General features: G+C 33.9%; 10 protein-coding genes, 3 long non-coding RNA genes and 1 other non-coding gene across 26 annotated transcripts in view; 9 read left to right on the top strand and 5 right to left on the bottom strand.

The window, feature by feature from the left end:
• LOC140036228 (uncharacterized) overlaps positions 1 to 340 on the top strand; it is a 366-nt gene extending 26 nt beyond the window's left edge. Inside the window, exon 1 of the mRNA XM_072077559.1 lies at positions 1 to 340. This exon is cut by the window's left edge and continues 26 nt beyond it. Within this exon, the coding sequence (XP_071933660.1) occupies positions 1 to 340 (340 nt within the window).
• A 46,317-nt stretch (positions 341 to 46,657) lies between these two features.
• On the top strand, positions 46,658 to 47,059 carry LOC140036986 (uncharacterized). Its single transcript, XR_011840716.1, has 2 exons — positions 46,658 to 46,798; positions 46,989 to 47,059. It is a non-coding gene; the product is annotated as an uncharacterized lncRNA (long non-coding RNA).
• A 117-nt stretch (positions 47,060 to 47,176) lies between these two features.
• Positions 47,177 to 53,015, top strand: LOC140036985 (probable glycerol-3-phosphate dehydrogenase [NAD(+)] 1, cytosolic). Its single transcript, XM_072080396.1, has 5 exons — positions 47,177 to 47,977; positions 49,371 to 49,592; positions 51,155 to 51,402; positions 52,325 to 52,464; positions 52,622 to 53,015. Exons 1-5 carry the CDS (start codon positions 47,326 to 47,328, stop codon positions 52,740 to 52,742), a joined length of 1,383 nt encoding a protein of 460 aa, XP_071936497.1. The 5' UTR covers positions 47,177 to 47,325; the 3' UTR covers positions 52,743 to 53,015.
• A 1,496-nt stretch (positions 53,016 to 54,511) lies between these two features.
• LOC113724267 (uncharacterized) lies at positions 54,512 to 55,964 on the bottom strand. The gene is made up of 2 exons (XM_072077558.1): positions 55,494 to 55,964; positions 54,512 to 55,108 (listed from the first exon to the last, which is right to left on the bottom strand). Exons 1-2 carry the CDS (start codon positions 55,962 to 55,964, stop codon positions 54,512 to 54,514), a joined length of 1,068 nt encoding a protein of 355 aa, XP_071933659.1.
• Positions 55,965 to 58,247: 2,283 nt separating this feature from the next.
• On the top strand, positions 58,248 to 60,648 carry LOC140036984 (uncharacterized). Its single transcript, XM_072080395.1, has 3 exons — positions 58,248 to 58,584; positions 59,296 to 59,607; positions 60,332 to 60,648. Exons 1-3 carry the CDS (start codon positions 58,385 to 58,387, stop codon positions 60,399 to 60,401), a joined length of 582 nt encoding a protein of 193 aa, XP_071936496.1. The 5' UTR covers positions 58,248 to 58,384; the 3' UTR covers positions 60,402 to 60,648.
• Positions 60,649 to 61,521: 873 nt separating this feature from the next.
• LOC113728975 (putative calcium-transporting ATPase 11, plasma membrane-type) lies at positions 61,522 to 70,295 on the bottom strand. Of its 3 annotated transcripts, none has more exons than XM_027253314.2 (7): positions 69,846 to 70,285; positions 66,460 to 66,514; positions 64,425 to 66,367; positions 64,177 to 64,335; positions 63,186 to 63,357; positions 62,784 to 63,082; positions 61,522 to 62,209 (listed from the first exon to the last, which is right to left on the bottom strand). In XM_027253314.2, exons 1-7 carry the CDS (start codon positions 70,017 to 70,019, stop codon positions 61,889 to 61,891), a joined length of 3,123 nt encoding a protein of 1,040 aa, XP_027109115.2. In that variant the 5' UTR covers positions 70,020 to 70,285; the 3' UTR covers positions 61,522 to 61,888. The 3 variants fall into 3 exon arrangements, with proteins under 3 accessions (XP_027109115.2, XP_071936494.1, XP_071936495.1); XM_072080393.1 differs by lacking the exon at positions 69,846 to 70,285 and adding an exon at positions 68,692 to 68,914; XM_072080394.1 differs by having other exon boundaries at positions 61,872 to 62,067; positions 69,846 to 70,295.
• A 5,489-nt stretch (positions 70,296 to 75,784) lies between these two features.
• On the top strand, positions 75,785 to 80,128 carry LOC113732415 (protein EIN6 ENHANCER). 2 transcript variants are annotated; one of them, XM_027258157.2, is made up of 3 exons: positions 75,785 to 76,036; positions 77,290 to 77,357; positions 79,843 to 80,128. In XM_027258157.2, the coding sequence occupies exons 1-3, from the start codon at positions 75,862 to 75,864 to the stop codon at positions 79,972 to 79,974; spliced, it is 375 nt and encodes a 124-aa protein (XP_027113958.1). In that variant the 5' UTR covers positions 75,785 to 75,861; the 3' UTR covers positions 79,975 to 80,128. The 2 variants fall into 2 exon arrangements, with proteins under 2 accessions (XP_027113958.1, XP_071936493.1); XM_072080392.1 differs by having other exon boundaries at positions 79,535 to 79,869.
• Positions 80,129 to 81,555: 1,427 nt separating this feature from the next.
• Positions 81,556 to 83,359, top strand: LOC113732414 (basic leucine zipper 19-like). 2 transcript variants are annotated; one of them, XM_027258156.2, is made up of 2 exons: positions 81,556 to 81,874; positions 82,105 to 83,359. In XM_027258156.2, the coding sequence occupies exon 2, from the start codon at positions 82,155 to 82,157 to the stop codon at positions 82,950 to 82,952; it is 798 nt and encodes a 265-aa protein (XP_027113957.1). In that variant the 5' UTR covers positions 81,556 to 81,874; positions 82,105 to 82,154; the 3' UTR covers positions 82,953 to 83,359. The 2 variants fall into 2 exon arrangements, with proteins under 2 accessions (XP_027113957.1, XP_027113956.1); XM_027258155.2 differs by having other exon boundaries at positions 81,558 to 81,874; positions 82,115 to 83,359.
• Positions 83,360 to 84,472: 1,113 nt separating this feature from the next.
• Positions 84,473 to 101,005, bottom strand: LOC113732412 (putative disease resistance RPP13-like protein 1). Of its 7 annotated transcripts, none has more exons than XM_072080389.1 (8): positions 100,648 to 101,004; positions 98,185 to 98,315; positions 95,370 to 95,499; positions 89,265 to 93,306; positions 89,098 to 89,147; positions 88,880 to 88,956; positions 86,995 to 88,628; positions 84,473 to 85,275 (listed from the first exon to the last, which is right to left on the bottom strand). In XM_072080389.1, the coding sequence occupies exon 4, from the start codon at positions 93,243 to 93,245 to the stop codon at positions 90,975 to 90,977; it is 2,271 nt and encodes a 756-aa protein (XP_071936490.1). In that variant the 5' UTR covers positions 93,246 to 93,306; positions 95,370 to 95,499; positions 98,185 to 98,315; positions 100,648 to 101,004; the 3' UTR covers positions 84,473 to 85,275; positions 86,995 to 88,628; positions 88,880 to 88,956; positions 89,098 to 89,147; positions 89,265 to 90,974. The 7 variants fall into 7 exon arrangements, with proteins under 7 accessions (XP_071936490.1, XP_027113945.1, XP_027113952.1 ...); XM_027258144.2 differs by having other exon boundaries at positions 84,473 to 87,143; positions 88,466 to 88,628; XM_027258151.2 differs by having other exon boundaries at positions 88,466 to 88,628.
• LOC113728974 (putative disease resistance protein At3g14460) lies at positions 89,338 to 90,771 on the bottom strand. The gene has a single exon (XM_027253313.1). It carries the CDS (start codon positions 90,769 to 90,771, stop codon positions 89,338 to 89,340), a length of 1,434 nt encoding a protein of 477 aa, XP_027109114.1.
• Positions 101,006 to 104,067: 3,062 nt separating the features above from the next.
• Positions 104,068 to 105,540, top strand: LOC113732411 (uncharacterized). The gene is made up of 2 exons (XR_003458738.2): positions 104,068 to 104,387; positions 104,964 to 105,540. It is a non-coding gene; the product is annotated as an uncharacterized lncRNA (long non-coding RNA).
• Positions 105,541 to 113,230: 7,690 nt separating this feature from the next.
• LOC113729541 (uncharacterized) lies at positions 113,231 to 115,989 on the top strand. Of its 3 annotated transcripts, none has more exons than XM_072080386.1 (4): positions 113,231 to 113,619; positions 114,515 to 115,039; positions 115,123 to 115,348; positions 115,413 to 115,989. In XM_072080386.1, exons 2-4 carry the CDS (start codon positions 114,602 to 114,604, stop codon positions 115,859 to 115,861), a joined length of 1,113 nt encoding a protein of 370 aa, XP_071936487.1. In that variant the 5' UTR covers positions 113,231 to 113,619; positions 114,515 to 114,601; the 3' UTR covers positions 115,862 to 115,989. The 3 variants fall into 3 exon arrangements, with proteins under 3 accessions (XP_071936487.1, XP_071936486.1, XP_027109626.1); XM_072080385.1 differs by having other exon boundaries at positions 114,506 to 115,039; XM_027253825.2 differs by having other exon boundaries at positions 114,500 to 115,039.
• Positions 115,990 to 119,711: 3,722 nt separating this feature from the next.
• LOC140037266 (uncharacterized) lies at positions 119,712 to 122,897 on the top strand. Its single transcript, XR_011841185.1, has 2 exons — positions 119,712 to 120,931; positions 122,464 to 122,897. It is a non-coding gene; the product is annotated as an uncharacterized lncRNA (long non-coding RNA).
• A 1,494-nt stretch (positions 122,898 to 124,391) lies between these two features.
• Positions 124,392 to 124,498, bottom strand: LOC113733514 (small nucleolar RNA R71). Its single transcript, XR_003459027.1, has one exon. It is a non-coding gene; the product is annotated as a small nucleolar RNA R71 (small nucleolar RNA).
• Between the last annotated feature and the right edge of the window lie 19,681 nt (positions 124,499 to 144,179).

The following is a 144,179-nucleotide window of genomic DNA, read 5'->3' as shown; positions in this document are numbered from 1 at the left end:
GAACATTCCAAGTGAAGGAACGAGATGGTATCAAGTGACTCAGAAGATCAAAAACTGCAGAATTGAGCTTCTAAAATGGAATAGCAGTAAGAAAGGGAATTCACTCGAAAGGATCAATGGATGCAAAAAAATGATTGAGGACATCAAGGCACTAAATGTTGATAATAAGAAACAACAAATGCCGGAAGCTAAGAAGCAATTGAAAGCAGCCTATGATGAAGAAGAAGCTTACTGGAATCAGAAATCTAGACTAAGATGGCTGAATGAGGGGGATAAGAATACTCAATTTTCCATGCTATGGTTAAGGGTAGGAGGAAGAGGAATAGACTACAGAATTTGAGAAAGTCAGATGGAGAATGGATTGTGAATGAAGAAGAGGTGGGAAAGGAGGTAGCTTCTTACTATGATCAGCTGTTTAAGACTTCAGAAATAGGAGATCTAGAAGAAATTTTAGATGGGATTCCTATATCCATAACTAACCAAATGAAGAAAGATTTGACTAAAAAAGTAAAGGAAGATGAAATCAGGGCTGCCTTCTTCTCTATTGTCGCGCCCCATTTTTTTGTAAGAAAAATAAATAAATAAATGGTTTAAAAAGTGAATTTTGGTTTGATTTTTGATTTGAAAAATGAATTTTTGACTTAGAAGAAAATGAGTAAAGAAAATGAAATGGGCCTAAATGGGACTTTGAAATGCGACGATTTTGACCCAAAATGAGTTTAAAAAGGGTTTTGAAATAAAAATCGGAGTCGCCACTTGATATTGAGTTAAGGTGTACCAAGTCATCAAAAATGAGTTTTCAAAGGAAAAAGTAGAAAAACCCCTTTTAAACGACTCCTAGTCTACGAAAATCAAAGGAAAGGTTCGGGAGTTACATTTGACGAAGGGGAAGGCAAGGATAAAAATCCAAAGCACCCCTTTGACCTAGCCAAGGCTAGTTGTGTGATTTAGTCAAAGATTTTCTTGTTTTAACCTAAAGATTTATCACATTTGGATGTACTATATGAATGCAAATCCTAGACCTAGGAGGGTATCGGGGGGATCAAAATTTCTCTTCAAAACTCGAATGGTGCCAATCACATTAATTGTGATGCCCAATAGTGATTTTTTGGAGAAATCACGAATAATGCAAAATATGAGACTCTAAGAAAAGAAAAGGAATAAAATAATCATACAAATATACATGTCTTAAAGGAGTGCATCATGTCGGGTACGGGAGACTAATGTTCGTGACTCAATTTTCCCTTTTAATAGAGGGAATACGAGCGTGCTAAGGCTAGGAAAGCCAAACTCGTCCATATTCCATATTCGAGGGGTTATTTCCTAATCTAATCAAGCAAATGCACTACCCTAATCCTAATTCTAAAATGAAATGCAAGTCTAATGTCATGTATCATACATAGGAGTATATATATAGGAAATTTAGGGATAAGGGATATACGTATAAGGGAAATATCATACAAAATGATAAAAAAGGCCTTAGAAAGTGAAAAATATGCATGAGGTGGAATGATTTGATCACACAAGCATGGTCTAACGCTCGAAAGGCTCTTAAGGGTCTAGCGTTGGACTAGCCCACATCTACGCTCTCTCACAAGCATTGGACTTGTAAGAGCTCGAGGGGACAACCATGACTAGCATTGGACTAGCCACGGTTACGTGCATTGGCATCCATCATACACATATATATAAGTAATGGGCATAATTGAAGCAAGTAGACATGGGAGCACGTAATTCACATAACACATAAGCATGCATATCTAGATGCCAAAACCTAAGAAAGCGATTAAACCCATAGCACCTAAGCATGCAAAACACATAAGGCAATTAAGGCCCTAACTATTACATTTTTAGGGGGGAAGGCCTACTACAATCTAAAAGGGGAAATGGAATGAAATAAATAGTTAAACTAAATCTAACTATTACAATTGTGGCATTTAAATGCCTTTCAAATAATCAAAATGAACTAAAATAAATATACGAAATTAAGACAAGTAAAGCGAATAAATAAATAAATGAAAGGAAAACATTCAAAAGGCATGCAATTGAACACATAAATCACATAAGTGCACGTAGGGTCAAATAAAGTAAAAATAAGGGATAGAGTGTACCTCCCTTGCAACGGTAATCAAATGAAGGAAAAATAGCTTCAAAACAATAAAAGGGTCAAGGCACCAATTAAATAGTAAAGTATAAACAAAATCACCAAATCCCTCCCAATTGCAACTTAAATGAAATCAAATAATGCACAATTTCCAAGGAAAGTAACTTATTAATCAAATTTCTAAAATAGAGAAACTATCAAGGACCCAATTGCAAATATTAACCCAAGCACTCAAGTCCAAGTGAAACATTTTTAGGAACTTCAAGGGTCCAAAAGTAATAAAAGGGTCAAGTAATAGTTCCAATTACAATTATTTTAGGACTTAATTGCAAGAAATTAAAACATAATTGGGCCATAGTAAGATAGATGGAAGCTTAGAAGGTTAAGAGGCAATTTCTGAAATCTATTTTTGCATGCAAATCATGCAAACTTACAAATGAAACAAGCCTTCTGCAATCAAGAAAAACCGTTACTGCAACTTTCATTTTTGCGCGCAAAACATCAACCTTAAACAAGAAATGAGGCGTGGGATGACTAAAGGAAAGGCTCAGATGGTTCTGCCGGATCTTCAAAGGAACGCCAATGGAAAATGATGACGATGACTCCGTCGCTCAACTCACTTCTTTGCTATTTGCTGGTTCCTCTCAGTTTCCCTTTGCTTTCCTCAGTTCTTTTTCTATTTTCCTCTGCCCAGAAAACTCCCTTTTTCTTGCCGAAACCCTTGGCTTCTCCCCTCTAGCTCTCCCTTGCTTTCTAGATTCTCTTCCAGCCATCCCTCTCCTCTCTTGCTCTCTTTCTTCCCTAGCCGTCCAGACCACTCCTCTCTTTTTCAGATTTTTTCGTCACTCGGTGCTCTCTCTCCCTCTTTTCCAAAACTCCAGCTGCCTCTCTATTCTCTCAGACTTCCGCCGCCTGCTGAAAACCTCTAGAGCTCTCTGCTTTCTTTCTTACCTAGCCGTCCCTTTTTCTTAAACCCCAGCCGTCATCCAACCTCCTCCTGTTCTCTGCTGTTTCTTTCCTTTTTATAGGAACCTACAACCCCTAAACCCTCACCTCAAAGGTGAGGATGAAGGGTTGGTTTCCACCAAATATTTCAGCCATCCGATCCAGAAAAATCTCCCATGAAAAATGATATCATTTTTATGCTGCTACATGTGCGGCTTCCTTCCCCCTTTTTTTTTTTAATCACTTAATTAAATAACAATACAAAATAACAATTTTAAACTTAAATAAAATGCACAAACTAGTAACAAAAGATAAAACAAAAAACTAAGATTTTTCCTGTGTTCGATTAATGATTTTTCTCTCTTTTTTTTCTTCTTTTTCCGATTAATAAACAGTAAAAGGAAATAAAACATATTTTTATTAAAAAATTTTCTCTTTTTGACAAATTTTATGCTAAAAAAGTCCTACAAAAAAAATAAATAGCTAAAATGGTGAAAACGAATACAAAATAAAACTAAAATAAAAATAATAGATAATAATAATCTAAAAATACTAAAAGTCTAAAACAAATAAAGAATAGACAAGAACTATTACTAAAAAAATAAAATTAGGATAAAAAAATGATTTAAAAAATTTGGTGTCTACATCTATGGATCCTAATAAGGCTCTTAGAAGTGATGGTATGTCTCCCTTGTTTTTCCAAAAATTCTGGAGCATTATTAAACAGGATATGGTAAATGCAATCCAAGGTTTTTTCCATCACAGTGTCTTGCTCAAAACCATTAACCATACAGTTATTTCTTTGATTCCTAAAGTTGATTGTCCCACTGAAGTAAAGCAATATAGACCTATTAGCCTTTGCCGAGTGGTCTATAAAGCCATAGCCAAAATTCTGGTTAATAGGTTAAAGCCTTTTCTCACTCACTGTATCAGCAAAAATCAATCAGCATTTGTTCCAAGTAAGCAAATATTAGATAATGTCATCCTGTCTCATGAATTAATGCATTTTCTCGAAAATAGAAGGCATGGTAGAGTTGGTTTCATGGCTGTGAAACTGGATATGTCCAAAGCGTATGACAGGGTGAAATGGAAATATATATATATACATAGTTTAGTGCTATATATATTTATATTTAATGGATTTCTTTTATATATATATAATTCTAAATGATTTATTGTTTGTTCTCTCTTCATAGTTTCATGTATCCATTGAAGTGGACAATCTGGATTAATCTCATTTCACCTTTTTAAATTCATTAAAACATTCCTATGACATGTAGAATTTATTAGCAAAATAATGTTATTGCAATTTATTAAACTTTATATTTCATCAAGAATAAAATTGTATAAGCAAAATTATTATGTAATATTTCCAATAACTAGTATCTTATTAAACTATAATTTGAGTTTATGAAATTAAGGGACATTTTGGTTTGGGTGTATGCACTGATATTAGCTACTCTGGATTCATTTTAGATATTCATGTTCTTCAGCTACTGATATTAGAATATCCATCAAGTAAGCGAGTTGATTTGTATCTTGATATACCTTTAGATGGTGATATGTTTACAGTTCTTCCTGATTATAACACTCCATAGCAGCTAATTGCTATTTTATTTACTCTTTTTGGTATTTTTCTCCACTCAATTTTTTTTGTTGGAAAATCTTTATTCCTTTTTTTTTCCTACTAATTATTTAGTTTCAATCTTGTTAGTGAAAAGATTTCATATATTTTGGATGTTTGAAAGTGAAATGAAAATTTCTTAATTGTATAAGTTTTTTTAGATCCTTATTCAAACTTCATTTACATTACTCTAGAAGGCTAACTTTTATTAAGATCTAATCTACTTAGGAAAACAATCTGAGATATCTAGGGGCCTGTTTGGAACCTTGGTTTTTTGCCAAGTTTGTATAATATTAGTTTTTTAACAACTTTTGTTACAGAAACTCCAAAATTTATCAAAGTTTTTAACCTACACACTTTAAAATATCCAAAACACAAAAAACCCAAAATTCCCTTCCCCTTTTCTTCTTCTTCCTCCCCCACCCCAACCGGCCACCACCTCTATCGGTGGGCACCACCTCCGCCGCCGGTTCCGGCGCCGATCACCTCTTCCGGTGCCGATCTTTTTTTTTTCCCTTTCTCCCTCTCCCCATCTTCCTCCCCTGCCATCCTTCCCCTTTGCCCGATTTTGATCCTCTCTCTTCTTTTTTTCTCCCTCTCCCCCACCACCCTTCCCCTTCCCCTCTGGCCGGTCACTAGACCAGATCGCACCGAGGGAGGGTGAGGGTGGCGGGGGAAGGGGAGTAGAGGGGGAGAAGGAAAATTGCAAAAAAAAAAAATATTTTCAGGTACCGGCAGATTAAGCAGAGGCGGGCGAGGGAAGGGGGATGGGGAGAGGGGTGGCGGGGGAGGCAGAGGGGGTGCCGAGGGAGAGGGGAGGAAATGGGTAGCGGGGGAAGGAAGGGGAAGGGGAGAGGGAGAAGAGGGGTGGTGGGGGAGGGAGAGGGAGGAGTGGCGGGCAGGAGAGGGGGAGAAAAAAAAAGCAAAAAAAAAAAAGTTGCAGAAAAACCCAAAGCTGCAAAGCTGCATTGGCAGTGATATGAGGAGGGAACAGGGGAGGAGGAAGGGGAAGGGAGGAAGGAAAAGAAAAAAGAAAGAAAAAAAAGGAAAAAAAAAAAAGAAAAAGAAAGAAAGAAAAGGAAAAAGAAAAAAAGTTTTTCATCACACAAAAAAGTTTTTTCATCTTACAAAGTTTTTCTACAACTTCTAAAAAAAGTTTTTTCATCTTACAAAGTTTTTCTACAACTTCTACAGTGATCTACAGTAAAGTTTTATACAAATACCCAAAAAACTCACCTTCCAAACAGGTCCTAGATTTGGGTCGTCTTCATTTGCTCAATGAACCAAATGAGTTTGGTTCAATATAGGCTGTCCATTTGATCTGGGTCATCCATTTGATACCAAATGAATGGTCCAAATTGCACTAAATTATGCAATCAATTTGAGCCATTGAAAGCATGGTATGATTACAAGACGTCAATATCAATATGCAAATTAGCAAGATGGAGCCAAAAAAAAAACTTACCAAATATCGTCAAGTGTAAAAATTCCTAGGACATATTAGGTCAACTCAAACCCATAAATCTAAAACCACCCACATTGTGATGTTTCACTTAACATATTGTTTGCTACAAGCTGTTTGTTCAGATTAGGATTGACAACATATATGTTATCAAGCTAGAAAATATATGCATATATAGTTACAATAGAGTGAGTTATGGACACTATACTGAAAAATTTTAAAAATTCTTATTTGTTTGTTTATTTAAAATAACAAAATTTTAGTTTAGAATTGTGCTCACTGTATTAAATTATGTAATAGCTTCTTGCTAGTGTTGTTATAGCTCCATTGTCATTATTTTTGTTATGGCCTTTTTTTTTTACTGTGGTGTTTTGAAATATTTGATTTTCTTTATCTATAATTAAATTCTCAACTTTAGTATTCATGTTGTGAGTTTTATAGCATGCCAAACATTTTGCATCTATAAAAGGCTATATCTTTGTTCTACAAAGTAACTATAATTGGATCTTGATTTATTTACTTTATATAAAATAAGTAGATTTCTAAATGTCGGTTAATGAAAACTTGAATGAAAATGGATAGACCTTGAAGGTGGAGATAAGAAACATGGATAAATTTAACTTTATACTAAATTCTGAGCAATATACCAAACATTATGAAATAGAAGATAAGAAGCATTAATGGCTCAACATGTCAAAAATGATTTCCAAATTATTTGTTACATTTGCTTTTCATATTTCAAACACCATTTTGAAATATTAGTTGTGCCAAGTTTTATTTATCGTACTATTATTTTATCTAAAAATCAATTTTGACTTTAGTGTGTGATTGATCTAAATATAATAGAATTGGTCTATATCTATGCCTTTTTTTTTCCTTAGAAATTGGTTAGCATGGGGGTTAAGTTTTGTTTTTGTAATTTTGTTTAAAAAGATGATTTTTCCTTGGCAGGTAGTGATGGAACCACCTTATCTAGTAGTATATTTTGCAATTTTTCAAGATTTTTGACAACTTCTATATGGTATGTGCTAATCTAATTGATTACCTTGTGATATCCAAATTATAGTGCTTGTGTCTTGTAGTCATCAAGTAGCTATCATTAACATTGTAAAAACTTAGATAATCAACTAGCATGTTCTTTTTTTATTTATAATTTTAATCTACTGTCTTTTTTGTTTCTATGAAAAAATATTTGAAAATTTATGTAATGAATGCTCATATTGCATAGAGGTCAAAAGTTTTCTAAGACAATTTTATTGTGCATATGATGAATAATTATAATTCAATTTAACACTTTAAGCTGACATTCACATTTCTTTGTTTGTGATGCATGATACCTAGCATATTGAATATGGATCTAATTAATCTATATCACTATTTCTTATTAGCATCTAAATATGTTATATTGTATATTAATCTAGTTAGTGTATGTTTATATATGTGAAAGTATATTATTGTGTGTTCTTGTATGTCTGTGTGTGAGAAAATAGTATTTGTTTAAAGTTAGTATCTATACATTTGTATATAGGAAAATATGTTAATACATATTTTAGTTTATTTATGTGTGTAAAAATAATATTTGTCCATCGTAGCAGGTTAAGAAATCGGCTTACGTTTATGTGTGAAAATGTTTTACCGTATAAAAATATACTTATGTATATAAAAATGTGTTTATATGTATGAATATATCATTTTATATGTGAAAGGGTATTATTTATGTATGAAATGGTATGTTGAGTCATATTTGAATTCATGGGTTTGAATTGATCGAATATGACTCAATCCAGCACCAACACAATCTATAATTGAGCAGATTAGATTTAACCCACTTAAATGAAAATTCAATTCCAACTTGTCCAAAAACTGCCAAGTCTAATTCTAAATATAAAGTACAACTCATATTAGAAAGTTCACTAGTCAACCAATTATTAGCACTTGAATGGTCTGTCCTAATTTTTTCATCAACCTATCAAATTTCTTCACTTAGGATATTTTTTTACAATTTTCATAATTTTTCAAGAGAATACCTAGATTTCATCTCATTAAAATTAATATGTAGGTGTTTCACACAAAATCTATGTTTAACTAGTGCTAGTCAATCTCTGAATTTTGAAATAAATTCTTACAATTTGATAGGCATAAAAATTGTTAATAATTAAAAGAATTAATGACTTATGGTCAAATACGCAAAATATTGTGACAAAATTTCATATAATCAACAATGCTTAATCTCATACTAGTATGCTTTAAGAAACGAATACGTAAACAACATAGAGAAATGTTTAATAATTAGTTTTAATTTTTTGGTAATAGAATAGTTTTTTAGTTATTATACTAATAGACAAAGAAGTTAAGGAACTTCCCAACTCATTTTCGTCATCCTCTTCTTGCGTAAGCATCCGACTGGACCGGTGGTAATTCAATCATCCGGATTCTCTCCTTGGCCATTTGGGTCACCCCCTTCCCTTAGTATCGAGTAGAAGTAGGTGTAGATTAAAATCTATTGTGTCCGGCAAAAAAAAAAAATCAAACATCCTCTCCTGTACTTGCCTCTTTTTCATATTTTCAATCACCTTTCCCTTCTCTTCATCTTTCTTCTTCTTTTCTATTTTTTTTACTAAAGTTCTCTTCTTTTCTTTATCCTTCTATTGTATGTGGGAGTATGCGACAAACGAAAACAATGCTATGACTCTCTAGGCTTTTAGGAGGTATTCTCCTTCAACATTAAATATGAAATTTTTTAAATTTTTTTCTATTTTCCATTAAGTTGAATATTACACCAAAAATTTCCTCTCTTTGGGATTCAATGTTTGTGAACTTTTTTTTATACATATGTAATTTTCTCTTTTACTAATGTAAATTTCATTTTTTTTTGTAATTGCAGGTGAAAAAAATTGGTTGTTATCTTCTTTAACGTTGGTCTTTATTTTCTTCAACACACTCGAATTATTCTGATTAATTGTATGTCATGAGTGGGTTTTGTGAGTTTTTATTTCCCCAAATTTTTTATTGTACTTGTTATCCTTTTGTAGATGGGAAAGGTTGCATGCTTTTCCAATCCTTCTCATGAACTACTCCAAATCACGATTAGTGGTTTTCATAAATTCTCCCCTTTTTTCCCTTCATTTGCTGTGACCCTCACATTTTTTTAGCCTCTCATCTACCTTGTTTAAATGTTTTTTCCTTTTTTTCTTAAGGATTTATTTGTTTACTTCATGTTCCCAATTTTTTTTGTGGTCTCTTATGTTTCAGTTCTTTTATTTTGTCTAAGGGAAAGAAAAATGGTTATTATGTATGTGTAGCTAAAAGTAAATGAACTTTTGGAAAAAAATAAGGAATAGTAACTTGTTAAAATGGTTGGTGCATAGTTGTGATCTACTGATTGAGTGGTTAAAATCAGCATTAGATATATTGTTACCTCAAGCATCAAAAAAGAGTTAAGGTGCATTAGATAAAATTGAAGTCTGAAAATTGAAATCTAAGATCCGAAATCTAAAGTATGAATCCATTAAACTATTGAATTGTTAAGTATTAAATCTAATACATTTGAGTATATATCACATTCAATGATAAGTAAATAGCTTATCACTTAATTTTGGAAGCAAGTTTTGCCTAGGAAATTCAGTGCCACTTAATTAATTCAGATGTTCAATTTTTGGTTATTAAACAGTCTAAATATATTAAGATCCAAATCCATTATAGTTTAAAATGGAGTTAAGTAGTTATTAATGTATCAAAATTTTTATTTTTGATATTTTTTGCCTTTTTTGTCAAATTCAATGGTAACTTTCACTTGAAACTATATGTGTTGTTCTTCTTTTTGGATTTAGTTATGTGAATGGTGTATTTTTTTAGTTTTGCAGGTAAGAAGATTCTATGTTCTATATTTTTGAAAACCATTTTTAGAGTGGTAACTCTTATACAGTTGGAAAAGTATTATGGATTATAAACTTTTTTGGTTAGAGTCATGATGCATTAATATTTCTTATTCCCAAATATAACTATGTTATAACTCAATGCAAAGTCTTGTTGTAAAAGAATATTTTGTTTAACTTTGGTAGTTAGGTTGTTAGTTTTTCCCATATGCTTTTTACTATATTTTTCTCTTTATTAAGGGAGGATGGATTTTTGATAAAAACTTTGTGTATTTTGGTAGTAAAAAAGTTTGTTTGGATAAAATTTTAAAGATTGAATTAAGGTGAATATTGTTTAATATAGCATTGATTAGAATACAGAACTTTGTTCAAATATTAGAAACCAAAGGGAACTTGCTGAAAAGTGGATAATTTTCTTGTGCTATGTTAATCAACCCTGTAGTCTTTCTAAGGTTTGATATTTAGGTTACATCAGCTTCAAACATGAATAGTGGATCACTACTAATTGACAACTTTAAAATAGTGCATCTCATAATATCTATTGCTTATCGCAAAGTGACCTTTGATATTAATTTTGCAAGGAAAGAACGGTTGGGTTAAATGGTTTGAGGGGAGAAAGTGTAAATAAGAAATCTCGACTTTGAACCTTTCCATTTACATTAAAATAATATTAAATTTGTAACATTATACATATAAGCTTTTTAGCTTTGCGACAATCACAGTATTGGGTTCACATATGCTCAATAAATTCTGAAAATTTTTCTTTTTCTTTCAAATAGTTAATTAGAAAGCAAAATCTGAGGTGTATATTTGCTCTTGAAAGTGTAACTTGTCTGATTGTCTATGCTATAGGAGAGAGACTGAAAGAAGATAAAATATGTTTCCAAGATGCACTAGTAGTTTTGTCTCCATGCCGCCACCTCTTATCAAAACACTTAAAACTCTTGAGATAATGAAGAAATACAGATTCAGGTGAAACCCATTTTGGATTTGAAAGACTTCATCATACTTAATCTGCTTGGTGGCTAAATTACCTTTTTTTCTTGGACTCTTCACTTTGCCCTATCATTTTGTGTCCAACCCTTCATTCTGTACTAGAATACTCATGTTTGCAGGACCCCATAATCGAGTTTAAATAACATAGCTAAATTACCTATACAAGCCATCAAATCATTCTCATTTGCATTGGATTTTTTTTCCAATTTTTGTCTAGAAGAATTAAAGAAAATTAACTAACTATATGTGAAACTTTAGAAACACCAAAAACCTTGAGATTTATGTTATATAAGATTAGGTAATACTAGAATTTAGATTCTGGTCAACTAATTTTAAAGGGCATGCAAAACTAGCCATATTTCTTCTTAGAATGACATGGAAAATTTATTGGTGATTTGACTTTATTCAACATATGAAGACTAAATGTGAATAGTAATTCTCAAACTACAAATCCCTTGGTATGGTTAAGAGAGTTTAGATTTTTATAATGACTCTATCATGCACTCCAATAGAATTCTTTAGTCTTAAATCATTTTCTAAATTTAAGTTTGCTATTGTCTTGTTTCTCTCTTGTTTTGCATTAGTGATACTGCTAATACTTATTTTTTCTTTTTAGGGATATATGAGAGTTAGAAAAATTAACTGCAAAATTCTTTTTCGGGAACCAGAAGTTCCAGCTTCAAGGCAGACACAGGCCAAAACTCAACCTAAAAATGTATCTTGCCAACTGTTTATCTTATTGTATTCTTATATTATAGAAAATAGTAATCCTCTTTGAACATTCACTGTAGGAAAAAAGGGGTTGTAATTGTATATAAGACCACAAGTAAATCCAAAAAAAGATAATTGATGGTGAAGTTCTAGAAAAAATTACAGATATTTAAAATGAGGGAAATCTAATAACACTAAATCAATTGAATGTGTGTAATCACTTTCCTTGAAGTTTGATTGCTCCCACTATCTTGCTAATCAGGTATTGGGCAAAAACTGTACTGTACAATGAATTCGAGAAGACAACCAAATAGCAAGTTCTTGGATTGTCTTGACAAGAATTAGAATACATAAAGTTAGTTTTTTTTTCTTGTGTTAAAGCAGTTATTTATTTGCTATAACACCCAGAAAACTGTTCATGTTAACAAACATGAATCAACAATGCAACCTTTCAAAAAATTCACATGAAAAGGTGGCAAACGAATTTGCAAAAAATTCACATGTAATCTTTCAGAAAATTCACATGAAAAGGTGCAACACTTCATCTCTTTTCATTTTAAATTGTATTACAAACTATTTCCAACATTCCCTCACTTAGTTTGTAATATAATTTCAAAACTAACAACGGAGAGGCCATACATAAAAGAAGGTAATTTTCATTTAAAACTTTTCTCTTAGTGTTCATATATCACATATCTAAGTTAAGTCAATGGTGACTAGATTGCTTAAACCAAGATTCAACAAAGAAAGAAATATTACACATATGGTCTTTCAAAGCATTCATAAATTCACGTTTAGTTTTAGTACTATTACTGGCCATGTGTTCATCCTAATTCATGATCATATGCAAAAGATTACTCCAAACTATTGTTAGAAGCGACGCCACTTCTATGATCATATAAGTAAACTATATTTCTAATTTTAATACATAAAGTACTAAGAAACATGTTTATTAAGAGAAACTTCTCATCCTGCTCACATAAGAGTAACAATTGGCACCACTCCTTGAAATGGTCTACACCTAAATTATAGTGCTCACTACCACTTAAAGTAACTTATTTTTATGCTTCAAACCTTTCAAGTTAGGGGTAGTACTAGAAGAAGGTTGGGTTACCATTGCTAAGTGATTTTAGTCTAAGGGTTTTAATCCCATTCCAGATGTTGTCATATTCACCAACTCTCTTACTAGAGGTTTGGTCAATGAATCTGCTAAGTTTTTGTGTCCTTACAAACACAATACTAACAACATCATTCGCAAACATTTCTTTAATAAATGCATGCCTCGAACTTATATATCTAAACTTGCCATTGTAAACCTTATTCAATACTCTAGACATAGTAGATTCACTATCACAAAAGATTGTTATTGGAGGCATTGGTTTAGGCCAAAAATCAATGTCAAGTAAAAGATCCCTTAGCCACTCAGCGTCTTTACAAGCTGAAGATAATGCAATAAAATCAGCTTCCATGGTTGAATGAGTTATCACTATTTGCTTCTTTGAAACCCATGAGATAGCTCCACCACCAAGCAAGAATGTCCAACCACCTGTAGGTTTTTTATCATTAATGCTAGTAATCTAACTAGCATCTAAAAATCCCTCAAGAACACTAGGAAAACTATTACTCCCTCCGTCCCATTGAAAGTGTCATACTTTCCATTTTAGAATGTCCCAAAACATTTGTTATGTTAAAAAAGTCAAAACACCTTTTAGTTTCTTTTTCCAAAATAGCACTTCTTTCTAATCATATGCATGTTACCATTCAAATTTAAATTTTGAATTTATGGGGACAAAATTGGAAAGAGAAGCACAAACATCACAATCAAACCACTATTGTTAAAAAGTTTGATTTGCCAAACATGACTAAATAAATAGGATGGAGGGAGTATAAAAAAGTCCAAGATCCTTAGTTTTCTTAAGATAACCAAGTATTCTGCCAATAGCTTTCCAATGATCTATTGCTACATTTTTAGTGTATTTAGCAAGTCTACAAACTGAATATAAAATATCTGATCTGGTGCAACTCATTGCATACATAAGACTACCAATTACACTTGCATATTCTAGCTGAGCAACTGATTTATCGATATTTTCATACAACTTAAAGTTAGGGTCAAAGAGAGTCCCAATTTCCTTCACATTTAGGTGCTGATATTTCTTTAATATCTTCTCCACATAATGTGATTATGATAAGGCAAAACTTCCACTATGCCTCTTAACTTTGATTCCTAAGATAGTATCTATTTCACCAAGATTTTTCATCTTGAACTTAGAAGATAAATATTCTTAGTCTCTACTACATTTTTTTTCGTAGTATTAACAACGAGCATATCATCCACATAAAGACAAATGATTACACCATACTCAATATTAAATTTAGAATAAATGCACTTATCAGCATTATTGTATCTAAATTCATTAGAGAGTAAAACATATTCAAATTTCTCATGCCATTGTTTTGGAGATTGTTTTAAGCCATACAAATACTTGACTAATTTACACACTTTATGTTCATTACCTAACAATACAAAGCTTTCCGATAGTTCCATATATATCTTCTCATCTAAGTCACCATTTAAGAAAGCCATTTTAATATCCATTTGATGTACATGAAATCTAAATATAGAAGCTAAAGCTAGAAGCACTCGAATAGAAGTAATTCCAGTTACAGGTGCATATGTATCAAAATAATCTATTGCTTTCTTTTGCTTATAATCTTTAGCTACTAACCAAACTTTGTATGTAAGAATTGTTTCATCTGTGGCATATTTCTTACGAAATATTCACTTACAACAATAGGTTTTGAACCTTGAGGCAAGTCCACCAAAACCCAAGTGTTATTTGACAATATTGAGTTCATTTCATCATTCACAGCCTCTTTCCAAAATGCAGCATCCCTTGACTTCATAGTTTCACTATATGTTTTTGGATCATCCTCTACACTAAATAAAATGGGATTTTTGTTTAGTAGAAGATCTCTATCCCTTTCTACAAAGAAAACAATAGCTTGTAGAGACACAAAGTGAGGAGGCAATTGTTTTTTTTCTTTGTCTTTGACTTCTCTTAGGTTCACTAGGAGTCAATTTCTTTTCTTTTTGTATCACTAGAAGAAACTGCATTTGAAGGAATTTCACAACTTTGAGATGGATCTATACTAACAGTTGAATTTTTAAGAAATTTATTCTCAAAGAATTCAACATGCCTTGATTCAACTATTACATTTGAACCAAGATCAATCAATCTATAGACCTTTGAATTTTCTACATAACCAATGAACACACTTTTAAGTACTCTAGGTCCCAACTTAGTTCTCTTGTTGTCAGGGACTCTATAGTAGACTATATAATCCCAAATTCTTAAATAAGACAAGTTCGGTTTTCTACCTTTCCCAATTTCATAGGGAGATACTCTAGTTTTTAAGAAAAGAACTCTATTATGTACCGACATGCAGCCAACAAGGTTTCATCCCACAAGTTGTTTGGCAATCTTGAACTCACAAGCATGGCATTGACCATACCTTCAAGAGTCCTATTTTTCCTTTTAACTAAACTATTTTGTTGTGGTGTGTAAGATGCACTTGTTTGGTGTATAATTCCATTTTCTTTACAGAATTTTGAGAATTTATTAGGGAAATATTCACTCCCTCTATCACTTTTTATTTTCTTATTCAATTGATTTTCTACAAGAGACTTGTATGTTTTAAACATACTAATCACTTTTTCTTTGTAATTCATAAGATATACATATACAGATCTAAAACAATCATCTATGAATGTAAAAAGTATCCATTTCCTTCTCTAGTTAGAAAATCATTGAATTCACACACATCCGAATACACAAGATCAAGCATTTGTATTTGTCTTTCAATTTTAGGAAAAGGCAATCTTGTAATTTTGGTTTGAACACAAGTTTCACACTTCTTATTTTCAAGATCATCATATGAGATTAGGCCATCTTTTGACATAAATTTCAGAACTTTATGATTTACATGTCCTAATCTGCCATGCAGTAGAAAATAAGTATAAGTAGAAGAAGTAGAAGCCAAAGAGTGAATAGAAATATCATTCATTTATTAATACTCTATTTAAACATTCCATTACAAGAGTAGCCATTTCCTATGAATACACCATTCTTAGACAAGATAACATTATTTGACTCTAGTACAACCCTTATTCCTTGTTAAAAATATCCGCAGATATAAGATTTTTAACAACATCGGGAACATGAAATACATATGTGCAAACCAACTTTTTGCCGGATGTGAATTGAAGATGCACATCTCTTTTACCAAAAACCTTGGTTCTCACACCATTTGCCATGACCACTTTATAACCCTCAACAACTTCATAATTCTTAAATTGATTCTTGTCATTGCAAACATGAATTACAGCACTGAAATCATACCACCAAGAGTCACCGCCATATGAAGTTCAGTCACTGTACCAAGAGTCATTATTGCTACAATTTCTGCACACGCATCAACAAGATTAGCAATTGAAGCATCATTTTTCTTTTATTTCTTGTTAAGTTTGCACTCAATCTTATAATGGCCTTTCTTACCACAATTGTAGCAATTCCTATTTTTCTTTTTATTATCTTTTGAATTAGTATTCTCAGGATTTTTTCTTTTATTATCAGAATTCTTCTTCTCTTCAATCATATTGGCCTTAGGATCACTATCAACTTCCAGTTTTTGAAGGATTCTAGCCCTTTCTTCGATTTTAAGGTGTTTCAAAACACTTGATAAAGTCAAAGTTTCAGAAGTGTGGAGCAATTCTTTTGATAATCATTCTAAGATGATGGCAACTTGGCAATGATTGCACCAACTTGAAAAGATTCAGAAATTTCGACAACATAATTTTTAAGTTTTGAAACTATCACTTGAAATTTAAGAATTTGGTCCATAAGGGAAGAAGTATCAACCAACTTGAATTCAAAGTACTTTTTGATAAGAAACTTATCTGTGCCTTGTTTCTAAGTAATATACTCTCATTCAATCGTAACCCAAATTTCTCTTGGATTCTTCACTCCTTGAAACATGTCATAGTAGCTATCCAAGAAGGTGTTCAGAATATGGCCTCGTCATAATATCTCGTTCTCTTCATGCTTTTGTCTTTGTTTCTTCAATTCTTCGGAATCACTCTCATTTGCAGCAGAAATTTCTAGAAGGGCCGGATTGAGAGTGTAGGAACAAAGATGTTGTAATGTATATAAGACAACAAGTAAGTCAAAAAAAAAGAGAATTGATGGCGAAATTCTAGAAAAAAAATTGCAAATATACAAAATGAGCGGAATTTGATAACACTAAGTGAATTCAAGGCATGTAATCACTTTTCTTAAAGTTTGATTGCTCCTACTATCTTGCTAATCAAGTTTTTGGCAAAAACTCTAGAACACAATGAATTTGAAAAGATAACCAAGTAGCAAGTTCTTGAATTGTTTTGACAAGAATTAGAATACTTAAAGTTTGTTTTTTTTTTTTTGGTGTTAAAGCAATTATTTATTTGCTATAACACCTACAAAACTGTTCATGTTAATAGACATGAATTGACAGTACAATCTTTCAAAAAATCCACATGACAAAGTGTCAAATGAATTTGCAGAAAATTCACAGGCAATCTTTTAGAAAATTCACATGAAAAGGTGCCACACTTCATCTCTTTTCATTCTGAGTTGTATTACAAACTATTTTCAATATTAACTACATAGAAAACCAAAGTGGTTTCTACCAAACAATAATCTTTCAAATTGTAACACCAAATTTAACTAGATTAAATGTTTGTAGGTAGTAAAATATTTGTCTAATGATGAGAAGTCTCAAATACTAGATTTTAAGCACGATCTAGAAGTAGTAAGTGAATTCAATTACTAGGTTATTTAAACTCAAATATGTTTCTTGTTTTGATGCTATGCTTATTTTATAATACGACCTATTAATTTTCTTAAGTTCACTAGAATTTTAGCATGATAGTAGCAATAATATACTATTTAATTCTAAAAGAGATAGCTATCATAGTATCAAAAGATGATTCATTAGGAGAGGAGCTAGATGTTTAATCCATCGTACATGCTTTTGTCAAACCAATGTCATATTATCAAACCAGTGTTATACAAGCCTCCACAAGATGCAAGTGTAATCAGTACTGTAATGATAGAAAAGCAATCAGTAGAATCAGAAAAAAAAATATTGTGATGAGTACTTATCTTCTGAAATAGCTAGTTGTTCTAGGTCCAAACTGCCAACCGAATAGATTAGATTATGGATCACCATAGAATGAAGTTACATCCATATGTTGTAACTCATTGTTTTGATTGGACCTAGAAATTTTGCCACTTGGTAAAATAAACTAGTATTTTTTGTGCTTTTCTAAGAATGCATACTGCTTATATTTTTGTAGAGTCATATGGGTATATATATATTTTTTAAATGTACACCAAATAGTGTTCTTTGACTTCTAAAATTTTGCTGTTGCAGGCAAGATAAGACTTTGTTTATCTATTATCTCGAGAATGAAGTAACATCTGTTGTCCTTTTTCTATGAAGCATTACTTTTCATAGGATTTTCTATTCGAATCATTTTTGTATTCTCTTAATCGAGACTAGTAAAGACTATAGAATCTCCAAAAAAAATAGAATGATTAATGCACTATAAGGTTCTTATTCTTTACTTCTGCATGGTTCTATGCTATTCTATATTTGCTATCGGTTGAATTTCAAATCATGTATGATTATATTTTATTTCTTTTATTCTTTCACAGATTTTTCATTTATCACCTGGAGATTTTATCTTGCTTATATGTGAATTTTGTTACTGAAGTAAACAATCTTGTTTCCAAAATGGTTGTTGAATCTAAAATCTTGGTGCACTTTAAAATAAAAATAAAACTTGATTTATTATTATATATTACTTTCATTCCCATCTGTTTACCTCTTTCCTTTTAAAATTTGGTTGAATCAAATTTATGCAACTTTAGTTTGAATTGCAAGTGTTCTTTGGCTAAAATTTTTTGTGTTTTGCAAGCTTTCATATTTCCAAATTTGTGCTAGATAGACCTACTTTAAAGATTTCTTTTGGTGCATAGTTTAATGGACTATACTTTTTTCTGGAAGTAGGTAATATATGTGAATTTGGTATCTTTGGATAATTAGCTACTAAGTTCACATTTCTATGTCTATTACCAATTATAGTTGATATATTTTATCTTTGTGTTCATATGTGATGAATGTCAATTTTAGTAGCTAATGAGTTTGATATTGTTTAGATATTGAATTTAATTATTGTAGCAACAATTGAATTGAATCAAAGTAGGAAATGTTTGTTTGACAGTATGCCACTTTGTTTTGGTTTTCTTGATATGAAATTGAGTTCTAGCAAAAAGGGAAATGTTGTCAATTAGGTTTATGATTTATTTGATGTGAATATGAGTTCTAGCAAAAAAAAAAAGAAGTTGTCAATTAGATTTATCACTTCTGTATGATTTATTGGAAGTCCAATATCCATTCCTGTGTCATTTTTCTTATTATTATAAAATGCCCAAATTTTTGCATTATCTATTGTAATAGCTCTTAGTCATTATTATAATCAACTAATAAAAGTTTCCGCACTCTTCATAGCAACACAATTCGTTACTTAACTTCTATAATATACATTAGCAGCCAACTGGTGGGATTAAAGATGAAGTAGTGGCTGTGGTTGAAGGCCTTGTTAGGTTTGTTGCATTCTCCCAAAGACCCACCATTAGTTTTTTGCTTATGTCAATCTTGTCAAGCGAGATTTTTTTTATTAGGAAAGAATAAGATTTAGGAGAATGCTATATAGAATGTTATATACATCTATAGTGGGTAAAGTTCATCCAATGGAGTCAAATTTGTGCAAGTACCTATGTTTGTTCATAACTTTTTGAATTTGCTTCTTAACTGGTGATTTCTAATTACTAGAGTCGTTGAGTAGACATTGGGATGTTGCTAGTTTTGTTTAGATCACAAGGCTTGCTCTTGCTGTGGTTGATACTATGTATCATCTCAATGAAGACCAAAAATGCTATGTTGCATAATGGGCCTTATTTTATACGATTAACGTATCCTTTGGTATGTAGTTGGGGATGTATAATTTATAGTGTATCTTGACTGGGAGTTTAAGGCAATAGAGAAATTTTGGACTCAATGAGAGGTTATCCAAAAATTGATTTGAATAGTTGTCTGTCAAGATATTTTAGGTAGTATATTATTATTTGTGTTTGAAGTGTTTACATTTGTAAATGTTTACCGGAAGATTTTGTTAATATAAAGTAATTATTTTTAAGCAAGGTTATATTAAAAAAGTATCTCTTTTACTAATTTTTGGCAAAGATTAAGATTCTTCTAACATTAACATTCTCTATAGTTATAACTATTTTTCATTTTATACATATTTATCCTAATTGCACAATATATTTTAAAATATAATATTGTTCATACCAGTAACTGCTTTAAATATAGTCCATGCTCTCTCCACATGCCATATTAATTTGCATCATATTTACATATAATACAAATTTTAAAATACTATCTACATATGATATAATTATTCTTTTCTAAATTTAATCATCATTTTTCAATCTTTTTCACTCTTTTCAATTTGAATCACTCTCTTGATGGGCACCTTATTACCTTCAAACCGTACGTAGCAGGTTTTCCACCTTCTTGCCTACTCAAAATATTATGGTAGCAATATTTTGATGGTCAAATAATTTCTTAATCAGCTACTCAAATTATCATAGTTTCATAATAGAATAGTTTCTTAATTATCTACTCAAAAGTCCTACAATCAACAATGAAATTTTGGTGGTCTAATTGTTTGAGATTGGCTACACAAAAAACTGTATATGTTCCGTAGTCAACTATAATTTTTTTTGGGTAGCCTTAGAACTGGCTACATAAAAAATCATTGTCAACAAAAATTATAGCCAAATGTTCTACGATTGATTTTGATTTTTCTATAGGATGATTTGATAACTGACTATAAAAAATGTAGTAAAAGTAAAACTATTGATAACAAAATATTTATATTTAAAAGTAAGACTTTCATTGTCAAATTGGTGCACTTGAATGCAAAAATTTAGATTTTTTGCAACCAAATTACCTCATGGGATGCAAAAATTTATATATTTCGTGACATATAATTCGATTCCCAAAATGTAGTATTTTGGTCAATAGCATTGGTGATTAATAGAAAATAATAGAACTTTTGACTATGATTCTAGAATATTGTTGCTTAATGTCTCTTGTAACATGAATTTCATGTGAATTTTAGCGATGATATTTTTTCGTAGCCAATTCTGAAAGACAATGACTAATGTTATTTTATTACAAACTTTTTGTAATATAAAGCAAATTTTGCTGTACATAATCATATGACCAAATTGAATTTATATCAACCTCCAAGAGTAATTTGATACAGAGATGCACAGATTGGTTTGAGAAATTTATTATTTAAAGATACACTTAGGGTGACCAACCCACAAGCGAGTTTCAATATAATCAAACTTAGGGCTCTCAATGGTACTAAATAAAATTACCAACTAACAAGTCTAATTGTATGTAGGTTTCTTAGATTTTGCTTGTCCATTCTTATAGGCATCTGAAAATCTGGTCCTATTATTCTATGAGTTTTAGGAGTGGTACATAGTCACTACATTCCTTCCAATTATCCTGTTTAGACACATAAAGTATCTTTTATGAGTTTAGTTTAGTTACAAATAGGCATATATGAGTTAGGGTTTTGACATATTCAAACTCAATTCATATAAAATATCATTCTTTGAACCCAATTTCAACTCACTCATGCTCAGCTTTCAAAAAAATCAAGTATTAGGCCTAATTTAGGCAATTCTAAACTCATGTAATGTATTTTTCATGTTCACAAGATCTAATTAAACCAAACAATCAACTAATTTATATATGTCCTATACTATCTAAGGCATCATTTAAATTGAGGGATTGGGAGGGAAAGGAAAGAAGAGGAATGGAGGGATTTGTTTTTGTTGTTTGGATTGATTTTTGAGAAGGGAAAGGAGAGAAAGAGTCTAGTTGTTTTGTTGAGTTACAATGTTCCCCCAAAAGTGGGCAAAAATGGAGGGAAATTAAACTAAATTAATTAAAATAATTTAAAATTTTTTAAATATCATTTTTGGCCTATCTTTTCTAGTAAATTAACAATTGATTTTTACCTTTCCTTTTTTATTTCTTCTTCAATCCAAACAAAAATTCAGTATTTTTTTCCTTCCATATTTAATCCAAATAAGATAGATAAAAGCCACTCTTTTCTACTCTTCTTTTTTTTCGTTTCCATTGGTATCTTTTCCTTTCCTTTCCTTTCCTTTCCCTTCCCTTCCTTTCCTTTAAACGAAACGGTGCCTAAAAGATGTTTGACTATCATGACAAAAAAATAATATAGTTTACTGTAACATTCATAAACCTATCAATTAGAGATTAAAAAAGTACAATTTGTCATGAAATATCAATTTAAATTTCAACTATTTGATTGAATTTAGATTTAAAAAAATCTTCTTAATTTCTGCAAATGAGCCCTAGTATATATACTGTTCCAACAAAGTACAAAGTAGCATGAGTTCAATGCAACCAAACTCACATGTAAATCAGACAAAATATTTTGGCCCATGCTGAACTTACATTTAAATCGCGAAAAATATTTTGGCCCACAATTAGTCAACTCACATTACATAGGACTCAGCCCACTAAATTTAGGGGTGATCAAGTTGAGCTTGAATCAATTGGTCTAACTGGGGGTGGTACATGTACCTTACAAACTAATAAATGGTAGAATTTCTTGTAGGGTTACACGACCAGCAAGAAAATCAAATGTTCTTTCTTTATTCTTTTATGTTTGGTTATGTAGTAATACATACAACAAGATAAAAGATGATAACTGGGCTAACGATCAAATTGGTAATTTGTAGCTTTTACTATTCCTTGGGTAGAAAATGTCACAGACTCCTTCATGAATTTAAATAGAAGAAATGAATTAGGCCAACATGCACATCGGTATTGCAATATTAGGTTCTTCTAAAATAATGAAAGCAAAACATGAATCAGTTACAAACCATAAAAGTTAAATTGTACAAAAACTTTTTTTATTAGTGAATTGATAGTAATTACCACATATTTTGTTGAACATAATACCTTTTCCTTTAATGGACACCAAGCACAATTGCAACATGATTTTCTAAAGATAATGCACATTTTCTAAATATTCCCAAATCTTTTATATGAATATTGTAAGTTTATAGGAGTCTCTGCCGATTCTTGCATCTTAAACTTCTTACACCTTCCTAGTTATAGTCTATTGTCAAATTATAAAATAGGTAAAACAATACATTAAAACCATCCAGAAGAACCATTAATAGATCAAACAGCATGCTTATATTAAAGCTTCTGTACTATTTTCTTGTACAGTCAGTCACGTACAAAATTCTTAAATTTTTACATTTTTCCTGTTTTCATCATAAATCTCGATTGCATGAGGACAAAGAACACCTGCAAGTGTATGCGCAAATTTTGTTGCCTAAAATAAAAGACAAGAAAACTTGCAAAATATCAAATTTATTAAATCAAATAATAAGTGGGTTACAATCTCTGAAGGTTCTTGAATCAAAGAAATTAATTCCCTGATTCTTCTCTTCGAATGGCTTCAATTGAAGGGCCGAAAAGGCTTGTTCTCCAATCAAAAAAGTATTTCCTACAACTTTGGCGTAGAAAAACGAATGATTTGATGATGGCGTCAAATATTTGGAACTTTAAGTTTTCAACACCGATAGCAGGAGGATTTGTTCGACATGATTTGGACTTGGATTTGAGAGAGAAAACTCTTGAGAGAGTTTGACAGAATTTCTCAGAAGTTTAGGAATTTTCTTCTATATAATATATGAAGAAAAGACCTTTATTTATAGCCAAAATATGTAGGCTAAATTTTCAAGAAAACCCTCAAAACCTTCCTGCATTTTGGATCACTTGTAACTCAAGAAATCTATTTAACTTAGGCTTAAATAGTGGGCCAATCTAAATAGTCCATTATGAACTAATAAATTAATTAATTCACTCCAACTTAAATGGGCATTAGAAATTTAATTTGATTTAATAGCCCATATAATATTGGCCCACTTTGACGGTCCAAAACATAATGGACATATACAATTTAATTTAATTTAATCAAGATCAATTCAATTTATTTAATCTTGACTAAATAAATTAAATAAAATTTCTTTGTGTACAAATGCCCCCACTTCAAGACTTGGCATGGCATTGCTTGACAATTGCCAAAGACGAGACTTGAAGTCTCAAACTTGATTTTTTTTTTTGTTTTTGAGCAACTTGGATTCCCCGTTGATACCAAATCCAATATTTAAATTGCCAAAATTAGGAAGCCTAACATTGCAATTGTTGGTCACATGCACGAGTTTCCTGTTGTATTAAGCATAGGTTCTTTTTGGAAATTGAACCAGAGCTGCTAAAATGGAAATTGCATCATCTCAGTGGCTTGGCAATTGACAAAACCAATTGCATTGCCCGAAAGGTGACCCATTGAATTTTATATTTCCAAATGCTGCGCGAAACTGGTCATCAAGTTTATAGAAAATTGCTCAATCAAACATGCATTGTTCTAATTTCCCAAGATCACGTAATTGCTTATGGTAACTGGCAATATGTTGAAGTAAGAAATGGAAACATCCAATTGCAAGTTAATATTTGGAATCAATTTTGCGGGTTTCTAGAACACTATGCATTAATACTAGTACTCTCTCTTTGCAAATATATATTACGGAGAGATATGTGCCTTCCTCTTCCATGTGGAGTTGCAGCTTTGCTCCATACAATGAATAGGTAAGTGTCGAAACCAACGTCTTGACAATATGGAATGTCCCGAATTTCAATAGCTTCCTAAATCAAACTCAAGACAATGCAATAGCCAATATTACCAACTCTTGAAAAAAAAACTGGTTTCCTCTTTTCTAATCTAGGTTGCCAAGTTCCCAACTTACTTAAAATCAATTCTAACTGCGATGATCAAATAAGAATCTTTCAAGACCAAATTTATTAAGCTATAAATATTTGCATAGAACTCGTAACTTCCAATGATTCCAGAAAGTCGAGAGTAACAAGTGCCAAGACACTAGCCTTTTGCTTTAATTGATTTTTTTTTCTTTGCAAACTGGTATAAGCTTTGTTTAGAGTAGCAAGAGTAATTGCAAATTGATCATATTGAAGGCCAGTCACCCCAGAGTTTGCTCGAGAAAGCACAACCAACACGCTTCACTCTAATAAGGTAGCCATCAAACTCTATTCTAATTAAGCTGCTCGGTCTTTCCAATTTATTTTGCCGGACCATGCCTTTGTGGACTAAACTGGAGGTTTACTAGATGAAAACTCACCTTGTCATGTTTGTTAGCTTTCAAAATTCAATTTCCTTGCACTTGTTGCAATTGAAAATTGAGTTTAATTCAATTTCCTTGCGCTTGTTCCAATTGAAAATTGAGTTTCGTTAAGCTTTAATTGTTGCTGAAACTAGTGCATCGTAGTTGCTTGTCAAATTTGCTCAATGCATATGTGACACATATAATTGTATTAAAACACATGCCAATTCCCATTTCATTGAATATGTCAATTCAACAAATTCATGTAGCATAGTCAAGTGACATCGCAGCAACTAGAAATCCAAAAAGATTTCAATGATTAACGTGCCCACTTTGCATGATGAAATTGGTGAATTTTGCTCGACTTGGATTTAATTGATCTATTTTGTTGACCATCTGTGTTGCCTTCACCATAGTGATTAAGTGATGCCACACTTGACATTAGAGATGAATATAATCCACCAGAAGAACTTGTCCCACTAATGCATGCGACACGTCATTTTTTCTTGCATGTCTCTTCTTGCAAAACAAGGCAAAATTTTGTTGTTGACGGATTTTTTTTTTCAAGTTGCACCTTGTATTGATATCTATTATTCAAGGCAAATTGATACCCTTTCCTCTTATATATATATATATATATATATATATATATATATATATATATTTCTAATTTGCAAACAAAGCTGCATCTTCACCTCAATCGTGGCCATGATTCTACAATCAAGAATTTCATCACTTGGAATACTTAAGTAATTCACCTACTCCATGGCTTTTACTTCTTACTGATGATGATTTCTTCTTTCTTTTTCTTTTTTTTTTGCGTGATGTGAAAGGAAGATTCCTTATCACAAAGATATATGATGGACACTCAATTTGAAGAAGGTGCAACCGTCAACTCCCACGAGAATCATATTATGGCTTAAGGAGTACAATGAAGAATGTGCGACCAAAATTTGAAGAAGGTACAACCGCAAACTCCCATGAGAGCCATACTATGGCTTGAGGAGTATATGAAAGAGGTACGACCAAAGTCTGAAGAGGGTGCAACCGCAAAATCCCACGAGAGCCATACGATGGCTTGAGGAGTACATGAAGAAGATGGCGCAACCAAATTTTAAATAAGGTGCAACCGCAAACTTCCACGAGAGCCTATTATAGCTCGAGGAGTACAAAGAAAATAGCACAGCCAAAATTTGAAGAAGGTACAACCGCAAACTCCTACCAGAACCTATTATGGCTTGAGGAGTACAAAAAAGGATGCGCTATTACCCACTTCAATGAGAGCTCACCAAAACTCGCAAAGTCCTTTTACTATTTTCGATCATATTATTTTAACCAAAATTTCTTTTTCTTGCTTTTGTTACAGGTTGATCTTGATATAATAGTGATGTTTAAGGAAGTCATATCTTCAAACAAAAAATATCTCCTCATCGCCGACAGTCATGATGACTCTGGTGACAAAGGAACGAAATTATTGGTGTATTCTTCTATATAAGGAACTTACTCTGGTAAGTGGCCTTCCCACCAGTATCTAGAATTAAAGGATTGGTCACTCGAACTTTCTCAAGATGATGGCACGAAAGTTCACTCCTTGAAATCTCTTATTCATAATAAGAAACCAAGGACAATTTCCTTTCAAACCCTTGGCAGACGAATCATAGATGGAGACGCACACTTGGGTCCTTCCTTGAGATTTAGTGGTAAATTTAGTTATATCAAAAATTATTGGGAGTGGTTAGAGAATATCCTCGGAAGAAGCAAACGAGTGCTCCGTGAAATCACTTGTTTGACGCCTTATATGCTTTATTTTTTACATACGATAGAAATTCTCATGTACTTAGAGCATTCTGTGAGGCATGGTACCCAAACAACGATACCTTGCATATATCTGCCGGAGAATTGTCCTCTCAATTTGAAATTTGCACAAGTTTAGGAGGATTTCCAATCATCGGAGGTATCTATGAAGAGATAATCCCATGCGCAGAGGAGTTAATTGGAATCAATGAGAATAAATCGAGACACATTCCTCAAAGTTGTAAATATTTGTTCGAGACCTTGCATCACCTTCAACATGGAGAATCCAACAAAGCTGGAGTTTCTGCTAACAGATGGATTACCTTTTGGTTTAAAGGTAAAATGAGATATTCAAAATCAAAACAAAGAAGGATAAAGAGGGCCTCTAGTGCTCAAGCGACCCAAAATCTAAATGGAGAAATCGGACAATCACGCAAGTTTTCAAGTTAAGATAATGGTGTATTTGATACCATCGGAGTTAAATCTCACTTGCGAGAAGAGACCTATCTTGCAATATTTATATCTTGTTGACTCTACGTCTTTGCTTTACCAGATGAGAATCTCTAATATATTAGATCATCTACTTTCAAAATGACTAGTATGATGGTTACCGGTCATAAGACTTGCCTTGCTCTTCCTATCTTGTTAAATATCTACTGCGGATTCAATAAAATTTCAAATTCATCTATCCCAGGGTATGCGCATGCGGCTTTTTCGGTGCACTACGTATATGCTTGGCTAGCGAGTTATTTCTTTACCCATTATTTAATTTCAAATATTATGTCTAGACCAACAATGATCAATTATTCTAGAAAGAGTAGCGCACGATATTTTGATGAAAACAGTACTTGTGACCTCATTCATCAAGGAGACAAAGCAACTTGGGGGACAACTTCTCTTGTGAAGAATCAAAATAAATTTTGTATTGATAATGGCAAGTTAGCGAATCCAAAACTAAGTTATTTTGTCAGTGCCTACTCAAATTACTTAGTTTTGCATGCTGAAGGAGATTTCTTTGTTAAGCCATATAGTTCATATAGATTCGCGCAACAATTCGAGTTTTATCAAGTTTTTCCACAGGAACTTGGTGCAGATGTTCGTCCCACAAATTATGAATTGAGCCGAATACTTTGGCGCACTGCTATTTGCAATAAAACAGAGTCAAAGGTATTTTTTTCTAACTATCCCTTGAATGCCAACAAGCATACCTCTTCAGGTTTTCAAACATGGTGGTCCATGGTGCACGATAACTATCTCCTTAAATGACGTGATATTTTGATTAAAAGTGTCCAATCAAATGGAGAAAAAAAGAAATCAAAGGAAAAGGAACTTGCAAACCTGAATAATTCTTTCAAGGTTGGCAATAATCTTAAGATGAAGCAAAAGACTGCGAGAAGCGAAAAGAAAATTTTGAAGAGTTCTAGCAACAACGATGATACTCCAGAAATCCTGACTTCCAATAAAGAATCTTCAAAGGGTACTTCATTTCATCTTCCTGCAATAATAGTGAAGGGTACGGATCATGATTCTTGCAATTTTTATGAGAAGAAGAGGAGCAATCCTTTTGATGAGGAAGATGAGCAATCCACTAGCACGGACCAGCACTGGAAACGCAAGAGATCCAAGGTAATGACTCTCCCTTTGGATGATATTGCTTTAGATCCCAAAAAATTCTTTAAAGATATTCCGGACATATTTGTGTCTAGTATAAGCCGTGCCAATATTGTAAGGACTCTCATTGCCTTCTTTAATTTGGCATTTGAAATTTGCTTGCTAATTTCATATTCATGATTTGTCTTATAACATTTTTCTTATAGTTGAATGATCAAGATTTGATTTTTATTGATGACGGAGAACTAAGCTAAACATCAGTTGAAGGATCCACTGCGTTTGAACTTTTGACAAAATAAGTGATCAATTCTACCTAACAAAAGGACACTAGTTAGAACTCGAAAAAGGTGGTAGAGGATGAAAATGCGATCCAGTAAGTCATGCTACAAAAGAAAGAACATATGACTCCTCCGAAGAAAAAGAAACTCAAGATTTTTGATCCACCATTGTGGCCAAGGGTATCTCAAGTGTCTGACTTTTGCCTCCAAACTGTGATCTCAACATATTGTCGAGACTACATTCAAATACTGTGGAATAACTTGAGGGTGATGATATCTCAAACAACCCTGGAAGGTATGTCTGCTCTTGAGATGAAAGCAAACGAAATCATGAAGGAAATGCAAAGTTTCAATGCCACGGATATCTCAAATTTGCAAGGTCTTTTAAAGGTATTCTTTGTAAATGCAACTCGTTACGTCGCAGTGAAGTATTCTCTTTCAAATAAAATTTTAATTGAATCATATAATGAATTGATTTCTACAGTCACCCAGCATCTTAGAGACGCTCAGAGTAAGAAGAAACAACAAATAGAAAAGATCTCAACGTACATGTTGAAACTTAATGAAATTGACCGCGAGGAAATAGAGTTGAGCAAGCGACTTGAGTTCTTGGATACTCACAGGAAAGAGACGCTTTCACTATTACGAGAAGATTAAAATGCGTTTACCCGAGTGCAAAGCACGATGGTCGACCTACAAAATGAATTTCGAAAGATTGAGAATTTCCTACCCTTACTTGCTGAGAAGAGCCAAAGTTTGGACAAGATGCAAGCATTACTTGAAAGCAACCGAAAAGAGCTATCATTATTTGAATTCTAGGAACAGTTGCAATCTTTTATTTTGTTTCAAATTTCATCTATTATTTAATCGTTCAAAGCATGCAGCTATGAGTACAAACATTTCATAATGAAATTTGATCTTTTTTTTTCATGACATTCTTGTAAACGTCTCTCGTTTTTTCTTATTCTTTCAATAGCTACCATTTTAGACTATTAACTGCAATATAAATAATTCTATCTTTGCATAAATTTGATCACACTTGAAAAGATAATTATTCAAATAATTTTAACAATTTGAACAACATACTTTCAAGTGTATGCCGCAAAATATTTTGAACTGTCCTAAAGAGAAATGTTCTTTTTTTTTTTGCAACAAAAGAATCATCGGGCAAAGACTTTAGTTTTATAAGATTGTAACTGAATTTAAAAGATACTCTCTAAACTGCCTACACATCCCAAAACGGAATCAAATCACACGTAGTTCCTACCGTTCATAGTTTAAACTCTTGCGGGTCAAGAGTAACATGCAGTTTAGACTCATGCGTCATGGAGAATTTCATTTTTTTTTATGGCATGTATAATTTCATGAATTTTTTATTTATAGAACCAACCTTTACGTTATCTTTGTCCACTAGTTTATAAGGGCCATTTGTGCAAACCTCTCGAATAATATATAGTCCATCCCATTTGAAGACAAATTTGTCTTTGATAAGATGAGTCATAACTATTGGCTTTCGAATTGCAAGTACCATATCATCAATTTGGAAGGAACGGCGTTAGACTTTAAAAGCTTTAGAAAGATGAGATTGGTAGCATTCAAGATTTTGTTGAGAATTTAATCTTTTTTCATCTAAACTTTCTAGTTCTTCAAGGCGCAAGCGAATATTTTCTTCTTCTATGAGCCCTCTTGCAAAGCAATTTTCAGAGAAGGAATTTGTTACTCAAGGGACAGGACAGCTTCTACACCATAGACTAAGGCATATGGCATGGCTTGCGTTAGAATTCGATATGTGGTGCAATAAATTCAAAAAATTTCGTCTATCCTTTCGTGTCAATCTCTCTTTGATTTAGCCACCACTTTCTTTAACAAATTATACAAAATTTTGTTAAATGCCTCCGCGAGGCCACTGGGGGGGGCAGTGTGCATAGAGGACTTGCGTTGTTTGAATTTAAATTTTTCACACAACTTTTTCATTAACTTATTGGAGAAAAGCTTTCCATTATCAGTAATAACATACCGGAGAACTTCATAGCGGCAAATAATATTCACACGAATAAAATTTACCACATCTTCTTTTCTAACTTGTTTGAACGGTATGACTTCAGCCCATTTGACAAAATAGTCGGTCGCAGTAAATATATATAAATGTTGATCAGATGACTTTGGTAATGGCCCCACAACATTAAGACCCTAAGCATCAAAAGGTCAAAAAGCAACGATCGGGTGTAATGACTCGGGTGGTTGATGAATGTAGTTTGCATGAAATTGGCAAGGTTGACATCTTTGAGTATATTCCATGCAATCTTTAACTATAGTAGGCCAATAGTAACCCATCCTTTTAATCCGAAAATACAGTTTGGAACTGGATTGATGGGCTCCACATATTCCAAAATGTGTTTTGTGCATTGTCCGATATGTTTCGTCATCACTCAGACAACGTAAAAATATACCTTCAAATGATTTTTGGTATAACATATTCTTGTACAAGATAAAATGAGGGGCACAACGACGGATGTCAGCTCTCCTACGTTGCTCCTCAGGTAATGTTTGATACTTCACATAATCAACGAGGGATTTTCTCCAATTTTCTTTGTCAATTTCATAAGTTGAGACCATGTGAGCGTCGCCTCCTTGAATATTTTCATCATTAAATAATGGGAGAACTACTCACTTTTGACATACACGAACTTATATATCATGATTTGACATGGTAAGTGAAGAGGCAAGCACAGCTAATGTATCAGTTTGCTTATTTTCTCTTCTAGAAACATGTTTAATACTTGCACCCCCAAACTGCCTAATAAGTCACGTTACATATTTGTGATACAAAATTAACTCGAACTTTTAGAGTTCATAACTTCCCAAGAGTTGGTTAACCACTAATTGAGAGTCACCATAGATTTAAAGTTTCAGCTGTTCCATGTCAACAGCTATTTCAAGTCCGAGTATAAGAGCTCGGTACTCAGTGATATTGTTTGAATAATGTTGGTTTAGAATAAAAGCGTATAGCAAAATATCTCAATTAGGAGTTATGAATACAATACTCGTTCTAACTCTATGACGATGAGTAGCACCATCAAAATACATTTTTCATGGTGGGCAAATCTCAATAAGGAGTACATCCTCATTTGACAGGCCATCACTTAGCTCCCATTCAGCAAGTATCGGGTGATTAGCAAGTAAATTTGCCAAAACTTGTCCTTTCACAGTTTTTTGAGACACATAGATAATTTCAAATTATTGTAGTTGAAGATACCATCTAACTAGACGGTCGGATAGTACTGGTCTGCTTATCACGTATTTTATGGGATTCGTCTTAAAATGAGTCTCACACTATATGTTTGAAAACAGTGTTTTAACTTCTGTATTGTAAAAGTAAGAGTTAAACACAATTTTTCAATCGACGAATAGTTTAGTTCGTTGGAGGTCATCAATCTATTTAAATAATAAAGGGCAACATCTTTTGCTTCATTATTTTCTTGTACAAGCAATGCCCCCAATAAGCGTTCCTGGACAGTAATATAAGAAAATAATGACTTTCCATAAATAGGTGCAGCCAACACAGGTGCTTTCATAAGATAAGATTTAATACTATTGAATACATTACTATATGTCTCATTCCATTGAAACGGCACACCTTTCTTCACAAGACGACTAAATGGTTGACACATTTCTTCCAAATTTGAAATAAATCTCCGCTGATACGCTAACCACCCTTGAAGATTTTTTAATTCATGAACATCACGAGATTCAGGCATTCTTAATATAGCATCAATTTTGGCTCTGTCAATTTTATACCTCGATGACGAACCATAAAACAAAAAAAAAATTTCGATGTGACTTCAAATGTACATTTAAGGGGATTCATTTTGAATTGATACCTTTTCAACCGATCAAAAACTTGTCTCAAGTCCCACAAACGATTACTTTTTTCTTTTGATTTAACAAACAAATCATCTACGTAACATTCGACATTTTCATGAAGCATGTTGTCAAAAATATTTGGCATTACTCTTTGATAGGTAGTTCCGATATTTTTAAGACCAAAGAATATTATTTTATAATAATAAATACCCTTAGGAGTATGAAATACAGTAAGCTCTTCATCCTCAGGTGCTATTTGAATTTGATTGTAACCAGAAGAGCCATCCATAAATGACAAAGCCTCATGCCCATTATTTGCATCAATCATGAGTTCGGTGATAGGTAAAGAAAAGTCATCCTTGGAACAAGTATTATTAAGATCCCTAAAATCAATGCAGATGCGAATTTGCCCATTTTTCTTTCGTACAGGTACAATACTCGAAATGCACATAGGATATTTAATTTCATGAATAAACCAATTTCAATGAGTTTATTAATCACTGTTTCGATCAAGAGAACCCAATCTGGTCTAAATCGCCATTGTACTTGTTTTACAGGTAGAACTCCCTTTTTGACAGCTAAACAGCAGACTGCCATTTTTGGATTTAGACTCGATATTTCTTTATAAGTTGAGACAAAAATATCTCTATACTCTTGTAAGAGGTCAACATATGTTTTTTTTTCATCAGGACTCAATAAAGCACTTATATATTGGACGTGGGTCTTCTGAAGTACCAAAATTGATTTCCCTTAAATCATCCACAGTGACCTTAACATCTTCTTCCAATTCAGGTGAAGCATCTTCAGCACCTTCTTTCTTTCCAGGAGAGTCATCGTCAATTATAGTTATATGATTGTATGAAGTAACACTCTATTCATCATTTTCTTTTGGTCTTGTATACAATACGGTATGCTCCCTGACCTTCAACTCAGTCCCACACTTTATTATAAAGTCTGTGTATCTTCTTATTCTCGAAAAAATAATGCTACCAAATTTATGAGAATGATCAGAAGGCTCTTCAAAAATTTTTAATGACTTTGCTAATCTTCCTTTACTCTTATAAGAGTTTTGAGCCTTTCAACTTCTTTGTGGTCCTAACCTCTTAAAAACGTATACCCGCGGAGTTTTATTTTCGTTTTTATGAAAAGTTTAGGATTTATCGGCTATTTGAGAAGATTCATCTCCCACAGTAATATATTGGTTACTAACTCTATTGATCTTGATGTGGATTGGTGTAAGAGAGGAATAGTCAAAACCAAATTTGAGATTTTCAACTGCATATTCTTTTTCCTTCAACATCTTTTAGATAGGATTCAACCTATGAATCATGTCACTAATAGATTGAGATGATGGAACATTTAACACCGCATATTCTTTGAAATCATATCTAGCCTTAGCGAGAAACTTATAAGCAATAGGATCAAAACCTTCTTTGGTTCTTGACTTTGGTATGGTGCCTTGTTCGATTTCAGATTCTTTACTTAAAAGGTTAGACCTTTTAAGTGAAGGGGATGACACCTTCTTTGTGTCAAGATGAGCCACAGGAAGAGTCAAACCTTTCAGTGTTTCATGCTGAATTGCAGGTGACTATCCCTGTTCCATTCTTTACTTGGAATGGCAACAAAAGGCAAATGATTCATCGTTTGATAATGAAACATCAGTTTCTTCATGAATTTTTTTTTATTTTGAAATTATCACTTTCTTCTCTTTTGCACTTGAAGATTCGGGGTTCTGGATTTTAACCACAGATAGAGGTTGGTCAAACTCATCCTTCACATTGTACCTTTCGATGTAAAAATTTGACATCAGCGATATACGTTTCTGCTTTAGTGAAAGGATTATCATCGGTTTTCACACTTCTTGCGACCCCATTTCGGTAATACTTGAAACATTGATGAATAGTTGAAGGTACAACTCCAATTTCATGAATCCAGGGCTTTCTTAATAGTAGTTTTCTTAATAGTACATTGTATGTTATTTTAGCATATATCACGTACAACAGTACTCTGAACGACATGTTATCAATGACTATCTCCAAATTTAGTAATCCAATAGCTCTTTGCCCTCCTTGATTGAAGCCTTGAATCATCGGTCGACTATTGGAGAGTTCATCAATAGGGATGCCAAGTTCCTTCGGAGTTTTTAAAGAAAAAATATTGATTGTGGAACCTCCATCTATCAAAATTATATTCACCTTTTGCTCCTTTGCATAACCAGTCACAAATAAAGGATGGTTATGTGGTGTTGATCCAAATAACAAGTTTTCACTAGTAAAAGTGATACTTGTGACGGTCACTTCTTTATTGTCGATAAGCACACGGGTTATCTCACAGAGAGATTCGCGAGTATTATCTTTTTGTTCTTCAATATGATCTACTCGCGTTGCGTGACTTACGACTACATCAACATCAAAGTATTCTTTTGACATGAATTCTTTTAGAGTGACAGGAGTTCGCGACTTTTTCTTGATAACTCGACTCCCTTGAAGATTACGATAGTCATTATTTTTCTTTATGTTCTTTTTTTTTTCCTTCCAAATCACCATACTTCTTGTTAAGATCTTGTTCGCCTTATTAGATGGACAAGATTTTCGCCTCCTTTTTCACGTGACTAGAGTCCATCCTTCATCATCCACATCAGATTATAACGCCTTCTCATTTTCATATGCATGTTCTTGAAGAGTTGAATAAACACCTTCTTGTTTGATTTCTATGGGATCAAATGATCCAAATTGAATTATTGGCAATACCAGTACCATGACTTTTTTTACCTCCATGGACTGCAGGGAATCAATAGACGTTTGATTCACACTTGCCTTGTCTTCTTCAAGGAGAATTTTTCTTTATCTCGCCAACTCCATTACTTTGTCTTTGAAGACAAAGTATTTTCGAATGGAATGTCCAACCAATCGGTGATACTTACAATAATTTGGATCCTCAGTGTTTCTGACCTCATCAGGTCGCTTCATCTCAAGAAGCGTGATCAAGTTTATACTCAATAGATCATCAAACATACTAGGGACATCAGAATCAAGGAAAGGGTACTTCTTGTCTTACATCTCCTTGAGAGTCGGTTTCCTCTTTCCTTGCTCTTGATGCGCATTGATCTTCCTATCTTTTCTCCTGACAGTTTTGGAAACAATCTTAAAAGATATTATACTTGTAGTTATGGCCTCATTCTTTTCATTTTTGATTGGTGGCTTGCCCCCTTTCCTCACTTCTTGTCTCTCCTTAGCCTTGTGAGGGTCAGGAACTGGCAGTTCTTGTCCATCAAGATTAATTTTTAACTTGTGGATTTTTGTGGATAATTCATCAAATATTTCTGGTTGCACACCTTGCAAGATGTGTCTGAATCGCCAGTGCACACTTTGAATACGCATCTCGATCGTGGAAGATTCAGAAATTCGATCTTTACAATTTAAGCTCAGATTCCTCCAGCAGTCGATAAAATCAATGACAGGTTCATTTTTCCATTGACGTGTATTAGAGAGTTCAGTCATGCTGACAATTCTTTTTGTACTATAGAAGCGACTAAAAAATTCATGCTCTAACTGCTCTTAACTGTCCTTAACTGTCAATGGTTCCAGACTCCAGATCTGTATACCAATCAAAGGTATTATCCTTTAACCAGTGAACAAATTGCTTAACGAGCAAGTTACCATTAGTGCCAACATTGTTACAAGTTTCCACGAAATGTGTAATATGTCGCTTAGGGTTGCTCTTGCCATCAAATTGTTGAAATTTTGGAGGTTGATATCCCACAGGCATCTTAAAACTTTTCACTCTAGTGGTATAAGGTTTGGTGTAACTACTATATAACTTGGCACTTTCACCAATTTTATGCTTGATTGTGCCTTTGATAAAATCTTTCAGATTACCAATATGAATGGTGCCATCAGGGGAGATTGAAAATTTCTTCGTGGTTTGTGACTTCGCATCCTCTTTCTCCTTCTCCCTTAATGATGAGTCACCTTCATCTTACACTTTGAATTTCTATTTGGACATACCAAGGCTGTTTTCACCTATATTTTTTACCATAGCCATTAAATTGACTATCTTGCCGTTTTGACCTTGCGCATGCACTACTTGTCCTTCGACAATTTTGGTTAGATTCAAAATTTGATCTACCACAGTTGTGGTGTCGGTCATCATGACGGGCATCACCATAGAGGCAGGCAAATCACTTGCGGTATCAATAAATTTATCATGGACTCATTTCTTGTTGGGAAGCATCTCGAGGTTTGTTTCTTGAGTTGTTAGGACATCGACAACTAAGCCTTCAAGAGAAAAGTTCACCTTCTTAAACTCCATTGAATTTTGAAATTTGTAAGTTATTGGAAGAAAAAAGATGAAAGGTAGAGATGGTTCCACTGGGCGTGCCAAAAATTTGTATGCACAAATTTTGTTGCCTAAAATAAAAGACAATAAAACTCACACAAATATCAAATTTATTAAATCAAATAATAAGTGGGTTACAATTTCTGAAGGTTCTTGAATCAAAAAAATTAATTCCCTGATTCTTCTCTTCGAATGACTTCAATTGAAGGGCCGAAAATGCTTGTTCTCCAATCAAAAGAGTATTTCCTACAACTTTAGCGTAAAAAAATGAATGATTTGATGATGGCATCAAATATTTGGAACTTTAAGTCTTCAACATCGATAGTAGGAGGATTTGTTCGATTTGATTTGGACTTGGATTTGAGAGAGAAAACTCTTGAGAGAGTTTGACAGAGTTTCTCCAAAGTTTAGGAATTTTCTTCTATATAATATCTGGAGAGAAAATCTTTATTATAGTCAAAATATGTAGGTTAAGTCATCAAGAAAATCCTCAAAACCTTCCTGTATTTTGAATCACTTGTAACTCAAGAAATCCATTTAACTTGGGCTTAAATAGTGAGTTAATCTAAATAGTTCATTGTGAACTAATAAATTAATTAATTCACTCCAACTTAAATGGGCATTACAAATTTAATTTGATTTAATAGTCCATATAATATTGGTCCACTTTGACGGTCCAAAACATAATGGACTTATACAATTTAATTTAATTTAATCAAGATCAATTCAATTTATTTAATCTTGACTAAATAAATTAAATAAAATTTCTTTGTCTACACTAAGATGCCCTCATTAAAATTAATGTGCAAGTGTTTTACAAAATAAATATATACTTTTTTTGGAGAAAGTAATTCTTCAATAACTATAAAAATAGGAACTTAAACAGCATCAGACACGAACTGAAAGATAGATTAAAATACCAGTGGATTCAGACAAAATACATAAAGTACCAATCTGGTTTGAGGAACTGAAAGACACAAAGACACTCAAAACACAGGAACTAACAGACAATGAAAGACACTACAAGACCGAAATTGGGAATGATAAAATATTAAATATCCAAATACATCTCAATACTAAAGATTCGAATACATTTCTAAACACTAAGGTATGCTAACTTGAACTGTGCTGTCTCTGGGAACCAATCCGAACGGGATTGAATTCCCTAGAGATAGAAAGCTCAAACATTTCCTTGTCGCTTGCAACTAGTACCCTATCAAATGGATGCCCAAAAGGAGTAGAAAAGATATTGAGAGTGTAGACACCAAATTTTTGTCAAATTTTATGTTTTCTTGAATGTTTTCTATTTGATGAGTTATTTATTTTCTTGCATTTTTAAGTATATTTTGTCTCATTTTTGTAGGTTTATCTTAAAAAATCAAAAATCAAAAATCAAAAATCAAAAATCAAAAATCAAAAATCAAAAATCAAAAATCAAAAATCAAAATCAAAAGCAAAAAATCAAAATCAAATTATTACTAAACTTACACATTTTCATCATTTTCCCTACCAAATACACTTAACCCATTCCTACACTCAATTTTCTTCACCTTTCTTGTCATTTGGTAAAAGTCATCATTTTTAACCAAATACACACACAAACTCCAACTAAAGAGCTCTCTTGGCCTTTTCTTTCTTTTCCCATCAGACAAGGGCGAAAAAAAAAAGAGACGCTCCAATTTTTTTTATCCTCTGGACTTTTCCCTTGGCTCTCTCTCAATTCTCCCTCTCATTTTGGTTAACAACAACCCAAAAAAAAAAAACATCCCCCAGCTCTCTGTTTTCTCTCAAAGACACAAAATTAACAAGCTCTCTCTCAAATTCCCTATCCCTCTCGGCTCCCTCCCTTTTTTCCCAACAAACTTAAACACAACAAAGCAAACAAAATGGGGAACAAGTTGTCAGACCATTGAGGCTTAGGAATTTAATCACAAACCTCACCTACCAATTGACTGCAATATTCTTGAGGTATCTTTTTTCTTTTTTTTTTCAGTTTTGTTTTTAATATTAAATTCATATTTTGTTGCTTGTTTTCTCCTACTTTTGTTGTCTTGCATTGTTGTTATTGCATTGTTGAACATTTGGGAAATGGCTTGAGCTAGATTAGAGAAAAGGAGAAAATTTTTGTATATGCATGTTAGATGTTTGAACAAATGCCTAAATCAAAAACCGAATTAAAGTACCCATTATTGTGCATTTTGTTTGTTAAAATAGATTATTATGGTTAGTGCAAGGCCTGAAAACGTGAGGTTGCTCAAGCATTTTGGGAGTTTGAACTTTAGAAGCATGTGAATAATTTTTCTTCACTTTGGACTGTTTTATTTTAATTTTGTCATATTTGTTATTCCTTGTATTGATTTCAGTTCATAGTTAGGTTGTAAAAATCACAAGGAGTGTTGTAGTACATTTTTTATAATTTTTAGTGAAAGATATAGTGATCTGGAAAAAATAAAAACTGGTCTGTCTTTTACTTTTTTTGGACACTTTCGAGTCATTTTTTATAAAAACTAACTCCAGAATTGGAATTTACGCGAAAAATCGAGTGGGAGGGGTGCATTTTGAGAAATTTTGACGACCGAAAAAGTAGCTGGTGGCCATGGTGGCTTCTTCAGCTGGCCGAAGAAGAAGAAAAGAAACGGATGGGAATGGAGGAAGAAGAAAGAAAAGAGAAAAAGAAAAAGAAAAGAAAGGAAAGAAAAGAGAAAAAAAAAAAGCAAATGGGTTGGGCTAATTTTTATTTTTTGGTGGGCTTATTTCTTAATTTCGGCTGGGCTGGAAGGTCAGACCGATGCTTTATTTTGGTTGGATTTGAGTGATAAAGGACGGGCTGACTTGTGTGTTTTCTCTTGGACTTTCGACTGGGCTCAGGTAGTGTTTAGCCCAAAGAAATAAAAGAAAGGCCCGATAGCCTTTTTCTTGCCCAAATTAGAAATCGAAAATTTACACTTTAGCCCTTGATCTTTGAAGTAGTTTTACTTCGGCCTAGAATATTTTAAATTTCTTTCACTTAGGTCCTTAAATTAATTATACTTTGGTCCCTGGATTTTATCTTTTATTTAATTTTCACCCTAAACTTTGAAAAAATATAATTTTTATCCTCAAAAATTTTTTAATTTTTGCAATTCAGTCCCTGATGAATTTTGAATTTCTTTATTATAATTGTTTCTTTTCTTTAATAGCTAATTATGTTATTTTGAGTATATTTAACTTGTAATTTTAGATGTTCTTAAATTTCTTTGCATTTGACGTGTTAAGGTGAATTTAGTATTTTTTATCATCATTATTATTTTTAATTAAATTGGTGTCATGATTCTTTTATTCATTTTGAGTATAAATAGGGCAATTTGACTTCCATTTAGTCACCACTTCAAAAGGGAGGTACCCCTGTTATTATTTAAATATCAATTACGTACTTTTATATGCTCCTACGTGTTCCTATATGTTTATATATTTTTATGTGCTTTATTTATTTCATTTAAATGTTCATTCAAATTTTTTTATATATTTGTTTAGTTAATTTTTATGATTATTTGAGGGGCATTTAAATACCTCAAGATTGTAATAGATAGAATAACTAGATTTGTTTCATCATATTCCCCATTCTAGATTGTAGTTAGGTTCCCTGTTGTAATAGGTAGGTTTTGTGTGTTTATGTGGCTTATGTGTTAGATATTTTATCCGCTTTCTTTAAAATTTTTGCATCTAGATATTATGTTTACGTGTTATGCGCTACGTATTCTTATGTGTTTATTTGTTTTAATTTATGCTTTATTTGTTTTACTATGTATTACTAATGCATGATGTCATCATACTAGTTCAACGCTAGATGGCTTCTCCCTCCGTTTACTTGTTAGTTCAACGCTAGTAAGAATTTTTAGAAATGGGTTAGTCTAACGTTAGATCCTTAGATTGTTCGTGCGTTAGATTCATCTATGTGTGATATTCATTACATTTTCATGCAAATTTTTTATTTTTTAGGATCTTTTCTCAATTGCATGATATTCCTTATTATATTATCCTCTATCCTCTATATGTGTTAATCATATCATTTAGAATTGCATCTCATTTAAGAAATTGCAAAATAAGTTAGTTCATTTGCTTGCTTATGTTAGGAGAATTATTTTTCAAACATGGGAAATGGGTGATTATAACTTCTTAGTTTAAATACCCCATCGATTATTGTATAAGAAAATTATGTCACGAGTTTTTGTCTCCCCTACCTATTATGTTGCATTCCTATTCTTTGGCCACTTATATCTAGATATATAATTTAAGTTTCTTTTCTTTTCTTTGAATTTCATTCATGCATGCTCGTGACCCCTTCAAGGAATTATTTTGGCATTCGCAATTAATGCAATTGGTATCAATTAATCCCTTGAATGAACATTTTGTCCCTTTCGATATTTTATAAATGGAAAAATCGTCCAAAACGTCCCTCACATTTTGTAAAATAACTTTTTTCGTCCCTCACTTTTAAAAGTGTAATTTTATGTCCCTTATATATTCACATCGGTCAAATTTAGTCCCTAACTAGGTTTCCGATCATTTTTTGGCCGGAATCCATCATGTGCAAGGCACGTGATCATTTTTGAAGGGTAAATTTATCAAATTATATTTTACATAATCTGATCTATAGTTCTCCACATTTTATAAATTAAATTTTTTCGTCCCTCACATTTTATAAAATGATTTTTTTCATCCCTCACATTTCATAAAAATGAATTTTTCGATCCCTCACATTTCAAAAAATGAATTTTTCATTTCTCACTAATTATGTGTGTGAATACATTTTTTTTTAAACACATGTATATGTCTATTTGATTTTGCTTAATAATAATAGCATAAATACATGTATGTAATTGGGCCCAACTTGTGGGTTATCTTCTCTTTTTATATGATTATGACTAATATTTACTAATAGAACCTTAATTTGCATATTCTTATTGTATTTTGACCGAAAATAGCTTTATTGGCCAACTTGACAATGAATGCAAGATTTTTTACTAGCTAATACCAGATGAAATCAAATGATCACGTATAATATATGGTATTCGTATTGTTAAGTGAAATCAAATAGACACATACATATATTTATGCTATTCGTATTATTAAGTAAAATCAAATAGACATATACATGTGTTTAAACAAAATGTATTCACACACACATATATATATATATATATATATATATATATTTTAGGGTTTCCCTCACACACATAATTAGTGAGGGATGGAAATATTCATTTTTTGAAATGTGAGGGATGGAGAAATTCATTTTGTGAAATGTGAGGGATGAAAAAATCATTTTATAAAATGTGAGGGACGAAAAAATTTGTTTTATAAAATGTGGAGGACTATAGATTACATTATGTAAAATATAATTTGACAAATTTACCCTTCAAAAATGATCACGTGCCATGCACGTGATGGATTCCGGCCAAAAAATGATCGGAAACCTAGTTAGGGACTAAATTTGACCGATGTGAATATGTAAAGGACATAAAATTACACTTTTAAAAGTGAGGGACGAAAAAAGTCATTTTACAAAATGTGAGGGACGTTTTGGACGATTTTTCCTTTATAAATTTAAACTTGCATTCATGTAGGAAAAATTCAAATGTGATAAATTTAAGGGTTAGATTAGAAAAATTTTGATTAAATCTAGCAACTAACTTAGACTAGGTTGAAAGGGTGCCTTAGGTTTGAATTAATCGAATCTTTCCCTTTCCTTTTATTCAACCGTGACTCTCGAACTCATTTTCTCTTGTTTTTCAAAGACTTGGAGTTGTCGAAAAGGGTTTTATTTTATTTTATTTATTTTTGTTAAAAAAACACTTTTGGGTGACTTGGTACACCCACACTCAATACCAAGTGCCAACTCCTCTTTTTCTTGAAAATCCTTTTAGACTAAATTTTGGATCCAAATTGTCGCATTTTTTAAGTCTCATTTTAGATCTTTTTTCGCTTATTTTTTTTAATAAAATCATCATCTTTTGTAAACCACTTTGGGGTGCCGACGACTAAATAGGACAACTGCCTCAACTTCATCGCCACTTGCCATTTTAAACGGCGAGTTTCCTTGATCCTAGCTGATATGAGTAGCGGCTCTATCAGTTTGCCAGAGAAGCTATCCAGTATCTAGTACTTGCATGAGACCCTCCAATAGTTGAAATCATGCACTACAATTAGATAAGTATAAAAAGTTGCTATTCAACAAACAATTTAATGTCCTATAATTGATTATACAAAAAAAAAAAAACCAAAATGTCCTATAATTCAATAAAGCATTTTTCTACTAAAATGGTTTGGGAATCAGCTATTTGAAAATCATAACCAGATGTTCAACAGTCATCTATGAGTTTTTTCATAGTGGCATGGTCTAACAATTGGCTACACAAAAAAATTGTAGGGAATCGATTATGATTTTTTCATAATCCAGTGGTTTGAAAATCAGTTATCTAAAAAATCATCACCAAATGTTCTACAATTTACCATGATTTTTATCATAGCATGATGGTTTGATAATCGATCATCAAAAAAATTGTAATAAAACTAAAACAATTGACCACAAAAAGTTTTTAATTGAAATCAAAACCATCCTTGGCAATTTGGTGCATTTCAATGCAAAAACTTAATTTTTTTGCTAGGAAAATGTGTATGTTTTTTGTTTGATGACAAAATGGTGATTCATAAGAAAAAAAATTAAAATTTGTATTTCTATTTTGGGATATCATTCATTTCATATCTTTTGCAATGTTGACTTCATGACAATTTTAGTAACCATACTTTTGTATTTAATTGTCAAAAATGATGAATTTTGGTTCTTTTCTATAGTGTTTTCATAACCTGTGGTGAAATTCGTTTTAGATGATAAGAAAACAAATTAAAACCTTTTGTTATCTTGTAGGCCTAACTTAAAAAAATAAATAAGTAGAAAAGAGACCAATTACAAAGTATAAATAATCAAATTGTATTGAAACTGTGATAGATAGATTGGGTGATATGGGGGAACACCTCCCATTTACGCAAAAAAAATAATGTATTGAAATTTTTTTATTAGTGAAATTATAGAAGTAATCTTCTATGTTGTTGAGCATGATAATTTCTTCTTTAATGGACACCTAGCACAATTGAACCTTAGGGCGTGTTTGATAAAACTGAAGTCCAAAAACTAAAATTTAAAATTTGAAGTTTGAATTCATTAAGTTTTGAATTGTTAAGTACTAAGGGTGTGCTTGATAAAACTGAAATTTGAAATGTGAAATATAAATATGAATCCATTAAATTATTGAATAGTTAGGTACTAAATTTGATACATTTGAGTGTATATCACATTAAACAATAAATAAATAACTTATTAATTATTTTTGGGATCACGCTTTGATTAGAAAATTCAGTACCATTTAATTAATTCAAATGTTCTATTTTTAGTTATCAAATGCAACTGAACATGTTAAAATATGAACCCATTGAATTTAAGTGATGAGTTGGATTATCAAACAAGGTCTAAATCTGATAAATTTGAGTGTATATCACATTAAGTAATAAGCAAATAGTTTATCAATTAATTTTGGAAGCAAGTTTTGTCCAGAAAATTTAGTATCATTTAATTAATTGAAATATTCTATTTTTCGTTATCAAGCGTATCTGAACATGTTAATATCTGAACCCATTAAATTTAAATGCTGAATTGGCTTATGAAAAAGGACCTTAGTTTCCTATAAATAATTTACTTGTCATAAATTTTTCCAACAACCTTTTGAATATTGTATAACTTTTGAAGTTTATAATAGCCCCTCCCAGTTGTTGCCTCATACACTTTTTCGATCTTTATGGTTGTGTGCATAGTCAATAACAATAATATATGTCGTAAATTAGTTTATGACCATGTGTTTGAACCATTACTTGGTTGAATCACATGCTTATATGAAAGCTTATGTACCTCTTCCTTGTACAGTCACGCACAAAACTTTTAGATTTCTCATACATATAATATATATATATATATATATATATATTATACTAGTTGAGGTTAGCACTGCCCACCCGAAAGCTGTCAACTACGATCATATTTTTGGAAAAATATAATGAATTGTTTGTGCCTAGCTATTTTTATATGTAGTCTCTGTTTAATTTTTGAGCTAACATTCATAAAATGTTTCTTTTTTATGTTTTCTTGTGTACCTATGTATAGTTGGGTAATTGAAGACAACTTTAGTATTTCTAAGTTAGCTAATTTTACAATCGAATGGTAACTAAAAACATAACAGGTGATAAATGAAAATCCACCGATAAAGAAGAATTAATTTTATAAAACAAAAAAAGGGGTCTTGTTTCTTTTATACATTTTTTTCAACACTAAAATATAACTTTTGTTAGATTTTTTCTCAAACACATAAAATAGTATATTTATTTTCTAAATAAATGAGGTTGCATTTACACGTACAGTTTAATGGCATTTTCTTTGGTTCTAATGTTGTAAAATAGATTATCTTTTATGCATTTTTTGTTACCCCAAAAATATAATTTTTTGGTATTCCTTTTTTCCTTAAATAAATAAGCTTGTATTTACAGAGAGAGTTGTTATACTCTATACATAATTTTAATTTAATACTATACACAAATTATAAATAAGGCTGCATTTACTGTAAGATTTGCTAATTTTTTCTTTGATCATGATAGCATAAAATAAATTTTTTTATGCTCCTTTTCTCTCATTGTAAAAATATAAATTTTGACTGTTTCTTTAACGCTGGGTTTACAATCACAATTACTAGCCGCCCTTTGCTTTAATCCAATTATAATACTATGAAATAAATTATCTTTAATATTGGATCTATTCTATGATTACAAAAATATAATTTTCCGGTGTTTCTTTTTTCTCTAAATCTCAAACAACGGAAAATCTTAAATAGAAAAAAACTAAAGCTTAAATTCTCACAATGTAACCCTCATATTTCTTTTTAAATAATAGAGTTGTTGGGCTCTGTATTTAATTTTAATACTCTACACTCCTAAAGCACCACAAATAATCGATGCATGTTTTTAGCCAAAAAATTTGAAATTTTCATATTACCAATGCAAACTGCATGATATTTTGCTGCTCTTCCATGCCTTCAGTATTTAACCCTAAGGTGGTAATTGAAAATCACCAAAGCATTGCAAACTCAAATTATTTTAGTATAAGGATATTATCTTGATCAAGAATCTTTGTCTTTTGGTCTCCATAAATGTTTTAAAAGAATTAATTTAACAGACGCTACATCTAATTGGGTGGATTTAAGAAAGTACCAATCAAAATGCTCTTAAAAAGTTTACAGTAGAAATCTGTACAAAGACCCATTTGAAGGGGCAAGAAAAATGCATTTTCTATAATTCAAGGGCAATAAAATAATTTTAAGAAAAACGTGAAAAACGTTACCTTCTACCACTTTCTAGGAAGCAACAAGAAACGCAAACTCTGCTATGAACCCCCGAACCCAGATTTGTGCGATTCATTTACTCCTTTGCCTATTTGTTCACGCCATTCCAATCCTAGATTAGGCAGCTGCAATTCTGATCGCTATTTATATCACATTTCTTTCCAGCAAATCATTTTAACGAATCCCTTTTTCTCGTGCTTGCATCGATTCCGCGTGGAGGAGTAATTGACGCATTTTTGGCTAAATAAGAAGAAAGGAAGCAAACAGATTTTGTTTAACTTCACCGGCTTTGCTTTTGCTGTAGACTAGAGGACAAAAACCCAGCTGGCTTTGGTTTCTTTTTGAATGATTCATGCTCTTACACGGTTGGTATTTTGCTGACTTGCTTGGTGGGGTAGTTCACCAAGATTTATCTTTGACGGAGTTTTCAAACTTTGACGGAGTTTTCAAAGTTTGACTGTTGTAGTATTTATTTAGGAATGTTCATATGATGTGGGATGATTTCTTGGTATTTAAGAAAAAACCTATGTGATAAAATTTGATTCTTCGTGCTAGGTCGGTTCTAGAAGTTTAAAAGAGCAGATAAAAACGGAGGAGGAGATTTCCTGTCCATCGAGTGCTGAAAATTTGATTGGAGGAGTTGGTTTTATATTGCTGTTAGACATGCCTGGAAAATCTAGAAATCTTGAAGTTTGAGTGCTTGATTAGGTTAATTTTGGTGTGTAGTATAAAGGGTTCAAACCCCATTTAAGAATTCCAAGTGGGATTACTTGAATTTGTATTCTAAGCTATTCAGTATAACAGCTTTAGGTTGGTAGTCATTGTTTGGTAACTATTCGCAAAGAATATTAAGGTTGTGTTGGGGTAGAATTCATATTTGTATTGATATAAGATGGTTGGGACTGCTGAGGGAATGAGTAATAATGGTTACTTGAATGGGGCCACTAATGGTACTACGGAGGAGAAAGTTGATGAGCTTCGTCGACTTTTTGGGAAAGCAGATGGTGATCCGTTGAGAATTGTTGGTGTTGGAGCTGGAGCATGGGGTAGTGTTTTTGCAGCAATGCTGCAGGATGCGTATGGTAATCTCCGCGAGAAAGTTCAGATTAGGATATGGAGGAGAGCTGGGAAGGCTGTTGACAGAGCAACAGCAGAGCACCTATTTGAGGTGATTAATTCAAGGGAAGATATCCTGAGAAGGTTGATTAGGAGATGTGCATACTTGAAGTATGTGGAGGGAAGGCTAGGTGATCGAACATTGTATGCCGATGAGATTTTGAAGGATGGGTTCTGTTTGAATATGATTGACACGCCCCTTTGTCCAATGAAAGTTGTTACCAATCTGCAGGAGGCTGTATGGGATGCTGATATTGTCATTAATGGTTTACCTTCAACAGAAACACATGTGGTGTTTGAAGAAATTAGAAGGTATTGGAAAGAAAGATTAACTGTACCAGTTATAATTTCTTTAGCAAAGGGTATAGAGGCTGAATTAGAGCCTGAACCACGGATAATTACTCCCACTCAGATGATAAATAGAGCAAGTAAGGCTCTCTCTTTGGCTTTTTTAATTGGTTTTCTGCCCTTTTTGTTTCTGATTCTGATGCCTAGTACTGCTAGAAGGTCATCAAATACTTCAACTTGTTGATGATAGTTCATTATTGGCTACACACTCTACTAATTATTTTATTGCTTTCAAAAGGAACTTAAAATACGGCGTATCTGCTGATGTCACTGATAGTTGTGAATTCTCTGTTATACTGGTATTTTGTCCCCAGGACCTATTTGTATTGCCTGCTACCCTCCTTGGTATTTATGATTTTAGTATACGTGTTTATATGTTTAGTTTATTTCTTGTTTCTTGGCATTTATGAAGGTAATCACTTTAGATCATCTCTTGTGGTGGGAACAAACTTGATACTCTTCAGGGTGTTAGATTGGAAATGGAAAGGATAAAAGGCAAAAAAAATGAAACAAAAACTTGATTTATGTTCGAGTCAAGGTGGTAGATTCATTGAAATGCTTTTGGAAGCAAACTTTTGAATTTTTGAGAAGGTGGACACTTTGGAGCATGAAAACTAGAGTTATAATCCTTGTCTTGTAGGTAACATAGGCTTTTAAGTTTTGGGTCTAGTCATTCTATCAGTGAGCTATTGAGGGGTGGAATTAAGTTGTTAAATTCTTATTTCTGAGATGATGAAGTTGTTAAAATAGTCACATCGAGTAAATTGTTTTAAGACATCTGTTAAAAGCCAATGGACTACATAAGCCTACCTTACTGGTATGGACAAATAAAGCATCTTACTTTTCAGTTGATCTAGATTTTTGAAGTGGCAGTCATTCCAGAAACAAAAGCTATTGCCATGGTAGAAACAAGTTATCGGTCTCCTAATCAGTCCATCAGTTGTAATTCAAGTTTTGGAAACTGATTCTTCTTCAAACGCACCAAATCTTTTCCATCAAGAAGCATGGTTAAAAGTTTTTGATGATTTATCTCCTCGGTTCTGGTGCTGACCCAACTTGAATTGAGTGTCATGCATGCATATTTCATGTGTTTCTGTTGTTATTTTCTGATGGTTCATAATGTTTTCTTCCAATAACTAAACGAGTTGTTCAATGATCAAGTGGGAGACAATGAAATCAGAGGTTCTTCTGAGATCAATGCCTGCCCCTGCCCTCTTGGACCAAACTTAGTGCCTTTCTAAGAATATAACTGCAGTATACTCTCTGATCCTTTTGAAGCTTTTGGTCTGTTGTCTATTTGAGATCTTTAGAATGGAAGTGATTTGTTTTGCCACTTGTCTGATTTAGCCATCTTACTTGAACAAATTTTGATAGCTGTTAACCTTGAGATAATGTTGTTATAAGCAATTCACTTCTTGGTTAGACACATGGAGGTAGTATAAATTTCTAACCTTGAGCATTGTATTTCCGTAGCTGGGGTCCCTGCTGAGAACATTCTCTACCTTGGAGGACCTAATATAGCATCAGAAATTTACAACAAGGAGTATGCTAATGCGCGGATTTGTGGGGCTGAGACGTGGAGAAAACCTCTGGCAAGATTTCTGAGGCAGCCCCATTTTATTGTGTGGGACAATGGTGATCTGGTCACCCATGAAGTTATGGGCGGTCTAAAGAACGTGTATGCCATAGGAGCTGGTAAGAACCTAACGCGCTATTTTGTTCTTCTTAGATTTTCTGAGTTCTTGAAAATGTATTTAGTCCTAATTATTGAAATTTTGCTTGCAAAATTAGTATTGAATTATTTTTGAATGGCCATGACTCTGTCACTTAGGCATGGTTAGTGTGGCCATTGTAGACTGATCTAGGTTTCTTGATCCAGATCCGTATGGTTGCTTTGCACTTTAGCTGACGCCTTTTGCCTTAATCTTTGAGGTTAACCTAAATAGTTCTAGTTCTGCATTATCAAATTTTCGCTCCGGATAGGCCTAAGCCAATTAGAATATGAGTACGTCACACATTCCTTGCCTTATTCTCAACTCGAAAAGTGCCATTAGTTGGGCTTTTTATCTAATCTAAGATGTCAACGAAAAAGAAATTGATAGAGCTAGAGGAGTGAGTAGAAATGATTGGAGTGATGGCAAGGGCCAACTTTCTCAATTTCTGTTGTATTCATGTTATATCAACTGATTATGCTGTAATGAGGAGAAAAGTATTGATGTTACTCTTTTGCTGAACTTCTGAGAAATGATGCATCAGGCTTCGTGATGTCATTCTGTCTATTATTGACCTGTCATCTGTTTTTTCAAAATTTAATAGCATTTGCAGAGCCTAGCACTCTGGACCTAAACCAAAGTTTCTCCATAACTTATTTGGTTAGATTGTCCTTGAAAATGAGAATAAGAATACTGGTTAAGTTACTTTTATAGTTAATAAAGTGGGGTGCAACATGGTTAAATCTGGAAGCTTAATGTTGACAAGGCCAATCTAATTAGCAAAAAGCTTAAAGCATTCCTACATATGTATAAGGCAAGTTTCTCTGATGAATACTTTACCAATCCTTGGTGAATCAGCAAGTTAAGCATTTATACTGGGTTCTTATGGAAAGTTTATGATTAGAAATTTATTGTTTCAAATGGATTTGTTTGTGATTAAAGTTGATTAAAAACCATGGCTCCCTTTTATTAAGCCAGTGTATCCTTAGCATTGAGATTGTGCTTCTCTTGGTTTGAACTTTAGATAGTTTCACATCTGAAGCGATCATTTAGCCAACTTACAACACCCATTGCCTCCTTTGATTTACCTCCACTTGTCTACTCCCCCTTCACTGAAGCACTTGGATCATCATATTTAAGGCATGCAGATAGCTACCTTAACAGGGGCTTCTTTGTCTATATATGGGTCATGCTGCTGCAGCAAATAGAGAGATGCATATTTCTTTACTTGGAATGTGGCTCTGTCAATTTAACGAGTCATAGCAAATTATACTTGTATTTGTTCGCTAAGATCTATAGTTTTCCTAGAGTCCTTTTCTGCACTATCCTATTCTCTACTTTTGCTTGGGATGTAGAAATTAAAACCTAAAGTCTTTCACATACTGATGCAGTATTTCTAGAAATCATTTTGACTTGGGCCTGAGAATATTTGAGTGAGAGTGGTATTATGTGCACATCATTTGCATACAAGGAGTGAGTAATTTCATTAGTGTTGTAGTTCTGATCTGGCACTTTCATGTCTAACTTTATGGTTGGACTTCACAGGTATGGTAGCAGCTCTAACTAATGAGAGTGCAACTAGCAAATCAGTATACTTTGCACACTGTACGTCAGAGATGATATTTATTACTCATCTTTTGGCGGAAGAACCAGAGAAGCTTGCAGGTCCTTTGTTGGCTGACACATATGTGACCCTGTTAAAAGGTCGTAATGCATGGTATGGTCAGAAGTTGGCTAAAGGGGATTTGAGCCTTGATATGGGTGACAGCATCAAGGGAAAGGGAATGATTCAGGTACTTTTCTCCTACGCACAAGTGGCATCTAGAATATGAATATTTCAATCCAACTGAAAAAAGCTCAAAAAGCATTAGTTGGATGGTGAGAATCTGTTAGCTTTCTGATTCTCTTTAATTCAGGGTATTTTTGTTGGACCATCAGATATTTCAACAAGGATTTGCCTTTTGAATAGTACAAAGGATCAGAGAAAGGAAATTAGTACATGCCTTAATTTAAAAAAAAAAAAACCACTAGAGAACTTTTTGAATCAGATATGTATGATGATCAATTCAAACTTGTAGAAATGATAAGATACAAAATATCCAACATCAATGTACATAGTATGCGAGAATGATTAAGGAGCGATGAAAAGGGGATCCCATGTTGTGTATTAAAGTAGCTCTTTTGTTCATTTCTGTTGTGTTCTTTTTTTTTTTTGTGTTTACGATTTTTTAGTGTGATATGAAGATGTAACTAGGTCCGTTGATAACTGTGGAGGAAATGGTCATTAATAATATTAGCGTAACAACTACAAGAATCTCCTGACCTCATTTTGGGGCCTGATTGAAGCATCTACATGTTAACGTCATGTGCAACCTCATAGTAACTTCATAGTCTCAGTTCACAATTTCTGTAGGTCCCTGTCAGAAAAGGAAAAGGAAAGAATTTTGTCTTGACAGCTAATATGATGCCTCCTGGAAGTATGTCTGAATTGTTAATTAGTTACTGATTGGCAGTTATACGTTGTGAATGATTTGTGTTCGAGGCTCTTTTGCATATAATTTGCTACTGCAATAGCTCATACAGAAGATCACTGACTAACTTGGTTGTCCTAGGATTGAGTTTGGCTTTGTCAATTGAATTTTATGGCCTTTTAATAGCTTTTTTTTTTTCTTCGTCCCATCTATCAACCAGCCTAATTGACTGCTTGTTTTGCAGGGAGTTTCTGCAGTGAAAGCTTTTTATGAGCTCCTCAGTGAGTCCCGTCTGAATCTTCTGAATCCAAACGAAAATAAGCATGTTGCTCCAGTTGAGCTGTGTCCCATCTTGAAGACATTACATAAAATACTCATATTAAGGTATGATCAAATTTCTTTCCTTAGAAATCTGTATCTACATCTTCCAAATATCTTTCCTTAAAAGTCTTTCCCGACAAAACTTGACAAAAGTCATTCCAGTGAAGATCCTTTTTTACTGCAATGCATCTGATCCTTGTATCCTATATATATCATGTAGGGAGCTGTCATGCGAGGCAATTCTTCAGGCTTTGAGAGATGAAACCATGAACGACCCTAGGGAACGGATTGAGATGGCCCAAAGCCACGCTTTCTACAGGCCTACATTGCTTGGTCAATAGTTTGCATCCGGTCATAAGAATTTCTTTGGTTTATTTGGAAGAGAATATGAGTGAGCTGAATGCTTCATGTTCAGCCATTTTCCATATGCTCTAGAAGAATGATAACTAGGAATTTCAGGAATCAGCAAGAGTTTGCATTAGTAGATTTCTGGGCTACGTTTTCTCAGTTCGTTTGGTTATTGGTTCTTTCCTGCCTGCCTTCTCTTGTAAAAATGTCTCAACTGAAAATGGTGTTAGTATGTATTTTATAATTTAATTTATTTGATTACAAAATCAGGTATATCTTCATAATTACTACTACTACTACTACTACTACTACTACTACTGATCTATATCTGTTTTTGGGACAAGAGACGCGACATGACAACAGGCACCCATTACCCATGTTCCTAGTTCAAATTGCCATTGATACTAATCAAAGTTTTTCATTCTTGTGTTTCAGTAAGTGAGATGGGTGACATTTTTTGACCCTTCTTATTTTTTTTTTCAAAGTACAGCATTTTACAAATGGTGCTATACTTGGGGTTAGGGAGAGAGGAATGGGAATGGACCCAACTAAAATATTGAAAACTATTGAAAACATGGAGGGAATTAAATCCCTTCTGAAATGTTCGAGAAAACTGCGGGTAGGAAAAGCACGCAAGGGGTTTCGAACCTTTTACCTATACGCAACGAGGGACTTTTGGATATTTTTTGACTTGGAATGGCTGAATGGTACGATATTGAGCAACTTGTACGTAAGGGATGTATCTATCAAAAGCTAATGCTTTAAGAGAAAAAAAAAAAAAGAAATGCAAAGTTTAATTATCTCAAGCATTATGAACTTGCGTCAAGGAAGCGTCACAAAGTAATCTAATAGACAAAGAATAAAAAAAAGGGCAACGATAAAATATTATTTCTGTTTATATACAAAATGGTAAGTTTTCCAGCCTTTTTGTGAGATAACCGCAAGTGCAAAATGAATATTGTTCCACAAATTAACAAACTCAAAAACTAGCTATTGATGACACCAGAAGGAGGCAAATTTTTTATGTTTATCTCTGAATAACTAATTAACTACAGTGGTATGCTCTTAAGTATTGAATTAGCTACTAAGTATTGGGGGTAACTACTCCCGAATTAAAAACAGAATCTGTCTAACGGGTGCCAATTGGTACCCGTTAAAATATATTTTAGGTTTTTATATTTTGAAAATGTAAGATTAATTGGGGAAAGTAAATAAATACATGAGAGGGTAGGTAAGGTTAAATAGGAAAAGTATATAAATGTAAGAGATGGTAATAATTGTTACTCCCTCTGTCCCATTCATTTGGTTATACTTTCCATTTTGGGATGTCCCAAAACAATTGTCATGTTAGAAAAATCAAAACAACTTTTACACTCTCTTTCCAATATAACCCTTTTTTTTAATCATACATTCAAATTTAAAATTTGAATTTGAGGGATAAAATTGGAAAGAGAAGCATAAACATCACAATCAAACCACTATTCTTAAAAAGTTAGATTCTCCAAACATAACCAAATGAATGGGATGGAGGGAGTAGTATGTATATATATACATAGTAGGTTAGATGAATATTAGATCTGTTAACAAGTGCTTATTTAGAAAAACCCTAAAAATATTAGGGGCAATTAAGGATAAGGCATAATCCAAAGTTTTTTCGAAAACATATAAACAAAAGTAATTCAGGCGCATTTTACATTCTAAAGCGTGTTTTTACTATTCTTTTTTTTTTTTTCCCAAACAATAACAGATTTCCAATAAAACTCTATAAAGTGTTTACATCACTTGGAGCAACTGCTCCTACATCATTGTTGGCTAATTGAAGCAGCCAGCTAGGAAAGGAAATTCTCCAGGCTATATCAGCAACTAAGTTTAAGGCAAATCTTGCCAAAGAATGGGACACTACATTGCCATCCCTTCTGATAAAGGAGAAAGAGCAGTTCCGAAACTCTTTTCTCAGTTGTAGTATGTCAAATAAGACAGCACAGGCCCGAGGATCCTCCAACCTTCCCAACTTGATCTTCTCAATCACAATCTTACAATCTGATTGTATAACTATGTCCTTCCAACCATTCTTCATGGCTATGGTCATAGCCTTCCTGATAGCTCTAGCTTCCTCCACAGCAGGATCCCCAAATCTCTGTTCACTCCCTGCCCAGGCTCCTATCATCTTACCACTGCTACATCTGGCCACCACTCCCCAACCTATCTTTCCATCCTTCTGTCTCAATGCTGCATCAGTGTTTAGACAGATAAAATGCTGTGGTGGAGGTGACCACTTTCCTTCTCCATAAGCTTCTCCCTTACCATCCTTTTTCGGCCCATCCCCTTCATTAACTACCTCAGCATACTCTTGCCATTCCTGCACAGCTTTACCAACAACAAAGCCAGGACATTTTCTGTCATTGTTGAACTGAATTAGATTTCTTGATTTCCAAATTTGCTACAGTGTATTAATCGTCAGTTCAATATGGTTCCTGCCCTCCTTTCTTTCCTTAGCTTCCACCAAACTATTCCACCAATGCCAAAAATTATTCCTATAAACATTGAGACCATCCCAACAGATGGGAGCCGCCTTCCATATTAGCTCTGCATGCTGGCAAAAAAACATGTGTTCCAACGCTTCTGTCATGTCACCACAACACAGACGTGTCATTTCCCCTCCTCATTCTACACTTCACTGCCTCATTCACTGGTAAAACTCTATGTAGACACTTCCAAATAAAGTGCTTCAATTTATGTTTTACCTTTAAACTCCACAAAAATTTCCAAGCACCAGATTCCTCCGTATTTCTACTGCTGCTGCCCCTTTGATGATCAGGCCTCTCTTTCGTCTTCTGCATGTCTTTTGCCACCGCATAGCCACTCTTGACAGTATATTGGCCAGCACTTGAAAACACCCACACTAGTCTATCCTTGGCTCCTCGTTCACTAATAGGAATTTTCTTAATCTTGCTGCAGTCCTCCTCCTCAAAGTAGGTGCTCATCAGGTCCTCATTCCATCTACCATCCTTCATCAGCTCATGGACAGATTTTAGTTGGCAGTGTTGAGGTTTCCTGGTCCTAATTCTTCCATTCTCCATATCAGGAATCCAGTTATCCTCCCAAATATTTATATTTCGTCCATCACCAACAGTCTTCCTAATCCCTCTCTGTAACAACTCCTTAGAACTTAATAGGCTCCTCCATACCCCTGAATCCCCAGCCTTAGCCTCCATCCTCCAAATTGAAACTCCCCTAAAGTACCTCCCTCTCAGAATTTTACTAACTAACAGGTTTGGATTGGTTAAAATCCTCCAGAGCTGCTTAGCTAGCATAGCATCATTAAATTCCTGTAGATCTCTAAATCCCAAACCCCTTCTGCCTTTAACCTCTTAGAGTTCCTTCCAACCAATCCAATGAATTTTTTTTATTACCCTCACTATCCCCCCACCAGAATTTAGCCATTTCTCTGCATAAGTCCACACACAAGCCTTTTGGCAACCTGCAACAGCTCATAGCATAAGTACGTAAAGCTAGCACCACTGATTTTAACAGTACCTCCTTACCTGCATTACTCAATAACTTCTCCTTCCAGTTACTTAGCCTTTTGATAACTCTCTCTTTGATGTAGCTAAAAACCTGTTTTTTTGTCCTGCCAATCACCATTGGTAGCCCACGATACTTACTCTGCTTGACCTCTTTCATTCCACCCAGCATACCTAAAATTCCTGCCTTCTGCTGCTCCTCAGTGTGTGTTTTTAGTATTCATTCATGCTTATATCTCAATGAGCGGAATTCAAAATTATGTGTGAAACATTAAAAGCCATATATGAAAATTTGCATAACCATTCCAAGGTTGTTGGACCAATTGCAATTGATTCATAGACTTGAGTTAACCTTAGATAAACAATGACAAATTACAAGTAAGAGATCTCAAAAAAAAAATATGATAATCAAATTAAATTGGTTCAGTACAATTAATCAAATAAAAAAATTATGATTAATAAAACGGTTTGACTAAACGTAGTTAGTTATTTAGAAAAATGTAGTTAATTTGAAAAAAGTCTAAATGTAGAAAGTGCAACAACTGTGATTTGAATTTGTTGTCGAGTGCTCATCGAGAACAAAACCTTTCATGAATATGCTAGCGATCTTTTTCTTTCTTTTTTCTTTTTTCATTTTTTTCGGTGATTCAACTTAGTGGAGGATTCTAGTACTGCCAATTATTAATTAAATAAATTCTCTTTCTCTTATATTCAAAAGGTTGATGATTATAATAGTGAATGTTTTACTCTATCACGAAAAATAAAAATTAGTCATGGTCTATGAATTGAGTGCCCCCCAAACTGGCTACAGAGAATTGCACAAAAAAAAATAAAAATTTCTTGTTTGGATTTTGCAACCAGATGCTTGTTAGATTGAGACTGCATTTTGAAAATATAACCTAAAAAATGAAAAAAAAAATACAATTTCAAAATTCGAAGATGTGCTATACCTTTAAATAAAATAAAAAATAAAAAATTAAAGAAATGAAAATTTTCAATGGTAAATGAATAGCTTTCTTTCCTAATTAATTAAAAAAAGAATAAAAAAAAAGCAGTGCAAAAAAGAAAGCGATAATATCATAAACTTCCCCTGAACTTTCTCTTAATATCACTTCATGCACCCGAGGTTTTAAAAATATTACTTACCTCTCTTATTTTTGTTTTTGTATTTTTAATCTTTAAAAACCCTAAACTACCCTTTTGCTTCTTTTGTTAAACAAAAATACTTTTAAGTCACTTTGTTTACTCTATTAAAAAATTACTGCCTAAAAAACGATCTTAAATACTATCACCATATCACAAAGCTATAACTCTTAAAAATATAAATTTGAAAAACAAAAAAGATACTTGTAAAGAAATACATTAGCACCAATTCAACTTTATATGCTCAAAAATAATTTTTTTATGAACTCTAATTTTTTTTCCAATCTCTTCTCAACCCATGCCCAAAACATTTAAGTTGTACTAAATTATTATAAAAATCAAATTAAAATAACCAAAGAAACTGTACCGTACTCTAATATAATCTCAGAAAAAGATAAACAAAATTCACTATATGGTAATTTACAAAAAAAAAAAATCACATAATCATCCAAAAAATAGAAAAGATAGAAAGTCGGAGAAAGAGGAAGAGAAGAAAGTGACTTTTTTTCTCTAATTTTTTGAATTCCATTTATTTGATATGTGTGTTATGTATGAAGTGAGGGTTAATATAGAGTGTGTTTGGAATGCACATTATTCACATCTTATTTACACACATTAACTTGTTTACATCATTAATATATTTTTTAATTACCTTTTTATCTCATATATATTACATCAAAAAAATGTTACAGTAGTATTTTTCATAAAATTATCTCAAATAATTTATTATCCAAGTTATCTTGCAATTATCAAGAGAGGTAAGTGATATTTTGTAAACCTTAGAGATGCTAAGTGCTATTAAAAGAAACCTCAGGGGAAGTTTCTGATATTATCCCAAAAAGAAATGAAAAATTCGCTGCTATGCCAAACGGGTCGCAGGAAAGGAAGGATGCTCTGAAGGCACGCCGTAAAAGAAGGGAGAGAGGAACAGAGACGAAGGAGACAGGGAGAGTGAGGGATTATCAGCCATGTCGCTGGTGGACTACGCATCCTCATCAGATGATGAAGAAGAAGAAGCTGAAGCAGAAGAACAAGAACCCAAAGTTTCTGCTTCTGAACAACCTCGAGAAACAGATACAGTTGTTGCAGACGATGTAAAACGACGCCGTCCTGAGGCTACAGTTAGTCAAATTCCAGCTCCAAGTTCTACTGAAGATCACAACAACAGGTAAGTTTTTTTTTTCTTGTTCTCAATTTCCTTTTTTCCTCAGCTTAGGGTTTCTATTTCCTTCTTTTTCTTAATGGGCCTTTTTCCAGTGATTTATTTTTTAATATGTTTCAATTTTCAATCCAGAAAGTTTCTTTCTTGATAATTAATTCATTTGATTTTTAGGTCTAGGGTTTTTTTAACTTTAAAATTAGCTGCTAGTTTTTTAGGGCCTGTTTGGCAAGATCTGGCCGAGAATAACAGTTGGGATGAAATGCTGAGTTTCACATTGTATTAGAAACTACGATACTCCCAGCTTCTGGTTTTAGCGGAGAGATTATTGACAGGGAAGGAAATTAGGGGTTGTTTGATGGGTGCCAAATAGGCACTGGTTAAGAGGGGTTCAGGTGTTAGTTTTTGGAAAAGTGAACTTAATTTGGGAATGGATCACAATGCAAGACGGCAATGAATGGGAGTGTGTGAATTTAAATGGTAAATTAGGTGTAGATGAGGTGTATTAACTGGTGCCTGTAGGGCAATTGTTACAAAACTTTAAAGAGGTATTAGGGGATATGCAATAACCCTTCCTCTGTCATTTAGGCTGAATCTTGTACTTTTCGTTTGGGGAAACTTAGAATATGGTGTTTGACATGTTATAATGATGTTAAAAAGATCAGACTCCAAGTTGTGTAGTGGCTGTTTTTGAGTGAAAGTTTTGTTTTCAATGTGTAGGAGATCAGGGTCAAGTGTAAATCAGAGAGGGGAAGAAGTTCCAGAACGGTTGGAGACTCCGCTGCTTGTACTCCCTGATGCTTCTCTTCTCTTAAATTCACCTGCTTTGCCATCTCACATGGGCAATCATAGCGATCATTCTTCCAGAGTTGCAGCTGCAATGGCGGAAAGTGAGTCTAGAAAGAGAGACTTAAATGGTTCATCGTCATCTAATCATACTCGAAATAAAGTACCAAGAGGGAACCTGCCCAGTTCGAGAAGAGTTCCAGATACAGTAGGTGGTCATTTGCTGCCACCTCAACTTGCCGGAAGGTGAATTTTTCTTGCTTTGGAAGTTTACTTCTTTTTCTCCGACCAATGCTGTGCCTTTTGTCAAAATGTTCCAAATTTAGCCTTTATTTAGCATTTTGGAATAGCAAGTCGCTAAGGCTGATGTAACTTCATTCGTGGAACTTTGTGAATGTGTGACATTAGTACATTCCGTCATCTCCAAAAGCTACACTTGCCATCTGGACTCCCAAGAAGAAAGCTTCCTAAGTGCTCTGAATTGTACAAGCTTTTCATTTTTTGAAAATGTTTAGATGCTATTAACTCTGTTTTTCTTTTAGAGACAATTTTTGCTGCAATATTTGTGTATTCTTGCATGTTTATAAATAGTTAGTTAATTCAAGAAATGTCATAGGATGTTTGGTTCGGTTCATTAGTGATAATTCTGTGAAAAACTATGTTACTGAGGAACATGAACTAGTTTTCACTGAAGAACCAATGAATGATAGGCACTGATATTGCATTGACATTAATTAAATTCACCTTTTTGTATGAATCTGAAATTATCTTTTGCTTCGGTGGACGATCGAAGCGTGTGTATGGCAGGAGATACAAGACTAAGAAGAACAGAACTGTTGACTTATTGAAACCATTATTTTCTGCTGATACCAAATTTATGTTCTTTTGCTGCTCTGGACCTAGACGTACTATCTATTTTTTATTCCTTTTGGTGAAGACTTCTAATCATCTTCTAATATATATTTTACAGGAGCAACATTGTAACTGAAGACATGACCAAGCTTTTCGTCAAAAAGCATGTCAACTCCTCATCTGAATAGAATTTTGCCAATTTTAATTTTGATTCAGGATGTAAAATTTGTAGCATGTTAGAGAATAGTTATTACACTTCAGTGCATGTCACATTAACCTTCAAGAGATGTAAGATTGCATATTTGGAGACCTTGATAGAATTGATGAATGTGTTGTTTCACTTACCATATTTGGGTGACATAAGCTCACTTAACTGTTTTGACTTTAATGGATAAGAAATAAGAATCAAGTGTTTGCTTTGCAAGAGTTGATAAATTCTCTGGGGAAAGTCTATGTATGCCTACTGGCTATCGTCTTCTGGCGCATTTGTTGCATATTTTCATGCTAATATCTGTTGCACACTACCAGCTACAGGTGAACTAGCCTACCAGCTCCGGAATTTTATTTACCAGGAGGAATTTGTGCCCCCTCGAATCACTCAAATTTTGGAGGGAAGCATTTGGCTTTAGAATCTACACTCCTCTCCAGTCCAAACTGGACGACACTTATTTAAAGATGTCCGAGTTCATGGCCAGACAGAAATAGAGAAGTTTCTCTGCAGCTTTTATTGTACTGTTCGAATAACAGGGCTCAAAATTTATTACCTTATGGTATGAAGAACAAGAAAATTTGATTATACAGTGAAATAATAAATGTAATGAATGAGCAACAAGATATGAAGGCTTTTGCAAACAAATGAGCTTTACCGGCAGCTTTACCTCGTCTTCGGCTTATGGCTGGTGGTGGAATTGAAGTTTTTACAGAGATCGTTTCTTGCATTTTGTGTCTTACCAAGTCTGCTAGATTTTACAGCTAGGTAAATACGACAATCCTTCACCACCCTTTATTATGGCTAGCTACTTGGTTGTTCCAACAAAATTTCTATCAGGCATTCCCTTCCCAACATAACTCTTTCTTGTGCGACCTTCATTCTATTTATCGATGCTTTAAGAGGAATGAGAATGATATTGTTACTTCTGCCCAAACTAAATCTTTCTTACATTAGATTTAAATATTTTTGCAACCATTTGATTCACTAGAAAAAGTGTACCTTAAACTTCAGGCAAACAAGAATGCAATTAAACTGCAGGCTGGGTGGTTCACTTGGTTACATAAACACTGAAAAGTAAGAAAATAGTGCACGAAATATCTGCAACAGAAACATATTTCAAATTCCAGCCTGAGGTCTTAAAAATGATCTAAACAGCATTCTGTTGAACAAAAAGTCCTAGTTCTTCAATCTTAAAAAACTAGTTGCTCGTATTCTGACATGAAATGAATCAGCAAGAAATGGAAATACATTGAGTGTACATCCAGGTCCCAACTACTGCATCTGTATGCTCTGTCCCAAATTGATCTTCTTACCTACATTTTCCCTCAAATTCAAAAAATAAAGAATACTATTGAACAATGAAAAATGTAGCTCCTAGTTAAAAATTGGAGCTCTAATCTCCTTGTAATTGAGAATATCTGGCTCAGGCTGCCACTCAAACTTTGCATTTGGATTATGTCTTTTTCATGCCAGTTCTGGTCCTGTGGGTAGTGCTTCATAGCCATCATGATGGCTGCTAGCAGTGGTCGTAGTCTTCCTCTCCAACGAAACAGGGATGCACTTGAGTACAACTCCAACGAGCAAACCAGCAGCTCCAAAAAAGATGCTGGCCAACCACAAATTCCAGCTTAAAGGTACCGTATCTGCAAATGTTCCCAAGAATTCTACTATGATAACTTGGAAAGCCACTGTAGAGACAATTATCCACATGAAAATCCAGCTCCCAAAAATGCCACGCAGCACATTTAGTTTTTCCATGTCGCGGCTGTTTATTTCATTGAATATCTGGTGGTGAATGCATGGATATTAAAAACAACATTAGCAATTGGGAAGCATGATAATGAATGCAAACGCATATGTACAAGAAGTGCGAGAATAGCTTTCAGGCGAGTACTACATCAAAATGGAAGCTCATAAATGGCTTTACAAATAGGATAAGCTTCCATGTTCATTGCCTTGGTTAATCAGTGGAGAAATATGATTCTAGATGCAAGAAGAGATTACAATCGGTTAAATCTGCAGTGAGACATGGAAGCTAACAAGTAGCAAAAATTTGAGGATTTGAGGCCTCAACTGATTGGTCCTGACTGACTGTTCTGTGAAGTTTGTGGCTCAAATCTTGACAATTTGAACAGCTTGTAAACCAAAACACTTGAAAGTAACCCAATGGATTCATGTTCTAATGGAGATTAACAAATATGTACTCTCTCTAAAGATGGACAAATTTTTTAGATGGCAACTGGCCTGAACAATGTTTTCTGCAGAAATTAAAATTCAAGATCAACAGCTTCTGTAGAATGCAGAAGACTATCCTCTACGGGTTGAAGAAACAAATGCGTAAAAAGGTTTTAGGAAGTACCTGGCAGAACACAAAAGTGTTGAAGATTAAGGTATTGAGAGTAGAGGTGGAATCTGGACCACTAAGATTGAAAAGCTTCTTTCCCTGAAACTGTAATACTCCAAGGACAGCCAATTGGTAGACACTCTGACCAATTATGTTCCTCCACATAATCTTTGTAATGAAGTTAACATTCCGGCCAATTGGTGGTTTTCTCATTAACCCGTCATGTGGAGGCTCTGTTGCAAGTGCTAGGGCTCCAAGAGTATCCATGATCATGTTCACCCAAAGCAATTGAACAGCAGTGAGAGGAGCAGAACCTGCATTAAAAAATTGAATTTACTATGTTATATACTTTGGTAGATGGAAAATCTGTGAATATATGAATATTTTATAAGATTAAAGCCTAAAATTGAATGCAACCTGTGATGCAAGCAGAAACGAAATTTGTTATCAGAGCAACCACGTTTACTGTCAACTGGAATTGTACAAACTTTTGAATGTTGAAGTAAACAGAACGACCCCATTTGGCAACATTCACTATGGTTGCGAAATTGTCATCCATTATGACTACATCAGCATTTTCTTTAGCAACCTGCAATTAGAAAGGAGGTGCTAAGTCATTAAGGGAAAGCATGAAGAGGCACAAAAGAATCTAGACTGAATGCATCTTTAACAGGTTAATAGATATTCCATTTTCCATTGCTTCGGTCGAGCAATGAATGGTACTGCAAAACAGTGCTCATGCTATGAAAATCAAAGGTTAGGCACCTTCAGCGGTTTAGGCAAGTAAACATGCTTTCATTTTTTTTTTTTTTTGGATCTTGTGAATTCTTCTTTCTGTAGCTAGTTATTGGAGCATTATGGATCTTGCAGAAATGCAAACACACAGGTACACATTTATTACTTGCTGTAAGCAAAAATCTATAACCTTGGGTACTTTTTTTTAAATTTATAAGAAAAACAAAAGTTTAGGAAGCTTATGTAGACATCACATTAACTATAAGATATCAGCATAAGGGTTTGTGTTAGAAATGTGGTCAAAAGAACTAAAAATAATGCAGAAATGAAATGGTTTTACATTGGACATTGACAGAGCAAGAAAGTAATTGAGGGAATGTAAACATCAAATAGTTGTAAGGTTACCATGTATGAAGAAAGAAACTATAGACCAAAAACTTGAAAGAACTTTATCAGCCATATATACTTCTCTAATGGACCAATGAATCTTAAGTTTTTGTCATAGTGGCTCATTAGATTGAACTCCTACATTAGTTGCATTAAGAAGAGTTAACAAGGGGATGAAACATGCTGCAGGAACATTTCTGCTTAGTTGTAATAACGTAACATAATAGATGGCAGCCTCAAAATAAAAAAATAAAAATAAAATACTAAGACTGCATAATCAACATACCTCAGTTCCTGCTATGCCCATGGCTAGTCCAATATCTGCCTCATGCAAAGCTGGAGCATCGTTAGTTCCATCACCAGTCACTGCCACCACTTCTCTCAATTCTTTCCTCAAGAAGGTCACCAATTTGTGCTTGTCCAGAGGTAAAGATCTTGCCATCACCTGCAAAAGAAGAAAAAAAAAACATATAGCATTTAGAGAAGTGCTTCTTTTCATACAAAGACAAAGCAATCTTAGAGATCCTTCTAAACCTGCAGCTTTGGTACTATCCTTTTTATTTCCTGCAGATTCTTTTCACGAAACTCTGGGCCTTCTATGGCTATGCCGTCATCAGTCAGTATTCCGCATTCTCTAGCTATGGCCTTTGCTGTATGAATATTATCACCGGTTACCATCCGGACAATAATTCCAGCATCTAAACAAGTCTGAACTGCTTCTCTTACACCTGGGCGGACAGGATCCTTGATTCCAACAATTGCTATGAGTGTATAAGAGTTTTCAGGAATATCATCTGTAGAAGAATTTCCTTCTATATCTTTGAAAGCGAAGCATAGGGTTCTAAGAGCTTCACAGGCAAAGCCATTTATGACATCTGTTAGGCTTTTTCTCTGATCTACAGTTAGAAGGACAGACTGACCATCCTTATCAATTAGTTTATCACACATACCCAGTACAATTTCTGATGCACCTTTACAAAACGCTCGAACCCCACCACCTGGAAGAGACACTGTCACAGACATTTTCTTTTTGTTTGAATTGAAAGGCTCAACCTTTAGTATTTTGGACTCACGAAATATTGGAGCACTGTTGCCATAAAAAAGCATGCCAAACTCTAATAAGGCTGTCTCTGTTGGAGAACCTAGAACGCTTGGTTTTCCATCTTTTCCTTTCACAACCTCACCACTGGTGTTCTGAAATATAGATTGCAAAAGCGTGTGTAGTACTTCCTCTGATGCAGTAGACATCAAAGCATTTTGAGAGCTGTTACTTCCTATAATCTTACATTCTCCACATATCCATAGTCTTGTAACTATCATATGATTGGTTGTTAATGTTCCTGTTTTATCAGTGCAAATGCAATTTGCGGAACCCATGGTTTCACATGCAGAGAGATGTCTCACTAGCGCCCTATCATTCATCAGCTTCTTCATTGCAAAAGCAAGACTCAGTGTTACAGCTAAAGGCAGCCCTTCAGGTACAGCAACTACAAGAATCGTCACTGCAATAGCAAAGAAGTTAAGCAGATCCAGTGCATCATTGGTAGACCATTTTCTGATTTGACCAAGTATTGCCTTTTTTGCTATAAGCCTAAATGTGAGCACCAAAAATGTCAAAATAGCAAAAGTCAGACCAATCTTTCCTATAATAGTTGCAACCCCATTTAGCTTCACCTGCAATGGTGTCTCATCTTCTCCCCCTTCATTTAAAGTATCCATCAATCTTCCCCATTCAGTCATCATGCCAACTGATGTCACAAGCATTTTACCAGATCCATCTTGCACTTTAGTACCAGATAGAAGAAAAGGATTCTCTCTTCCTATATCAACCGGTTCACTTTCACCTGAAAGGCTTGATTCATCAACTGACAGGCTATAACCTGATAAAAACATCCCATCTGCGGGAACTAGATCTCCAATGGATAGGTGAACTATGTCTCCGACCACCAATTCATGTATAGATACCTTCTGTCTGCTTCCATTTCTGGTAACCTGAACAATTACATTTTTCTTTTCCCTATCCAGATCCTTGAATTGCAACGACTGCTTGTAATCACTGATTGCAGTGACTAAAACTACCAACAAGATACACAAGATTATTCCTAAACCATCATACATACCTCCTGGCCATCCTTCAGTAGCAATTCCAACTCCTACAGAGATCACAGCACATACCATGAGAATTATCAGAGTCATATCTTGCAAGGCATCCCATACAAACATCCAAAAGGGTCTTGCAGGTTTCTCAACAAATTGATTTACTCCAAATATCTTCTGTCTGTGATGAATTTCGTTGGAGGATACCCCATTTTGGATGGAAACAGATAACTTTTTTGCACACCCTTCAACTCCTCCATGTTGTTCCAAGCGTTTGAAATCATGGTTCCGCACAATAGTAGCGAGTTCTTCCGGATCAATGCCATAACCTGCTTGCTTAATCTCTTCAGATGTCCTGTATTGCTCGCCTCGACTAACCCCTGCCCAACGTAAATGAGAATAAGAAACAAAATGGAAACAGAAAAACTGAATTAAACAGAACAATGCAAGGGGCAGTTAGTAAAGACCATACCACTAATAAAATGGAATGCTGCTTTTTGAACGTACAAAGCTACCCGTATCTTTTCCTGAAGAAAAAAAGCGTATCAGAGTAAAGCCAAGGAAACTCAAGCTAGGAAGTCAGAAATTAAACATTTTATTAAACAAATATTTCAATCTTGACAAAAATAACCATATTGTTCCAAATGTTGCAAGATACTCAACCAAATATCTCAGTTGCTGATGCATCCTGCAAGTTCTGTTTATGATAAGTCAAGGTCCACATTTTGGGAGATAGATCAAGCCCAACTCATGAAGTACAAGCACCCAAGTATAATCTTTTTGATGTTGGGGACTAGATCACTTTACTTCTGAAACTCCACCAAATTTACGGTAACAACTCACGGGGAGTTATGGTCACCTCCAACTTTGACCCTTCAACTTATTTCTTGACTCTTTACACCTCAAAAAGGTCGAGGGGAACAATTTCATGCAATTACGTATGCATCCCAAGTCTTGACAATAACAGAGCTGGAGGGACATTTATGGCGGCATAAGGAGGTCGGTTAACTATTAAATTTTCAGACACTTGGATTGCATTTCCAACACGAATAATTTCCCCAGACAAAAGGGACTGATCACGATGATTTAGTGTGTGTTTTTTGAACAACAAGAGCAGTGCTACTTGGTCTTTCTGGCACTCTGTAAAATGTTTCAGAAACTCAACACCATCTTACCTCCTGACTAGTTGAGGCCAGCATAGATTAAAAATGACGAAAATTTAGCAGCAGAAAAATTTTGAGAAAAACTATTTTCTCTTCAAACCTCAGACGGATTTTGCTTCATTTTCTTGAATGAAAACAGTAAGAAGGAAAGAAAATGGGAGCCATAATCAATGGTTAGAATTTGACTCAAGTTAAATATCGTAAGGAGTGAGCTCAGAAAATTGACAATTTATTCCATCTAGATGACATAGAGATTAAATTGAATGAAATTTCCTGGGTAAATCACCCCTAGATATGAGCACTAGTTATTGTCAGTTTGATATAGGGAAATTCCTCGTGAAATCAGTAGACAGCGACTAAGAGAAATTGACAGAAAGACAGAAAATAAGTGGAAAACACAATCAAAGGAGGAAAGAAAAACCGACGAATTTTCAGTTAATAAATACTATGCATCTAAATCAAAAGGTCCCAAGTAGAAAAGTGTAAATTCAAAGAAGCTTAAGGCACTCTAGTAAATTACTCCTAATTACATAATTCATAAATGGTGTTCAAAAAACTTTAGATAGGACTCCCTTTTTGCTACCATGAATTGTTTGGATTGCAATTTTTCAAAAAAATTTTTTTTATCTTTTCCGTAAATATATTTTTGAATCACCATTTTACCTTATATACATTAAATCGCTATAGTTCGTTTAAAAAAAAAAAACTGCAGAAAATAGCAATCCAAATAGACTCTTAATTTCTGAAGTCAAAATTTACTAGGCCCCCTCATTTCAAATCCAGCCAATTAAATGGGGTCCCGGGAGTAAGTGTCAAACTCATCTGTCTTTTTCAACAAATATTACTTGGTATATGACTTTTCAGAATGTATGACTTTTCCAACCCTTTACGGTGTCAATCTTGTATCCTTTCATGCAAAACCCGGATGTCAGTACAAAACTTCTAGTGCAAAGATCTTATTCATGGATAAGTTGTCAGAATTGATGTACACTTGCTAGGAATTCAAAGTAATTGAGTTTCCAAAGGACCAAATATGTGAAAAGTGCTACTTGCAAACTACAATTTGAATGGAGTATGATATTGCACTTCAATTTCAAATATGCGGCTCAAAATTTATCCAATTCATACCTGTCAATTCGTCAATACCGTGGGAGCCAGTACTATATATATATATATATATATATGCAAAGTACTTCAAAAGGTGAAACCATGATGAGTACAACTAAAAGGCAGATGCATATACTAATGGAATTAGCTCTCAAACTTTAGAAAGACAATTGATAATAGATTCAAGGTTTTAGAAATTAGCACTTGTAGAATAACAAAACAACAGAAAACATCCACAAAAAAATCAAAGCTCCATTTGTTTGCTTTTGTCCAACAAGAGAAAGAGAAATCAGATCGACTACATGTATTCTCTCTAGTACATACTTTGAGATTAATAAGAGAGAGTAAATAATCCCGCAGACGTAGTTTTTTAGGAGTGTTCGAAAAGAACTTCAAATTTCTTAGCACAACAAACTGAAAAAATGGCTACTTACTCGGGTTTTTGAAGATGTTCCCAGCATGACAGGCAAAGTTCTTCCATACCAAAGTGAAGTCTAAGGCTCGTTAATAAGCTTTGGGATTTTGTATTAATTAGGTGGAATCCTAAAGATCAGCTTTGGGTTTTGCAGGACTCATGGCAAAACTGCATGGACAAACAATTATTGGTATGATAACCAAAAATCTGTTGTTGTCCTCGTCATTCTGCTTTTGCCGTGTCCAAAAAGGCTGTTTGCATACTTCACTAAGGACCCCCCCAGAAAGCATTTTGCTAATTAAGGACAACAGTCCAAATTCTGAAATTGTAGGGCTTGCCTAAAAAAACAATTCCATGTTTTAACCTTTAGCTTTAGAAGGTTTATGTATTCTAACATTTGTTATAGACCTGCTGAAGTCTGACGCTCAGATTAACCAGATTTTCACATAACTTTTACCCTTTTTTTTTCGTTTCCTTTTCTTGATTTTGGTTATTAACAATTGACTTTCCTAGCTCTCAATGTTCAAGAAATTTACCAAAAGTTTCTACTCTTCTCTTCTTCTCATGTGAAATTGTGAAGTGGAAATTGCAAGGAGATTTACAAATGGACCAAAGGCTTAAAATTTGTTGCTTACTGTTTGGACTTTCCAATTTCCATAACAACAACAAAGTGAAATAAGAGTAATCAAACTAAGGTCAAAAGGAAGAAGGCAAAAAACACAGAAAAAAGCATAAAAATCATAACAAAGAAAAAGTCAGTCCAAAAATTCATGACACAGAAGAAGATAGACAGTGAATAGTTCTCAATTTGATACGTTATGTAGTTGCAGCTAAAAAACACTCATACTCACACCCACAAAAACACGTAAACATTCATTTCAGAAGTGGAGCAAGAAGAAAGACAAGGAAAGGGTTCTGTACATAAATACTGAGTAAGAAAGAAAAGGGATTAAATTAAAATAAAGATAATTGTAGAAAGTAATTAAAATTGAGAAAAGATCAAATGCAGAGCAAGAAATGTTTTAAATCAACTTGAATTCAAGATAATAAGCAATTAGTACTCTAAAACGTGGCCCAAAAAAATCACACACATTACATCATGAAAAACAAGAAAACGATGTCACATAATCAAGAAGGTAAGAGGTAAAAAACCAGAAAAGTTAGTTGTGAAACCTGAAAATTTTCAAGCTTTCGCGCGTCTTCGGCACGTTTGGCAAGATCTGCAACCATTCGAAACCGCCTTCGAGGGTTTTTCACCAACCAAACAGCAGATCGCCATCTTCTTAAAGCTTCTTCAGATGGCCTCTTGGGCTCTACATCAAAGTTCTTTCTCAAATACTTCTCCATTTCATTAAAAAAAATGCAGTTTAAGGCACAAGGCAGCTAGCTTAAAGCTGATGGGTTTTTCTTTTTTCTTTTTTGGCTGGGATAATTGGATGGATATAAATCTTGATTTTTCAGGCATATATAGCTAATGATTGAGCTGGTGATTGATGTCTGCGTGATGCCGCGTGTGCTTGGATGGATATAAATCTTGATTTTTCAGGGTTGGACAGGTACAAATATAGCTAATGATTGAGCTGGAGATTGACGTTTATGCTTGATGCTGCGTGTGATTGAATTCAGGAAAGTTTCAAAGTTTCTGTCCGGAAAACGCGCCAATGAAACAGAAAGATTCGAACAATCCATGCAGCATATATACATTTTCCCATTATGTTTGTTACCTTTTATGTATAATAAATAATGGGCTTATTGGGGAACGTATAGTTACAATTTTTTTATAGGCTTGTGCAGGACCATTTGGAGAATTAAATTTGCTAGTAGCATATGGTTATGCTTGTTTACTGAGAAAACAACACTCTATTAACTGCGTTGCAGTTATAGTCCTTTATTTAAGTTTCATGTGCCTCCTAAAGTTTGCCGATTCAATTTGAGTGACGGTATGCTTGACAATTAGTTAAATGTTAATAAGAGCTTGGGAGAACCGCACAAATGTTCCATCACATTTGAGTAATTTGGGTGGATTTTAAATCCTTTATCAAATTTTTCAATCCAAATAAAGCCTTTGAATTCTAAAGTATAATCGTAAAATTAAAAGTTTCCAATTTCAACTATTTTTTTTTAGATGTTCAAACTAGGTAACGGTTGAATATTAGATTTCTATTTAAAATTTTATTTGAGGTGTTTTCACTGTCCAACCAAAATGTTTTCTTGATAATAACATTGTATGAGTGAATTTCCAGAGGGTTGTAACATTATTCTTAATTTTGCTATGTTATAATTCTGTCCAAATCATGTAGCACTTAAGCTAAGGTAGTTTCCTACTACAATTTAGTTTCAAATAACATTTTTGCTATATTTTTTTCATGATATTACACATATGATCATTATATTTTTGGCATATTGGTTTTAGTTATTTTAGATGAAAATTTTACTAAACTAAGTGCTACATGATTTTGACAAGAATTATAACATATTAAAAGAATGAGGTATAATTTACACAACTCTAGAAACTTACTCATAATAACTTATTATGAAGAAAACATTTTGGTTGGACCCTAAAAACACTTCAAATAAAAATTTGGAGTTTTATATCAATCAAATTTTGATGATTTTTCTTGAGTTTTGAGTATGAGGAAACAAGAAAAAATTTTCTTAAGAGTAAATTTATAAGATTTTCTTTAACCCCAAAAAAAACTGTAAGATGGTTTTACCCTTTAGCTTAATCATTCATGAAACTTTGCCCTTATTAATATAATAGTTTTCTATATAAAAATAAATAAATGCAGAGGCAAAAGGTTATATTTTGTATTCCAATTTTGGTATACAAATTTAGTTTTTCAATGCCAAAAAGTTGAAAATGTCAAAGAAATAAGCACATAAGGGCATAACTGTCTTTTCATAATTTAGAGGGGGCAATTTGTGTATTTCATGAACACAAGGAGTAATTTGCCACTAAAATACATTATAAGGGGCATTTTAGAATTAAGCCTAAATAAAACACAAATGTCAAGTTTTAAATTAATTTGTTAATGGTTCTAAAGTTCAAATGTACGTTGATGAGCCTAAAATTTTTTAAGAGGATAAATCTAGAGCAACATTGAGGCTTATTTGTACAAAATACAAAAGGTAAAGTCGCATAGAGAAATTATAAAAAAAAAAGTTTGGTAGTATATTTTGGATTATGTAAAAGATGGAGGGTCAAAACGAAATACTATAAAAATTCTAAACTTAGAAGGCAATTCCTCATCTTCTTCTATAGCGGACTCGGGGCACGGACGGTTGCGGGCAATTTTGGTCATTATCAACTGCGCGTAACTTTTTTTGTACATCGTGTAACTTTTTTTTCACATGATGTATTTTCAGAACAGATAGTGATGGACCTCACACTTGACGCGGAAATCGAGTTACATGGTGTAATCTCAGCCGCACAAAATTTTGAGAGCAAATCTTGGCCCTTAACCGTAAACCCTGCCCCAAATCCTTCTATAGCACTCATCATCACGCGACAGTTTCCAGATTCCTCTGAATTTTTTTTTTTTTTTTTTGATGATTTCCATTTTTGTTCATTCTCTCTGAAGAGGCATAGGCCGTTCTCCTCCGGTGGCTCCCACCACCTTTATCCAGATCAAGGGTTCACAAGTTAAAAAATTTTCAATTCAAAGCGGTGGCTGTAAAACCTATAATTTTTTGTATAAACTCATACAACTTTAGTGTAAATTTGTATTTGTCAATTTATTGTAACTAATTTAGTGATAATACCAAAAATATAGGAGATTCCACAATAGTTGTAGGTTTTACATCAATCGATTTTTATTAGAAACTTTTTAACTTGTGAGGCCCTAATCCGTCTTTCCTTTTTATTATTTTCTTTCTTTTTTTCTTTTTTTTTTATGTAGAACTATAAATCTTTGGAAGATGACAATTCAAGATTGATAGATCTATCTTTTTCCTTCCTTTTTGCAAAATTTTTGAACATTTTTCCTTGAGATTTCAAATATGTTATGAGTTTTTTGGGTGTTTGTCTAAAATTTTACTATAACTTACTGTCGAATATTTTAAAAAAATTTTTGAAGTATGTTTTTTTTAATATTTTAAAATGTATAGTTTAAAAACTTTAAGAAATTTTTTGAGATCACTATAGTTAAAGTTTTGAAAAAACTTGCAGCAGACAAACTTGGCAAAAAACTCAAGTGCCAAACATGGCGAAATTAGGGCTTTAGAGATGAAGAAAATTTAGGAAGAACAGAAATCAGCAGCCAAAAAAAAAAGGAAAAAGAAATCCTGGCCAGCTGGACCCGCTTTTGGAGGAGATTTGGATCAAATACCTAACCAATTTTCAGTTTAACTAGTCGGACCGACTTGTACTGTCCGAGTTTAAGAAAGTTTTTTTTTTTTTTTTGTTAAAGACAATTGTGTTGGAGGATATGAAGGGACATAAGATGAAATTTAAAGCTATTCACTGGCATCTTTTTGTTATCGTTATCTTTGGCAAGATGGAATTTGTTTAGCCTTTCAAATTTTTTGGTAAATAAATGGTTAACACATTTAACTTCTTCGTTTATTCATATTTTTTTCTTTGAAACTTCTTGTTTATTCTTAAAACTTGGGGGGACTAAGGGCCCGTTTGGGGTTGGCTTACAAAAAAGTATTTTTTTTCAATATAATTTTTAATAAAAGTACTTATCAAATGCTTAAGTGCTTCTAAATACATTGTTTGAAAACATAATTCAATAAGTACTTATTATATTAGATAATGCGTAATTTGAAAATTTTTAAATGTATTTATTTCTTTATTTAGTTCATAATATAGGATAAAAGGATTAAATTTAATATTTTATTTTTTAAATCACAAAAACAACTCTAAAAGCATCAAATTTGAGTTTTTGCTAAAAATGCTTTTAATACGAAAAAGTTCCACTTCTAATTTTATGGGATGATGTTAACCAAATGTCCTAAAAGTACTTTTAATACCTAAAAATGTTCTTTTTTTTTTCACACTACAAATACCACAACTCCAAACGGGGACTGAATATAGTTCATGACATAATTAAAAGACTAAACTAAACTTAGTTCACCATCTATTATATCACTATATAACCTTTATGAACATCCCATTTAAGTTTTTCTTGTTTCCCTTAAGTTCCAACTACTACAGGTAAGTTAGAAAACAATATACAACAGATTTAAAAACAAGGATTAAAAGCACTGTACCTCCTGAACTTTATCCTTAATTGCATTTTACGCTTTTATTCAATGAATAGGCACTTTACCTCCCTATTTTATGTTTTGGGATAAAGTGCCTTCCATATTATTTATTATTTTATTTTTTCTCTTTTTTTGTCCTTTTCTTTTGTATTTTTTAAATTTTTTTCCTTTGTCTCATGTGATCAGTTACTTTGTTGTTTTTGCTATTATTATCCATATATTAGTTTTAATCTTCTTGAACTTATTTTTTATTTATTTCTATCTTTTTTTACTTTTGTTATTTGAAATAATAATTATCATAAAGTCTATGTTATAACAAAATATATGCCATTTATGCATATAACTATTTCATATATTACTTAAATCAATACGTCTAGAGTTTAGAATAAATTAATTTTTAATAACAATAGGAACAAATTCAAATCGTAATAACATATTTGCTAATCAGCTATATATAAAATAAAAGTAAACAAAAATATTAATTACTTTATTATTGGGATATACTTTTAAATATTAAATAATTTAAAATTCTAATTTGCTAATACTCTTTAAATGGTCAAATTATTACTAATATACACATTTTTTATTATGATAGGGATATATTAATTTGTTACACTATACAGTTTATCTTGAAATTTCTAATAGTGGTAATAAATAAAGTAAGAATGAAATTATAAGAAAAACTAATTACAATATTACAATAATACGAATAGAAAACTGAAACAAAATAGTGACATAATAGAAGTGGAAAAAAGAAAGTAGCAAAAGAAGAAAAATAAGAAATAAAAGAAAGTAGTGAAAAAGGAAAAATAAAAGAATGAATGAATAAAAAATAAATAAAATAAAATAACAAGGGCACTTTTGTCTTAAAATATTAAATACTGAGTAAAGTGCTTATTTTATGAGTTCAGGGGGCAACATGCAACTGAGGTCAAAGTGCAGAGGGCATTTAACCCTAATAACAGTACATAATAGAAAAACAAAAAAAAAAATCATAAAATCCCATTTTTTAGTTGGATTTCGTTTTTTTTTCGTATTATATTTTATATTCTACCGAGTAAGTAGCCGTTGGAACTTAAGAGAAAAGAAGAAGGATTAAAACAGGATGTTTATTAAGGGTATGCAGCGATATAATAGATGGTGTAATGTCCATTGCATTATTTTTTTTAAACTTTTCAGCAGATGATGATATGTCTTTGCATTTCTCTTTTTACCCGATAACAATACGCATACCCAGTGGTGTAACAAAGATTTTTAGGCAAGGGGTGAAATAATAAAAGGTGAGTTTTATTTTTACAAATATAATTTTGAAAATTATAAATTTCTTGTTAATTTTTTCCATTTCATTGCCTTACTATCCAATTGCAATTTAATAAAAAATGTTTTATACTAAAATTGTCTAACAAAAGGCTCTTTATTACGAAGATAATTTTAGGAAAACACTAATAAAATTAAGTCTACAAAACATAATAAAGAAGTCATATGCCCACTATTGAATTATAATATGCATTAGTATGATAAATTTATGTAGTAACTCACGTTTTTATCTTCTCTTTCTTATCATCCTACACAAAAAAAAAGGAAAAAAAAATCTATCTTTCATAAACATATCACAAAATTTTACTTTAAAATGCAAAATATTCTTTACAACTATTAATTGTGTTACATATTGAAATATATTTCAAATACTACATACTTTTTGTAGATCAACTAACTTAATAACCGTAAAAGAAATGTTTAGAGAAGTTAAAAAAAAATTTTCCCAAGGCAAAAGTTAAATGAAGGGGGGCAATAAAATTTGTCTAAAATTCTAGGGGGCCAAAACAATAACCATAAATGAAAATTGTCAAAATTCCTTGGCTGCTAATCGGGATTGACCTAAACTGAGGGGGGGGGGGGGGGGGGGGGGTTGGGTTCTGCCCGTGCAGATATAAATCTTGAAAACCTTTATCCATGAGGGCAATTAGTTTAGTTTGTACAGATGGAGGCAGAAGTGGTTGAAGCTGAGATTGTGTTGCCGACTCACCTGAATTTCAAGAGGGTTCAGATGTATGAAAAGTATCCAAAGGGTCAAGCTAGAGGAAGGCACTGGAAACATCTCAAGCAGATCATTCAAGCTGAGAATTATCAGAACTATCCCCCTGACGAACCCAACTGTGAGTAGTTCCCAATTACTCTAATGAGGCGCTTATGTTGTTTAATTAATTGATTATGATGTTGAATTGCCCAATTCATGGGGACCTTTCAGTTTTTTATGCTCGAATTCTTGGTGATTAAGTTCTTGATTAATTGTACCGTCTTAGGATATGAGTGCTCTGAGGGGATAAAAAGGGTATCTACCTTTTTAGATTTATGTGCTTTGGTGGATGTTATTTGCGGGGAAGTCTAGAACTGTTTATTGAACTTCCCTATTTCTTGTTTGCTTTGTTGAAAATGTTGGACGTTCAGGTACAGCAAGTGTGTGTTAAGAGGCCAATTTATAGGGATGCTTAAAGGGATTTGATGTTTCCTAGAAAACTATTAGCAATCAACTTATTTACAAAGAAATCCTGTACAGAGAAATTTTGATTTGCAAAATAATTGCATTAATAAAAATGATGAACTGGGAAACTGAATATGATAATTTGGCTAAATAGAAAAACCAGAGAGGAGATATTTGATCGAGCAGAGCTCATCTGGAATTACCCTGGGTTAACTGAAAGTAATGATTTTAAGACAGGGCATCTGGCTGTCTTATTGGTTAGGTTCTTGATGGTACAAGCACTGCAGGAGTGTTAAAGATGAGATCAACAAATTTCTTGATTATGTACTGATTTTAATAGCCAATAACAATAAAACAGAGTTCACAACTTCAAAATTATTGTTGAAAACAATTAAGAACCAAATCTGACTAAATTTTTTTTAGATGACACCATTTGCCGTATGCAAAAAAGAGTGTCTTATTAGAAGACAGTAGACTGTAGTCCCATTCTTCAAAAATTGATGTTGACAGATGAGAATGAGGACAGCTAGAATTTTAGTTGTAGCTCACTTATTTTAAGTTTTTATGTTAGAATAGCATCCATTTCATGAATTTTGTGTTGTGATTATAGTTTTTGGTCGATCTCGATTCCTGATTCCATCTCTGCAGACTCGGCTTGTATTATGCATTAAATTTTCTGCTAAAACAGATGATGAATTTTTTTTTTTTGAATGTTCCTTGTCTTATGCTTCAACAATTTTGAATTTTGAAACAACAGTGTAAACATGAACTAAGATTCTTTTTCTTTCTATTTTCTTTTATTCAAAGTTCTTGTTTGTCAAGAGTCGTGATTTGTTATGCATTTTGTTTCATTTTCTTTGAGATGCATTTATTTAAATTGTTTATTAACATTTTTTGTTCCTACTGGGATTTTGGCATTTTTTCCAGATGTTAATATTGAATCACCTCCTCCAATGCATCCATGCAAAAGAATTTGTGATATAACCGGCTTTGAGGTATTAATTTTTAACTTATTTATCTGTGTTTTTTTCTATTACTTTTTGTTTCTTCCCATGTGGAAATTCTTTAGCACTGTTATGTCGTCTCTGATGACTGATATTGGCACAAGTACACATAGAAATTAGTTTGCCTAATTTCTGAATTATGGAAATCGGTGATCATAGATCATTATTTTTGATAACTTTAACTTTGCAAAATTAAGTGATATTATCTGAGAATAGATCTTTTAGTTGCATGTAAGATTGTTTTGTAATAAGAAATCATTCCGATGCTTTTCTCTATTCTCCTTTTTGCCCTTGTCAACTTTGGCTTTGAGTGTTTTGTAAATTTCTTTCCTGTGTAAGCTTTTATCATTTGATGTTTTAGAAGAAAGTTTATGGTATCATGAAGCCGTGAAATTTTGACAATATACTTCCCAAAATGGTCACACATTGTTTGTGGTTGCCTCTATTTCCTCGTATCTAACTTTAGTTGATTGATTCTCATGGATTTGAGTGTTTTCCATTTTTCTGTATGTGACATTAACATAAGATGATTAGATGTGAAAATTGGGAAGTTCCAATTTGTAGATGCAGTCTGTATACACGTATTTAAAATTTTTTTGGAGTTGAAGGTTAACTTATATATGTATTTGAGTCTGATTGTTATCAGAACACATAGGCCCCATATATTGTGCCTTAGCTGTGCAGGGTTGATTTTTTTTTCCCTAGTGGCACTCCTTTTGTGTGTGTGTGTGTGAGTTGTTTTCTAAGCACTTAGGGCAGTTAGGGAACTGTGATGGTATACTTTCTGATGTTGCTATGAAGTTTTTCTGCTTTCCTGTTCTTCTGCATCAACCAGATTTTAGATATTGATAAACTGCTGGTCAGTGTTGTCCCTTAGTGAAATTTAGTTGTCCTTGAATGTTCCTCAAATTGACATCCACTATTCCATTGCGTATCTTGCTTCTGTAAATCTGTTTTCTAAACTGGATGACCTGATTTTGATTTCTTATCCATTGGTGTCTCAATTGTAGTTTTTTGTGTTTATCTCTTTTCAGTAGTAGGTTTTATCTTGTTACCTGTCTTGAAAAGGAGGTAGATTACTTATTTGGAGCCCATAAAGAAGGTTACTAATCTTCTACATGGTGAACACCTAAATTTGGGGGTGTGTTCCTGTGTATAATTCCTTCTTCTCCAGAGAGAGTTTGGAGTTTCTCTCTACCTACTTTTGAAATGATACCTTACAGCACTCAGTTTGCTGTTTTATACTTGCGCAAATCTGAGCTAACATCTTTCAGAAACAACCTTGCGCTACTCTAGGTAGAGGATGGAGTTTCGAAGGTTGACTCTAATCTGATCCTAGGGAATATAAAAAATTGATGGTCTTCTACATTTGGATGTAAAACAATTTATGGGAAATGGTTTCCCAATTCTTTGGTGTTTGGTTGCATAAAATCTTGGGATAATTTTTCCCGACAAAATGAGTTTTGCCAGATGCAATGGAAAACAACTTGCAGGGACTTACAGGGTAACTCTACCGAAGAAGCTGTTCCAACCACCTCCTCTTCCAAAAATGCTTTCCTTCCGGGGCCCTTCCTCTTCTTCAATTTTTCCTCTGACTCCTCTCACTGTAGCAGACAAATTAATTCCTCTCATCTCTCTTCTCTAACACGTGTCAGTGGAGAAATAGAACTTCATGTGGGCCTTCACGAATTGGTGGGTGGATCTCAAACAGGCATAGATTTTGCTGGGTTGTTAGTATCTGCTGCGAATTCTTGTTAAAATATTTGTGTTAGTCTTTTTTGGTCTCAAAGTGATTTTTTGGTCTTTTTTGCCAATGTGGCAAAGGCAAAAGCCAAATATTTTTCGGGTTATGTTTTTGAGCAATATTTAATGGAAAATGGAATCTGCAGTTGCTGTATGGTTTGTAAAGCAACATTTGATTGAACTTGGTGGAACCATTTGCTTTTTCATGTCAGGGCATGGAAATATTTGTAGCAAATGGTTTATCTAATGTAGACTAACCAAGCTTTTTGATAATGATGAATTGCATGCTGTATTATGAGTTATTTTACTAGGGTTATTGAGGTAAATTTTTTTGTGAGAAATTCTAGTTGCAGCTTGTGGTCTCCTGAGTATCCATGTATCTAAGGATTAATTGTGGGTTACGTTAATCTTTTGCATTGTCTTAGCCATGTTCCTGGCATACAGAATTGTTGATGCACCTAGGAGTGTTCTACGTTAGATTGGCAAATGAATTGAGATTCAGTTTCAGTGGATGCTGATTTTGGTTTTAGATGGCTCTGATGTAATATAATTAGATGCAGGTACTCTTTACCTGGTCTGAGCTGCTGTCGTACATAACTAATTCTTGTATTTAGATTCATCTGAGCTCTCATTTTAACGTCTTCATAATATAAGCATTGCCCACATTTGAGTTACGCCCCTAACTGCTTATTCATCCATAATTTGACACAACTGCTTCCATTCTTCCTTGCAGGCACCTTACTTTGATCCAAGGACCAAACTTCGTTATGCTAATGCAGAGGTCTTCAAGGTCATAAGATCCCTTCCTAATGATTATGTCCAGAGGTACTTGGCCCTTAGAAATGCAGCAGTTGTATTGAAATAGTTGTATGATACGTCTCACTTTAGGTAGGTTGTTGAATAGTAACCTGAAAAGCGTTTTTGGCTAGTACTTCTTCATCAGTTGCCTGAAATATTTGTCGGCTACAGCAGCTATGACGCTCGGTGTTGTGTTTATATCCACCTTTTCCCTGTGTGCATGATGTGCCTTCCATTGACCCCTTTATAGTTGAAGTTACCGTTGGTTTGTCGGCCAAATGCATGAGATAGCTTTTCTGATTCAAGTGCAGATTTTTCAACTAAAGTAGAATTAATACAGGTGATAAGCCAAGCAAAGCAGTAGTTGAGCAGAAAAGAATTGATTACCCACAACCTTATCAATCTGCTTGGTATATGATACATAGCTACTTGTGCCTAGTACACTACGATCTTTTGTTCCAGGATTGTACGATCATTACCGCATTGTAAATGTTCTTGGTGGGTTCTAGGTTCTTTTACTACAGTCCAGTAATCTTAAATTGCATCATCCTTTCAAAATTAGTGAGTTAAAGCAGGACCAAAACCACATACTTGCAAAGCATATTCATCAATTGATTCGCCTCTGATAGGCTTCTTACTCGAGGGCCAGCCTCATATTTCCAGGAACTTTGGAGTTTGCTATGAGCTCTTAAAGCAGCTTCAAAACTAGGAATTCGCACTGGATACTATCATGAAAATATTTGATCAAAGTCACAAATTTGATTCTTGGACAAAATGTTGTTAGCTTCAACACGAACTCTGGGATGCAAAATCCTATGAGCAGAACTACCATTTCCGATTGGAAAAGCTCCTTGACCCAAAATTCTCAATTTATTCATGTGTTTGGGGTAATGATCATGAAGATTTGGGAATCTACGTGATTATTTCCCATCTGCATAGCAAGGCAAAAGTCAAAAACTGTTGAACAAAATTATGGAGCAAAAACTATATGAACGAGATACACAATATCAGTAATATCATAGCTCTCACAGTGGCAAAATGTGCAAAAGACACAAAAACCATGCCCAAAAGCAAGGGAGAAAAGATACTAATGTTCATCCTAACCCCCTCCAATAGAAATTATACAAGTGTTCCACGAGACAACACACAATCATAAGGAAAATAACCAGAGAAGAAAAAAGAGCTTTAATTTTCCAGCTGACAAATTTCTCAGTAAAAAGCTAATTTTTATAGTCAATTTTGCATTTCTGTAACTTGGATTTTCTAGTAAATTTATACTGCTGTGATAGCTTCAAAATGATCATCGCTTAAACTAAATTTTTAGTTTTTACGCTTACATTTCAAATTTTATGTTTAGTTGAGTTAAACTCGAGTCGGACTTAAAAATTATATTAAACACAGAATGTTATTATAGTAAGTTGATTAGTTGGTGATTATAATTCGAATAAATCTTTATCAATTCAAATTCAATTTGAATACAGAGTAATTTGATTCATTTTTCAATTTATATTAATATTAGAAGTGTGTACACTGTTTTTAACGGTAACTTTGATTTAGGAACATCAGCTGGTTTTCGTATAGGATAAAACCTCACACAATTAACTAGGCCACGAAATTCAGTTGCCTCTAAGGAGAAACAACTAGAACGTTACACTTGCCTATGAAGAAGACAAGTGTGACTGAAAAATAAAATTAGAATTGAAAAATAATGGACCTTTGTGTTTTGACTTTTCTTATTCTACCTGGATCACCATAGATGATGCCCTTTTCTGTTACTCTCTCAGCTTGTCCGACCTGACTTCAGATTCTCTTTACCACTTCCTTCAAAAAAAATTTTAGTATAGAATCTTGACTTTATCCTTGCCTCTGGGGTTGCTGTCAAGAATTTCCATCTGGGCTTTGCCTTTCTTGTTAGATAACTGGTGCTTGCTTTTCTTCATTGATAAAGGGTTATTTCCTAATTAGAGGTAAAGATTCAAACTCAGTGTTAGTTTTACCTGCGAAAACCGTATGAATTCTTCTATCTTGGCTGAGCTTCTTTATCCTTGCTTTTGAAAAATGATCTATGTGAAATTCTTTATCCTTCTATCTTGCACGTCTTTTGTTTAGATACTTTCTGGTTGTGTCTTGCTCAAATTTCCAAGTTCGTTGATTTCTTGGATTTTATGAAGTTTTACTGATCTTATAAGAATTTTAGCTTTTTTCAGGTTGCCCTGCAGTTTTTGTTTGTTGAGGAAATAAGATAGGATGGATGATAGAGAGGTAGAGCTTTCACACCCTGTCTTGGTTCCTAATTCCGATTCATCTAGCAGTGTTCAAGCATCAATCTCTGTGGATTCATTTCTTGATGAGTTGTTAAGAAATGCCCAAACATGTACTCACACACATACTTGCAACCCTCCTGGCCCTGATGCTGCACATACTCACACATGTTACCATACTCATACCCAAGTCATTCCATCTGAGAGAGTAGAAAATCCTAGTGAGAAAGTAGATGGTCCTTGTGATAGTAGAAAGTCAACATCAAAGACTAGGAGGTCTTCTGGAAATAGAGAAGCTGTTAGGAAATATAGGGAGAAGAAAAAGGCACAAACAGCTTACTTGGAAGAGGAAGCTAAGAAACTGAGACTGGTAAACCAGCAGTTGATTAGGAAAGTGCAAAGGCAAGCTATTCTTGAAGCAGAAATCTCGAGGCTTAGAAGCCTTTTGCTCGATGTTAGAGGGAAGATTGATATTGAATTGGGGGCTTATCCCTTACAAAAGCAGTGTACTTCAAGCACTAAAGTTAAAGAAGGGGATTCTGGGAGGCAATTTTCTGGTCTGGCAATGGAGCTTCAGTGTGAGAATGATTTAACTTGCTTCCATCCTCACGGGGATTCATCCATAGAGGATGGTGGTTTTGGTGGATGTGATAAAATGGGAGCTTCATCTTGGGAAGGAAACTGCCAGTCTGCAACTGTTGCTTGTAAAGCTAATGGACGTGCAGAAAGAAATGGTATGGACTCCGTGGAAACAAGGCTTTCATCTGCATCTCAAGCAGAGTAATCAAGAGCCAAGGCAAGATCTCAATTATGCCCTTCCCGATTGTCAAGTCTTATAGAACTTCTGCTTCAGTTAAATTTATGACAGAACTATGCTTGGTTGGCTGGGTTAATACACATCTGAAGTACTGAATATTCCGAGAATATAGTCATAAATCAGGTTAACACTCTGTTCTATAGAGAAGTATGAACCTGTAGATATTTTTGTACTCGAAAGGGAAAAAAAAATGTCCTCTATAGTATATGGTATCCTCCACGTATGAGAGCACTGATTGATGTACATAAATATCTATTTCACTAGTGCGGTTTTCAACATTTTGGTGGTTGTATAATAGCACCCCTGAGTAGCTCTCTATGTGGTGGGATTTCTGGTAGATATCAGAATACTTAATGGATGTTATCTTTTCTCTACGTTGGTGTAATTGTGATTTGATTGTATTATGCAAAGATTCTTTGATTAGGCATTTAGACACCGATTGAAGTAGAAGCTCTTTTTCTTAACACTAGCAGCTTCCTGTCTGAAGTTTCCTTTTAGCACAGATTGGTGCTGGTTCTGAAACTAGGACATTTGTATCTATAGAAGGGTTTCTGTGTAGCACAGATTGGTGCAGGTTATGAGACTAGGAAATTTGTATCTATACAAGGCCGTACAGATAACAAGCTTGATGGATAGGGTTAAGCATCCCAAATCTTTCCACTTTGCTGAATGTCAGTATCATTTAAGGACAGAGTATTGATTGGTCATTTCCTATCCTTGCAAGGGTGGTTAATTACTCCAACATTTCTTTTCTGATAAGTAAGTTTTCCATGAAGATTTTGAAGTTCAACAAACGCCTGAATTCTTGAGCATTTAATCCTTCCTCATAATAGATGTTGATTAAACACAAGATATTTATTTAAAATGCACAATGCCATGTTAACGAACTTGTCCCATTCGTTGAGGTAAACAATTTTCATTGAGGTGACAAAATGGATAATCTGTTGAGGTAAACAATTTTCATTAACAAAAAAGATGTGTAGATTATACAAGAAACAAATCGAATATGGTACTTGACAAATGTTGAAGAGAAGTCGTCAAAAGTAGTAGATTTAAACTGCTGACTGGACTAGGTGAAGCAAATACTTATTTGACATGACAATCAAGCCACATCTTCACTGAAAAGTAAATATTTGTGTCTTAACTTTCCTTCTGTATTTTCACAATCTGCTATTCGTTTAGTTCTTTAACACTAATTTCCATTTCCTAGTAGATGTGATGATTCGAAGTTTGAATGCAGACATAATCATGTTAATACTTCCCAAATTCACATCAGTAATATGATTGAAACGAAAATATGCCAGGAGTGTCCAAAAACTAAGTTATGAAATCAAATAAGAAAATGCAAAGGAATTACAAAATGTAGCCCTATTGTTAATTGCAAAGAGAAAGGAAAAGTTTTTCTATGATCCAATGTAAAAAGTGACTCCGGAGGAATGCACCAAAAAGGAAGAAGAAATTAATCTCAAAAGTTGAAAAACTCCCGATTTTGCAAATGCAAGGCAAGAACTAAGATGTGGCTTGCACTTTTTCAATAACATCGTTGGAGTAGACAATTAGATGTTCTGCAAGGTTGGCCATGAACAGAGAAAAATCCCGAAAGAGAAACAAGAACTAAAGAACAAGTTGAGGAGATTTTCAGCAGAAAGGTGGGATGGTATGCACAGGAAATGATTCTCCTGTGATTTGAGGCATCGGAGCATTCGAAGAAAATGAATCTGATAGAGGCCCCTGAGGTCAAGCTCAATCAAGTTCTAAGCAATATTCTATTTAGTTCACTATTGAAAGCTATGCAGTTTACATCAGAAACCCTGAGGCCAATCTTTCCCCTCCCATTCTGCCCTTGTATAGTAATTTGAGCAATGAATACCACATTTTTCATGCATAAGGGAAGCCGGGAAGTTGCCAACCACTCTTTTTGCAGCGACTAGAGCTGAAAGCAGTCAGCTATTTCCATATCTTCAAAATGGTTAAGTGTTGAAGACGCTTGTAGGTCATTGTTCTTCAGCTCTTATGCTGCTCCAAGTGAGAGATTGTAAGGGTGCAACGTGCAAGACAGCAGCCAGTATCATGGAAGCGACTCTTCTTCATCGGTGCCACTAATCTTGGATTCTCAGCGAGAGGGGAAACTCTGGATATCCACCATCAAAAGGGTATGGTTGCAGTCTAGAGGCAACATCGAGCTAAAATGCTCTCAGCCACAGGATGCTCCCACATTTTTGAACATTAATGCGCGAGGAAGGATTGCATCTTTGCAAGCAGCAAATTGAACTCCTTGCAATACGTACTTCTGAAAAGAGGCACAAAATAATCATAGCCCCAATTCTGCAAAGAATTATCAAACATAACAATGATTTGCCTTTCAAATTTTTGTCCATTTCCTATGGAGAAAGTGGAAAGAGGAGGAGCAGGAAAGGCAACTGCAGGTGATCCCGCACTTGCTGTTCATGGAATGACCTCTTTTAAGTACCAGTTGTTTCAAGAACAGTGCTTGAATTACAGGAATGCATTCCAATTTATCAAAGGTCTACAAGAATATATGAAAATATTTACAATGAACGCAAAGTGCAACATACCTAGAATATCTCGGTGCATGGGGTAAATATGAAAATATTTGTAGCAGTGGAGCAGAGTATTAGAGATGGATTGTGCAGCAAATACAGAACTAAACAATTTATACCAAAGATAGAATGCTGTCAATGGTACTCCATGAGGAAAAGCATACAAGGGGAAGAGATAGCAGAAACCACTTCAAATTAGTTGTCTTTTCCTTTTCAGAAAATTTGATTCTTCAGTATGTATGCTTCCTTTATGTTTATTATTAAAACAAGTGACCTGAAGTTCTATGTTTTGGAACTCTCAATCAATTATTAGTATAAGAATTGTTGATAGTTAGTTTCAAAAAGTTACTCATATGATGTTTATACCCTCTTTGTGTAGAAGGATCTTGGAAAGTTGAAAATTTACACAGCAATCACACGAATGCAAGGTGTAGATAAGAATGAAATATAGTCATAACTGTCATCAACACAAATATCCATCACTGATTTTGGGCTCATTTTGTTTTTGCACCCCTTTCTACTCTCTCTCCGTATTAATTTTATGAACTCTTCATCTATTTACGATTAGACACAAATAAATATCTAGCAATGGTGCCTTTTACATGCCTAATGCTACCAAGTCAAAAGGGGTAAAATACCATTGCAACCAACAAAAAGCACACAAGTCTGGACTATATTCAGAAAGGGCCATGTCAAGTCTATAGGAAGAAACATTACCTTAATGCAAGGGATAATGAAAAACTGAGGAAGCCAAAAATATTTGAAGGAAACCAACATCTTACTAGAAGTGGAAGATGCAAAAGGAAACACTGCAATAGTTTAACATAGGAGTAGGAGTACAAGCTAATGGAAGTATTAACTTGGAAAAATGTCCGGATAGATATTCTGCATAGCATATTTATTCACAAAAAGAGTGAAGGACATACAGGAATTGATAACCTTAGTGGTATGCAACATTTTAATCTAAGAACAATCTTTATGACAGAGATAAAACCATAAAGAAAAGGATTTTTTTTGGTACCCCCAATACATCTTGCATTAACAAAGTACTCAAAAAAGGAAATATGCCTTCCAAGACGAATAAGCAAAGGATGACATTACTGAAACCCATGACAATTTGTGTTTGAGACAAAGAAGCTGTTAGGCTGTGCCATATCCCTTCAATTTATCATTTCCTCCATTCATTTCCACAATTTCTTCCTGTTTCAACTTTTTGGTCTTGTTTAACATGTCTTATGATATATAAAATTAAATGAATATTTTGAAGAAAGCTCGGTGAAAAGAGCAACAAAGAAGCAGATAACTGAACATAACTAATGCGACTTGAAGATTTTACTGAACTTCATATGATATGGAATACACAGGAAATTCAAATGACATAAAACATCCTGCTAAGTAGTAAGGTATCAATGACTGAAAACATATGACGGTGATAATATGGCTCTTACCAGGTATCCTCTCAGCTTAAGCTCAAAAGAAGCCAGCCAACTCTGGATATGAAACAACTGTTGACATCTATAGGACCCAAGATCAACTAACCAAGTTCTCCAAGAGTCAAGATATTGAAGCATCACTTTTCATCCAGTAATAAGACAACCTGATTAGATATTTTCACTTGAATAACTAAGCTTGATCTAGTTGATGCATCACAGGGTTTAAGAGGTTTACATGCCAGAAAGAAGTCCTTTTTCAATTCTGAAGACCAAGTTGATGCATCATAGGGTTTAAGATGTTTACATGCCAGAAAGAAGTCCTTTTTCAATTCTAAAGGACTTCAACTAAAATTCAAGGCCTTCAACTAAAATTCACTTCAAAGATTCCAATATTGCTAGGATGGACTTCAATAAAAGTAGGAAAAAGTTTGTGATCACCAAAAGTTCATCACCAAAGTTCTTTTTCTGATTACCAAGGGCTAAAATAAGTTTAATGTTTAGGATTCCCTAGAAACTATCATCAGAATGATTGATGATTAGTGTCAAAAGACAACACAAGGAGTAGATGAGGATGAAATCAAGAAACATAATTATGCATTCCTACTATTTCGAACCTTTCTTTCTTTTTCTCTTTTACCCCATCTTGCAATCTGAAAATCAATTTACTCAACTCTTTCACCTATTTAGAATTAAAAAAAAAAATCTCTAGCTAGCACTGGTGCCTTTTGATAGTTAGCATCCCCATTCAACATAAAGCACCCAAGTCTAGACTATATTTAGAAGGGCCGTGACAATTCTAGATCTGAAAGCCAAGACTTACGCAAGGAATAATGAGAACATGATGTTAAGCCCCGAAAAACATACTTGCATGATAGATTTCCGCTTGTGATGTTTAGGTTGATGGTTTCCAGAGTGGTCTATTTGCTACATGGAAAACCGAGAAAGCTAAAAGATATGTGGAGGTTACCAGCATCTTAGCAACAAAAATTTTTCAATTAATCAGTAAACCTCAAATTATAAATAAAAGATGCAAAAGAAATTGCCACAATAGTTAAAAATGCGTAATAGGATGGAAGCATTTAAATTCAAGAAATCTTAGGAAAGATGTCTTGCAGTAGCATGAAAATACAGAAGAGATTAAGGAAATTCAAGAATTAACAAAAAAAAAGAAAAGAAAAGTGAAGGTACAATGATCTCATCAGGAACAAATACTCATATAGACTGGGTGTGTAACAGTTCCCCTAATTAGAGTTGACTAATACTTGCAATATATTTGCCTTACATCGTACTTAGTAGTGTTCAAACATTTTTAAAAGTTCCCATGACTGTGGCATAGAGAAAGCATAGATCTTGATGTCAAGGAAGCATATTGATATGCCAACAAACTACAATATACAGAAAAAATGAAGAAAAAAAAATTTAAACTAAAAGTGCACAACTGATCACAGAAAAAGTTGATTGTTGACATCCTTGAAATATGAGCTACCTTGTGCCAATCTTCTTCTTTTCTGTACTCCAAATGTATTGTCAGCAATTAGTAGTTCTTGATTTCTAGCATAAAAAGGGAGGTCACCAGCCCCAATTCTTCAATGGCTGAAGATGAGAGCAATGATGGTCCTTAGAATACTAAGAAAGGTGCATCACCTGGACTGGGAGAGAGCAATCCATGTCATGGCAGATACATCAAATTTTGACAAGATTAGAGCACTTTATGACTGCTCCTTATAAGAAGCAAATTGTGTTTTATAGTTTAAAGCAGAATTAAAAGGATTATAAAACAAGCACATTAACAAGTCAAGCAAAATAAGCTTATAGCTTCAAACAAAAAATTATTGAATGCATCAAAGAAAGCATAGAATGCACTTGGCAAGTTTAAGAACAGTCTGACTATTGGAAATACCTTATAGAACATTGAAGGTTTTCTTTAACGAGGAAAGCATTTGTCTGCTTGAGTTGGTGGCCTTACTTGATTGGAATCTACAGCACAGAAATGAACCAAAAGCATGGACTCTTATTTATTTATTTTTTTTAAAAAAAGTTGAAAAGAAATACAAATGGTGAAATCTGTAGCTAGAAAGTAATATATAATGAGATTGTTGCATCAGTAAAGACCACTACCTCAACTGTCCTTTCAGCACATCCTAGTTATTCACAACAGGCAATTCGCACTGAAATCATAACAAAAGATGCATTAACTAGTTGTGATTTTGCCTTTCGAGGCCTTAGAGTATTATGAGAGAGCCAAAAACATGAAGAAAAGAAAAAATTGAAAAACAAAGAAGTACCTTTAATTATATGAATAGATGATGATGAGGATCTTGTAACTGTGGGAGCCCTCAGGAGTAACCGGCGTCATCATCAAGGAACTAGGTCACCATCGACTAGCAGGCAGGGGATGTGGGCAACCTTGGGCCAGTCTTGTCCTTTCTCCCATTCTAACCTTGGCTTCAGCAGTGGGCAGCGCCAGATATATAGTTCGGTGAGGGAGGCGGGCAGTCCCTCTTCCGGTAGGGACTGGAGTCGAGGGCAATCAGTGAAGCGTAGAGTTTGAAGAGAGGTGAGGTGTCGAAGAGCTGAATAGTTTAGCACTTTTAGATTCTCAAGGGAGGACAAGGAGAGAGATTGAAGCGTGCAAGGCAACAGCCAGTCCTCCTCTGGAAACGACTCTACTTCATCACAGGGACTCTCAATGCTCAAACCCGTGAGAAAGGGAAGTTTCTCCAAACCCCACTCTGTCCTGCGACTCATGAGCTTCTTGCAATTTTCGATTTGAAGAAATTGTAGGGTGGAGGGCAAACCCCCTTCCGGGAAGCACTCAATTTCTGGACAATTTCTTAGACACAGAGATCGAAGAGATGGAAGGAGGGATTCCATCCGTTGCGGCAGCGACGTGAGCTTCTTGCAATGGTAGATACCAAGCGACGTTAGACTGGAGGCTGGAAAAGACAATATTAGATCATCGCAGCCCGAGAAGTACAAGGATTGAAGTGACGTCATCACACTACTAGTACTAGTAGTAGTAGTAGTAGTAGTTGTCATGCCACTCTGATTCCCAATCCCAAGTGCAGGTGCAGTAGGAACTGAGAGCATCTCAACACTCCTGCAGTTAAAAATTTGAACATATCTTAGCATGGGAAACGAGGCAAGCCACTCGACTTTGACTTTGACAGAGTCACAATTTAGTAATGTCAAGTCCTCCAAGGCCCCACCACCCTCCCCGCTTGAACTCTCCAATTCCAAATTGCAGCGTCCGTCGTACTGAAGTGATTTAAGTGAGGCAGGTGGTCTACTCACGTGCGAGGGTGAGAGAGACCCACAATCACGAATCGTCAGTTCCTTAAGTCGGGATAATTGGTTGGACTGTAGGTGCAACTCTTCCAAATTTTTTAGCGCTGAAATATTCAATTCCTCAAGCCTGGATAATTGGTTGAACTGTAGGGGCAACTCTTTCAAATTTTCTAGCTCTGAAATCTTCAATTGACGAAGAGATGAAAAATTTTGTTGATTCTCTCCATTCAGGATGCTCAATTGACCATTGGGACGCACAAGATTGCCGCAGCCAGATATCTTAAGGCTTTGCAGCGATGCAAGTTGTCGGGGAAGTTCTCCAATCAGTTTGGGACAACCAATTATACTGAGTTCTTCAAGTCTATTGAAGACTTCACCTTCTGGTACGTGCCATCTCTCCCACTCAGGCAGCTTCTCGATTCTCAACTTTTTCAGAGATGGGAATGGTTTGGTTGCACTGACATCTCCATAAAAATCTTGTGTCAAGTCTGATATACAACTCATTCCAACAATTTCAAGTGATTGCAAGAACCTTAGCTGCCCAAGTGCAGGCAAGGAAAGACAATATTTGCAATTAGATAGACTCAAAGATTTCAAACGGCAAAGTGAAGGGTTGCCTATCCAATCTGGAAATGTTCTCCCACCATATCCTATGATCTTAAGATGCTTTATCCTTGGATGCGGTCGCAATTTATCAAGCACATCTCTCATAGCTTGTGAATCATTGATAGCACCGTTCCACTCCAAAGATAACTCGTCAAGGTGTTCCTTACCTTCCATCTTGGCCATGGATGCATCCCTGCCACTAGAAACATTTCCAGCCCCGAAAGGATTAGCTTACCACGTAGCATAGAAAGCTTGCCCAACTCCTCAATCATTGAACCGCTGTCCTTGCCTATGACAAAAGCAGTCAAGACTTGAAGGTTTATCAGTCTACCCATTTGTGGTGGCATTTTCTTCAACGGAGTTCCGCTAATATCCAGGCAACACAAGTTAATTAACTTTCCCAAATTTGCTGGCAACTCTTTAAGTCCTCTACAGTGTGACAACAACAAAGTTTGTAGATTATAGAAACTACATATCCACTCTGGTAGCTCCTTTATTCCTGTTTCAGAGAGATTCAGAAATCGAAGTTGTTTGAAGCCACTATAAGAGTTTGGTAACTTCACAATATTCTGATAACAGGACAACGATAGAAACCTTAAAGACATGAATTGGGGCAAGGTATCCTCTAAGAATCTGTTGCTTAGACGATTCAAAGGAGGACCCGTTCTCAATGGTAAGAATGTTCTTATATTCTTAGTCTCCCTCAAGAGATTAAGCTTATGAAATGTGTCAATCCAACTAGGATGGTATGAAAAATGTCTTGCACCAGATATTGTAGCATTGCCTTCCTGATGATCTTCCAACCTAAGGCAATATTTCCCAAAAACAAACCAAGCCAAATCGTTCACAAGGTCATGCATGGAGAAAGTATGGTCAGATAACTGATGAAATAGTGACCTCATTCTCAGTTCATGAAAGCACTTTTCACCCTCATTCTTAATTCTTTTATTTTCTCCAGGATACCCTAAAAGATCATTAGCTTGCCATAACTGAATAATTTCCTCTTTTCTAATCAGGTAATCTTTGGGGAACACAGCACAAAAAGCAAAGCACCTTTTAAGATGGGAAGGAAGATGAATGTAGCTTAATCTCAATGCTGGCAGGGGGCCATTTGGATTATCCATTTGAGTCCACTCTTCACTTACTAAAATTTCTTTCCATTCTTCGGGGGTAGTTTTGGAACGCAAAACACCTGCAACTGTTTTCACAGCCAAAGGCAACCCTCGACATTTCGTCACAATTTTGTTTCCTATTTCTTCAAGTTCTGCATTTTCATTGCCATCTCTATTTTCAAATGCATGCTTCTTAAATAAAGACCGGCAATCTTCCTCTAGCATGGGATCCAAATGATGAATTGACCTTTCTTCGGCCATCATCCTTGCAACTTGCTGATTCCGTGTTGTAACAATGATCTTACTTCCACGTGATCCACCTTTGAAAGGGGTCCTTAAATTGTCCCAGTCATTGTAGTTATCATTCCAAACATCATCCAGAACAAGAAGGAACTTTTTCTCAGTTAGGCCACCTCGTAGCTTCACTTGAAGGGAGAGCAAGTTATCACTCTCACCAAAAGAAATACCGAGCTGCCTTAGGATTTCTTTTGTTATCCTAGTAGGATCATATTCTTCTGATATGCAGACCAATGCCCTGGTAGGAAAACTCACTTCCACCCCCAAATCTTCGTAAACCATTTGGGCCAAGGTGGTCTTGCCAAGCCCACCCATTCCAACTATTGGAACCACGGTGATATTGTCTCCATTTGCATCCTCAGACAGCAACTTTTGAATTATGCTCTTTTTATCAGCACCTCTCCCAAAAATAGTAGTCTCATCAATCAAAGCTGTATCAAATTTTTGATGCGACTCTATTCTGGAATGACCCAAGGGAATAATTTGTTGCAAATGCAAGTCAGTACTTTGTTGCCTACGTCTCTCTAGGCTCGCCACTATCGTTTCAATCTCAGGCATAATCCTCTTAAGGAATTTATTACCTGAAGATCTACAAGGCAGAATCCTTTCAAGGCATAATCTTCTTAAGGCACTTCTCCAATTGCTGGTTGACCTTTGGTACTCACTTTCTACCTTAATTCGCAGAGCTTCAGTGTTGATTTTGTCCAGTAAATCCTCTGCTTGATAAAATGTATCATGAAGCTCTTCAAGCCATTTCTTGACAGATGGGTTCCGTATTTCCTTGTTCTCTGCATCATCAAGCACGGCTTCAATAGTGAGGAACTCACTCTTGAGCTTTTGGAGGAGATCATCATCGGCCTTCCGATTACGAAACAAATTCAGGAATTCGGGCCTAGCCATCCTATCAAATAGCACTTGAAGGAAAGCAGAGAGGAGTGAGCCTCCCACTAAGGCAGCGGCCATATCTCCAGGTGAAGATAAAATGAAAGAAACTTGCACAATGAAAACAACGAGAGACAAAGACCTGCAATAAATGAGAATAGTCAATTTTGTCTGGGAAAGTCAAGCTCAAAGAAAGAACATGAACACCAGTTCATTAGGTGTGGCTTTAGTTTAATTATAATGAATTAGTAAAAAAAAGAAGTGGCAGCATAGTTGTCAACTTGTCATACACTAACCTGGGTTTTAAGTTGCCAAAAGTTTTCCAACATGGGGATTTTGACTTTTGACAAAACATTTTTTTGGCCAATTAATACATACGCATAGGTTAGCATTTTGAGTCTCTATTTAAATGAAAATGAACTTTCAGGCGCAAAAAAAAAAAAAAATCAGGGAACTTTTTTTTTTTGTGCCTTTGACACATTCTTTTCGTATATTTTTATATTTTCTTTATTGATATTGATTTTTTATGAATTTTAAACTCAGTATAAAACTTGTTAAATGGCCTTGTCGGGAATTCAAGTCTAGCCATCCTATCAAATAGCACTTGAAGGAAAGCGGAGAGGAATGAGCCTCCCACTAAGGCAGCAGCCATATATCCAGGCAGAGGTAAAAGTGAAAGCGACTTGCACAAGGAAACCAACGAGAGAGAGCGAGAGAGAGAGAGACCTGCAATAATTTTGTTTTGGAAAAGCCAAAGTTGCACACTAATCTGGGTTTTAACTTTTAACCTGCCAAAGTTGTCCAACATGCGAATATTGACTTTTGACTTTTTGGATGAATTACCTTTTACCCCTGTAATTTGGTATTTTATCACATAACCCCCCATATAATTTAAATACCTATATATAACCCCCTCTGAATTGGGCTAAAGTGTCACCGTTAATTTCTCCGTTAAAGTTAATTTCTCCATTAAAACTAGCGAATGATTAATAGTAAAAAGTTTAAGTTAAACTAATAAATTGATAATTTACCCTTTTCTTATTTCTTTTTTTTCCTCCAAACATAAAAAAGAAGAAATTGAAATAAAAATAGATAAATAAGAACTAGAAAATACGATTAAGGATTTGGTTTAAAAATCTATAATGATATTTGTAGTAAAAAAAGATTTGATATTTTTTGTTTCTTATATATTTGTTTTAAATTTCCCTTCCTTCTTTTTTTTGTTTCTTATTTATGTTTTTGTTCCCTTGCATCTCTTTTGTATTTGGAGAAAATTAAGAATTTGTAAGTCAAAGTATAGGTTTTCAAAATCATCTCTTTTCTTTCCAAAAAAAGAGATAGAAAAGGAAAAAAAAAAAGGAAAAAGCAGTGGAAGGGTGAATTTGTCAATTTATTAGTTTGACTTTAAATTTTTACTATTCACTATTAATTTTAATGAAAAAACTAACTGTGACACTTTAACTCAAAGCATGAGGAGGCGATATATATGTTTTTAAATCATGGGGGTTATGTAGTGAAACACTAAATCACGAAAAGTACAAGTAATTTACCCGTTTTTGGTAATTAATACATAGGCATAGGATAGCATTTTGAGTCCCTATTCAAACGGAATTCAACTTTCATAAAGGGGAAAAAAGAGAGAAGGAGAATGGAAAAAAAAGGAATAAAGATTATTTAAACGTTTAAAAAATGAGAGCAGTCAGCATATAACATTTGAAACAACAGGATGGAAATTGGTAAAAAAAAAAAATGTAAGAACCGCACTATTAAATATATTGTATAAATCCCTTAAAATCATGTATCAACAGCGAAAAAACAAGTTTCTGATGGGAATCAGAATTCAATTCATTCCAAGAATTAAGAGTTTGAAAACCAAAATTCGAAATTGATACGGATTTGAGTTACGCCAATTTCACCTCCAATTTATCTAATTTACAATATTGAAACGTTAAAGATGATTAAAGGATAATCGGGAATTGGCTGAGTGTTAGCTTAGTAGTGTATTAGTTGAATATTAGTTTTTGATTTAATTGAGGTTTCCTCTTGTAACACTTAATCGACGATCATAATAAAATTCCATCTTTTGCTGAAAGAAAAAGGAAAAAAAAAAAAAAAAAGATGATCGTAATGACCGTATGTGACGAGGTTTAACAGAATTCAATAGAATCTGCAAAATTTGATAAAGAAAAGAAAAATGAAGCTTACGGTCAAACGGTATCGGGCTTGGTACTTATCGTCGTCAGTCCAGCACTGGATGAAGCTTCTCTCCCTCTCTACTCCTTTTGTGGTGATATCGAAGAATGATGCTAGGAACTAGGAGGGCTTGGTGTAAAACCTGTGATCAAGGTTCGTTGTTGTTCCACAGAATATACAGAAAATTTATGAGCAAAGAAATTAGAATGTAGTCTGAAATTAAATAATGGGCGAGGGAGCAAATGTGTGGCTAACAACTGCCCTGCACCGTTTTGATGGTGGGAATATGCGATCATTGACTGTGGAGAAAAATTTGTCCTTTGATGTGATTAATCTACAACACTACTACGAAAGTAGAAATTGATTCTTATATGACAGTTGTGACTCTTATTCAAAATGCTCACATCTGTTACATTATTATGATAAGTTTCCCTCAATTACTCAAGGAATGCAAGTGAAGATCAATCATGCTTATGCGGCAGCGATTTTTTATTTAATCTTTTAAACATAGATTTATCTATTTACACTGATAGTGTATAAAATTATAGTTTAAATGTAAGTTGGAATTAGTTAGAAAGCAAACAAAGAGTATATTTTCTCCTTTAATTCTTTCTTTAGATTCTATTTTGCAAGAATTTCTTGTTTTACACAAATAATTCTACTGATTAGTTTTACATCAAATTAGATATGTTGATGCTTATTGTTTGTCAATATATTTGCTGCAAAGAGGGTTACCAGTGCATTTCGCCGTTGAAAAGAAAAGTTAAAATGAAGCAAGCAACTTGATAGAAAGACAGACTTGGTGGACGAATTTTACAAACCAACAAAAGCAAAACAGAAACAAAAAAGAAGAAAAAGAAAAGTAACGGTAGTTGGTGATGCAATAGCCGACATTGATTCAATTTGGTGCTGATAAAAAAAAAAAAAAAAGACTGACAAGTGACAAAAAATTGTCCTGTGAGGTGATTACTCAAAAGTGTACTATCTCAAGAAAAGGGAAAGAAATTTGCAAAATTTTGGCCGAAAGTAAAATAAAGGTTGTAAAACATGTTATTCTGGTTTCATGACCGGATGTGCATTCCGAAAAACTCCTTGCACGCTTTTATTATGTATTTTTATCAAATTATACACGTTTGATATGTATTTTATCAAATTATACAGGTTTGACCTAAAAGTTTCTGAAAGTGTTTAAAATGTTGAAAAGAATGTGAAAATATCATAAACCTTTGGCTTTGTGAGACTCTCCATTTGCATGAGCATTCGTGTGAAGGCAGCCAAAGACTAAAAATTCTACTTTTGACTCTGGGGAGTCTTTGTTTTTAAACTCGGACCAGACTGGCTGGTCCGATTGAACCGATAACTGGCCAATTATCCGGTCCGAGTTAACCTTAAGTTAAAAATTCAGTCAAATCAGTTCAAAAATCGACTTTGACCAAATTTGACCCGATTTGACTGGAAAAATAAGAATCGGGTCTTTTTTTTTTTTTTTTACATTTTTTGAAAGATCAAAATATTTTTAATGTTATGTTTTGCCCCCAAGTTGTTAAAATTTATTAATATGCCTCAAATATTTCAAACTTGATAAATATTGTCTTAAAGTTTGGTGTTATTTTTCAATTAAATCCATAATTTTAATTCTAAACTTATTAATGCTCATTAAATAATATAAATTGCTACTTGATTGTTCTAATTTCTTTCTATTTGCTTGTTAAATATATTTGAAACATGAAATATATATGAATATACCTCTATTAATATTAAAATGTTATTAGGCATTTTACATATAATATTTTAATTTTTATTTATGAGGTCATCCGGTTCAACCCCGATCGAACCCGATTGAACCCATTGACCCCTGAGTTCGACCGAATCGATACCCGATCTGGTTCTGAAAACATAGCGGGGAGTTTCATTGTACCTGATCAGGAAGTCTTGGTCGGTCAGGTTAGGATAAGAATCCAAGACCTGTAATTTGGGGTCAATTTGAAAGTTTCTATATTTTTTGTAGGGCCAAGTTTTACATTTTTCTTAAAGATTTTTTTAACCCTCCATTTCATATCCACTTGATCAATTACCATCCATTCGACTTGACATTAGAAAGATTTAAAAGTCATCCCCTAACCCCATGAAAATCTTTTAGAATTTCAAGGACAAATAACATAAATTTTTAGACTTGGAATTCTTATTTTAAATTATTGAAAACAGACCCTCTAAAATAATATTATAATAGCAAAAACCCAAATTTAAAATTTTTTCCATACCTTAAAAGTAGTGTGTATAATATTGGTGGTTGATTTTTCTCAAGAAACTTTACTCCCTTTTCAATATATTTTCTGAAAATTTGTATGTTTTGCAATTATAGATGGTTTTTTTTTTATGTAGCTCGGTTTAACTATAGGATCCTTTTTTGTAAGGGATAGAATAGGTATATCAACCAAAAATTGATTATAAAAAATTGTTTTCAGCTACAACAAGTTGCAAAACAAGTGCGTGTGCCTCCAAACACGTTAATTTTGACGATTTTCATTGATTTTTCAGTTTAGTTCGAACCAAGAGATGTTGGATTATATGTTTCGAAACCACTGGGATTTTTCTGCATGTTCGCTTAACCACAAGTGCCTTTTTTATTTTTTGTCCTTAGTTCAATATTAGTTCTTGATTTAATTGAGGTTTTCCCCTTGTAAAACTTTATCAATGATCGTAATAAATTTCCTTCTTTTGCTAAAAATAGTGGTTGTAATTAGCCTTTTTGACGAATTTTAACAGAAATCAATAGAATTTGCAAATTTTGGTAATGAAAAAGGGATTGAAGAAAAATGAAGCTTACGGTCAAATGATATCGGGCTTAGTACTTAGTAGTCAGTCCAGTACTGGATGAAGCTTCACTGCCTGTCGACTCCTTTTGATGTAGACTCTGTGCTCAAAGTTCGTTGTTGTCGCACAGAATATACAGAAATTCTACGAGTAAAGAAATTAGAATGTAATCTGAAAGAAGACAATGGAAACTGAGCAATACATGGACCAGAGAGCAAATGTGTGGCAAAACACTGCACTGAGCCCTTCTGATGGTGGGAATATATGAATTGACCAGGGAGAAAAAGGTTGTCCTTCTTAATGTGATTTAAATATAACACTCCGAAAGTAGAAATTGATTCTTATGTGACAGTAGCTCTTATTCAGAATGCGCCATCTATTATATTATTATGATAAGCTTCCCTCAATTAATTATTTAAGGAATGCAAGTGAAGATCAATCATGCTTATGCGGCAGCAATTTTGTTTTAAATCTTTTAAATATAGATTTATCTATTACACTATCAGCGTATAAAATTATAATTTAAATTTAAGTTGGAATTAGTTAGCAAGCAAACGAGAAGTATATTTTCTTTTTTAATTCTTTCTTTAGATCCTATTTAGAAAGAATTTTTTGTTTTACACAAAACCCGCCCATAATTCTACTGGTTAGTTTTATATGTTCATGCTCATTGTTTGTCAATATATTTGCTGCAAAGAGGTCTGCCAGCAGTAGGCCAATATGGATATATTGTCGGGACACAACCATCCCTTAGATCAGGATTGAGTGGTGGAAAAAGAATTTGCATGATGTCTCCAATTATTGAATTAGCTGAATTGTCAAATGCACACTGTGAATGACTTTTATGAGGCAGGAAAGAATTATTGGACATAGAAAGTGTGGTAAATGAGCATTCCTGACAAAGATTATTCAATGTGTAGTGCATTTCACCATTGAAAAGAAAAGCTGAAATGAAGCAAGCAACTTGATAGAAAAGCGGACGGGTTTTTCAAACCAACAAAAGCAAAACAAAAACAAATGGTAGTATAGGTGAGGAAGTTAATTGACAATTTTTTTTTTCAGAGGCGGTAACTATTGTATAACATAATCTATACTATATTAGGGAAAAAGGGTAGATCAAAAGAGGTTCAGGGATACTTTGGAGGGGACTGAATCATCATCGGATCAGACGGATACACTACGTATTAATTTCAATTTTTTTTAAATAAAATTACTTTTAATGTGATAATTGGTAGGAGTGCCCCGTTTGGATTGCGATTTTTCTCAGAAAAATTGTTACGTTTTCCGTGAACATATTTTTCTATCACATTTTTATCTCACATATATCAAATCGCTACAATAATTTTTTATAAAAAAATTCAAAAAACAAGGCTTAATGCTTTAATGCTTTAATGAACCTTTGCATCCCACCCACCAAATCCACCAAACTTTAATGCTCCGGTGGTGCCGCCAGCCCGAAGGCCTGTGGTTAACGAAGTTAATCGACATTGATTCCCTGGTGATCAAGAAAAGGACACGACAGACTGGCAAGGGACAAGAAATTGTCCTGTGAGGTGATTTCTCGAAAGTGACAGCGGGACCTATGGTACTATTTCAAGAAAAGGGCAAGAAAGTTGCATTATTTTTGGCCGAAAGTAAAATAAAGATTGTACAACATGTTATTCTGACCAGTGATCCGGAAATGGAAGGCCTTTATAGTTTTAGAGCTCAAATCAATCTCCATATAAATTCAAAATTATCCTCTTTCTAAAAATCGTATGGGCATGGGATCAAGAGTTTGAAAATTAAACTCATTTCATCAATTTCAATTCCAATTGATCCAAAACTTACACTAATAAGCGCGTTAACGTAACCATAGCATGACCTAAAGAGGGAAAGGGTGGGGGAGGAGATTCCTAGTAATAAGGCCCTATTTGTTCTACGAATTTAGCAAGGAAAAGGAAATGAAAGGAAAGAAAAGTAAATTCCTCTGGAAATGTTAAATCCCTCGTCTTGTCTGGTTATGAATGAATGTAGTCAGGAAAATGATCTCTACAAAAAAAAAAAAAATTCTGTTTGATTTGTGGATTTTGAAAACGAAATCCTTTGCTTTTCTTTTTTCCTTTTTATGAAAGTTAACTAATAAGAAGATGAATTTTGAAAAGGAAATCGAAACGAAAATCTCCTCTTTTTTTTCTGAAAATTGAAAACTTAATAGACAATCAACTAAAATAAGTTGGCAAAATATTTTAATTTTGCTGCCAAACTTTCGAACTAAAATTGCTTAGATCACCTCATTCTCAACCTCAAACCTTCACTTGCAAACTTGAATGGAAACTGGAAACTAATTGTAGACTCTATAAAAGAATATTAATAATAATAACAAGCAATAATAATATTTTGCAAAGAGCATACGACACAAATTTAACAAAATGCCAAGAAATCGCAAAAATTGAAAGTTAAAAACGCAATGAAGGCGAATCAAAATGAAACTTACGGTAGCAGACAAAACAAGTTTGCTTCAAATGATTTCGGGCTCTCTATATCTTCTGCCTCTTTGGTGAATTGGTGGGCTCTGTATCCCTTCTGCTCCTTTGGTGAATTGTAGAGTGTATCTCTTCTTTCAGTACGTCCAGAGGTTGATGATGAAGCTTCTCTATCTATTGTGCTACTTGGGTGAATTGGTGGTAATGAAGAATGGTGCAGTGAAATGAGAAACGGTGACGAGTGAAGTTGGAGAAAAGGTTTGGAAATAAGAAGATGTTTACCAAGTCATCGGAAAACAATATGAAACTGGAATGTAGTCTGCTGAAATGATGAGAACATAATGGAGTAATTGCGTGAGTGATAACACAATGGACCAGCGACAAGAAATTGTCCTTCGATGTGAATAATCCAAAAGAGTATGGGACCTATAGCAATTATGTTTATTATTATTTGGTGCAAGAAAGAAAGTGGAAGTTTCTACCCGCTTTAGCAAGGGAAAATGCATTCAAATAATTCTAAATTAATGATTGCATAGCAATTAACTACAGTCCAAATCCCATAAACAGGTTCCTTTCCGATCTTTGTAATATTGAAATAACATTTAATATGGCTTAAAATAGAATTAGAATTGGTTTTATTTCCTACCCTACTGTTTTTAGCTTCAAGTTTTGTATAGAGGGGAAACATATTACTTTGCTATATATTAATTTGAGACGTTTACTAAAGCATGGAGATGTAGCGAAACTTACCGAATTACTGACCAATTAATTAAGAAATACTTTTCATTCTTTTTTCTTAAAAGAAAAGCCACAGGGGGTTTCCAAGAATAATTTGAAGAATTAATATGTAATTTACACGATTTGAAAGCCAGTTCAAAGGACAAAAGTGAACAGAGGAATTTTGGAGGCAATAACCTTACGAAAAACGAGAGGGCGAATGCGGTCTCAAAGAGGACGGACTTTAGCCCGGAAACGACGAGGAAAGGCAATTGAAATGAAGAACGGTAGCCTCACAATAATTACTCCTATTCAAACTGGCAGCAGTTAGTTGTTGACAAAATAAAACAAGCTTTTAGGACTTTCGTTAATTTAAATTTAGCAATTGTTGTTATATTAAGTAATCCCGTATTTGAGTGGCTTCTCATCCTCTTAAGTTCATAGGGTTATAACTTATAAATAGGCTATTTTATGGTATTTTTCTATGAGATTTTTTTTAGCAAAAATTTTTTTACCTTTTTCACCACTCTCCACACCCTTTCCATCTCTTAGTGTCAAGTCCAATATTCAATGGGTAAAATACACTTTACCCCCTGTGGTCTAGCAATTTTGCACATAATTTCCTATAGTTTCAAAAGTTATACGTAACCCCCTCATAATTTGGATTAAAGTGTCAAAATGATAATAATGATCATTTGTAACGGAACCTATGAAAATATCGAAATCACCCTTGTTTAAAAACTAAAATGGTTGAAGTGATCAAAATATATAAACATAATATACATGACACTCTAACCCCGTATGATTTTATATTTTACCATATAACTCCCTTATAGTTTAGTATTTTACCATATAACCCGCTTATAGTTTTCAAAAAAAATATATATATATATAACTCCCTGTGGTTAATAAATAATTTTCAACTTTACATAGGAGTATTTTTGACCATTTAGTTGATTCTGTTATGGAATACAAATTTCGTCATTTTGACACTTTAATCCAAATCATGAGGGGATTATGTATAACTTTTAAAATCATAAGGGGTTACGTGAGAAAATACTATATCACAGGGAGGTAAAGAGTATTTTACCCTATTAGAACATTCAGCCAACTTCTCGCCTTGAACCTTTACTTTTCCCCACAGTGGATGTTAACAAATACTCTTCTGTTTTTCCAACCTCCGGTGTGCATTTCCATTTTAGCCAATTTAATCCCTTTTCAAGTCCATGTAGCAATCCAGATGGGCTCTTAGTTTATAAAAAAATTTCAATAGTTTATGCTTTACACAAACCCATATTGATTTTCTTTCAATATTGCTAGTCAGTGAAAAAGGCAATTGAGGTGGGCAAAAAGTTAACTAGTTTTATGGGTGCAGATAATTACAGTTAGTGGCCCAACAATGAAATGTTTTCTTTTTAAAATTTAAAATGTACTTTGAAACTAGAAACTCACAAAACGTAGACGTCAATTACTCAATGAAACTAGAATGTAGTATTTTCAGATTATAAGAAGATAATGGAAGTAGAAGTGCCATGGCATCTTTTGAGGTTCCATTTAGGATTGTTGTAAATTATTGAGAAGTATTTTACCTAATAAAGCTTTTAATAAAAGCACTTGTTAAGTATTCAAGTACTTTTAAGTATATTGTTTGGATACATGATTCAATAAGTACTTATTATACTAGATAATGTGTAAATTTAAATTTTTTAAATGTATTTATCTCTTTATTTAGTTCATAATCTAGGATAAAATAATTAAATTTAATATTTTATTTTTTAAAACATAAAATCTATTATAAAAGTATCAAATTTTAGCTTTTACTAAAAATACTTTTAACATCAGAAATTTCACCCCTAATTTTATGGAATAATATTTACCAAACATTTCAAAATTGCTTTTAGCATCCAAAATGGCTTTTTTTTTTGTAGCAAACTTTCGTGGACAAACAAAACACGAGAATATCAATCATGCTTTATAGGGAAGTCTATTGATGTGGGTCTTGCGAAAATTAATGGGAATCTTTTGACTATGGACCATGGAGACTATTTTTATACTTTGCACTGTGGACAGCATTGTTGAAAGAGACAGCATCGAGAAAAAGCAACAATAATTTCTTCTTTTTTTCATTTGATCATCGACCACTGTGAAGTCTTGGCCTAGGAGCTTAGGTTAAGAATCCAAGACCTCCAGTGGTTGATTAAAATGATTGTGGGTACTTACCTGGATTTAAGGTTCTTAACCGCACTTTTAATTATTAATTGGTTGGATGGTATTGATTTGTGCGTTTCACCTTAGATTGTGTTTTGCATCAGGATTTCGATTATTTTCGAGTATTTCTAATCTAGCTGTTATTGTGTAATTTCAACTTGTTGAAAAAATCAATAATAGTTGGTGAGGGTGTGCTCGGGAGAGGGGGGATTGTCATCCATCCCACATCGAAAGATTGTGGGGTAGTTACCCTAGGTTTAATATCCTCAGCCGCACTTCCAGTTACCAATTGGTTGGATGTAGAGGTGGCAATTTGGATTGAAATCCATTTATCCATCCATATAATCCATAATTAAATGGATTTGAATTATCCATTTATAGTATTGGTTTTAAATGGTTGATCAAAGTAAAACCATTAAATTAAATGGATTTATATGAATTATCCACAAAAATCACATATATCCATTTATTTAAAAACCAAATAAAAGAAAAAGAAAAGGAAATGACTAAAAGTCTAAAACACAAGAGCCTGCTAGTTTCAGAGTCCTGATGTTCTGTCCCTTCTTGCAACTCTCCAAAAAATTGACCCAAAAGAAATTCCAAATATACTTCTGTTCTACGGCCATTAACCTCCATGCTATCACACAACAACGAAACTACCACCCCAAGTTTTGTGCAAATCAGCAGGTAAAAAAGCACAGGTCCAGCATCATGTTCAAAGACATGATGTTCAAAGCGATAATGTTCAAAGACACATATGCTAGCATTTTCCAATGATTTCAAGTACCCAAGGCTGGGCAGCGCCGCGCCATTGAGTTGCCTTCAGGTAATTATATAGTTCTACTTTTACGGTCAAAAGTTTCCTCAACTGGTACGTTTACAAAGCAAAATCTATACCCCTGAGAACTATGCTTATTATGTTTATGAAGTGCTTGATGAAATTCCCCTGAGAACGTTGAATTCAATATTTGTCTTGCATAATATGTGTAACCATATAATAATCAGAGTACCTGGCTAGAAAATGTCGGCCATTATCTGTCTGGAACCTGTTCTGCAGGTGTGGGTTTTTTTTTTTTTTTTTTTTTTTTGTTTTGTCGTTCTGAATTAGGCCAAGTTTTTGTAACTTTAGTTGGACGGTCTCTTAAGAAGCTGCGGGATGCCTGCGGGGGATCGACTAGGATAAGATAAAGTAGCTATTTATTGACTTTTTTTTTTTTTTTTTGGGTTCACCATTTGAGACTTGCAACTTATGTGGTGTAAACTAGCTAGGAGGAGGAATTCAAAGTTGGTATCCTGAAAAATGGGAAGAAGTTAACTTGCAATGGCTTTCGAATGTCAATTTGTCTTGCTGTTTGTTGCCAGAAATCTTTCTGAAATCTTCATTGTATAATCTTTCTGGCAGGGAATTGTCAGTTCTGGACTATGTGTGGCTGCAGTTTTCTGGAGCTCAATGATGGAAGGCCCTTTGTTCGTGTCTTCTTTCACTCCTTTGGGACTAGTATTCACTACCCTTGCTGGATCCCTCTTTCTAAAAGAGGAGCTGTGTTTGGGAAGGTTATGATATGGGGAAAAGGCAAGGAGGCAACTGCATCTCAAGATGGAGAAACTGAAAGCAGGAGGGATGAAGTAACCGATGGTAGCCAGGCTGCGCCTCTCATTGTCCCCGGCCAGTGCACTGATTATCAAACAAATGGGGTTCATCAACAATTTAAGCATGAACATGTTTTACAAGCTCGGTTAGCATTGCCAAGAATTGATTGAATATTGCTGAGCCACTGTATCCTTTTCTTTTTCCTTTTTTTGTCTTAGCATTTTCTGTTAAAACAGTAGGCGAATGGATCTGAATTCTGTTTCTGTAATTCGAAAGATGAAGAGCCACTCTCTTCTCAGCGCATTTTTTTAGCTTTTCAAATGTAAACTATCCTGAAGAGTTATAATTGCTCTTGATTGTGGAACCTGCATAATTGCTTTAGGTGTTTTGCTTTTGCGTTCTTCCTTCTTTCAGTTCAAGCACTGAGCTACAAAATCTCATTGAAGGCCACAAAGTTATCCTTATCGATGCCTCTTAAACTTTTATCAACTCTAACTGATGTATGGAAGAAAAGGAAAAACCTAAAATTTGTCCTCCTCCTTATCCAAATACATCTAAAATTTACAAGTACATAAAAAAGTATCTTCATATTACAAGAAATGGTAATGTAAAAAAAAAAGTAACAAAAATATTTAAATGGATTATAAATGGATAATTGGTTTTTATTTAATCCATTTAGATCCATCCATTTAGATCCATTTAATAAATGGATCTAAATGGATTGGATAAATTTCATCCACCATCCATTAAGTCAAAACCAATTATGAACCATTTATCCATATTGCCACCTCTAGTTGGATGTTGTTGATTTGTGAGCTCCACCTTAAATTGTGCTTTGCAAGTATAAAGTGGAGCTCACCTCAATCGCTGTATAAATGATGTGGAACACCAACTTGCAATTGATCTTTGATTTCATCATTACATGTGATAGTGGACAAAACTTATACTTTTCAAACAATTTTTTGGCATGAACTCTTTTGTCAAAAAATTCAAACATGTTCACCCATCCCTTAATTGCAATTCTATTACTCAATTCATCCATAACATCAAGAAAATCCAAAATCACAAAATCATACTTTCCACCATCAAAAGTTTCAACCTGATCATGATCTTGTTCTGATTCATCCACACCAACAATCACATTAGTTTCAACAATGCCACAATTTGCGACTAACTTGTCAAATCCACAATTAATCTCATCCAACTCCAATGTTTGATTTATCTTTTCAAACAAATTATCAGTTCCAATAAAGTTAATATTTTTTATCTCGCTATGATCTTCAATCACAGTTTCAATTTCACTGGTAAATTTGTTTTCTTTCTCAACCACTTGTGAAATTTCCAAGTGTACCCACAATTTTTATAATTTAATCTTTCTCTGCCTCATTAAAAAATTCATTTCCTTCTTTCTCGTCATAAATTCCTTCTCAATTGTGAGTCCAAGCTTCTTTTGCCATTTTTGCATGTATGAATTTTTTAATTCTATACAACTGAGCTTTCGTACTGAGATAATGGAATGTCTTACAATCCAATTATCTATTTCTCTCAAACTCTTTAACTATATTGCTCGATAATTTTGCTCCTTCTGCAGTAGAGCTGTTAAACGAACCGAGCTGTTCGGTAGCTCGGTTCGTTTCGGCTCGTTCGTGTTCGTGAAAGGCTCGTTCGAAATTTTAAACGAACCGAGTTCGAACGAATTTTTTTGTTCGATTAATAATCGAGCGAACACGAGTATGTTCGCGAGTTTTAACGAACGTTCGCGAACATGCTAAACGAACGTTTGCAAACACGAACATGTTCGCGAGTTTTAACGAACGTTCGCGAACATAGACATAATTATCATTTGACAAATTTTAGGATTAATTTTATGGCTGGACTTTTATATTTGGAGGGCAAATTTCTTTGTTTTATTTGTTGCTTTTATGTTAATGTTAGTTATATAGTTACTGAATAATAGAATTTAGTCACTTAGTACTTTAATTATTTTTGAGAATGATTAATAATTTGCATGGCATATTTAAGGCATAAAATAAATTGGATTCGAGCATTTCGAACATGTTTGCGAACGGCTCGTTTATGTTAAACGAGCCGAACTCGAACACGAATTTTACTTAACGAACCGAACACGAACACTGGTTTGGAGTTCGAAAATTAACGAACGAACACGAACGTTGTTCGAACTGCTTAACGAACAGAGCTCAAACATGAGATACTCGGTTCGATTCGATTCGTTTACAGCTCTATTCTGCAGGTTCTATGAACTCCATTTGGATAATATCCCAAACTCTAATAGCTTGAAAAAAACATCCTTATCACCATATTCCAAATCTCAACTTCGTTTTTACCTCCAAAGATTAAAACTACATAATGTCGTAAATAATAGGGATTTAATCTCTACTCAATTAGGACTAATTTTGTGTCCTAATTTCATGTACAAGCCCGGGATCAAAGTCTAGAATTTTAATACCACTTGTTGGCACAAAAGCACACATACAGTGGAAGCAATTTTAATACATATAAAAATATGATGGAAGAGAAGGAGAATAAACACATAACAGCAATTTAATAATTTTATTATCTCAAAACTCAACAATAACAATATCAAGTCATAATTTTTTACTCACGATAATTCACAAAATCTTAATTTAGAGATTTTCTTTCAAACCCACAACTCACAACTCAACTCAACTCAACTTTTCAAGTAACAATGTACTAAATTAGTAGTATTTGTAGATTGCAGAAGTTTCTAAACAAAATAAAATTGTAAATTGAAATGTATTTGGAAATTGATTTGAGACTTCCTAAATTAATATGGAAACTAAACAAACAGGAACCAAAACAAGAAACTAAAAGAATTAGAAAATAAACAAATAGAATAGCTTACTAAAATTCCATCATAATTGAAGAATTAATGTGCAATTTACACGATTTGAAAGCCAGTTCAAAAGACAAAGTGAGCCAAGGAATTTTGGAGGCAATAACCTTATGAAAAAGGAGGAGGCAAAAGTGGTCTCGAAGAGGACAATTTCAATCCCTCTAATATCCTGGAAACTACATAGAAAAACATAAAAAAAAAAAAAAAAAGAAGCCGCATCCTGGAAACGGCAAGGAAAGAGAACGGTCTCAACTATTAAGTCAATGAACCACAAACCAAAACCTTTTATCAGCACAAGGCTTCACAACAATTGTCATATTGAAACTGTTAGTATTTGTTGACAAATTGAACAAGTTTTTAGGATTTTTGTTAATTTAAAAATTTAGCAATTGGTGTTATATTAGGTGATCGCTTATTTGAGTAGCTTCTCATTCACTAAGTTTAGTGGGTTGTAAGTAGGCTATTTTATCTTTTAAGTATTTTTTGAGTTACATAGTGTATTATTCTCTTGATTTTTCATATTTGTAGTATCTAATTTTGTTCTTTAGATCTATTTGTTCGTGTGTATGATTGATTTAATTTCTTTCATTAGTTCAGATTTAATGAATGATGGTGTTTTTATTAAAAAAAAGGCTATTTCATGGTATTTTTCTATGAGATTTTTTAAAAATATTTTTTACATTCTCAACCATTTGCATTCTCTTCCCACAACCAAGTATCAGGCCTAAGATTCGAATCTTAAACTTGTTAGCGGAGAAAACTCCAATTGCCCTCACCTGGCCATCAGATAAACTGCGATGGGTAGAGTTTATTGAACTTATTGGTCACAATTTATGTGACATTCTTCATTATTTTAGATGTTAAAAATATTGTGATTCGATTTCTGTATTCCCTCCCACATAATTAGTATGTGATTATGTAATTCCTTTAATTTTGTGGTCATGTGAAATATTAATATTAAAATTCTAAAATTTGAGATCTATAGTATATCTTTTTCTTTCTGGTAACTCTTGTTTTTTTTTTTTTTTTTTTGTGTGGCTTCTTTCTGGTGACTCATACACTACATAGTCAAGCTTCGGTATGGCAGAAAAGATTAAACTTAGAAATGCTAAAATGAATCAGGGAAAAAATTGCCATTTTTATTGTTAATAGAGGAATTTATAGACCTTGTGATGAGGAAATAAATTACAGTCGTAGCTTGCCACCCAAAGTCAAATGACACTTCAGCTCTCAACAAAAATTGCAATTCGTGGAGAAAGCAATAATAAGAAAAAAAAAAACAAATTGCAGATATAAAAAAAATGGAATAGGAAAAGTTGGGGCAGTTTATTCTAGAGGAAATTATACTAACAGCCAAAAGTTGTCGTGATCAGAGTCCTAGATGAACATGACAACAATAATTCTTTAATGCAACTAGTGGAGTGACGATGCCATTTGTGATTGGGATGTACGCCAAACTTGGATTCCAAATTCCAAATTATCAGACTAGTTTAGTTTTTCTAGCCAAAAGGATAAATGAGGTCGGACACGAAGAGTTGGTTGGTTGATAAGGTGAAAAAAATTATTAATAAAAATTTTGAATTCAAAACATCCTATCTACTAAAAAGAGAAAAAAATGCAGTAAACAAAATGACGAATGCTCGTTTCATGTGGTTTGATTTCAATGGAAATTACAGTGTACAATGACATAGACTTCATAGAACATTCACAAAGGAGAAACGAACAAAGGTTGAAAATAGGAAAAGTTTACGTAGTGGAAAATTCATTGGTGCCATTCATAATTGAAATATAGTCCAATTAGGGTTCTCAATTATCTAATAATCAAATGCAAGTTGTGTTAATGTTGGTGTGGCACCTCAGCAATTTCTTTGCAATTTCGGCTTTGTTTGGATATCAAAGATTTGATGAAGGAAATTACAAGTAAAATATGGGGAAGATACTCCGCATATTAGAAGACACAATTGATTGAAAATTACGACTGCTAAATGGTAACTTTAATTGGATGTATAAGTATTTTTCTACATGGTTTCGAAGAAATTCATTTGCTAATCTATGCACCTAATACACACATATATTATATATTGTATTCAAAAGGATCCCGCAATATATTGTACACACACATACACATATTATACAATATATATATATATATATATAGTCATTCGAGAGGATCCCACAATATGTACTCAAAAGGATTTCTCTACTACATTTACTCAAATCATTCTCTGTCGACTTCAATGGAATCAAATTAAAGACATAACTTGGCCAAAAAAAAAGGCCAAAAAACAAAATACATATGTAATCTATTTTGTCTTCAAAACTTGAACAGATAAGGAACATATTACCTTGCAAAACAACTAATAACACGATGTTTAACATTTGAATTTAAGACTTCTAATTTGCCACCCATAAGCTGTGACAAAAATCCAAAACAATCATCGTTCCATTCCTTTTTTCAGTATTCAGTTCTCAACAACACCTCCGGAAAAATCTTTATTCGTGGATTGATCCAAATCTAATATTCTCCCATCTTCTAAAATTGTAGGTTATTTGTATGTTTAACGAAGGTAAGGAATTTATTTATGTATCACCTTAAGCCTCTATAAGTATTTGCTTTAAGGAAAACAATTTTTGGGATGATTATCAACAGCAACTTAAATATGCAATTCCTGATTTCTATGAAGCGTCATATTGCAGATGACTTGATAGAAATATTCAGTCACCAATGTAACGATCTTTGCCAAGTGCGAAGTACCATGCTTCACGAGGTTGCACAATTGCCATCCACCCCTGCAAAATTAATGAATAGGCTCTAAATTTTTTCTTACACTTGTCTCTCCTTAAATTTTGGAAAATATTCTTCTTTCATGACTAGAGGTACCTCGGCTGTGCAACGCACAGCCAGGGCCCTCAAGAACATCAGATAAATACATAGTAACAAATGCTTTAGTACATAATGAATAGAAATATAGGAAAAAAATTAAGTATAAAAATAATTAAAATTTGCTGTGAAAAGAAATTTCATATATAAAGTTAACCCCAATTTATTGTGATTTGGAAAAAGAATTTTTAACTAATATTATGTGTACGTAATGATACCAAAAAAAAAAAAAAGAAAGCAAATCCATTATGAGTGCATTATCGGTTTAATAGCAGCATAGTTTTAGTTGTAATTAAATAAAGAGTAGTCATAATGTTTCTAACATTTTAATAATTAGAAAAAATATAGAAAGCCACAAAAACTTGTCACTATCTTCAACATCAATAAAAAAAAAAAATACAAACTTGCATATTTTTCTTTCTTTTTTGAGAGAAAGAGCGAGTTAATCTATCCATTTAAATCATATGTCTAATAGCATTACAAATAGATGAAAACATTATCTAACCAAATAGTTATAGAATACGTATAGCAAGTTTAAATAAAAACATGAATTGCCATATTTGTAAATCCACATATGCAAATTCAAATCCAACAATTTGTTTGATTGCAAATATGTCTTCTTAATCAAAATAGAATTTTCTAATAATATTTTGTAGAGTGACACTCTAAGCTAAAAGCCTCAATACTAACTTCCCACCAAATGCATTCCTTTGAAAACTGCAATTGTTTTAGCTAGTCAAATTGACAAAATATTATTAACTTCTTTAGCCAAATAGTAATGATATGTCCAGTTCTATGCCTAACAATCATCTCAAACTTTAATTACATTATCTATCATTATGGGCAATAGAAAGGGATAAGAGTACAAAGTCATATAGAACCAGTTTAAGTAAAAGATTCTGAAATCTAATTTTGCAATTCTTTTATTTCCAAGCTATCATTTGCTAAAATTAAAACCATGAAAATAAACTACCTATTATGGATACAAGCTAGTCATTCAAAATGTTGAATGAAGAGATATAAAATATTATCTTCACATTCTAAATTGCTAGCCCCAACAATTATTTTACCCGTCATCCATCTTATCCAGTTTATAAGCACTTTTCACAATTAATAAACTTTATATAAATTAAAATATAATTACCTATCCATAAATTAAGAGATTTTGGTTAATTTTTAATTTAATAGGCATCATTTTTTTTTCTTCCTGATCATCATTTACCTTGGATTTTCATTTATTAGATTTTTTCTTCTCTAATGTAGTACTATCACCCTATTATCAAATAACAATTTTAATAAATAAAAAATTAGAATTAGAATGAATCTGCCTAATGGTGTTATTTATTTTATTTTATGAGGGAAAAGTAGTTACAATTCTTTCATTGTTAGCCTAAAAATTCTTCATGTAATCATCACCCGTCTTGTTGTCAACCTTTTCCAAAAATAAAAAGATCAAAAAGTAGTTTCAGAATAAATAAAATATAAAAAACTAAAAAAAAGGTTTCTTTAGATTTGGGGAAAAATATTCACAACATCACATACCTATTTTGGGCAGAAAAGAAAGTCAGATGAAGAAGAAATAGGTGAGAAAAGCAATAAGCAAAGGTTGCTGATCAAGACACAAAAAATGACAAAAAAAATATCAAATAGTATATACCAAAAAGAGACATTAAAAGTAGAAGATCATGAATCATAATTATTGGACTATGGAAGAAAGGAAATATCAAACTCATTCTTGATCTTCGATAATGAAATCATTCATTTAGTTAATTATGGACAAAAGTGAAAGAAAATGCATTAACTAATCCAATAGAGAAAAAATAGAATAAATGATTAATTAGGATCATAGGGGAAAAAAATGGAGTGCAAAGTGGAAACTAAATAACAAACCTGCAATGTACATGAAGATTTGTTTAATTATCTTTAATAAAAAAGGAGAGAGAAAATAAAGTGAACAAAAGAAAAAACAAAGCAAAATGAAGAAAAGAAAAGAAATGAGCCATGTATCAAAATGAGAGGAATCCACTTGGCAATCATTGGAGTTGCTATAGTAACTCCACTTTCTTCTTATATAATAGGTAGATATTGTACCTAAATCTTGAAAAACTTCTGATGGTCCATTCAATGTCTCCCTAAACAACTAATTGGTCAATCCTGGCGGCCACATGGAGGGATATGAGTATCCTCGAGTTGAATTAGCTGCAATGAATATTGAACTAGTTAGATGTTGACCTTTTTCAATTGAATAATTTCTGAAGGACTACCTGATATTGTATAATAAGTTGTAAGACTGTTTAGAATTATGTTTTCCTTTGGCTTCATTTGGATAGGGTGAAATGGACAGAAAAGAAAGTATTCAGAGAGAAAGGACAACCATTTCTTTCCTTTGGGAGTTTAACAAGTACAGAAAAGAAGTGAAATGAACGGATAAAATCTCCCTCCAATTGTTGAAAATTTTTCCGCCCAAAAGTGGGAAGAAAAGGACGGAAAGATGATGGGGCGCCAAAAGACATTTTTAATATGACAAGTTTGTCCTTTAGAAGCTGATACAAAAGTTCATTATTCCCAATATATCCTAAAACTGATTTCTAAAAGCACTATGAAGCTTTCTCGGTGGTCCTGTGTCATATACTTTCACTACTTCCAGCAAGTTGCGAAATCAGAAAACTTGGCTTTCATTGGTTCTTCACCCATAATTCACCAAACAAAAGGTATTTCTTTAACTCAATCTCTCTTTCTTTCTTTGCTTAGTCTTCACTAGAGCATTGTGAAAAAAGTATTTTTTTTTTGTGTAGATTCTTATTGTTTATACTCTAAATTTTTTGTTCGTTTTCTGTCATAAAATTCTTGTTAATGAACTCTTGATTTTATATTATTGATTTGTGATTATATCTTGCATGGTTATGGTACATGACAGCTTTAGTGGTGATAAATGGATATGAAATTTGAATGCATACAATCTGTTTGTTTATTTGCCTATGTAAGATTCAAATTGTAAAATAATCCATCTAGAGTTCATAAACAATACGTTAGCCTCTTTTTATTATAATAATGCATCTTTCTTTGAAATGATTAACAAGATGATGATACTAGAAGTATTATTTTGAATGGTGGCTGATCGTCAAAACCAAAATGAGGTCTAACAAGATGGTGGCCATATGGCAATAGAATAAATCATATTTGGTTACGTTAGTTGATATCAGTAAATCTCCTAGGCTATAGCAATTCTATTTATATTCATAGAGGTGTTCCTGGCTGAGACCAAAATAAAGACATAAAAAATCAAATGCTTGATCAACTTAATTTAAAGCATGAAGAATTTTTCAGTAAAGTTTGGGTAGACAAAATGATATTTATATCTCCGTATCTTCATTTAAAAAATCTTTATTTATTAGGATGTTGGATTATTTTTATTTACTGTAAATTATGTCAGCACTTTAAAAACATTACTATTAGAAAAATACTTCTTTTTATATTGATATTTAGAATTTTAACATTGTATTTGATAATGACTCCATAACCCTTGTAAATAAATAAAATTTGTTTTTAATTATTTACTCATTCGTAAATTTAGTGTTCTAATACAAACAGTTTTAGATGGATAAGGAACAAAATGAAGTCGATGGAGAATATGACATTCAACAAAGGAAGCGACAATTGGTTGCTACTGAAATTGTTTGTCAGGTAGTAAACATGATAATTGCTCGAAAACTAAGCCATGCAAATTATGTGGATCGACCCATTGGATATTGGTCTGCACAATGTCATTTAGTACGAGAGGAATTATTGATGCAACTCAGTACAAATGGATATTTGAGTAAGGTTATCCGTATGGGACCAGAAACTTTTAGGCGCTTGTGTGACTTGTTGCAAACACATGGTGGTCTACAACCTACTCAAAGAGCCACGGTGCAAGAGCAAGTTGTTAAATTTCTCCATATATTAACAATTCCCTCAAAAAATATCACAATGTCATACTTTTATCGGCGTTCTGGAGAAACTGTTAGTCGTCATTTTCATAGAGTTTTACGAGCAGTTATAGCATTGGAGGATCAATTTCTTCAGCAGCCTACGGGAGAACAAGTTCCTCCGGAAATACTTAATAGTACAAGATTTTATCCATATTTTAAGGTGATATAAACTTTTTGACACCTTGTTTTAAAAATTGTAAATTCATATAGAAATTATATTTTGACATAGTGTATAACTGTCAGGATTGTGTGGGTGCAATTGATGGAACCCATGTTCGCGTTAAGGTGCCTAATATTGATGCGGCAAAATATCGTGGTAGAAAAGAGCATCCAACACAAAATGTGCTTGCTGCATGTTCTTTGAATATGAGATTCACATATGTTCTACCTGGTTGGGAGGGAACTGCATCGGATTCAAGGATCATAAAAAATGCGCTCACTAGAGAAGATAAATTAATCATTCCTAATGGTAATACTTAGTTAATTATTCTTAGTGCATTTAATTAAGTAGTAACTATTTGATATTTGTATAGGTAAATATTATCTTGTTGATGCTGGATTCATGTTGAGAAGGGGACTTCTTACACCTTATAGAAATGTAAGGTATCACCTGAAGGAATACTCAGGTCAACAACCGCAAAACTTTCGAGAACTATTCAATTTGCGACATTCATCATTGCGTAATGCAATTGAGAGAGCATTTGGTGTCTTGAAAAAACGGTTTCCAATCATTGGAGATACTCAACCAACTTATAGTGTTGAAACACAATCACAAATTGTGCTTGCTTGTTGTATATTACATAATTTTCTCATGGAGTTTGACCCTGACTTGGAGTACATTAATGAAGTGGATGAAGAATTGGCAAATCAATCTCCATCGGAGGAGGAAAGTGGAGATATAAGTGCTGAAAAAGATCATGCTCAAGGAGAAAGTTTAAGGAATGAAATAGCAATGCAAATGTGGAATGATTACATACTATGACAACTTGACTTGATGCTGATTTCTTTTGTTTAAGTTGAAATGTGATCCTTATTTTGTTAACTTGTACTCTTATATTAGTAGTATGAGTTTATAAATACAAGTTGCCACATGAATCTTCTTTTGTCTAATAGATTCTGTATGTTTTTGGATCTATAAAACCATGTATTCATAATAGAATTAATCTAAAACTTTTATTTTGATGTAAATTCTGTTCTTGTTATGTGTTTTTCTACAAATATAGTTTGTGTAATTGGAAAAGCATGAAGAAAGATCCAAGCATCATGAAGGATTCTGTGTTTACAAGCAAACATGTTATATCAAGATCCAAACATGTTTACAAGCAAGCAGGTTAAAATCCCGCCTGCATAATAACGTTGAAACCCGCAAGCAGGATTCTGTGTTTTTTCTATTTCAAGGTTAGCTCGCATGCGGGTTAATGTTATATTTGAGCGCGAGAAGAAAAAATTGGTAATTAGGCTCTTTGGGCATTATAAGTAAATATTTAAATTAATGGCAGTTTTATTACACCAATATTATTGTATTATCATTATTATGATTATTGTATTATTTCTTATGCAAATATAACATTTAATTATTTAAATTTGATTTTATTTTTACAATTTATAAAATTTTTATCACTTATATAATATTTTTAAAACCCTAATACATCTAAATTTGATTTTATTTTTCAAATTTATAAGATTTTTATTTAAAAAAATGGGATACGGATAAGATATCCGGTTGGTTCGATATGCATAGGTGCATATGAGAATATCCGAATACTCTTTAAACCCGCATGCGGGTTTAAGGAGATTATGGCAACTCTCTGACACACTAGTTACCCGTCCAACTTGTGTGTATTAAAATATATTTAAATATTATATTTCATATTTTTGTTATTTAGAGTTTAACAAATAGAAAGGGCAAATAGAAAGGGCAAATATGTAAAGTTGTATTCTCATAAAATCCTTTCTTTCCAAATCTCTCCAACTCTCAAATGAGAGAAAGATATTTCTTTTCTTTTCTTTCATTAAACTCCCAAACGAAATATGCATCTTTTCCCTTCTCTTCTTTTCTTTCCTAAGCTATCTTTTCTTTTCTTTTCTCTTCCTTCATAAACTCCCAAACTAAGCCTTAGTTTCATCCATTTACGTCAGGAAAAGATTGTGCGTGTTCAAGGGTTATGAACTCTTCCCTTTACTTTCCTCTTTCCTTTTTAAGAATTAAAAAGTTCTCGCAAAAGCTTGCCATTCAAACGCACTTAAACTGATAGCTATCCATAGCCTATCAAGGAACAATTGATTTTTTTTTTCTCTCTGAATTTCTTTGGTAGGGATGAGAGATAAACAAACACTAAATTTCTTATAAAATGAGAATGTAAATGACAAAAATTGCCCCCGAACTACCCCTTGTAATGCTATAACTTCAGTTGTAAATTACCCCACTTCATTCACAAAATACACAAATTGCCACTTAAAAATTATGAAAAGACTGTAATGCCCTTATTTTTATTTTTTTGACAGTTTTACCTTCTGACACCAAAAAACTAAATTTGTATACCAAATTTAGCCTTGCGGTTCTAAAATTATGTAATTTTTTTTAAATTTTACAGAGAATTGTTTCGTTTATAAGGGTAATATCTCATGAATAATTAAGCTAGATACCTAATACAACTTACTGTTTTTCTTCTTATTCAAAATATAGCTTATAGTTCTAATCTTAGCCAAATTTGTCTCGTGCTTCCTCATACTTGTAACTCACAAAAAATCATGGAAATTCAATTGATAGAAATAAAACTCAATATTTTAACTGGAGAATATATCTTTTAGTTTTTCCTTATTTTTCCCTTTATTGTTTCCTTTTCTTCTCCTAAAAAAATATAAGCTATTTTTCGACATCAAACATAATCGTTCATTAGATTTTACTCTTATATAAATATAGCAATTCTCTGTAAAAAAAGAAAAGAAAAGAAAAGAAAAGAGAGAACATTATTTTGGAGCTAACAGGTTAAATGTGGCATACAAATTTAGTTTTTTAGTGCCAGAAGGTTAAAACTGTCAAAGAAATAAATGTGATAAATTTTAAGATGATATCAAATGGTAAAGTACTAAAAATATCCCGGTTTTGTATAAACAGGGGAAGCAAGGTGTAAACCGTAAGATTGGGTATAATAGTTAAACGTCTATTTAGTATTAGTTTGTCAATTTGTTGTGTTCTTTTCTTTAATTCTATTTTATCTTTATTTGGTCTTCATTTATTCTTTGGTTTAGAAACATTATACTGCTAAGTTATACATTTGCCATACATGATTCCATTGTCTTTCAAACCAAGAAAAAAATTAAATCAAGACTCATGCAGTCATACTTTCCCATCGTCTCCATTTCTGCTGTAATACAACTGACCTGTACTATGAAGGGAGGAAATTTTCTACATAGGATTACACGATTCTGAAATTCCTTCTGTACAATTATCAGGCTTGGAAAGCCACAGACTCTAGAGTTCACTTGGTGGAATATTAAAAGAACAACATTATTAATAAGGTAAATTACTTTGTATCCTCGTGTAATTTGGAACATTAGCATATAACATCCTATAGTTTAAAATTTTATACGTAATCCTTTTATAGTTTGAATTAAAGTGTCACAATTAGTTTTTTCATTAAACTAATGGTAAATATTAAAAATTTAAAATCAAACTAATAAATTGATAGATACAAAACAAAAACACAGTTAAATATTTGGTTTAGAAACCTATAATGATATTTGCAAAAGATTAAAGATTTGGTATTTTCTATTTATTATTTATTTATTTTTGTTTCCCCTTGTTCTATTTTGTATTTGAAAAAAAATTAAGGTTTATTAATATTTAATTCCGAATTGTGTGCAAAATACAAGCACCACTTCCACCAGTGAAGATGGAGATAAAAATTAAATTAAAGTTGCACATGAGTTATACTACTAGAGAGACTACAATGGCAATTGAAACTCACAATGACATTAGAAATGGTTTAAGAGAGATAATGTTGACAAAAAAAAAAAAAAATTTAACCAAGTCAATTTTAGTTGTTTTAGAATTAGATTTAATATTCGGTAACTATATTAGAATTGGTATCAAAATTAGTGTAGGAAATAGAGTTGAATTGTTATTAAGTATTAGTATTGAAATAGGTTTTATAGTTTTTATGTGTTTGTTTAAGGGCTTGATGTCTGACTATTCTTGTTAAGAAAAGTTGGTCCGTCGACTAACTAATTGTCGTGCCCCTCCCATATCTTTCTTGTTCCTTCCCCGCGATTCCATTCCTATTTGGCTTATATTCAATTTGTCAAATAGTTTGTTGTGATTATTCAAAGGCTTCGGTTGAACCTTTTGTGATTGATCAATTATGTTTTATTCTTATACCTTTCCTTCATTGAGTGATACAAATCAAAGTTCTAGGCTTCACGAGCAAAGACAAACCACAAATCCATTATCTAGATAGTTAGTCAACACTCAACATTTTGTTGAAGGCCAAAGTTATATCTTTTGCATTAAATAAAAAGATACCAAAATTTAATAAGTTCAATTATTTCGTTTTACACTCTTGTACCAAGGATCATAAAACTACAGCCTACTTAAGTCTGTTCAAAAAAAAAACTCCTACTTTAATTCTATAAAATTTGGACCTGTTAATGGAAAAGAATTAACTCAAAAATTTTGAGAAAATGATCAATTTCATCCCTAAACTTTTTTCTAGAGTCGATTTAGCTTCTAACTTTTATTCCTGACTAATTTAATACATGAACTTAATTTTTGGATCCAATTAAGACCTTCTCTAATGGCTCCACCATCTAAAAGAAATTTGGCTTGTAATTTAACAATTAAGCAAGGGCATTTTGGAAACATTGAATTATCTCCTCCCTCCACTACCAACCTAAATCACCAGCCGCACACCTCCTCTTATCCTTCTCCTTCCACCTCTCTCTCCCCACCCTCTTTCCCCCACCTTTGAGTTTACATTGTAATTGAGAAAGTTGAAGAGGGAAATCTGCAAATGCTTTCTGGCCCAAGTAAAAATAGCATGAATATGCAATTTTATCACATTTGCTACCATTATGGCTTGGCTGATGGAGAAAAGAAGATCCCAGCCATTTGCGCAGTCGTTGCTGGAGCATTCGTTAGCTACAATTGGTGCACTGTCATAATCATCACTCCGGCCTTTTGTTGATGTCCTCCACTTTCATACTAATAGTTTCACAATTTCTAAAAATCATCTTTGTTTTTCTACATATTTAGCTCACACAATAGGAAAGCTTTGTCTAGCTCACTAACAAATTCTTACAAAATTCATGCTGCTTCGTCCTAGAATACTTCAAAATTTTCATGACGGAGTTTAGTGACTTACAGAAGTTACAAATACAAGAACTTTTATATTCGAACAAATGAAATTTGAGGACCCCTAATCCTGCAGCTCTTGGCTTCTCCTGGTTCATTTGAACTCCGCAAGTGATGCGAGGTGGATCTCGTATGGGTTGTCCATTGCAGCTAAAGTGGGCCAAATTTTAATGTCAAGTTGTTAATAGTATGCTACTGGATATTTTAGTTAAATTAGTAGCAATAAAGTCAGTCCAAGGTCTCATGTTGAGTTGGATCCGAATTACATGGTTAGACCATAATTAGCGAGTCCGATTGTTTAATTTGGTAGGGTTTATTAAGTCCATAATAGAGTAGTTAATTGGGTCAAGTCTTAGTCCAGCCTATCTTAAGTATTCGTAGAGTTATTTATAGTTGTATTTTCTTTCATTCAGGAGGAGATAGATTCGAGAAATTTTCAGCAAACTTGCTATTTGAGGTTGCCCTCTTCTATAGCTTGCAAAAGCTAAACTTGAGAATCTTAGTGCTGTCCTAAAGTGATCGAAGACTTATCGATTGAGAAACGCACTCAATCGTGGCGTTTTTCTACTGTTGGTTCAATACTAAAGCGGTTTCTCGTGTCATTCTCAACTCCATCTTTCCAACGTGTTGCCAATCAATCTTCTAGATCCTGGTCTCGTTTAGAGTTCGTATCAATTGGTATCAGAGCTAGTTGAAGAGGTATCACATATATCTCTTGTTTTCATTTTGTTTATGTCAAAATTAGGGTCATGTTTCCTTGTTCTTGTTAGCCATCGTTAGGGTTTTATTCCTTCTATGTTAGTCGCTTCTTTGTGTCAAGAATCTGGTGTTGTTTGTGTTTTCTTAAAAAAAAGAAAAAGAAAAAGAAATACTGTTTACAAGGGGATACTATAGTGCCACTGTTCATCACTACTGTAGTACAACTGTTCATCCCGAAATCACTGTTCACTCATAAACTTGTTTTGTTTTAGTTGTCAATCTTTCTCTTGTTCATTGTTTCATTTGTGTTTTGAGTCCAAAGAAAGAAAAAAAGACTGGTCGTGCATCCGAAGTGTCTTTAGTGTTTCTTGGAGTTTTGTTGTCGCATTTTTGAATTGTGTAGGCTGTCCGAATCTGATTTGCATTGTTTCTTGAATTCTTGAATCAAGTTCTTGGATTTCTTGATTGATAAAACAGCAATAATAAAGTTCTTGGAGCCATAAACTGGTTCATAAAAAGTTCTTGAAAGAAAACCTGGAAATTCATAGCTATCCATGTAATTCTTGAAGAAACTCTTGAACATTCTTGACTGTGCTTGGAATTCTTGATTAAAATAAATTTTTTTTGGAAAATCTAGAATATCTTGCTGGGTTTCTTGGGTTCTTGAATGAAAATTCATCAAAGAAAGTCAAACCTTAATTGGGTTACTTGACGGCACCCTAGTCGCCAAAATTTTCCTTGTATCGTCGCTAGTTTCTTGTTGCTGTTTAAAATAAAAAAATTTACATCAATGAAATTCAGTTGAAAACATCCTAAAAATTTCCAGATTTTGGTTGCCAATTATAGTGGAGTACACAGCTGCATAAAAGAAAAGGAATCCAGCAGCTCATTGTTTCCTAATTCGAATTGGATTCCTTATCATTTGTTTCCAAAGTGGCTACCTTGCCCAAAACTCTTTGGGAAATCAATCAACTGGGCAAACCAACTCCTTGTCTAGGTGGGAAACGAAATATTTCTAGCCTTAATTTCCAAATTCCAGCCCAAGTTATTAAATTCTAGCCGTGCAACATAAATTCTTGTTAGGTAGGATTGCATCTCCTTGTTCTTGTTTCCAATCTTTTTCCAGTTTTATTTTCTGTTTGAGTCATTAATTCCAGTAAACTCTGGGTTTTTTTTTTTTTTTTTGTGTTTTTCAGTGTATTTAGGCTCTATTTATGTGCGAAATTCCGTTTTCAAATCATTCAAGTGTTATGTGTTAAAACAGCCCCTTAGTTTACCTAGCTTCCAAACTGTTTTAGCCCCAATTCTTGTCAGTCAAATCCCATTCTTTTCCATATTTTTCCAAAATATATTGTAGTGTTTTTCTATTAGTTTTGAGTCCTTTAAGTTGAGCTCTTGGGGTCTTAAATTTCTGGTTATGCGATAGGGTGCAATTAGTTGGTATAAGTGTTCATAATTTTCCTTTTATTTTTGCCAAATATTATCTTATTTGATAGATTCTACTCATATTTAGTATTTTGTACTTATTTTAGGAGCGGGAATGAAAAGTGCTTAAATGAAGATTTTCTAGTGAAAAATATCTAATGGTTGCACGTGGGCACGCCTAAACTCACTGCTCAAAACCAGAAAGTCGGGATTGAAATTTGACAGTCTCCCAATCCGAATCAACTTCCTAATTTGTTAGTTGCCACGACTTTCCTTATTCCGTGGCGTCATTCTCAAGAAAAAGGAAAGGTTGAGGAAATTGATTTGTAATATGAACCTTTTTAGGAAGTTGATTGGTATGAGGAGGCCAATCCATTTAGAAGTCAAAAAGAGGGGAAATTCGGCAGACATCAAATGATCATCTTTTTGCTAGAGACGAGGGATAGCATAGTACTCTTGTCTTTACTTTTCCTTTTGGCCTTTGAAAGTTTCAAACAGATTTTTGCATGGCTTGTTCTCCATTAATGAAGAACTAATTTCATCATTCTAGTCAAGGGGACAACTGAAGATTTGGTTCAACAATAACTGTGAGATTTAAATTATTTTAATTTCTTCCTTCATTCATTGGTATTTGTATGTTTTCTGCCTTTAGTGGTTATGACTATTGTGTATGATTGAATAGTTGCGCAATATTTAATTATTCACGTAGTCTATTTGTTAATTGAGGGTAGTTGAATCTGTAATTGTTTAATTACTCTCATCCCGATAACAACTGACATAATTGGATTTGTGTCGGAAAAACGTATAATCTAATTTAAATAAATCCTTATAGCGTGTTTATTGATTAGAGTAGGGTTTCTCTAGTTTCTAATGCAATTAGGGAATCAAATCCTATGGTCGTCCCTAGGGTTATTCCTATATTAGGAAAATAGTCAATGATCGTACATTGACTATCGAAACAGTAAGGAGAAACTGACTGTCAGATCCTATCCGCAGTTAAAAACCTACTTATTAATGAATGTTGGGATTATAATTGCATCAATGATCAGTTACTTGAACCATCTCTGAAGTGTAACCTTGGCTAGAGTTTTCTCAATTATTTCTCTCTATTAATTATTTTTCGCAGTTGATTAATTTAGCTAACAATTCATTAGCGTTTAATTCTCAAACCCCCCGTTTCACCTTGACTTGAAAAGGAACGAACTTTTCCCCGGTCCCTGAGGATACGACCCTACTTGCCCTATATACAAATTAAAGATTTCTTGTGAATAAATTCTGATATATCGGATTTAGCAAACTCTTTGGAACCAGGATGAATCTAGTAACCTATTGCACATCTAGAGTCCCTGCTCCAGTACTAGAATTGACAAGAAACTGCTTTTGTTGGTACTTAGGATTATTATTATTATATAGGCATCGACACCTGTCAATTTTTGTCTCCGTTGTCGGGGATTGGTGCCTGATTTTTTTTCCTTCACTTTTGAGTTAATTTCATTTCATTTCATTTTTATTTTTATGGTGTATGCCTCGTTCTTCCTGTACAGATGAATTAATATAAGACCTTGAAGTTAAAAAGACAACACGTAGGCAAAGACAAGAGACCAAGAAACGCAAAGAAGGACAGTCATCTATTGCAAACGATTCAGAACAAGAAGAGTATATGATGGCAAATAACAGGACACTAAGAGAGTTGGTTGCTCCCGACTTAACTCAGCAACCACTTTGCATTACCTTCCTTAATCTGAATGAAAATACCTTTTTTGAGTTAAAATCTGGATTAATTCACCTCTTACCTTCTTTTTATGGTCTTTCAGGTGAAGAGCTCCATAAGTATCTACAAGAATTTGAAGTAGTGTGCTCAAGTACGAAACCTCCCGGGGTAACTGAAGAGCAGATTAAACTAACAGCATTTCCTTTTTCTCTCATGGAATCAGCCAAGGATTGGTTTTACTACCTGCCGGCAGGTAGTATTACCACCTGGGTGCAACTGAAGAAGAAATTTTTGGAGAAGTACTTTCCTGCCTCCCGAGTTGCTAGTTTGAGAAAAGAGATATGTGGCATCAAGCAACAACCAAGAGAGACCTTATATGCGTACTGGGAGCGGTTCAACAAATTATGCACCAGATGCCCCCAGCATCAGATAAGTGACTAGTTGTTAATTCAATATTTTTACGAAAGTCTTATTTTGTCTGACAGGAACATCATTGATGCCGCAAATGGTGGAACACTGGTGAATAAAACCCCTGGAGAAGCATGGGAGTTGATTGAGGAAATGGAGCACAGCTCACAACAATTTGGCCCCAGAGATAATGTCCCCACTCGTCAAGTGGATGAAGTGGAAAGTTCATCTATTCAGTAGCAGTTGTCGGAGCTAACTTCAATTGTTTGACAATTGGCTGTAGGAAATATATAACAAGTTAGGGTTTGTGGGATCTGTACCAACACAGGACATACTACTGATATGTGCCTAACGCTTTAAGATGAGAGTCCTAAACAAATCAACATGGCTGGCAACGTGCCCGCGCCAAGGAGGCAATATGATCCATACTCCAACACTTACAACCCGGGTTGGAAGGATCATCCGAACTTCAACTACGGAGGGAACCGCCAGCAAAATTTTGGTCAGAATAGGCTGCCAGGGTTCCAGCCTCAAAATCAGCCAAAGGTCTATCCCTCATCCTCTAATAGAGAAAGCTCCTTGGAAGATTTGGTCAAGAACTTGGCCACAATTACCACCCAATTTCAGCAAAGCACTGCTCAATTTCAACAAGAGACAAGGTCTGGCATGAAGAATTTGAAAAATCAGGTAAACCACATGGCAATTGCAATCAACCGTCTAGAGTCTCACGTTTTTTGGAAGTTGCCATCTCAACCCAAAGCAAACCCAAAGAACGTGAGTGCCATGACCATGAGAAGTGGTAAAGAAGTTGAGGGCCCCGACTAGTAGTCCTTAAAGATAAGAGTGAAAAGCAAATAAAAAAGGAATTTGAGGAAAAAGGAGGGGGAAATTCAGATGCCAAGGTAATCTCTGACTCTCTCATGAAGCATAAGTCTAACACTCCACCTTTTACTAGCAGGTTGAAGAAGCCAAGGAAACCAGAGAAGGAGAAAGAGATTCTGGAGATATTCAGAAAAGTGGAGATAAACATTCCTCTGTTGGACGCAATCAAACAAGTACCAAGATATGCAAGATTTCTAAAAGATTTGTGCACCAATAAGAGGAGACTAAGGGGTGATGGGAGAGAACGTATTAGTTGTACTCCAAAGGAAGTTTCCACCCAAGTGTGGGGATCCAAGTATGTTCATGATCCCATGTAAGATAGGAAATACTACAGTTAAGAAAGCAATGCTAGATTTGGGAGCATTTATAAATGTAATGCCTAAAATTATTTATGCTTCCTTGAATCTTGGGCCATTTAAAGAAACTAGCATCATAATTCAATTAGCGGACTGTACTTATGCTTATCCGGATGAGCTAGTTGAAGATGTCTTAGTGCAGGTAAATGAACTAGTGTTTCCAACTGATTTCTATGTCCTGGATATGGGAGATAAAAAGTCTGTGAATCCGTCACCTATCCTATTAGGTAGACTTGAGTACTGCTGGGACTAAAATTGATGCAAATAAAGGTACGTGGTCAATGGAGTTAGATGGAGAGATTGTGTATTTCAATATTTTTGATGTCATGAGATACCCTGAAAAATCTAACTCAGTTTTGGTTGGGAGTGTCATTGACCCACTTGTGCAGGAAGTTTTTGAGTTTGATGGTAAGAATGAACTAGAGATAGTTTTGACTAAACATCTTGAGTTAGGAGCACCTCCTGATGTAGAACTGAGTGATAAACTACGACATATGGTTGAAACATTACGTTCACTTTCATCTATTTCTCTAAGGTATGAGCTTGCCTTATTTTTTACACCAGAAACTCATCAAAAGTTGTTGTCTTCTGTTGTACAGGCACCAGAGTTGGATGTCAAACACCTCCCAAGCCACTTGAAGTATGTGTTCTTAGGGAACAAGGAGAAACTGCTAGTCATTATCTCTACACACTTGTCACCTTTCAGGAGGACAAACTGGTTCAACTTCTTTGAGATCATAAGGAGGCGATTGGATGGACCATTGCAGACATCAAAAGAATCAGCCCCTCCTTATGCACGCACAGGATTAGACTAGAAAAGGATGCAAAATCAGTGAGACAGACTCAGCGAAACCCATTAATGATGGAAGTGGTTAAAAAGGAGATTCTTAAACTCCTAGATGTAGGCATTATTTTTGCTATCTCAAATAGTCTTGGGTAAGTCCGTTCAGGTAGTTCCGAAAAAGGCAGGGGTGACAGTAGAGAAAAATTAAAATGGCGAAATGGTCCCAATTAGGAAGCCTACGGGATGGCGCCAATGCATTGATTATCGAAAGTTGAATTCCGTAACGAAAAAAAACCAACTTTTCCCTTCCCTTTATTGACCAAATGATTGAAATGTTGGCTGATCGATTTTATTATTGTTTTTTAGATGGCTTTTCAGGATATTTTCAAATTGTTATAGCACTGGAGGACTAGAAAAAGACCACTTTCACCTGTCCATTTGATACTTATGCTTACCAAAGAATGCCTTTCGGGCTTTGTAATGCCCCAACAACCTTCCAAAGATATATTGTAAGTATTTTCTCTGAATATGTAAAAAAGATTATTGACGTGTACATAGATGATTTTAGTGTCTACGGTGATAGTTTTGATGAATATCTTGATAGTTTAAGTTTGATTTTGAAAATGTGCATAGAAACTGACTTAGTGCTCAATTGAAAAAAGTGTCTCTACATGATAGAGCACGGTATAGTTCTAGGGCATGTGGTGTCTGCTAAGAGTATAGAGGTAGATAAAGCAAAGATAGATCTTATTTCTGCTTTACCTTATCCCGTGAGTGTACGGGAAGTACGTTCCTTTTTGGATCATGCAGGATTTTATCAGAGGTTCATCAAAGACTTTTCAAAAGTTGGAGTGCCATTGTTCAAGTTATTGCAGAAGCAAGTGACCTTTGACTTCAACGATGAGTGTAAAATGGTGTTTGACAAATTGAAGGAGCTCTTGACATCACCACCCGTTATTCAACCCCCAGATTGGAACCTCTCATTCGAGATAATGAGCGACGCAAGTAAGTATGCAGTGGGGCCTGTACTGGGGCAAAGGGTTGATAAGGCAGTACATGCGATCTACTATGCATCAAAAGCTTTAATTGGGGCTTAGCTTAATTACTCTACCACTGAAAAAGAATTATTGAATGTTGTTTTTGCCTTAGAAAAGTTTATGTCTTATTTATTGGGTGCGAAAGTAATAATTTTTTCTGATCATGCAGTATTGCGGTATTTGTTCACCAAGAAGGACGTAAAATCAAGGTTAATTAGATGGATTTTGCTCCTTCAAGAATTCGACTTGGAGATTCGAGATAAGAAGGGGGTGGAAAATCTAGTGCTGATCACTTGAGCTATTTGTGCTCGGCTAAGGAGGATCCTCGCCGAGGGAGATTTTTTTCGAAGAACAATTACTTTCTGTTAATTCTTCTATTTCTTGGTTTGCTGATATTGTGAATATTTTAGTGACCAATCAAGTACCTGCAGGTTGGCCAAAGGCTAAGAGAGACAAATTGAAGAGTGATGCTAAGTATTACATTTGGGATGATCCCTACCTTTGGAGGGAGTGCTCAGATCAAGTGTTAAGATGGTGTGTAAGTGCGCATGAATTTCATTCTATACTCACCTTTTGTCATTCTTTTGCATATGGAGGACACTTTGAACCTAAGAAAACAACTCGTAAAGTGTTAGAAAGTGGCTTCTACTAGCCTACCCTTTTTAAAGATGTATATTTACTTTGTAAGTCTTGTGATAGATACCAAAGGGCAGAGAATATTTTGCGTAGAGACCAAATGCCTCAAACTCCTCTGTTTTTTGTTAAAATTTTTGATGTTTAGGGTATAGATTTTATAAGTTATTTTCCGTCATCCGATGGTTTCTTATATATCTTGTTTGCAGTTGACTATGTGCCCAAATGGGTGGAGGCGAAAGCCATCCGAACTAATGATTCTAAAGTGGTTACAGAGTTTATTAGGTCTAACATCTTTGTTCGCTTTGGAATGCCAAGAGCTATGGTGAGCTACAGGGGAACACACTTTTGCAACAAGACAATTGCTGGTTTATTCGGTAAATATGGTGTGCTCCACAAGGTATTCATGTCTTACCATTCGCAAACGAATGGTCAAGCTGAAGTGTCAAATAGAGAGATTAAGTCGATTTTGGAAAAGATGGTTCGTCCGGATAGGAAGGATTGGATTTCAAGACTGAAAAATGCACTATTGACGTATCGAACCGCATACAAGACGCCAATTGGGATATCACCCTATAGATTAGTATTTGAAAAGTCATGCCACCTCCCAATGAAATTTGAGCATAGGGTATTCTAGATGATTAAACACTGTAATATGGATCTCGAGGAAGCCGGAGTGCATAGGAAGCTTCAATTGCAGGAGTTGGAAGAATTGAGAAATGAAGCTTATGAGAATGCACTCATTTATAAGGAGAAAAACGAGTTTTTTCATGATCAATAAGTATCGAGAAAAATGCTTGTGATTGGGCAAAAAGTTCTTCTTTATCGTTCGAGACTTAAACTTTTTCCAGGTAAGTTGCGTTCTCCGTGGATTGGTCCATTTGTAGTCACTAATATTTTTTATTTTAGTGCAGTGGAGATCCAGAGTTTGAAAATAAAAAAAAGTTCGTGGTGAATGGCCATCGTCTCAAACCTTACTATGAAGGATTTTTCGTTGAGGAAGTCGAGTTCAAGCAACTCAAGGATCCAATTTATCCTACTTAAAGTTCTGATCAAGTCTAGTCAAAGACGTTAAAGAAAGCGCTGCTTGGGAGGTAACCCAAGGCCCTTTGTTTTAGTTTTCTTATGTTTCTGGAGTTTTTGTTAACTGTTAGTTGCGTTCAGTGATTTGTTGCTTTTGTGACGAAATTTTTAATTGGAGAGACAGAAGACTACCCACTAGTTAAGCGTGACCACTTGAGGCGTGCCCACGTCAAGTGGTCACGCTTAAGGAACTTAATTTTCGAAAATTAGTCAGAAAACTCTCTAATAGTTAGGCGTGCCCACGTAAGGAAGTCACGCGTAAGGAAGTTAATTTCGGAGGGTTGGTCAGAAGACTCAAAGGCAGTTAAGCGTGCCAACGCCTAAAACAGTGGTTCAACTAAAAAAAAATCACAGTTACCCTATTCTCTTTCTTTCTTCTCTTTTTCTCCCTTTCCCACTGCTGCTTTGCCCACCGTCCGCAACGCCGCCAACCGCTGCCGGATCGTTGCCCCGCCACCGTCGCACGTCTGGCATCGCATCACGTCGCATTTCGTCGACCGCCACTCACCACTCAATCGCAATTGCTAGTCATCGTGTCGCTCTCGAGCACCACAGTGTCGCTCTTACACACCGTCCTCACGCAGCCCTAGCGCGCCGCCTGTCCTTTCGTCGCCTACCCGTGCGCTGCAGCCACTTGCACTGCATTCAAGCCCCCTCATTCCTTTTTCCTTTAGTTGAGGACAGACGTTTAATTGGTAGCTGATGACAGATATTTGGGTGACATTTAGGGGTTTTGCTGTGTTTTTCTTTCTTTTTAATTGCTTGGATTCCCTGGTTGTTGGTTGCAATTTAGCACGTTTGTGCTTATACCCCGCAGATTTGACTGCCCTGAGCTCCACTCGGATAGTTGGAATTGTGATTGAGGACTCCCTATTTAATTGTCTTGCCAGTTGACTTATTTTTAGTGTTTGTGCCTTGTTCTCTCCCTGTTTTACTGGTGTCAATTGCTAAGACAAAGGATAAAAAGAAGAACCGACCATCCACTCCTACCCCGCAGCCCACTATCCCTTTAAGTGGACCTTCCCAAGCAACTATTTCGAGTGGTCCCCGGTCCCACCTTGGGAGGAATAGGGAGGTTCACCTCTCTTCCCCGGCCCACTTTAGGGGATATTTGACCTTCACTAAGGCAGCTGATAAGGAACAGTATGTCGCTGTTTGTACAAGGAAAATTATTCCTTGTAAATTCATCCATGGTTCCACACTCGACATTGTGAACATTAGGGATGAGGTCACTAGGAGGATAGTTGCCATTGGTTGGACCAATTATGCTTCCATTGTTTTGTCTGCTTTTACTGATTTAACATGGAAATTTTATGCCACTTTCGAGTTCAATATACCTGATGAATTTTCTGTTATGACTCCTGATATAGTTCATTTTCGTTTGATGGGTAAGGAATTCAGGCAGTTCATTACTGAATTCAATTTGGCTTTTGATTTTATTGATATATCTTATTCTCAATCTTTTGAATATATGGAGTGTGGCGACCCCACTTCCCCCTAAGGCGAACCAAAGGGTTGGCGGGCCGCCTGCCCAACTCTCGTCAGGATTCACGCAAGCATTCTAACCCAAATCCTTTCGAATAAAAACCTAGTCTATTACAAAACAAATTTTCCCGAATAATATCATCACTAAAACCACATTAACTTCAGAGATAGCAGTGATATAAATAGTCAATCGAGGCTCTTAAACGTTCCATGCGCTACATACCAAGGTATAAAGTCGCACTCATCCGGATAGATAAATACATACATCCATAATACAAACTTACAAGCCAAGCAATCGAATTAGGGTTTACACATTTTCCAGTTTCAAGTGGCAATCCAAAAAAAAATGAAAGTACATTATCCCAAATAACACATTACAGCCCACAGAATAAGTCATAGTATTCAAATAAACTCCAAAAGAGAAAACATAAGTAAGCATCCAAGCTTTCAGTTTCCAGAACCTGCTAAGGAAAACAATAAACGTGGGGTGAACTAAAGCTCAGTGGTGCCCCAAAACATGCAGTCACGTAAATCAAACAGCGAGTAATAACTGAACCAAATTGAACAGTTAGGAAAGCGTATAACAGCACAAGGTAGGATACAGGGGCTCTCAGGAGCCATTTTCCTCGCTTGGTTACCATTCATCGTAGTTGACCCTCCGTCAACTCTCACTACTTATAGTCCATGTAGATCCACTCATTTTAATCCTAACCCGTCACCGTTCATACCCCTGTCCTGGGCCCGCTCGCCGACTAAGGACGCAGTATACTCGAGATATACCCGTAGATGATTGGTCGAGAGATTCACCCAACGACATTATTGTAGTTAGATTCATGCGTCGAGAGATTCACCCAACGACGTAACTACATTTAGATTCATGGTAGTTGGATTCAGAAGTCGAGGGATTCACCCAACGACGCAACTACATTTAGAATCAAGGATTCAGGAGAAAAAAAAAGTTTTGCACAAGTCACCACTCGAACGGCTAGTGCGATAAAGTACACACAGCTCACTTCGATGGATCAAAAACCAGTTTTGCAACTTATCACATATCGAGTCAAGAAAGCACTTTAACCAGGTAAGCATAGAACAAGCAGGGACACTCACCAAGAGTGGAGTTCATATATCAAGTTGGGAATCGAATTCCGCGTCCTCGCAATATCCTAAAAACCAAATTTTGAAACTATAAGTTTCTATTCAGTTTTTAAGCTTATACACATCGAGATATACCTAATATACTACTAGTTTACTTTCACTTAGAAAAATCAAGAATCTCCTTAAGTTGAAACTTGACAAAAGTATAAGAAATGTTTCTTATAGTTTTCCTTGAGATACTTTTCCTTATAAAAGGGTAACTAGTATTATTTTCTTGAAATAAGTCGACAATCCTCTTAACGTCAAAGTTAGGAAGATACTTTGAACATTTTTTTAAAGCTATGGTTCTTGCAAAAATTATCACTAAAAACTGTTTTATTTAAAATAAGGTTTCTTGTCGAGCAAGTTTCTATGCTTTTAACTAAAATTATTAAAACTCGTATTTTGGAACTTTTCCTATAGTTAACTAGCCAAGGACAATTTTTTTTAGAGAAAAGAAAAGGAGTAAAACAAGGCTAGAGTTTTAGAAACTAGGAAAATCATTTTCCAAAGGTAATAAGGCTAGTTTAATCTTAAAGGAAGAAATATCGAGTTGGCAAGGTTGAGAAAATCCCTACATGACGTTTCTAACGTTAACATACAGTGCTAGATTTTTATCGCACTCTACTAGAGTGAAGATATATGTAAATAGATTGTTTTAGAGCTTTTCTCAAGTTCACAGGACCAAAACGGATTTCCTACGATTCCGATTTGTAAACACGTAATAATTTAGATCCATCAATATAACAAACCAACATTTCCAATGAAAATCTCACTAGGGTTTCATCAATCATTAGCCCTAGGTTTCAATAGGTTCATATCAAATCAAGAATAAAATAAATGACCAAGGCTTCATCAATCATTAGCACTTGGCTCTTAGCAAGTTCATATCATATCTTGAATAACTCAACAATGAAGGTAAAGCCTCCAAGGAATTCCAGCAGTTAAATTTCATCACCCAGTAATACTTATAAAATCATTCAAATGGCCAAGGGCTTCATCAATCATTAGCCTTTGACAACATCAATCACTTCCAACCACAATTCAGTCAAGAATTTAAACCACAAGTAAGCTAAAAACTCAATCCAAATCCAAATTCAGTTTCACAAAGAAACAGGACATTCATACAAAATAGTCTACTTTGAGGATTCACAGACAGCAGTACACATGGAGGAAAAATATGAAATTTCTACAGGACAAAGGCGTATGATTCTAGTTTCAAATGCCACTGACGGCGCCTTAAACGGATTTTCCTACACCAAGATATAAACCTTTTATTGAGACTGGTCAGGGACATCCGAAAATCTGAAATTTCTTTTTCCACTTGTGAAAAACTCCTTTTTCCCTTTTAACACCAAAATGTTTTTTTTTTTTATTCAACCATCCATCATGTTTCAAGGAAAAATTTAAAAATCAAGCTAAGATTCCATCTCAACCTTTGACTATCACATAAGAAATTCCAGCAACTAATATACTTTAGATCAAATTTTCCTTTGGTTTAAACATGGTGTTAGGTACTCAAATTCAGCATTTAACACTTAGCTAGCTAGTAAAAATTTCCACTTCAAAACCAGATTCATTCAGCAACTAAATCATCCAGAAAAATCCAGAAATTTGTCCATCAGCCACGGATGAACATGCATGAAGAGACGTTCTGTTTTCATTTTATTTTCTGGGTTAAAACATGCTTTTAAACTCTCAACTCCCTCATGCAATTACTTAGCTAGAAAATAAACATTTCCAGTTCAGAAATCGAGTTCAAACAACAACCATTAACATCAAAATTTTCTAAAAATTTTCCTGCTTGGCTCGGATGAACATGCACGGGCAGATTTGCACTTTGATTTTATTTTTCTGGTTTAAACTAACTAATTAGCTGCATGCAGAGCCTAATTAACTTGTTATTAACTATCTAATTATGGTTATAAGCTCAAACTACAACATTAAACCAAATCAGGCTGCAAAAATCAAGCTAAGCTCTCGGCAGTTTCCATACTAGCACATAACAGAAATTCTTTTCTTAAAAATCTCATCCGTATGCCTAACCCCCACATGCAAGTTCTTAGATGACGTAACCTTATTGTTATTAGTTGGTTAAACACTTAATTGAGCTCAGATTATCGCAGGAAGTCAGAAATAAAACTACAATCCCAAGCCAGCTCCTCGGCAGAAATTTTTAACCACAACAGAAATTTTTCTCTGCTTTAACCACCTCATCCGAATGCACAAATCAACATGCATGGTCTTAAACTTCAAGTTTTCACTCAGCTAATGACACTTAGGTGTTCAGATGGTCACGGAAAAAAAATGGAGTTTCATTATCACTTCAGTTTCTCGGCAGCAACATTTTATCAAAACAGAAATTTTTCTAATGGTTTGATTTCATCATCCGACTGCACAATCCATACATGCAAGCCCTGATATAGCTTCCTCTACTAATAATCCACCTAATAAGTCCAGAAATTACCTCAGATACCAGCTAATCTCACACACGAAATTTCCAGAATTTTCTCTCCTTGCTCTCGGCTTCAAGTGCAGGTCGGTTGTCTTGGTTCCTGAGTTGCGGCTGAGAATTGGTTGCAGCTGGTGGATTTGAGTTCGGTTGGTTGGAGTTGGTGGAGATGGGGGCGCAGAATGGTGAAGTTTCACTGAAAATTTCTCCCTGGTTTTACTCCAGTTCACGGCAGAATCCAGAAAATTTTTGCAGCTCACGTTCCCTCCTCCCTTGCTCTCGGATGCAGCTCACCAGGTAACCCTCTCTCTCTCTCGTATACTCTCGGTCTAGGCAGAGGAAGAGGTGAGGGGTGGTTGTAGAGAGGAAGTGCAGTGGTTGCGGTGGAGTTGTGCAGAGGAGATGGAATTGGTGAAGAGACGGTATCTGGTATTAAGAAGGAAGGAAATGGTTTGCGGTAAGTGATATGAGAAAGGATTGAGTGATATTAAGAGTATTGTGGTGTCGTGGTTTAAGATGTGAAATGGAGGTAATGGTATAAGGTGCCGCGATTTTAGGAGCAGAGGTTTCGTGTATTAGAATCGATTTGCGTATAGAATTGGTGATAGTTGCGGTAATTGAACTTGCGGTCAGACGTCTTGTTTGGTTTGCATGGAAAGGTAAGGGTATTTTGGTCTTTTCACTTTGCTCCCTAACCTCAACTTAATTTCTCAATTCTAACTTACTTCTAAAAATTATCCCCAAGCGTAATTTAAACGCCTAATTATATCCTAATATACCTAAACCATTTTTATCGAATAATTATCAATTAAACTTGAATATTAAGGTTCCTAGTAATTCTTATATTATTTAGCGATTAAATTAGTTATTAGAATTTCCAATTATTATTTCTCAGGAATTAGAATTAGTCTAACTCTAAATTTATCGATTTAGTAATATAAAATCAAGTGAAATAATAATTTAATCCAAGGGTGCCAATTTGCATATAAAAATTATTTTTACGCACTTACTGTGAAAACAAAGGGAGATAAGGATATATTTATCGAAATTTTCACGCCTTAAGTATATTTAGTATATTAGTACTATATCTATCTATAATTCATTGGTTTTCATCTTAATGCGGAAATTCTTATTAACATTTAACATTAGCAACTAATTGGAATTAAACATAGGAATTTAAATAATTTATTTAGGAATAGTAGGTCTATCGACTCGAGTATCATTAATTTAGCATAAAGGAATTTAAGTATTCTAAGTTTTTTATGTTAAGGCAAAAATTAATCTAACCCTAAAGATATTAATTTAATCAAATAAAACCAAGAAATTTCATAACTTAGGAAAATTATATATATATATTTTTTGTAAACCTATTATTACGTACTTAATTGCGAACAATTAAAAGTAATACTAAAAATTATCAAGGAATAAAAGAAATGCAAATGAAGTATGCACTAGTTTATATATCCATTTTCAGGGTTCTCACATGGAGAGTGCCTGTGAATACTCTGAACCCTTTTTCTCCCATAACACTGGCTACTGGAAGGATCTGTCACTTGACACCCAATTCTATGATCCCAACCAGTCTAAAACCTCTTATCTAAAGAATTTCGTTTCCGTTATCTGCACCGTTTCATGGCTTATAGCTTTTCGAGTAGGAAAGACTGTTCGGGTACTTTGACCAAACCCGAGTTCTTTTTTATTTGGTATATGGTTGTTGAGGTTAAAATTAACTTGGGGTGTTGGTTTCTTCTCACCTCCGAACTATTTTGAGGAAGAAAAATAAGCCATTAATTCTAGGTTCTTATATCATTTAATTGACCGTTAATCTTGGGGTTTTGGATTTGAATAATCATAATCTGTATTTGGTTTGTATTATGGAATCTCTTGATTTGGTTTGTTTGGAGAAAATGAGTTTAGTTCAACAGGTCCATGGTGTCTTCCAGTTCGCTCCTCCAGGGCCGATCCAGCTTCCACCAAAGTGCAAAGCTTCCAAAACTGCTGAGACTGGCAGTCCTTCTACTGATGCCCCAGGGTCTTTCTCTTCTGCACCACCACCGTCATCTTCTGAAGAGAGGCATTCAGCGGATCTCCATTTCCAATTACATCAAATGGATTCTCGATTGGAGCGGATCGAGCGCCAGGTGTCCTGCATGGCCCAGAACTTCGCTCACTATTTCCACCACATGGGTTTCCGTTCACCCTTTCCTCCCGAGCCTTAGTTCATTGGTACCCTCTTTCGTGTTCAGAGAAGTATCGTTGCCCTTTTATTTCATTTCCTTAATCTTTACTGCGTGCATTGGGGACAATGTAAGATTTAGGTGTGGAGAAGAGTTAGCTATGCTTTTAGGTGTTTGTTTTGCATTTTATTGTCCTTATTAGTTCTTTGTTTTAAACAATGATGAATGCAATTGAGATACAAGTATGAATCGTGAGTTCATGCCATGGGGTTTTCTACTTTTCTTGATGATGGAATTAATTAATGAATATGCTGGATTTGACATTAATTCCTGACCACTTGTAAGATTGTTGGACCTGATTGTGAGCATTATACTCTATATTTGCTCTATTTTTCGCTTTTCATTTGTCGAGTAGTAGTACACATGGTTTGGTCATTCTAGAATTTGGTTTGTTATGCATATCGAGATCACAATTTTGTTAAATTAGATGCATTAAAATGATGAGGGCACCTAGGATTGAGCTATTTTTTACTTGCTCAAAAACCTACCTTTATTTTATCTACCTTTAGTGAGTCAAGTTGAGCCTTTAACCCTTTTCTTTGTTTGATACCCCAATTTTTAGCCCGAGACCTCTTTTAGACTTTCTCTTTGTACCTTTATGCTAGAGAAACTCTCAAATTTCATTGCATAAAAATTTGGTGTAATATTTACAAGACAAAGAACGAGAAGAGCAAGTGTAGTAAGTTCATGTGTTTTCTGGGATGTTTGTGTCATAACAAAAAAGATAAAAAAGATAAAAAAAAAAAGAGAGAAAAAAAGAGAAGACACAAAAGAAAAAGAGAGTGAAAAATGTGTTGCAACGTGCTCTCGTGCACACTGCTTGCAATGTGATTATGGGAAATACCGGCAATTGCTTTCATTTGTTTGGTTGATGGAAATGCAGCATGCCTTGGAAGTGCAAACCTACAAAGAAGTTGTGCATTGGACTTTTGGCATTTTCTTTGGCATATTTACATCTTGAACTATCCTTCTATCCTACCTTTACCTAAGCCCCATTACAACCGTGTGAAAATTCCTTTGATTTTTGTATTTGATTCATGGTTGAGTGGTGGAGATGTGACATATGAGTAAGGTTATGGTAATGTCATTCCATTTGTCGATTTGAGAGTATTCTTATATCTTATACACTTTGGAGTGAATGAGTGCATATTAAATGTAAGGAATGTCAGTTTGACATATTCTGAATTTGATGAAGTTGCTGCGGAATGTGGGATATCTTTATTGGTATGAACTGCTATGATTTGCTTGGTATCTTGATTACGCTTCTGAGTTGGATTATGCTTGAGAACAAGCATAGTTTAGGTGTGGGGGACATTGATAGGGTGCAATTAGTTGGTATCAGTGTTCATAATTTTCCTTTTATTTTTGCCAAATATCGTCTTATTTGATAGATTCTACTCATATTTGATATTTTGTACTTATTTCAGGAGTGGGAATGGAAATTGCTTAAATAAAGATTTTTTAGTGAAAAACATCTGATGGTTGCACGTGGGCATGCCTAAACTCACTGCTCAAAACTGGAAAGTCAGGATTGAAATTTGACAGTCTCCCAATCCGAGTCAACTTCTCAATTTGTTAGCTGTCAGGACTTTCCTTATTCCGTGGGTCATTCTCAAGAAAAAAGAAAGTTTGAGAAAATTGATTTGTAATAGGAATCTTTTTAGGAAGTTGATTGGTACGAGGAGGCCAATCCATTTAGAATTCAAAAAGAGGGGAAATTCGGCAGACATCAAATCATCATCTTTTTGCTAGATAGTAATTTTTATGTCAGTCACAATATTTGTTAGTCATGTTCACTTGGGAGCACTTTTCGCTCCATTTCTTATTTTTGTTTTGTTGCAGTGTAAACAAAGGGATGAGTATTGATGATTTCAAGTCCATTTATTGGATGGAGTATGCACATCGAATATGGGGAAGAACACTGGGTATCATGTTTGCTCTGTCATTCTCTTACTTTCTTCGCAAGGGTTATATTACTTTACAACTTGGACTTAGATTATCTGGGTTATTTTCTCTTGGTGCCGGGCATGGACTAATAGGTTGGTGGATGGTTAAAAGTGGTTCAAGAACTGGGTTTTCTACTTGCAATGATTAATATCTGACACGTTCTATTCAAAAAGGTCTAATTTCTTTTCCTTTATAGGACCCCGCATCGGAATATGCTGAACCAAGAGTCAGCCCTTTCCGCCTAGCGGCCCATCTTACTTCAGTATTTGTAATTTACAATGGGATCTTCGTGACTGCTCTTTCAGTTGTTATGCCTGAACCTCCTGCTGAGTCAGTAGCTTGGCTTAAGGGTGCTGCAAAAGTTAAGTGACTTGCCCTTCCTGTGAGCATTCTTGTCGGCATCACTGGTGTCTCAGGAGCATTTGTTGTAGGAAATGATGCTGTATTTACCTATTGCTTCTTTGCAACTTGACATGTTTGCCAATAATCAAAGGACAAGCTCTGTATTTTATGATATAGATACACACACGCACACACACATTTTAACTTGTGGCTGCACCTAAAATCAATAGGGTCGTGCCTTTAACACTTTCCCAAAGATGGGTGATACATGGGTTCCAGAAGATATTTTCAGTATGAAGCCTCTTCTGCGGAACTTCTTTGAGAATACATCAATTGCGCAGGTAACCTCTCTTAGTTTCTATCAGACTTCACATTTACAGAAATATTATTGGATTCCAAATGAATTGGTGAACTTTATTTATTCTCATTAGGAAGTGTGCTATCTTTGTTTATTATCAATAGTTTCATTGTAGGAATCTACTTATGAAATGAAATGATGTGGACACTGACACAAGAAAAGGTTGGACATTTGATGTTACATTTATTTTCTTTTTCTTTTTCTTCTAGCAAAATTTAGCACATTGAAGAGATGCTTCTCAGATAATGTTGACCTTCTCCTTTGGGATCATCAGGACAGAAATAGAAGTGTGAATCAAGTACTCAACCTGGTACGTTGACATTGATAATGATTGTAGATGGAAGATACAAAGTCAGATTTACTGTAGTCAAGATGCTATGAGAAAACTTTCAAGCAATGTACGTTTAATAATCTTGAAGTTTTATGGCTTGGCTGCATAAGTATTTACTTTGTGTGATATTTGACTCAATTCACTGTATGACAAACTTGGCTCTCTAATGCTTATGTTCTTGAAAGATGTAAAGTGACCAGATGCAAATATGAAATCTCATCTCTGTTAGAATCCATATTTTGTGCTGGTATGCAAAATTTTCTGATAACAAGACTCGATTTCTTTAACAGCTAGATCATCGTGTACTTGGCACTACGACTTTAGCAGCAATTGGTGGCTTATGGTTCTCAACTCAGAAACTGGACCTGCATCCTGCCATACGCTCCTTGATCGGAAGTATAGTAGGCGTGGCTGCTCTCCAGGTGTGTCCTACTAAGTTCTAGCAATTCTTGTTGGTGAGCTTTATCGCAATTGTCCGGCCAGTTCCTTGGCATGATTGCCTTTGTCAGACACGCATGAATGATTTTACATTTATCTGTTAAATAAATTTTGCTCTGTCGGCAGGTCACTTTGGGGGTATCAACTCTTCTGTCATAAGTACCTGTGTCACTTGGCACAGCTCATCAAGCTGGAGTTCTAACGCTTCTAAGTCTGATGCTTCTGCTCAATCACACCGTACGTCGGCCTTCGGTGTTATTTTTGAAGACTCTGCCGCCTGTTGTAAAAATAGTCACCTAGACGATCATCAGGATAATGTGTATTAGACGGCGGATTATTTTCCGCTTCCCATATTTAGATTACTTAAAAAGAAACTGCAAATGAGAGTTCTGAATGTAGCTGTTGTATGGAAGAAGATTTGGTGCAAAATGGTGTCTTTCTTGCATCTGCAATTTTTGTCATAAGTGGGAGTGCTCATTATTTTAGAACCATTGTGGTCCTTCATGCAATGTTTTTCATTCTTTTTTCCACTTAGGAGTATTCCAACCTTTCGATTTTGTTCCAAGGATACGCATCAAAGTAACACACAGTGATCAATCACGGGCAATGTTTTCAAACTCGGACCGGACCGGCCGGTTCAATCGCAAACTGGTCATGTGTCCGGTCCGGTTCATAGTCTTTGTTGACCTGGACCAAGAACTGGTCAAAATTGTAAAAACAATAAAACTCGTTAAAACCGGTTCAACCCGTGAACCGCGGTTCTCCAACTAAGATTGTGATGAGATTAGGAATTAGGACCAACGAGGATTGATCGTAAGCATTTTCTTTTGAGAGTAACAACTAAGATTGTGATGTGAGTGCTGTGTTGGTTGCTGGTGGACCATTTGTCAAAACACTTATAAGGGTCCATGATCTCGAAAGTATGCTTTGATATGTGAGGATAATCGGATCAAACGCATTCAAACTTTTTTTCAAAAAAAAACATTAAGACCCTATTTGATAAATCAATTTAACACTTAAATTTAATATTTTATAACAAAAATTAAACATCTGAATTAATTAACTGACACTGAATTTTCTAGGCAAAAATTGCTTCCAAAATTAAGCAATAAATTATTCACGTATCACTGAATGTGATATGCACATAAATGTATTATATTTAAATACTTAACAATTTAATAAATTAATGAATTCAAATTTCAGATTTCAGTTTTATCAAATGTATCCAATGCTAAGTAATAATAGACTATTTTACTCTGTTGCTGTTTTTCTTCCCCCTTTTTTTTGGTCACACCGTGTTACAATTTTCACAAAAGCGAAAGGACTCGCACTGGACTTGCCGCACCTGCGTCATAGTCTAATTCTGCTTTTTGGACTATTTTTGGGTTATGAGAATTAATTCTATCGTCGGGCTAATTCCTCGCTGCTCCATAGGCAGCAAGCCTGCTTCATTCTTTGCCCTTGTGGACCCTCTGTCTATTGCTCGAAATTTCCTTGTCGCGGTTCAGAAAACGGTCATGTAATGTAAGATAAAAAGCCATAAAGGCTTAAACCTTCGCCACGAGACTCTTTTGTAACTCAAAACACCAAACTCCTTAAAACCAATGTTTTCAAACTCGGACCGGACCGACCGGTTCGACCGCAAACTGGTTATGTGTCCGGTTCGATTCATAGTCTTTGTTGACCTGAACCAAGAACCGGTCAAAATTGTAAAAACCGTAAAACCCGTTAAAATCGGTTCAACCCATGAACCGCGGTTCTCCAATTTTTGACCGAATTTTCAATTTTGACCGCAATTATCTAAAGTCTAAACCTAATCTTCACTTATTCAGTTCACTCTTCAGTCTTCAGCCTTCACGACACTCTTCGCTTCGCCGCTTCAACTCAATTCATTTGTTTCGATTCTCATTTCTCAGCTGCTACCCATCAATTCATCAACAGCTTTAGGGACATCACGATTCTCAGCTTTAGGTTTAGGGACATCAATTCACCAATGCATCTCAATTCATCTCAGCTGTTACCTTCACGATTCTCAATTCATCTCAACTGCTACCTTCACGATTCTCATTTAAGATTTACTATTGCACTCCTGAAAGGCCTCAAGCTTATACTAGGTTTTTTTTCCTTTTTTTTCCTTTCGTTGTTGATTATTGGGTTTTGGTTGCCCTTCCGTCCCCTCGGCCCTCTGTATAATGTATATGGGCCTGTTTGGCACCCGAGTTTTTTACCAAGTTTTTTAACTACTAGTTTTTTAACAACTTCTGCTACAGGAACCCCAAAAAACTTTTCAAAATTTTTTACCTACACACTTCAAAAATCTATACACAAAAAATTTCTCAAACACTTTTCTTCCTCCCTCACCCAACCCACCACACCAGACACCGCCTCCACCACCTCTCCCAGCGCCGGTCACTTATTCCGGCGCTGCCGATAACCTCAAAAAAAAATTTTGAATTTTTGAGTCCCTCACCCTAAAAAATTTATTATATATATTATATATTTATTTAAACATATTATAAATATTTTATTTTATTTAAAATATATTTTTATATATTTATATAAATATTATATACCATATAAATTAATATTAATATAAATATGTAATTATACATTTATATAAATATTATATATTATATATTTAATATATATAATACATATTATATATATTACACATTTATGTATATATATTTATGTATATTTATATACAATTATATTATGTATTATGTATAATATAATACATTTATACATATATATAATACATACTATTAACACATAATATTAACACACAATATTAATTATAAATTTATACATAATACTAATACATTTATACATTTATATTAATTATATTAATACATTTATACATAATATTAACACACAATATTAATTATACATTTATACATAATACTAATATATTTATACATTTATATTAATTATATTAATACATTTATACATAATATTATATATTTATATATTTAGAATATATTAATTTATATATTTATATAATATTCATTTATAATAATATACAATTATTACATTTGTAAATATATTTATATTATGTATTATATATAATATAATACATTTATATATTTTTATATACCTATATAAATATATTTATTTATAAATGTATTATAAATGCATAAATATATATAAATATTTAAACAATAAAAATTATAAATTATAAACAATATTAATTATACATTTATACATAATATGAATACATTTATACATTTATATTAATTATATTAATACAGTTATACATAATCATCATATATATTTATAAATTATAATTTATACATTTATATAATATTTATTTATAATATATACATTTATATTAATTATACATTTATACATTTATAAATATATGTATATTATGTATTATATATAATATAATACATTTATATATTTTTATATAAGTATGTAAATATATTTATATATAAATATTTATAAATGTATTATAAATGCATAAATGCATATAAATATTTAAACAATAAAAATTATAAGTTATAAACAATATTAATTATACATTTATACATAATATTAATACATTTATACATTTATATTAATTATATTAATACATTTATACATAATCATCATATACATTTATAAATTATAATTTATACATTTATATAATATTCATTTATAATTTATACATTTATATTAATTATACATTTATACATTTATAAATATATGTATATTACGTATTATATATAATATAATATATTTTTATATTTTTATATAAATATATTTATTTCTAAATATTTATAAATGTATTATAAATGCATAAATGTTGAAAAATATAAAAATATAAAAATTATAAATTATAAAATAATCAAAAATATGTTTTAAAAATACCTCTAAAAATAATCCAAAAAACGTCTACAGTAACATTTCAAAAACTTCTACAAAAAAGTTTTTCACCTTACAAAAACTTCTACAAAATTTTTTCAAAAACTTCTACAGTGCACTACAGTAAAGTTTTAGACAAACTCCCAAAAAACTCAAGTTCCAAACAGGCCCTATATACTGCCGTAATTTTTGGGCATATGATCCTTATTAACTTGTCATTGCAGCAGTAGCTAAATGATTATATTATAAGCTGATCAGCCTAAATCAATTTTTTTTTTGGTTTGTCCTCAAATTAAATAAGCTGTCAGTTTTAGGGATGTGCAAACTAGAAAAATTTCGATTTCGAAACCGATTTTGAA

Source organism: Coffea arabica, chromosome 2e (genome assembly GCF_036785885.1).
Source record: "Coffea arabica cultivar ET-39 chromosome 2e, Coffea Arabica ET-39 HiFi, whole genome shotgun sequence".
NCBI lineage: Eukaryota > Viridiplantae > Streptophyta > Magnoliopsida > Gentianales > Rubiaceae > Coffea > Coffea arabica.
The sequence above is the reverse complement of the archived record's forward strand: the minus strand, read 5'-3'. Positions and strand labels throughout refer to the sequence as shown.

Coding starts and splice junctions, on each gene's coding strand:
- LOC113728975 (XM_027253314.2), bottom strand. CDS start 70,019: ATGGAGAAGTATTTGAGAAAGAACTTTGATGTAGAGCCCAAGAGGCCA. Junction 63,083..63,185: donor CGTTTCTGCTTGCATCACAG/GTTGCATTCAAT, acceptor TTTTTAATGCAG/GTTCTGCTCCTCTCACTGCT. Junction 62,210..62,783: donor ACACTTTTGTGTTCTGCCAG/GTACTTCCTAAA, acceptor ATTCACCACCAG/ATATTCAATGAAATAAACAG.
- LOC113724267 (XM_072077558.1), bottom strand. CDS start 55,964: ATGGAGGCTAAGGCTGGGGATTCAGGGGTATGGAGGAGCCTATTAAGT. Junction 55,109..55,493: donor AATTTTTGTGGAGTTTAAAG/GTAAAACATAAA, acceptor AAAGCTGTGCAG/GAATGGCAAGAGTATGCTGA.
- LOC113732412 (XM_072080388.1), bottom strand. CDS start 93,245: ATGGCCGCTGCCTTAGTGGGAGGCTCACTCCTCTCTGCTTTCCTTCAA.
- LOC140036985 (XM_072080396.1), top strand. CDS start 47,326: ATGGTTGGGACTGCTGAGGGAATGAGTAATAATGGTTACTTGAATGGG. Junction 49,593..51,154: donor CGTGTATGCCATAGGAGCTG/GTAAGAACCTAA, acceptor TGGACTTCACAG/GTATGGTAGCAGCTCTAACT. Junction 51,403..52,324: donor AGGGAAAGGGAATGATTCAG/GTACTTTTCTCC, acceptor CTTGTTTTGCAG/GGAGTTTCTGCAGTGAAAGC.
- LOC140036984 (XM_072080395.1), top strand. CDS start 58,385: ATGTCGCTGGTGGACTACGCATCCTCATCAGATGATGAAGAAGAAGAA. Junction 58,585..59,295: donor ACTGAAGATCACAACAACAG/GTAAGTTTTTTT, acceptor TTCAATGTGTAG/GAGATCAGGGTCAAGTGTAA. Junction 59,608..60,331: donor CCACCTCAACTTGCCGGAAG/GTGAATTTTTCT, acceptor TATATTTTACAG/GAGCAACATTGTAACTGAAG.
- LOC113728974 (XM_027253313.1), bottom strand. CDS start 90,771: ATGAGTTGTATATCAGACTTGACACAAGATTTTTATGGAGATGTCAGT.
- LOC113732414 (XM_027258156.2), top strand. CDS start 82,155: ATGGATGATAGAGAGGTAGAGCTTTCACACCCTGTCTTGGTTCCTAAT.
- LOC113729541 (XM_072080385.1), top strand. CDS start 114,506: ATGGATAAGGAACAAAATGAAGTCGATGGAGAATATGACATTCAACAA. Junction 115,040..115,122: donor GATTTTATCCATATTTTAAG/GTGATATAAACT, acceptor TATAACTGTCAG/GATTGTGTGGGTGCAATTGA. Junction 115,349..115,412: donor TAAATTAATCATTCCTAATG/GTAATACTTAGT, acceptor ATATTTGTATAG/GTAAATATTATCTTGTTGAT.
- LOC113732415 (XM_027258157.2), top strand. CDS start 75,862: ATGGAGGCAGAAGTGGTTGAAGCTGAGATTGTGTTGCCGACTCACCTG. Junction 76,037..77,289: donor TCCCCCTGACGAACCCAACT/GTGAGTAGTTCC, acceptor CATTTTTTCCAG/ATGTTAATATTGAATCACCT. Junction 77,358..79,842: donor GTGATATAACCGGCTTTGAG/GTATTAATTTTT, acceptor TCTTCCTTGCAG/GCACCTTACTTTGATCCAAG.